This window comes from Pseudopodoces humilis, chromosome 10 (genome assembly GCF_049639895.1).
Source record: "Pseudopodoces humilis isolate 2021_Gansu_Grassland_sample_001 chromosome 10, ASM4963989v1, whole genome shotgun sequence".
NCBI classification, from domain to species: domain Eukaryota; kingdom Metazoa; phylum Chordata; class Aves; order Passeriformes; family Paridae; genus Pseudopodoces; species Pseudopodoces humilis.
The window spans coordinates 6,464,673-6,607,079 of NC_142209.1; the positions used below are offsets into that span (position 1 = coordinate 6,464,673).

The 142,407-nt window shown below is 42.4% G+C and overlaps 5 protein-coding genes and 1 long non-coding RNA gene across 16 annotated transcripts in view; 4 read left to right on the plus strand and 2 right to left on the minus strand.

The window, feature by feature from the left end:
- The first annotated feature begins 7,450 nt into the window (after positions 1-7,450).
- LOC148183666 (uncharacterized) lies at positions 7,451-9,415 on the plus strand. Its single transcript, XM_088060660.1, has 2 exons — positions 7,451-7,582; positions 8,410-9,415. The coding sequence occupies exon 2, from the start codon at positions 8,444-8,446 to the stop codon at positions 9,413-9,415; it is 972 nt and encodes a 323-aa protein (XP_087916786.1). The 5' UTR covers positions 7,451-7,582; positions 8,410-8,443.
- Positions 9,416-15,847: 6,432 nt separating this feature from the next.
- On the plus strand, positions 15,848-37,667 carry RNF2 (ring finger protein 2). Its single transcript, XM_014260020.2, has 7 exons — positions 15,848-16,049; positions 30,420-30,508; positions 31,113-31,273; positions 32,518-32,733; positions 33,496-33,768; positions 34,639-34,810; positions 35,238-37,667. The coding sequence occupies exons 2-7, from the start codon at positions 30,422-30,424 to the stop codon at positions 35,337-35,339; spliced, it is 1,011 nt and encodes a 336-aa protein (XP_014115495.1). The 5' UTR covers positions 15,848-16,049; positions 30,420-30,421; the 3' UTR covers positions 35,340-37,667.
- Positions 37,668-39,615: 1,948 nt separating this feature from the next.
- On the minus strand, positions 39,616-55,122 carry TRMT1L (tRNA methyltransferase 1L). 3 transcript variants are annotated; one of them, XM_014260040.2, is made up of 16 exons: positions 54,855-55,122; positions 52,288-52,440; positions 51,339-51,449; positions 49,681-49,794; positions 48,643-48,707; positions 48,161-48,290; positions 46,594-46,717; positions 46,116-46,195; positions 45,622-45,868; positions 44,768-44,980; positions 43,797-43,987; positions 42,459-42,537; positions 41,608-41,774; positions 41,357-41,416; positions 40,878-41,004; positions 39,616-40,754 (listed from the first exon to the last, which is right to left on the minus strand). In XM_014260040.2, the coding sequence occupies exons 1-16, from the start codon at positions 54,961-54,963 to the stop codon at positions 40,466-40,468; spliced, it is 2,259 nt and encodes a 752-aa protein (XP_014115515.1). In that variant the 5' UTR covers positions 54,964-55,122; the 3' UTR covers positions 39,616-40,465. The 3 variants fall into 3 exon arrangements, with proteins under 3 accessions (XP_014115515.1, XP_014115517.1, XP_014115516.1); XM_014260042.2 differs by lacking the exon at positions 54,855-55,122 and adding an exon at positions 54,654-54,837; XM_014260041.2 differs by lacking the exon at positions 54,855-55,122 and adding an exon at positions 53,808-53,866.
- On the plus strand, positions 55,065-81,720 carry SWT1 (SWT1 RNA endoribonuclease homolog). 8 transcript variants are annotated; one of them, XM_005531311.3, is made up of 20 exons: positions 55,065-55,188; positions 55,517-55,649; positions 56,006-56,080; positions 58,159-58,211; positions 58,915-59,653; positions 60,648-60,713; positions 60,853-60,909; positions 61,506-61,635; positions 61,762-61,863; positions 63,366-63,554; positions 63,886-63,979; positions 65,158-65,294; positions 66,362-66,501; positions 67,761-67,899; positions 68,724-68,869; positions 69,999-70,207; positions 71,127-71,255; positions 78,624-78,690; positions 79,365-79,429; positions 80,717-81,720. In XM_005531311.3, the coding sequence occupies exons 3-20, from the start codon at positions 56,015-56,017 to the stop codon at positions 80,820-80,822; spliced, it is 2,634 nt and encodes an 877-aa protein (XP_005531368.1). In that variant the 5' UTR covers positions 55,065-55,188; positions 55,517-55,649; positions 56,006-56,014; the 3' UTR covers positions 80,823-81,720. The 8 variants fall into 8 exon arrangements, with proteins under 8 accessions (XP_005531368.1, XP_087916451.1, XP_014115488.1 ...); XM_088060325.1 differs by having other exon boundaries at positions 60,651-60,713; XM_014260010.2 differs by having other exon boundaries at positions 55,109-55,213.
- An 833-nt stretch (positions 81,721-82,553) lies between these two features.
- On the minus strand, positions 82,554-99,333 carry IVNS1ABP (influenza virus NS1A binding protein). Of its 2 annotated transcripts, none has more exons than XM_005531312.3 (15): positions 99,016-99,333; positions 93,247-93,471; positions 91,904-92,030; positions 91,411-91,580; positions 91,249-91,324; positions 90,355-90,528; positions 89,870-89,995; positions 88,394-88,501; positions 86,191-86,317; positions 85,443-85,667; positions 85,243-85,364; positions 84,960-85,086; positions 84,746-84,877; positions 84,422-84,595; positions 82,554-83,972 (listed from the first exon to the last, which is right to left on the minus strand). In XM_005531312.3, the coding sequence occupies exons 3-15, from the start codon at positions 92,012-92,014 to the stop codon at positions 83,719-83,721; spliced, it is 1,926 nt and encodes a 641-aa protein (XP_005531369.1). In that variant the 5' UTR covers positions 92,015-92,030; positions 93,247-93,471; positions 99,016-99,333; the 3' UTR covers positions 82,554-83,718. The 2 variants fall into 2 exon arrangements, with proteins under 2 accessions (XP_005531369.1, XP_087916513.1); XM_088060387.1 differs by lacking the exon at positions 99,016-99,333 and adding an exon at positions 93,898-94,121.
- Positions 99,334-140,927: 41,594 nt separating this feature from the next.
- The window catches only part of LOC148183667 (uncharacterized), a 1,954-nt gene continuing 474 nt past the window's right edge, over positions 140,928-142,407 (plus strand). The window contains exons 1-2 of the long non-coding RNA XR_015773403.1: positions 140,928-141,041; positions 141,734-141,823. This is a non-coding gene — a long non-coding RNA (uncharacterized LOC148183667). The remainder of the gene's footprint in view (positions 141,042-141,733; positions 141,824-142,407) is intronic.

The following is a 142,407-nucleotide window of genomic DNA, read 5'->3' on the forward strand; positions in this document are numbered from 1 at the left end:
CGAGGTGTGGTGAAAGGAAGAGCAGAGTTTATTTTTCCTCCCAGGATTTATAGGCTTTTGACCATGGCCAGGGATTGGATGGTCAGGATAACACTTTCTCACTGCACTGGCCATGAGAGATGCCCATCACAAGATGTGTAACAGAAAGAATGTACACATATCTATGTTTACAGTTACTGTCCTGGGAAAGTCCTTAGAAAACTATGTTAGCAAGCTCAGAAGCTGAGTTTTCAGGGCGACAACTCACCCTTTTTGGTTTAACAAAAAGAAAAGAAAAAAGAAAAATGAACAAAGAAACTAGCAACATTATAAACAATCAAAAAATAAATAACAGGAAAATACAATACTCCATACAATCAGAAGGCTGTAATTTCAGGGTGATATCTCACCCTTTCGTTATTACAAAAAAACAAAAAAAACAAAATAACCCCAGAAAAACAACAAAAACCCCAAAAAATAAATGACACGGTTGTCCAACATCAACACCTGCTTGTGGATGGCTCTCAATTTGGTCACAGAGGCAGAATCCATGGCCAAATTGAAAGGTGCCTGGGAAAACTTATGAAATGCTATGACAGCAGTCTGTAATTCTATCAATTGGGCTGATCCAGCCTCATGACTCTCCAAAAAAACCTAAAAACAAAACAGCGACATCAATGGAAAGATTAATGTAATAAACTTGAGGAGCAGAAACTGCTTGCAGAACCTCCTCCAGCATCTACTGTGCCTCTAGGGTCAGTGTCAGAGGTGACTTTAAAATCAGAGTCCCCCTTTAATAGACCAAACAAGGGAGACAGTTTTGTCGTGGTCAGTCCCATATAGGGACACAACCATGTAAAAGTCCATTAATATTTGGACATCATTCATGCAGTGTCTGCACTGAATGCAAAAATGATAATTGCACCTCCAAATGCGGGACTGTTTGTCCCAAAATTATTTTGACCCTCAATTAATTTCAAGGAGGTTGTTTCTGGAGTCACTTGCAGCTCCATATCATTGGCAAATGCCGGCAAATTTTGCATGCCTTATGGCAAATCTCCATTGATATCTCTGTGTGGGCTCAGCATTAATGATAGCTGGCACCTGAAAGGCAAATTTTGGTCTGTCATGGGGATGCAAAGGAATTGTAAAAAACAATCCTTCAGATCACGATGAGGACTAGCCAATCAGCAGGAAGCATGGCAGATGAAGGCATGCTAGCCTGCAACATCCTCATGCTTTCCACCATAGCATTAACTTTCTGGAAGTATTATAGCAACCTCCATTTCCCAGACTTCTTCTTGATACAGAAAACAGGAATGTCCCAGGGACTGGTCGAAACTTCAGATCACTGTGATTCAACTGTTCTTGCATCAAGTCACGGAGGGTGTCTATCATGAGAAAGGAAAACAGAATCTGCTGAACAAAGAGTCAGTCTCAAGTTCTTCTTTGCATAGAATGTGTAAGCATCGGGTCCAAGGGTCACTCCAGGGCCCGTTAGCAAACCTGACAATCCTGATGTCCATGCCAGTGTCAAAACCCGCGGAAGCTAATCTCTGACAGCATCTCACCAAGGATGGACTGGGTGCAGACCCGTTCAGGATGATCCCTGGCTGTCAGAACAGCAGTCCGTGAACCCAGGGAGGTCCAGGGAACCCGAAGCCACCATCTCCCCACAGCTGGTTCTCAGCTCTGCGAACATAAAACTCAAAAGGCACAAGGTGAGCAAATCCAGGTCCCGCAGAGATAGGAACAGGAAGGATGAGTGTGGAACCCATGGCAGAAATGCACCCCAGGAAATCCAAATCGATGTCCCCTAGGTGAACAATGATGCCTTGGGCAGTGACATTCAACCACGCCACAAGAAGAGCACTCAAGCCCTCGCCCACCGGATCAAAGTATTCAGAAGCACATGGAATGCCTGATACGCTCAGCTGCACAGTCATCTGACAAGAGGATGAGGTCCACAGGCCAGCTGAAGAAGCTCCAGCAGCCTGGGACCCCTGGCCCATCAAGGCCACTGGCTTCTGTCCCGCGGCAGCACCACCCGAGCCAGTGGTAAACAGCTCAGGACCTTGGTCTGCCACAGCCACAGGAGGCGACGGGGAGGGGCTGCCTCCAGCCGCAGGCTCAGGTGATGCCGGAGAATGCGAGGCGGGGCGAAGTGAAGCTGGCGCAGCGCGGCCCGCCTCCCGCGAGGCGGGGGGGGAACGAGGCATCGGTTGGGGCGCAGCCCGCGGAGACCCGGCACCATCCCGCTCTGCTGCCAGGGAACAACCTGGGCTCGCAGGACGGGAATCCTGTAGCATGGGGCTGGCAGAACCCGGCCCGGCGTCCGCAGCACCCGCAGCACCCGCCCCCACGCCCCACGAATCCGGCACGGGGCCCGGGCCCGGCCTGGCGCCCACCGTGGGGCAGGGCACGGCCCAGCCGCAGCAGGGACATGGGACGGACCCCTGAGGCATCCCCCACGGCCGGCGTGGCCCCCCGTTCAAGCACCCCCCCATCGGTCTGTGCCGGGAGGGCACACGGAGGAGGCGAGCCTGCCCCGGGCTTCCACCGCCAGGGCGCCGGCCGAGGCGGCGTTACACCCGCCGGGTCCGCGGCGCCCCTGATGGCCTGCTGGCAGGGATCCAACCCCGCCCTGGGCCTACACCGCCGGGGCACAGGCCGAGGCGGGGCCATGCCCACCGGTCCCGCGGCGCCCCCGTTCAACCCGCCGGGGGCCCCTGCGATCCCGGGGGAGCCGACCTTGGGACCTGACCTCAGAACACTGCTGCACCTTCGCCAGATCCCGAGCAGCCGGAGCAGCTGGGGCTCATAACCGACCAGCAGAGACTCGATCAGGGAATCACCTAAAGCATCCCTAGCTGACTGTGAAAAAATCGCTCCAACCACAGGGAAAAACCCCTCAATTCTCCCATACTCACACAATCGCTGAAAGTCAGCTTACGAAAGGTCAATCCCTCTCTGATCAGACACCGCATGTCATATTTCGGTAACCAGGCCCTCCGTAAGAAAGCCCAAAACCATCCATAGCCACAGGCTAGACAGTACCCTGTAACACACGTGCAAGACATGTCGAGGTCACCAGATGTTACCGCTGAAGATCAATAGATCACGCGGACACAGGTCGAGGTGTGGTGAAAGGAAGAGCAGAGTTTATCTTTCCTCCCAGGATTTATAGGCTTTTGACCACGGCCAGGGATTGGATGGTCAGGATAACACTTTCTCACTGCACTGGCCATGAGAGATGCCCATCACAAGATGTGTAACAGAAAGAATGTACACATATCTATGTTTACAGTTACTGTCCTGGGAAAGTCCTTAGAAAACTATGTTAGCAAGCTCAGAAGCTGAGTTTTCAGGGCAACAAGTGTGCTGGTCCCATCCTATGGAACAAGCTTGCCATATTTCATGTCTGTGAAGTGTCACCTGTGTCAGGGTATATGGGTGGCTCTGAACACTAGAAGACAAACAGCTAGTCTCTCCTCAGCTCTGGTTTTCTCTGGCAGCACATGCAAGCAGAAATAATTATTACCTTTGGTTTTGTAGTGGCTGAACAACATGTTTTAGAATAGTGGAATTAATTTTCCTACTGCATTAAAAGAGATAAAGGTAAAGCCTAACATATAATTGCAACAAATGAAAATATTTGTAATAAGCTAATTATCTGATTAAATGATTACATGCTCTCTCATCTTACACCTGTTAATACACTGTCTTAAATATTAAATGCAGAATTAATACCAGCCATTAAGTGCATGCTACCCCTCTTTTAAATTCCAATTAAGCATGTGTTTACAAACAATGTCACTAATTATCCACCTCTTCTATCTCAGTCAAATGTCTTGTTGCCATTTGGTTCAATAAACTGTATTAGTTAGCATTAGTTTGACATTAGTAGTAGTTATGCTAAGGCTTGGTAGGCCACATGTAACCTGCAGATGAACTATACGGCAGATATTGCAATGTAAGCAGTGTAACTAGGAGATAATCTAGGAATGTACTTTTGGCAAAATTTAAATGTCAGAGAGATAATCGTACCAGGTAGTGAAAGAGAATTAAGAAATTATGATGATGAAGAAATCGTGTAGAAAACATATAAAAACCCTGTGATTTTTCTGTGAAATGGGGCTCTGTCTTTGGACGCTAGTCCACAGGCTCCCGGGCCCTCAATAAAGCACCGCATAAACGACTTCGGTTGTTTGTGTTTTCTTCGGATCGGGCAACAGTTTTCTGGCGACCGCGGCAGGACTCCGAAGGTGCCTGGGGCGGTTCGCGTTCTGATCCACTCCACGCCGGCACCGAGTGATTCTCTGGGAGTCATCGGTTCGTGCCCGACCCCCGCACCTGACGGACGACTGCAAAAGGTAAGCCCGAAGGTGCTTTATTTTTTTCTGGTTTGGGTGCCTGCTCATAAGACGAGGCGGCGATCCTCGCAGGGTTGGGCTAAGACGTCTGGTTGGTCTGGGAAGCCTAGGCGCCGGCTGTCAGACGCGGCGAAAGCTGCGCAGGTCCGGCACTTGCCCCTCGCGGCGTCGAGAAGCGGCAAGTTGGATTGGTCTGGTATTTATCTGGTATTTATCTGGTATTTAGTCCTTTTTGTTTGTTGTATGTAGTTTGCTTAATTCTGGATTGTGGTTTTGTATATTGCTGCTTATTGTATTAATATAATTGCTAGTTGAATTATTGTTTAGGTGTTTGTAAGTTGTTGCTGCTAAAAATGAAACTACCTCAGTATTGAAGTGATTGTTGTGTGAGTGTGTGGTATGATTGATTTTGTTGGACTGTCAAAATTGATTGTGGTTTTTATTGTTTCATATATTGTTATATATTGGTTGCTGCTATTGGTTACCGAGTTTTTGTACGGCTGTGAGTAAAGTTCAAAATGCCATTCAAGGCACTTAAGTTTATGGTTCAGTCTAATAAAGGTATCCCAGAAAATACCCCGCTGGGATGTTTACTGAAGAGGTGGAAAAGTGAAGGGTTTTTCCAGGAGATGAGTAAGGATAAAATGATTGACTATTGTAATCATTGGTAGCCCGAATATAAGCGAGAAGGACCGTCATGGCCAGAGAATGGTACTGTGGATTTTGACACCATAAATTCGTTAATGCGCTATCTGGAGGAAAATGAAAAATGGGATGAAATACAATATTTAGACTTGTCTCATTTACTGCACCGTAAAAAGGAATGGCAGACTGAGTGTGGAATAATGGTATTAAAGATGAAAGAATTTAAGTGCGGGGGTTGTAAAGAAGGATCTAAATGTGTTCAGTGCTTAGCCTTAACCTCTCGACCAGAGGAGGATTTGTCTTTTATGGTGTTACCCGGTGCGCTTCCTGCTTCACCCCCCCCCCCCCCCTCCTGCTGTCTCAACCCCTCCTGCTGTTTCGCCTCTTCCCTCTGTCTCACCCCATTCCTCTTTGTATCCACCGTTACCAGAAACCAGCACTGAGGATGAGGATGAGGAGGAAAAGGTAGCAAATTTAACGGCAGTACCGGGGAATGTTAAGAAAGTTGTTATCCGACCTAAAACCCCTTCCCCTGTTACTCCCCAGAATCGGCGAAATACTCCGCTTGCGGCACGAACTAGACAGGGACGTAAAAATTACGGGGAATCCCAGCTTATTGCCCCTTTAAGGGAAGCTATGGGACCCCAAGGAGAGAAAGTGCTTGTGAAAGTGCCTTTCTCCCCAGGAGATCTGGTGATTTGGAAGCAGTCAGCAGGCTGTTACCGAGAGAATCCGGAGAGGGTGGCCCGGGTGGTCAAAATGATAATTAAAACCCAGAATCCAGATTGAAATGACATGCAGGTTTTGTTAGACACTTTGATGGATTTTACCGAAAAGGAGATGGTGTTACAGGCAATGAAAGAGCGTGCTCGAGAGGTAATTAGGCTGCGTTGTACAGTAAAAACAGTAAATGACTTAGTTCCGAGCGATGATCCGGGGTGGGATCCAAACAGGGTCGGAGAAATGGAATCTATCAAGGTGTACCAGGAGTTGTTAGTAGAGGGAATTAGGACTGAGATGCCTAAGACGATAAATTGGTCAAAACTGTATTCTGTCAAGCAGGATAAAAATGAATCTCCCTCGGCGTTTTTAGAAAGACTTAAAGAAACTGCTAGACGCTTCACTGATTTGGAGATCGACAGTGAAACAGGAAAATTGCAGCTTGCTTTAAACTTTTTGGGTCAGACACAGGAAGATATCCGCAAAAAAAAAAAAAAAAAAAGAAAAAAAACCAAAAAAAAGCTAGAGGTGGCTTGGAAAGTTTATAATAACAGAGAAAAAGAAACGGCCAAGAAACAGCAGGCGAACATACTAGCTATAATGCAGCAAGCCAGTGAAAGGGGGGGGAGGCAGAGGTGGTTTTGGGCGCGGTCGTGGTTCTGGATGTGGCAGGGCAAGATTCCAGAATGTTAAATTTGGAGGACGGGGAATGGCCCCTCCTAGTCCCCAGCAAGGAGGGATTGCTCCCAATCAATGCGCGTTCTGTCGTCAGTTAGGACACTGGAAGAATGAGTGCCCAGTGAAAGCTGGACTGGGAAGAATGCCAGTAAATGGACCAACAGGTTACCCCGTGAATCCAGTAGGTAGCGCCCAAGCATTTGTATTGAGAAATTATCAGAATCAAAGCTGACTAGAACAGGACTTGAGGGTCAGGATTGATATTGATGGGAAAGAACAAGAGTTTATCGTGGATACGGGGGCAACGCATTCAGTTTTAAACAAAAGGTTAAGACCTATCAGCGATACTACCATACAGGTAGTGGGGGCAACAAGACAATTAGAAGAAAGACCCTTTTTTTTTACAACCATTAAATTTGAGATTTGGAGGAAAAGAATTAGATCATCAGTTTTTGTACATGCCTAATTGCCCCAAGCCATTGCTTGGCAGAGATTTGTTGTCATCATTAAATGTCAGAATCATATTCGAGAATGAGAGAGTGAAATTAGAAGTTCCGAGAGAAGAAATTGCTAAATTGTTTGTAATAAAAGAAATTGATCCCTCTCCTATTCCTATTGAAGTAGATCAAGCTGTAGTACCTTGGGTATGGGAGACTGGGAATCCAGGAAAATCAAAAGCTGCTCAGCCGGTGGTAGTAGAATTAAAAGAAGGAGCTCAGCCAGTGAGAATAAAACAATACCCAATCAAGTTAGAAGCTAAACAGGGTGTCGCTCCTTTGATAACTCAGCTTTTAGCACAAGGAATTTTGCAAGAATGTGAATCAGACTTTAACACTCCTATTTTTCCAGTTAGAAAACCCAATGGTAAGTATCGGCTAGTGCAGGATTTGAGGGCAATTAATAACATTACTAAAGACATTCACCCAGTGGTTGCCAATCCGTATACTTTATTAACATCTGTGTCAGAAACATTTAAATGGTTCTCTGTTATTGATTTGAAAGATGCTTTCTTCTGCATCCCTCTGGCATTGGAAAGCAGGAAATATTTTGCCTTTGAATGGGAGAGTCCTGATACTGGAAGAAAGAGACAGCTCACCTGGTCTCGACTGCCGCAAGGATTCAAAAACAGCCCTACAATATTTGGAAATCAACTGGCAAAGGAATTGGAAGAATGGAAGACTGCTGAGGTAAGAGAGTTACCTTCCTCTTATGTCATTCTCCAGTATGTGGATGATATCTTTTTAGCGACAGCAGAAAAAGGAATGTGTCTGAAATTGACTATTGCTCTGTTGAATATGCTGGGCCAAGCTGGCTACCGAGTGTCAAAAGAAAAAGCACAGCTGATAAAAGAAAGTGTAATATATTTGGGATGTGAAATCACCCAAGGCCAGAGACGGTTGGGAGTCAATCGAGTGGAAGCTATTTGTGCTATTCCCCTTCCCAGGAACCATCAAGAACTAAGGTCCTTTCTAAGAATGGTAGGGTGGTGCAGGCTGTGGATTCTAAATTTTGGACTTCTAGCTAAACCATTATATGAAGCGTTGAAAGAACCGCAGTTGAGCTGGAATCGACAGAGGAAAAAGGCCTTTGAAGACTTGAAACAAGCATTAAAAGAAGCTCCGGCATTAGGCCTTCCAGATTTAAACAAGGACTTTCAGTTGTATGTGAATGAGAGACAGAAATTGGCACTGGGAGTGCTAGCTCAGAGACTTGGTTCATAGAAATGCCTGGTAGGGTATTTCTCGAAGCAACTGGATACAGTAAGTGCTGGTTGGCTGTCATGCTTGCGGGCAGTTACGGCCACAGTGATCCTCATCCAGGAAGCCAGGAAATTGACTTTGGGAAGGAAAAAAGAGGTATTTGTGCCTCACATGGTACTGGCAGTCTTGGAACAAAAGGGGGGTCACTGGCTTTCATCCAGCAGAATGCTGCAATACCAAGCAATTCTGAGAGAACAGGATGATGTAGATCTAAAAATGACTAATCATGTTAACCCAGCAGAATTTCTCCGCAGTGGGCAAGAAGAAGGAGAATTAGCACATGACTGCATGGAGGTGATTGAACAAGTGTATGCCAGCCGAATGGATTTGAAAGATGTTCCAATGGAAGATCCGGATTGGGAACTGTTCACCGACAGGTCCAGCTTTGTAGAAAACGGTACCAGGTATGCGGGATATGCAGTGGTAACAGTTACCACTGTAGTGGAAGCAAAAGCTTTGGCTCCTGGAACATCAGCTCAGCGAGCTGAGATCATTGGACTCACTAGAGCCCTAATGTTAAGTTCTGGAAAGAAAGTGAATATATGGACTGATTCTAAATATGCTTTTGGGGTTGTGCACATTCATGGCGCCTTGTGGAAAGAACGAGGGTTATTGAACTCCCAAGGAACTACTATCAAATATAGAACTGAAATTCTAGCCTTGCTAGATGCAGTACACCAACCTGAAAAGGTTGCAATAATGCATGTGAGAGGTCACCAGAAGGAGGAAGGAAAAATATATCGAGGAAACAAATTAGCTGATGTCACAGCACGAGAAGCGGCCAGAGAAGTGTGGACCCAAATGGCCCTGATACCCACTAAGGTGAGTCCTGTAACTCCACATTTAATTCAGGAACCAAAGTATTCCCCGGATGATGAAAAACTAGCATCGCTGCTGAAAGCGCAAAAGAATGCAACTGGATGGTATGTAACAATCATGGGACAAATTGTAGTTCCCACCCGAATTATGAAAGCCATCTTAGAGACGGAACATAATAAATGCCATTGGGGAGCAGAGGCATTGGTAACATTTCTAAAAAGAGAAGTAATTTTTAACCAGATGTTAACATTGGCAAAACGGGTGAATGCCATGTGTTCAACTTGTTTGAAGAATAACCCAATAGTTAAGAAACAGATTCAGTTAGAGAAATTACAAGTGAGACCAGAACCAGGAGATTACTGGCAAGTAGATTTTTCAGAATTACCGAAAGCACAGAACTTTAAGTATCTTTTAGTGTATGTATGCACTTTTTCAGGATGACCTGAGGCCTTTCCTTGTCGCACCAATCAGGCAAAGGAAGTGGTCAAAACACTGTTGAAGGAAATTATTCCAAGATTTGGGGTACCGTTAGGACTGTCATCAGATAGAGGCCCACACTTTACAGCAGGAATAGTACAAGAGGTGGCCAGGATGTTAGACATATCTTGGGACTTACACACCCCTTGGCGACCTCAATCGAGTGGTCAAGTGGAGCGGATGAATCAAACAATTAAAGGATTTAAAGACATGAATTTGCAATTACAAGCCACATCCCGAATGACTTTACAGAACAGGATGGCACTAGATATGCTATTGTTAAAAGAGCGTGGTGTGTGTCAATATCTAAAAACGAAAATTGACCATTGCTGCATCCATATTCCAAATGTGACCATTGAAGTAGAAAAAGATATTTCTCAATTGGAAACGATTGAATCCAAAACAAGAGAAATTGAAAAAGAAGCACAACATAATTGGATCAGAGCTATATTTGAGTCCTTAGGACTTCAGGTTTCTGGATAGGTTTCGTCAATAGTACAGTACATTCTGTTATTTGCAGTTTTGTTATTAATCGTTTGGTTAGCCTATAAGTGTGTTCTAGGAGTCATCGAAAAAGAAACAAGACGCACCAGAAGAGTGATAAAAGCCTTGACAAGAACCAATGAGATACGCCTCAATGAAAGACGCCGACCTCCTCCGAAGTATGAAGATGTCGTTGGGCAGGATAATCCAGCATTTGAAAGAACCAACGATAACTAAGAGTTGAGCATTCTTGCAGAAGATTGAAGAATGCTCAAAAGGGGGGGAATTGTTGCCATTTGGTTCAATAAACTGTATTAGTTAGCATTAGTTTGACATTAGTAGTAGTTATGCTAAGGCTTGGTAGGCCACATGTAACCTGCAGATGAACTATACGGCAGATATTGCAATGTAAGCAGTGTAACTAGGAGATAATCTAGGAATGTACTTTTGGCAAAATTTAAATGTCAGAGAGATAATCGTACCAGGTAGTGAAAGAGAATTAAGAAATTATGATGATGAAGAAATCGTGTAGAAAACATATAAAAACCCTGTGATTTTTCTGTGAAATGGGGCTCTGTCTTTGGACACTAGTCCACAGGCTCCCGGGCCCTCAATAAAGCACCGCATAAACGATTTCGGTTGTTTGTGTTTTCTTCGGATCGGGCAACAGTCTTAATGTGCCTTGGAGACATTTCCAAAGCTAAGGATACATAAAATGTCTTCTCAAAGGATCAATACTCTGAAAATATTGTGAATTTCTGAGTGTAAGCACTAAGGCTATAGATTCTGTAAATACATTTTTATTTTCAGTCTAAGTGAGTTTGGGGTTTTGCCTCATGAAATGTTGAAGAATGTGAATTTCAGATACTTTTTCAGTTGTATGGTCATTACTGTGATTTGAGGGTGTCTATTTGGAACTATCATTCATTTATTAAATGGGCAAAACCCTTGGATCACTGCCTGAAACTTCATTTTATGAAGCAGATAATATTATTTTGCAGCTACTCCTCAAATTCTTGGCCAGTTTCAAACTCTGTTTTTACTTTGCTGATACAATCGCTTTCTGAACCATGCAGTTGAATGCTGCTATGAAATCACCTCTGAATTACTACGCATCACTGATAGCACCATCCTGCTGCTGTCACCCCAGATGTGGTTGTGGGATTGTTTAGCTTGTGCCTACACTGGAATGCTTCCTGCCTCTGAAGCTGCCAAAGCTTTTGGGCTCTATTGCAAGTTTAGAGTTGAGATATTTGAGATATTTTTCCCCACCTTCTTATAAACAATTTGCATCAAAGAACTCTTCCTGTCACTGTTCCCATCAAAGGTGGAAGATTTGATGCCCCTGCTTGCTCACTGCCTGAGCAATGCATTTCTCCATTAAAGCTCTGTTGGGATCAAGTACACTGAAATTTTTGGGATACACCGGAGGAGTAAAAATAAGTCTTTGACCCTTCTTAAATGAGATCCACTCTTTGGCTACCTGCTCCTATCTCTGCTACACCCAGCTCATTCTGGATTTACCAACTACTGTTTTTAGCAGTATCTTTACCTCTAGGGTCACCACTGACTGTCCAAATGTGGCTACGTACTGGTTTTAAGTGAATTCTTTGAAAGCAAGTACTTACTAATGGCAGGGCCTGAATACTGAAGAGCCTGTGAGGTCTCATGCCAAACTTCTTTTCCAGAGGAATACAGCCGATAGAATCCCTAATTTGTACATTTTGATCCTTGAGCAACATGGATTCTATTACAATTCACATTTATTCATGTTACCTCTGTGAGTAGTTAATCTGCCCCAACTCTCTCCCTCTTGTTTTGTCTACAAGCCTCAAAATAAAGCTACAATCTGCAAAGTTCTGCAGATATTTCACAGGGTTATTATCTTGCAGGTCTCTTATGATCTAGAAAAGAGCTTTTTCCCTTGATTGCCACTGGACATTCTTACCAGACAGCTCTGGCAGGAGGAAGAAGCGCATCACAGTTACAACCACAATACCAATCTGTGCTGAGCAATCTTGTTTAATTTCCCTTCTTCGCCAGTCACAATATCAAACATTTCTCATTAAAGATCATGCAGCTTGCTTGCTCTATTTTGTTTTTAAAGAATCTTAATCTTAAACCAAAGCCTGAGCCAGTGTTGGTTCAGAAGAACAACCTCAATGCCTTTTCCTCCTGCTCCACTGCTCAGTTGATCCTGAGCAAAGCTGCTCTGCACACAGTTTGTACCCTGCACAAAGGATAAATGCCTCAGAAATCCCTCTTGCTCTTTCTGACAGGGACACTCAGCACTGGAAAAGGATTTTATTTTACTACTGCTGGGGCAGACCTTACCTCATCCTACCAATGCCCACTTAGTTTTCTTTTGCTATAATTTATTTATACCCTAATCTTGCTTTAGTGTAATGTACCACAGTGGAGTAATGCACCAACATGGACATTTTATCCTAATTTTTCCCATCTTTTGTCTCTTATTTTCAGTTCTCTGAAAAACTGAATTCAGTTTTCATTTTAAAAACATGAACATTTTCTCTTCCCTCTATATGCTGCTTTCTGAAAAGAAGTGAATGGGCAGCCTTCATTCACTTTAATAGGTAATAAATATTTCACCTGAAAGGATGACATGGGAACAACATAGCTCAGTTGACTGGAGTAATTTTCCTCACTATTATTTTGCTGCTGCAAGGAACAGAAGAAATGTTTCCATTACAGCAGGAACAGTGGAAAGCAGGAGCTAATGAAAACCCTCTCAGCTCTCATTCTGCATGGTTTTGCTACCTGCTTCAGAGAACAAAAATGCTCCCAACACAGAGTGTTGCATTGTATTGAAATACATTATTATCCATCTCCCAGGCTTTATTTTCTGCACCCAAGTGCAGAATCACAGGATGATGGTATAACTTGGGCAGGAGGGGCTCTCAGGAGGTTCCTGTCCAAGCTCCAGCTCAAAGCAGGTCGGCTCTGGGGTCAGACTATGCCACTCACAGTTTGAACTGCCTGAGTACGGAAAACCTCCGAGGATGGAGATTGCACAACTTTGCTGGGAAATTGTGCTGCTGTTGAGTGTTCTCATGGGGAACAGGTTTTCACTATATTCATCTAGAACTTTCTTGTTTTGGCTTCTTGTCACCTCTCACCTTGGCTGAGAGAAGATTGGCTCAATAACCTCACAGGAAGGGGCTGTGTGGGGTCTCCAAAGTCTTACCTTCCCCGGGCTGACCAAGCCCAGCTCCTATGGCCTTTCGGGGAAAGTTGTCCAGACCTAGCCATCCCTGGGGGCCTCCCTTGCCTTCCCTTCCTCCAGTCTGTCAACATCTTTCCTGTAGGGAGAGCCCCAAACTGGACACAGTACCTGGATATAATCTCAGGAGTGCTGACATGAGGGACATGGTCTCCAATTTTCTGGCCATGACAGCAGTGTCCCTGTGCCAAGCAGGGCTCTTCCTGGGGAGCACAGCTCTGCATCTGCACCACAGCTGTCCCCTGAGCATAAAACCCTCATGTTGATGTCTTGGCAGGAGAACAGCCTGCACTTGGACAGTATTTGGTGGCCTTTTTTTCACATCCTTAAAAGCAACAAGAACACATTGCAGAGGGGATCCGTGGTGCCACTATTAAATCATACAGGAAATATAAAACAGAATCAAGTAAATATTCTTAGAAATACAGTGAGCTGGACACCATTAGTGCAGCTTGAATGTGTTAAATTTCTTTTTGTGTCTCTTTCAGCAAAAAGTTCTTAGAAACGTTCCTAATTTGTTCATTTACATGGCAGTGTATAGTTTTGCATTTTACCAGATTTCTTCCTGTGAGGGTGGAGAGACCCTGGCACAGGGTGCCCAGAGAAGCTTCCCCTGTATCCCTGAAGTGTCCAAGGCCAGACTGGATGGGACTTGGAGGAAGCTGGGAGAGTGGAAGGTGTCCCTGCCCATGGCAGGGGTTGGAACAAGATGAATTTAAGGTCCCTTCCAACCTAAACCATTCTGGGATTCTGGGATTCCAACTCACCTTGCACTCCATCTGCCTTTGGAGATCTGACTTCCTGACAACTGTATGCTCCCATTTTGCAAATCTTATTTTTGCAGTGTAAAGCTCTTCTCACATAGAAAAAAAATTACTAACAGTAGTATATTAGTATCAGAACTTCTTCACTCAGTGCTGCAGGCAATTAATAAGTGAAGCAATTTTTACCAAAGGGCACTTCTGGTACCACTTGACAGACATTTTCCTTTCCTTGACACTGAATTGCTAAAACTTCAGGAAAATGTCAGTCATTAGTTCTGACTAGTATCATTCTAAAGAAAGGAATGTATCAGAATCTCTTATTCCATTCTGTAGCAGCTTTGAATTTTAACACTGAAAGAGCTCAACACAACCCACTTCAGAAAAATAATTCTTTAAGAAACCAAATCAAGAACAAGGACTGTTAAATCCTATCCACAGTTGACTCCCTCTGGGATTTATCTGAGACATTTGATCACACTTAGTAAACAGTGATGTTATCCCTGACTAGCTTATCAAAGTCTTGTAAGGATCAATTATATAGGCTACAGTATAGGTCATAAGGAATGTAAGGGAGTGAAAGCTACTCCATAAAAATAGTTACTTAGGAATACCCTGACTTACCCTAGAATTTCTCAAAAATATGTTAAGTTTTTCAAGGAGAGGTCGAAGTCCAAACCAGGACTTTTAAAATATTCTAATTATGAGAAAACTAACTATAATACTCTAGGAAAACTTAAAATACTTCATAATGAATTGCCTTAAATACTCTGTATTGAATTACCTTAAATACTCCATATCTAATAATCTTAATTATGTTGCTTCATGATTAAAGACTGAAGTATTAATTCGAAGTCATGTGTGATCTCTGTTCACTTTTTACTCACACCAGATTTAATTACATTAAATGCACTGCCTTGCTATCGCTATAAAATAGTTAATGCCAAGACCAGTAAAGACACCTCTGAAGACCCAAATCTCATAAAAACAGTGTTAATTTACCAAACGTTAAAACTCAGAGACGGGAAGACAAACGTTTATTTCATGTTAGGCCCGCAGAGCGGGCTGAAGATGCTCGAGAACACCTAAATGTATCGTCAACAGAAACACCACACGTCTTGCTGCAGCCACTGTCCCTTGTCTGAGGTGTGTGGGGATAGCGCTGGGCTCGGCTGCCTTGCCTGCCCGGGTTCAATTGCTTCCCACAGCCTTCGGACTCCGGGCACGTCCCTCTCTTGAGCGGTGTCCAAGAGCCCCGGAGTTCAGGGAGCAGAGCCCAGCACAGGCCGTCCCGAGGCCACGCATTCATCCTACAGGGCAGTGCGGTGGCGGATCCGCTCCTGCCCGCAGAGCAGGGAATGAGACAGCAGTAACCCAATCCCAGCTCGCAGGCTCACCTGGCCAAGGACAGCGGGGACTGCTCGGGCCGGCCCCGCTCCAGCCAGGGCACCGCCACCCGCCCGCCCTCCGACCCCGAGCTCCCGGGCTGGCTGCGGGAACCACAGAGTCACCGGGGCTGGAAAACACCTCTGGCATCATCGAGGCCAACCTATGCCGAACGCCACCCTGTCAACCAGGCCATGGCACGAGTGCCACAGCCAGCTTTTCCTTAAACACCTCCTGGGACGGTGACTCCACCGCCCACCTGGGTAGCCCTTTCCAATGTCTAATCACCACTTCCGGTAAGGCATTCATGCTGATGGGCGACCTGAACCTCGCCTGGCACAGCTCAGCCGCCCCCGGCCGGGGAGTGCGGTCAATGGAGAGGGGCGGTGGTGCAGAAGGAGCCCCATAGGACGCGGTGCCGCATCCCAGGAATGGGAATGGAAAAGGAAAAGGACACGGAGCACTGGCGGTGGAGGTGTGGACAGGGCGGGGAAAGCAGCGAGCGGCCCCGGCGGCCGCCGCGCCCCGGCCCTGAAGGAGGCGGAGGAGGGCGCAGGGCGGCCCGGGCGCGGCGGTCCCGTCCGCGCTCCCCCTGCCCAGCCCCGGCCATGAATATGTAACTCCCCTCTATTTCCCGAGCTCCATTGCGGAGCCGCCGCTCGCCATATTGTGCTGCGGGGGCTGCAGCGGCACCACCGGCCACGGACCGAGGCGGCACCGGCGGGCGGTGAGCGCGAGGCGGGGCCGGGGGGGGCAGCGCCGCCACCGCCAGGACTCACTCTCCTTGCGGGGCTGGGGCGGGTGCGGAGCCTCGGGGGGCTGTGCGCGGTGTCCGAGCGAGGCTGACCCATGGCGGGGAAGCGGTGGGGTGGCTGCCAGGCTATACCGGCGGGGCGGGGATCGGGGGTGTTAGGGAGGAGCCGTGGCCAGCGGCCCCATGGCAGCCTGGAGCCCACCTCCGCCCCCGTTGCCCCTAGCCCAGCCGTGCTGTAGGGCTGCGGGGCACCGAGCTGCCCCAGGACAGGCGTGCGGCTGCCGAGCCCGGAGCAGCCGGGGTATACATCTGTACACACATACCTATATCTACGCAGCTATCTCCCTATATATGCACGTACGGGTGTATATGCAGGTGCATGTGTGCAGCTGCACGCCTGGAAGCCGCAGGCAGAGGTATCATACGGCTCCATCGCAGCCGCAGTACCGCAGTACCAGCCCGGCAAGCGCGGCACCGTCACTGCCATCCCCGGCAAGGAAGAGCTCACGGATACGGCCCCGAGCTGCTTTCGCTGGCTCTGCGGATCGCCCCTCTGCGCAACACGATCCTGGCTGTGATTTATAGCTCGGCCTTCCCGGTCTTTTGTCTGTCCCGGAGCCCGTGCCGAGCGGTGCTGGCTGGGCGTGATGCTCGCCAACTGGGGCTGGGAGCCACCCGGCTGCTCCCGGGAAAATGTCGCTTCCCACAGGGCAGCAGGTGCAGAAGGACGCTGTGTCGGGAGCTGAGGATGTGCCTCCTCCCTCCACATCGTTCCCACTGCTTCCCGTACGAATTTAGCACGTGTTTCTTGCCAAGTTTTACGTTCTGCAGTAGCTCTCCTGGATCACTTGCCTTCCTCGCACCATCCCTGTGGCACCGTGCATCTATGAAACAAGCACTGAGCAATATTCTTCTTGGGATTTTTGTAGGCTGTTTTTCAGACTCTCTTCTATGGAAAAATAATTCGATCAAGTGCCTAATTCCACAGAAATTCAGAGAACAGCTAGTGGAGGAAGATGTTTTCCAGTATGATAATTCATAATCCAGCCCTCTTTGGAAGTGGTTGTAGCTCTGTGTGATAACTCTGCATTGCACATGGGCTTTTAAGGATTAAAGGGAGTTGCTTGCATTTAAGAAAATGTGTCTGGTATGCGGGTGAAATTATTATTGCTTGGGGAGAATTCTTTAATTGAGTGTCATTCATTCAGTGTCAAAGACACTGCAGGAGTTCCCTGCAGAGGTGCTCTGATTTGTGTTCATCTGTGTTTCCATTAAAAACTTGCGTAATGAGATAATTTGACTTTCTTATACATCATGTCAAGCTCAGAGCTGACATTTAGTTGTCAGCGAAGACAGAGGCACTGACTGTGACAGCAGCAGATATAGATGAGTAGTATATTTTGCATTAAAAAATATTAGAATGACTAACTTTATCAGTTGTGTGGAGACGGGAGGAATTTTCATTGGACAGCAGGAGCTGAAGTGTCAGGTACAAGTTTGTGGCTGGGTGTGACTCTGTTACAGCACCTTTCAGCAATGACAGACAAATTGAAAGCATCTTTAAACTTCACTGCCCCCATGAATTGTCACTCAGAGTGTTTAATAAAAGCACAGTCACAGTGTTTATTAATATTGTTGTCTGCATTGAGGTTTGTGATAATAGAGGGACACAGACTTTGTAGTGGAGGTATTTTTTCACTTCTTCAATGGCTAAAATTGTTGACATTTGGCTTTAAAGCTCTGAAGCACCAGCCTTGCTGCAGCTGCCAAGAAAAGCACTTTCTGTCATGTCGTGGAGGTGAATAATACACAGGTGCCAGCAAAATTGCATGGGTTTCCCTTGTTCAGTGATGCTTTGTGTTTTAGGAGTGATGGGTGGTAATGGGCTGAGTATAAAGACTTGGTTGGGCTTATTGGGTGATTGAAGCAGAATTCTGGCGTTTGCAGTGCTCTGCTTGTCATGGAGTAGAAATACAGGATATGGGAAAGTCATCAGTCTTATATGTGAAATAGATGTTGGGCTAAGTGAATTTCTTCATCTTTCTTTTAACTCTTTACCTTGCTTACAAAAAAAATGTAATGAGGGGAGGGAAAGGAGCTTTAAAAATGAGACTTTAGTCTGCAACTGCTCAGTTGTATTTTTCTTAGAAGGAGCATTGGATCTCCTCTTACTGAAGCACCAGCTCTAGGAACATGCATAGAAGAAGCATTGGAGTAAAGGAATTACTTTGACTTTTTTTCCCCCTAAATACCTTTTACCTATTGTTTTCTGAATCGGTCAGCAGTTTAATAATGATGCAGACAGAGAGTAAAGAGATTGGTGAAGAGCTGCTGTTGAGCCTCAGCTTGCTTCTGCTTGGTTTTCTGTTGATACAAATATCTGTCTGCCAAAGCTGACCTTAAATTCTTAATTTTCAGAGGAATGAGCAGCATTAGATATTGTGGAGCTGTTTAGACTTGTTGTGGTGGAGAAATATTTTAGGAATTACCCCTGTCTGCTTTCCCCCCACTTCTGGACCCTGGAGCTCTCTTGCAGACATCAGGGAGTTAGCAGTAGTGTTCTGCTAACTAATTAAAACCTAATCATTCTTTACTCTTCATCTCTTGGGAATAACATTGAACTGTTTTGTGTAATTATTGGGTTAAACTGTGTTAAGTGTTTCTCCTGTAGTACTGTTTACAAAATGGACAGTGTTGCTTGTGAGGGAGTCCTTGAAACACAAATTGTTTGCTGTTGCCCAGTTTTAGGTGAGAGCTGCCTGCTTGCCAATTTTGCTTTTATGTATTTATTACAGCTATTATGTCAATCAGACATAAAATGACTTGAGTCTTTTTGTCTCCCGAGTGTTGTGGGGGAGTTTATTTTCTGTTTATTAATAACCAAGCTGTGTTTTTGTCCTCATCAAGAGATTTTTAGCACTGTTGGCTGTGGCTTCACTGCCAAGTGGGAGAGAAATCCTTGTGGCACTCTAACATAGCACTGGAAAAGCTGTACATTCAGGCATATTTTCTGGTCTGACATCTGAGAATTTCTTCCGCAATATCAATTCAATAGAATGCTGCTGCTTATTGACATATTTGTTACTAAATGGGATGGTCAGTAGGTGTGCTGTGTGTTGAAGAGCAAGGCAGGTGTCTGGCTTGATATCATCCTGGTAGCCTGGGGAGAGCAGTACACCCAAATTTCAGTGTATTTGGCTTCAACTTTTATGATGTTTCTTAAAATTTGCTTAGAAGTGTCTTTCAGCACAGTACCAAAGCAGCTGTCCAAGAAGGTGATGAGCAGGTTTTCACGTTTTTTTGCTGGTGGGATGAAAAATAACAAACCATGTTTGTTTCCCAGTGAAGTGGAAGCAGATATGTGCTGGCTCTTCAGGCACTGAAGTTCAGGGTCTGGTGTGGTTATTTCAACATGCTTTTGGTTTTAGACTGTCTTGGAAGGAACCTGGAATCCTACACATTCCTCTGGCAGAACCAGTCACAGCATTTGTGAAGATGCAAAAGTTTCTGAATTGTAGTGCACAGATGTTCATAGAATTTGTGTTAAAATGTGCAGAAAATTTAAAGGCCACAACAGAGGTACTAAAATGACTAAACTTCACTTTCCTGATTGAAATGCTCAAGTGTTGCTTTTGACAGCTGTTACTTCAAGGACACAGCAAGAGAGTGGTTAGCCTCAAAAAAATGTGCCAACAGAGCAGGGCAAGGAAAAATTAAAAACTAAATCTCATTAAAAATATCCTAAGGCAACAAATTAATTGTTTGTACAATTTAGTTGCTGTGACCAATTCAAGGTCCTTTTCTGGAGTCTGAAGCTTTGCTTTTGTTTGCTCCCAAAAGTTTTCAGTGCTTTATCCCTCCTGTTCTAATCTGATACAGCACTGAAATTAATTTTAGAAAGGAACTCTGTCTTTTCTTCTTCCCAGCTGGTTATTAATTCTGAAGTCCAAGGTAAATTTAAGAAATTAAGAACTTAATTTTTGAAATTCACCTGACTAGTCACACACATAGCGTACAGTAGCATGCTTCATAATATGAGAAACTTGGCATAAAATCTAACAAGTGGCAGATAAGATCACAACTCTACTCACTCCCTCAGAGTTCTGCTTAATATTGTTGCTTCACAGGGCTAAATTATAGCTTGGTAATGGCTGTTTTCCTTTTTATATGAATTCTTAGCGAAGGTCTTTGGCACATTTGAGGTCAAGTGTTTGCCTGATCTATTGGCCCATGTCAACAGTGAAAAGTTGCTGTTCCTGTAACAGTTTTGGGTTTTGTTTCTACTCCTGGCAGAAGGCATTAATGTTGTAACGTATTTTAATACTACTTTGGATGAGATGTAGGTGGTGTGAAAGGCTAAGTTCCAGGATTTGAGCTTTAATGATTAAAATAATCTTACTGCCTGATGCATTAGTGGGCAGTGTTTACTTTTATGTGTGCATGTCTGTGTGTGTGTACCAAAACCTGAAGTTTTCAAATTAATCCTTCAAGATTAAAAAAAAATCTAAGCTTTATAATTTAGGACTAGCCTGGGTTTGATGTGTGATGAGTTTGAGCAGGTGAATTCTGGACTCCTTAGAGGCAACTGATGATATAGATAGTTCTCTGGAAATGTCATGGTATTTTTATGTATTCCAGTTTTTCTTGCTGAGGAGATGTTCGGGAGTGTAGGATAGAGAACTGGGAATGAGGTGCTGATGGTGAGGACTGAAGGTTATTGACGGGAATTGAATGATCTGGGACGTGGTGTGAAAAAGCCACTGATGCATACAGAGTACAGACCTTGTTCGAATAAACTGGAATTTGAGCCTCAGCTCCACAGGACAGATGTACCTGGACTCAGGGTGCTTAACTGCTACTATACTTTCCTGCTATAAAGAGAAGCATCAACCTAAAATTACATCTTTGTGTCATGTCCAGAAATACATGGCTGTTCCAAACACTGTCATAAAGCAGCCATAAAACAGATCAAACAGGAGTTTGATTAACAGTTTAATTTGGTACTTTATTTTTTCCCTGTTCCCCTTGACATCTAAACCAGGAGGATTATCTCCCTTTGGACACTGCTGTCAGTATTGGATTCATGGAGCCCTTCCAGAGGTGTCCAGATGCACAGCAGATGGTTTGTGTGAGGTCACACTCCAGTGTCTTCCGGCCAGGAGCAGTATCCTGACAGCCAGATTAGAAATGCTGCCCAACTCCATGAGTTGATCCATCTCAGGGCCAGGGAACTGTGAGTGGCTGTTATCTGGAAGATTCCATATCTCAAAGGCAAAACATTTTCTTGTGAGAATAAATACAGCCAAGAAGCTGTAAAAGACCATATGCTTCCAAGCCCATGGGTTTCAGAAATACCAGTATTATTTTTTCCCTCAGTCAGATATCATCTGTCCAGCAGCCTCCCGGACATTCCATAATCACAGCATTAGGTGTTGTTACTTGCTTTTAAAGGGAGGATTTTTTTTAATGTTGAAGAGAAATTAAGTTAAGTTTAGTTTATCGGGAAATGGGAGTTTGGGACTAGTTATCAGGAAAATGCAAACCTCTGCTGTGGTATGACTGAGAGGGACAGTCATGCTGGAAAAAGGTCTTTAGTGTTACCATGGTCTTTAGTGTTGGGGCTGTTAAACTGTACTGGTGCCTTGTATTTCTCTGCATTCCACGGTTTTATTGGCTGCTTTGGGACATTTTTGAGTCTGTGGTCTTAAATTAATGATACATCTTTCCCTCCTGGCTGGAAGTGCTCTAGGGCAGCACTGAGGTTGTTTCTCTTTGCTAACTGCTCTTTATAGAGTGACAAACCTTGGATTTCTCAGTATTTTAAATGTAGAACTTGGCACAGTCTTGAGTGTGGGGCACGTTTGTCACTCGCGTATTTACAGATAGTCCTACTGCATTAGTAACTTCTCCATTGTGCCAGTCACCCAGTATCTGACATTCAGTGAGAGTTTACCTAAGGAAATGTAAAATTTGTGTCTTAATATTAATTTGCTGGTTTTTTATAGTTAAATTGTTTTCTCAGCTATAGTGGGGCCATATTGATATAATTGATCGAAACATTTGAATGTTAATCTCTTCATTTCCTTCTGTAAATAAAATAGGAAAATAGGATGGCAGGGAGCCAGGTGCAAACACTGGTAAATTTGGATTGTCATAGTGGTTCTCACATGTTTAATTTTCAGCGAGCATCACTTCAGTTGTAACTGGAGTTGGAATGACACAAAGTCGTTGCTGGCGGTCAGGGTTGTAATCATGCAGGTGCTTTTAAACACTGCTTACCAAAGCCAGCTCAGGGATCCCTGACATGAATCCGATCCTTGTCTTACTTCCCGGCCATGCTGTTGCCCAGCAGTGGCTGGTGGGATGTTTCTTTCTCTCATAGAGCATGGGTCAACAAGATATTGATTCATAAGAGGCAAGGACCACATGGTTTTAAAACTGGCAGAGTAGGTTTAGATGGGCTATTGGGAAGGAATTGTTCCCTTTGAGGGTTGGTGAGGCCCTGGCACAGGGTGCCCAGAGAAGCTGTGGCTGCCCCTGGATCCCTGGAAGTGTCCAAACCCAGGTTAGATGGGGCTTGGAGCAACCTGAGATAATGGAAGGTGTCGCTGCCCATGGCAGGGGGTGCAACTGGATGAGCTTTAAGGTCCTTTCCAACCCAAATCATTCCATGATTCTATGTTTCTTCTCCCTCATTTTTTATCTGATTCAGAGTTTCTGTCCCACATGCAGTCTGAGGGTGTGTTTGATTGTAAGCTGTACGGGTAGAAAGGACAATACTTGTTAATTGTTACTGGATTTGGTTTCTGAAGCATGTAATTGGTATGTGAAGTTTTAGCTTCATATTTTGTATTAATTTGCCATCTTTTAACATTAGCAGTCTTTTAATTGGAGGTGATTGTGCTTTTGCTTTTGGTGATTGTGCTGCAGCAATTCTGGCTCTGTGGAAGTGCTGCAGACTACTGCATTTGAACCATAGCAGGCATTTACAAAGGATCTCATATTCCCATCAGTATTAATTGATAAAGTGTTTGGTAATAATTTTGAAATTAGCCCACCAATGTTCTTTCAGGTGTTCTGTGAATAGCTGGAACTGTTCACTTGATAACACTGATGTTTAATCTCTACCTGATCCTCATGAATTTGCAGCTTGACAGCTATTCTGCACCATTTACAGCTCCATTCTAAGTGCTCTTTTTCTTTAGTATGTGGCTGTGTCATGAGTTCGTGGAGGAAACTCCAATTTTTAAGCAAATTTGCTGAATATTCTTTATAACATAACAGGTATCTGAGGGCCCAATTCCCTCGTTGCTGTTTCTCCACAGTTCAAACAAATGGATTCTGTTTTGTATAAATCTGGTGGTCACTGTTGTCCCCAAAAAGCCTTCCGATTTTTCTTCTGTGGGTAAGGAGAATGCTTATAGGAAGATATTTGGTCACCTGGATTGTAGGTGTGTGGACAGGAGAAGGTCATGTTCACCTTTCTTGGGCTCTTTGTTGTGGCAGTGATTTATTGGCTGGCTAGCGTTGCTGTTGGCTTCTCTTGTCTGTCACTGTCTACACAGCAAAACTAAGGATAAAGCTCTTGGATAGTGAGATAGCTCCATAGGATAGTGAGATACCTCTACAGGATAACTCCATAGATTAGTTTGGATTGGAAGATACTTCCAGCAACCATCCAGTACAACACCCTGGCAAAAAGCAGGGCCAGTTGGTCAGATGGGTTACCACCACATCCAGTTGAGTGTGACTGTGTTCCAGAGTGGGCATCCCACAGCCCCTCTCAAGTGACCTGTTATTGGTGACCCCTTGGCTGTGGCTTTCTGCTTTCAGGTAGGATTAGTTTCCCCTGTGGATTCTACTGCTTAGCACTTCTTAGTTTCTTCTGTCTGTCCATATGCCTTTTGTCATAGGAAATACTTTCTCATTTTGCATTTATTACATTAAGTAATTGTTGCTTTATATCTGGCTTGTGGTGGGAGCCCACAACACCTGGAGATTTTAAATGGGGTTTTGGTGCCTGTAACAGTTGATCTGATGGATAACAAGTCTCTTGGATTCCTGCAAGGCTGATAACTTGAACAGTGCATGTAGAAGCTGCCCTACAGAGCCATCGTGCTTTAATTGCAATGCTGAACATCAGTCCCTGAGGTTGGATTTGTTGTCAGCATAGATCAGGCGTGATTGTGTCAAGAGAAGATGATTCTGCTCATGGCTCATAGAATATTGAATTCAGTTTGCAAATAAACATGAAAACCTTCTGGTAAGGGATGTATTGATGTTGAAGTTGATTGGGAAGCCAGGGCTTGATGGCTGAATGAGCTAAACCCAGTTCAGTAGGATCTTCCTTTCTTGACTTTAGCCCCTTCAGAGATCAGGGTATAACTAAAGTGCAATATAAACTCTGCAAGAGACAGTTTGAGGAGTGGTGACAGTAACAAGGGATGGAAGGCACAGCCAAGTGAGTGACATCCTTGTTCAGGACCACTGAGGAGGGATTTCCAGAGCAGGGAACAAAAGGAGCTCCAGGCCAGAACCCAGTTTGGCTGTTTCCTGGGGGACTTTTGATCCAGAGAGGAACATAATTTCAGGGTGAATTAGATGATAATCTAGTACCAGTTGTCCTAGATTACAATTGGATATAAAACTATCTGAACTGCCAGGGAACTGCAGGGAGGGTTAATTCCTTCAAATAGTGTGTTTCTGATTGTGTGATTTTTCAAATCAAGCTCCAAGCCAATAAGTAAAACCAGATAAAAACTTGAATTTCAGAATGCTTTAATTGAATCATTTGAAATGAATGTTTGAATTGAGTACTCTTGAAAATGTGCAGTCTGTTCCCAATACTAGTCATAGTGTGAAAGAGAGTAAAATTTAAAGCTCTAAACCTGTTATACTTCCTAGTTAACTGCACTATGAATATCTGTTTTTAAATGAAGTAATCCTTAGGAATAAAATCCCCAAATGGTTGAAGTTGCTGTTGTATTTGGCACACTGAATAGCGGTCTAACTCTCCTACTGTTTGAAGTCTAAATATTTACCTTTTACATGTCGGGACAGAAATCAGTTATTTCTAAGATTTTAATACTCTCTAAAAATGTGTGTATTTTTTTTTAAAGAGACTGATGCATTTTTTTTCCTCATAAATGTTTTTTTTCCATGAAAGTATCACAGAAAGTTGAATGGGGGTGGTGTGGTTATGGTCACACCTGACTTGGGTTTGTGGGTTCTCTCTCCAGCTGCTTGGTGCCATTCCAGAGTTTCTGTGGTCTCAAGGTGCTGACACAACCATGCTGCAGATGCTCTTTAGCCTTTGCCTGGGCTAAACCAGGCTTTGCAAAGCATTTTGGAGCATAATCCAGGTTGTGGGGAATCCCTGATGGTGTCCTCTGCTCCCTGTTTAAAGCAGGACCACCATCAAGGTTAGTGCTGGGCTAGAGCTCAGGAAATGTTACATATTCAGAACTGACACATTTTCAGCAATAGTACTAAGGAGCTGCTACTCATTGGTGGATCTGAGGGTGGAAACCTGTGAAAGGTAAGCTGGGATGGGCAGGAGCTGAGAATTGGTGGTGCTGAGCTCCTCCTTTGGCTGCCCACAGATCTGACTGGTCTGCTCTAGGTGCTGCCAGCTGGATTTTATTTTTACTGGACAGCTTCAGGAGTGGAATATCCAAATGCTACTTCAGTCATGACTACATTGGAGTAAATAATTGAGTATATTTCAGTGTAAGAGGTTCTAAAGTGGGTGTGGTGTGTCAAGTGTGGATCATTGGTTGCTGGAGTTTTTTGTGCAAGCACATTTGGATGAAGGACATCCCAGCATAAATTCCCCAGTTAGTGAACAGGCGGGAGATCCAAGGGCCTTTCAGACAGTGTATTCCTTACTGTTATGTTTTCCTGTAACTGCCTGTTTTCCAGTGCTTCAGGAACAAGACTACTTTCTTAAATTTTTAAATACCAACTGGTCTTCTTAAAAAAAAAATGAAAAATTGTTGAGGTGTAATATGTTGGTTTATCAATCAGCACTACTCAATCATACACTGTGTATCCTGTAATTATGGAGATTGTGCTTGGGGATTTTGATGTGCCTGAAGACTGAGTCAGTCTGAAGGGTTGCAGGGGTCCATATAATATTCATTAAGCTGGTTTTCTTAATGGCTGACATTACATATTGTCTTAATGATTGACAAGAATGGCCCTCTGGCCACAGGATTAATCCCAGCTACTACTACTTGTTGGTGGCTCTGTGAGAGAGAGGTTTGATCTGCTAGAGGGCAGGGTTAGATGGGATATTAGAAAGAAATTTCTGCCTATGCAGATGGGGAGTCCCAGGCACAGGGTGCCCAGAGAAGCTGTGGCTGCCCCATTGCTGGGAATCTCCAAGGCCATACTGGATGGGGCTTGGAGCAACCTGGGATAGTGGAAGGTGTTCCCTGCCCATGGCAGGGGGTTGAAACTGGTTGATCATTAAAATCCATTCCATTCCAAATTGTTCTCTGATTCTATAAATGTGGTTTCACCCCAATAAGCCTGTTTTTCTGTGTCTGGTTGCATTCCTCTTATATCCAGAGGGAACAGACAAGTCATAATGGTAAAAAGACAATAAAAAGTCTAAGATTGTGGTGTGTTAGAAGTTTTTTCAAGAAAGGCTTACAGGGATGTCTGACTTCATGTTGTTCCTGGTGCTCACATGTGTGACCTTAGAAGAAATCCCACCTTTGTTATAAAGTGGAAAAGATGTGAAATGTTGAACAGGTGAAAATTGGGTATTGTTGAGGTGAAACCTGTGTCATACTGTGAGCTGGGAAAATTAGTGTGAGAAACCTGTCATGTAATACTTTCTTGCAAAACAATGCCAAAAGTGATGCAGAGGAAGAGTGAACTATGCCAGTGATTTCAGGAATGTGAGATTTCACTGGAATAAATTTCCAGACTGAAGAGCAAATGTGAGGTTCGACATTTTTTCTCTATCTTCTGTCCCTTTGCCAGTAGTAGTTAATAAGAAGTCTGTTGTACCTTCAGTCTAGAAACTTTATACTTCATATTTTTCCCTCTGAACACAGTCAAGAACAGGAATATAATCTTCCTTCAGCTCATGAAAATCTTCCTACTTCTGTGGCTCTAGAAGGAATCAGCTGGTGTGACCTGAGCCATGCATGATTTCCTGCTTTGAATCTAGTAGCAGTGGACTGTCCTAAAAGGAAACTGAAGAGTCAGCTAAATGTAGAGGTGTTTCCCACCTCAATTTCCCCAACAAATGGAGAAGGTCATTCATTGATGCAACATCTGAAGAGATGGTTCATGGACTATGGTTTTGTGACTGCTGGTTGGTACTTGGCGACTGTTACATGGTCAGTGCGATTCTGGCTCAAAATGCGTCTCCTGACTGTGGAGATGGGTGTTTGATCCTGGTGCCAGCTCTGGATGTTGCTGCATTCAATTTCAGCAATGTGAAGAAACACAATCCAATCTGAGAACCACCAGTGCTAGAGGGAAGAGAAGTCAGACCTCATTCACATGCATTTTTCAGGAATGATATAGATATGGAAATTGTAGGGGATCATGGCAAAAGCTAAACAGGCTTATTTATTAATCATCAAGAAGAGTAGAAACTCCATGGAGCATATTTTGATTGTCTTTTTTTGTTGATCCAGCATGCTTGGAATTCACTATGTTTCTGCTGCTCCTCAGATTTCCCTTGCCAGAGGCAGAGGAGGTGTTTGGTAGTGACAGAATGGGCTGTGTGGATCTCTGCAGCTTTTTCCTCTTAAAATTTGAAAGTACTATTACTGTAGCCCTTAGGGTGAGAGTGAAGCACTTGGTGTCTCAGATGAGAAGGATTTCAAGTAAAGCATGTCAGTTATTTATCACAATAGCTGTACAGTGTCCTGTGCAGAGTAGCCTTGGGCTTGTAGGCTTGGCTGCAGGATAAATTCCAGGCTCACTGAGGCTGGAAAAGACCTCTAGATCATCAAGTCCAAGCTGTGCCAAATCCCTACCATGTCACCACCACCAGAGCACTGAGTGCCACGTCCAGGCCTTACTTTGATATCTCCAGGGATGGGGACTCCAAACCTTCCCGGGCAGCCCCTTCCAGTGCCTGACCACCCTTTCCAGGAAGACACATTGGTGTTAATGTGGTTGTTGTGCAGATGGATGAGTTTGGTGATGGCCTGGCCCCCAGAGCTGCTGTTCTGTGTTAGCAAGGTGCCAGCGCATGAGTTCAGGTGAAGAGTTACCTCTGCATGCAGGGGCTGTCAGGACGAGCTCTTCTCTCGGGTGTGGAGAGTAGGCTCATGTCTGGGACAGACTAGATCCTCTGGGACTCTGCTGTCTTGGTCCATGTGCTCCAGCAGGTTTTGGCAAGGGTTGTGATTAGCAACTTCATGAATTTCTTTCAGCAGCTGAAATTATGGTTAATTGAATGTGTCAGCTTTAAAAGCACACAAGAGTGGTATCCAGTGCAGACACAGAATGGTGTTTGGCCTCTGTCAGAACAACACATAAAAAAAATTCTTATCCTGAAGCACTTAGCTTCCTGTACACCTCGAATTGCCTTAAATATTAATGGAAATTAGAACACAGAGAAACATTCTTTCCTTTGTTTGCTGAGATGTGTCACTTAATGTCATCATTAAATTCATACCACTGAATAACTGAAATAAAACACTCAAGAGTCCTGACAAGACAGACCAGTGCTTCAGTCTGCAGCTGGGGATGTGGTGGCTTCTCACCTTTACTGGGTGGTGAGGTCTTAACTGGACATGGGAGTTTTCTGATCCCCACAGGGGAACATGTCTCTTGTGACAAGTAAACTGTGGTTTTAGGGCACAATATTTACACAGTAAAATTGGAGTTGGAGATGGAGGGGGAACGGCTTCAGACTGTCAGAGGGTATGTTTGCATCGGGTATTGGGAAGAAATCGTTTTTTGTGAGGATGGTGAGGCCCTGGCGCAGGGTGCCCGGAGAAGCTCTGGCTGCCCCTGTCGGTGTCCAAAGCCAGGCTGGATGGGGCTTGGAGCAAGCTGGGCTTGTGGAAGGTGTCCCTGCCCGTGGCAGGGGATTGGAACTGAATGATCTTAAAGCTCCCTTTAAACCCAAACTATTCAAGGATTCTGTGATTCTACGTAATAGACATAATAGTGGATATGGCTATTTTATGTCAGGCTTTTTTTCCCCTCCTTCCTCAAAAAGAAGAAAAATACGAAGTGAGGAAACTCTGATTTTTGTGCCTGGATAAAAGTAGATCTAATACTCTGCACAGGTTATCTTGCTTTTCCCTTCACGATTAATTAAAGCTTATATAGTAACCTTGTTCTCCAGAGAGTTTGGGCCTTTTCATAAAGAACTTAATGAGCTGGAAAATGGATTATAATGTATGTGATAGATGCCAATAGAAAATGCATTTGGCTGCTGAATTAAGGGTCTGGAAACCCAGATCTAAAAAAGGAATAAGAGAAAGCACTTCTACTTCTTCCACCTAGAAAAAGGGTCTGAAACTGCAGTCTTGCCACTTACATAGTTAAAATTATTTTTTTAATAATAGAAGTTTTAATAATAGAAGTTTTTTTAAATAATAAATTTTCCTGCTCAAGGCAGGCATTTTTTGAGTCACAGGAAGCAATGCCTCCTCTCCCCCAGCATAAAAGTGTTTTCTGTTCAGAAACATCATCTTCTTCTGTTACTTTGACCAGACTTTTTCACATCTGCAATGATTCTGTGTGGCAATTTTGCCTCATCTCATACAATAATACTAAAATTTTAATGGAACAGCGGTGCAATTTCTCTGGGTTTTAAAAATTATTATTAAAATTATGCAGTGACTGGGTTTCTTATGATCTTTCAGTATCCTTCAAACTTCTGATATGAAAGCCCATGGGATGTGTTTTGAGGAAGAAGGAAAAGCCCTTGTGGTGTGTTCAAGTGAGCATGTTTGACTGGTGTGCTGTGTCCTGTCTCATTTTGCCCTTCCCCTTGGTTTAGGAAGCAGACCCTGCTTGATCCATGTGCATGTTTGGAAGTGGATGTTTTAGGAATATTTTCCACATCAGGTGGTATTTGTGGCCCATGTTCTCTGGCTTTCAGTTCATTGTCACTTCTGTTTAACAACTGAATTGATTTTTGCCAAGTGTTCATGGCTGAGCAGCTCCCCAAGTTCTCCTGGAGTGGAACAAGCAGGGGATTACTAATGTGTGATACAGCAGAGCCTGGTACATGGTGGGGACAGGTGTTCCCTGGAGCCTCTGCTTGGCTGGACACACACTGCTGCAGCTTGGGAGAAGAGAGGATCCTGAGCTAGACACACGTGAGTGCTCAGCCCATGTCCTTTCTTTCCTCAGCCATGTCTCAGGCCGTGCAGACCAATGGGACGCAGCCTCTGAGCAAGACCTGGGAGCTCAGTCTGTATGAGCTGCAGAGAACACCCCAGGTAATCACAAAACCTTAGGACTGCTGGGCTTGGGAGGGACCTCTGAAGATCACCCAGTCCAGCCCCCTGCCCAGGCAGGGTCGCCCAGAGCAGGTGACACAGGGGCACATCCAGGTGGGTTTGGGATGTCTCCAGAGGGGAGACTCCACACCCTCCCCGGGCAGCTGTTTCAGGGCTCTGGACCCTCCAAGGGAAGAAGTTCTTCTTGTGTTGAGGTGGAAGCTGTGTTTAGTTTATGGCCATTGCTCCTCATCTTGTCACTAGCACCACTGAATGGAGTCTGGCACTGTTCTCTGACACCCCTTGGAGATACTTAATGACATTCCCTTCTCAGTCTTCTCCACACTGACCAGGCCAAACTCCCACAGTCTCTCCTCATCAGAGAGATGCTCCAGACCCCTCATCGGCTTCATGGCCTCCACTGGACCCTCTCCAGCAGCTCCTTTTTTTTTATTGTGTCCTGCGGGGCTGGCAGCATTGGTGTTTTGTGTGCTTGATGTGTTTGTGTTGTTTCTCTTTGCTGTGTTTTGTTGGGTAAAACATGCTGTCTCCATGAGAAAGAGACTCAATCCCAGGAAAGAACCTTTCTCTTCTTTGCTGCTAGGAAGCCATCACAGATGGCCTGGAGATCGTGGTGTCCCCCCGGAGCCTGCACAGTGAGCTCATGTGTCCCATCTGCCTGGACATGCTCAAGAACACCATGACCACGAAGGAGTGTCTGCATCGCTTCTGTGCTGACTGCATCATCACTGCCCTCAGGAGCGGGTCTGTGAGCACTGCCAGGGGACACTGCCAGGGGACAGGGCCAGGGGACAGGGAGGGAACATGGCCAGGGCATGGGGGGGGTGGACACTGCCAGGGGATGGGGGGGGACACAACACTACCAAGACATGGGGAGGGGACACTGACAGGGAGGGGTCACTGCCACGGCATGGGAAGGGAACACTGCCAAGGCATGGGGAGGGAGCACTGCCAAAGATGGGACACTGCCGGGGAAGAGGGATGCTGCCAGAGGACATGAAGGGGATGCTGCCAGGGGCAGGGATGAACACTGTAGAGGAAAGAGGGCTTGGACAGTCCACTGCACTTGAGGTGGAAGTGTCTTCGGCAGGGGGGCAAGGGGGCGGTTGATGTAGGACAGTTACTGTGCGCTGGGAGTTTCTGAATGTGCAGTACACCTTTCAAATCCTGTTTTTTCATGTTCAGCCATCTCTGGAAGACAGATCAAATCGCTTCATCATGAAAAATCATTTCATATTTCTGTTTCTTGTAAGGAGTTGAAGTCCTCTTTTGTGTTCTTTTCTTCTTAGATCCAGTAACAGTAAAACAAAAATACACGTTACTAACAAAATTTGGTTTAATTTCCATTATTTTTTCTTTTTCTAATAATACATTTCAAATTATGTGGCCTTCAGCCATTTCAAATTATGTGTCCTGTGGGTGTTAGAAATCATGGAATCATAGAATCCCAGAATAGTTTGTTGTGGAAGGAACCTTAAAGCCTATCCAGTCCCACCCATTACCACAGGCAGGGACACCTTCCACCATCCCAGATTGGTCCAAGCCCTGTCCAGCCTGGCCTTGGACACTTCCAGGGATCCAGGGGTAGCCACAGCTTCTCTGGGCACCCTGTACCAGGACCCCCCAACCCTGACAGGGAAAAATTTCCTCCTAAGACTATGCCTTAGTATAATTTCCACTAGACATCCATTTTTTCTAGGTAAAAATCCAGCCAGAAAATGAAAAGAAGAGGGGAATGTGGGACTTTTGATCTCTTCAGTCTAAATAGTTTGCTCAAACATACTTTAAAATAAAAGAGCAGCAGGGATCTTTGGGAACTTTAAGTGTCTCCAACTACCTGAACTGTCAAGAGACAGAAGCCCCTTTCCATATTTACTATAAATACTGAGTCTTAGGGAGTACTTTGAGCAAGAATGGAAGCAACAGGGCAGAGTTGTATTACAGCTGGAGAGTTAAGTGTTGTTTGCTTCCTTCTTGTCCATGTCCAGCAACAAAGAATGTCCCACATGTCGCAAAAAGCTCGTTTCAAAAAGATCCCTGCGGCCAGACCCCAATTTTGATGCTCTCATCAGTAAGATTTACCCGAGCCGGGATGAGTATGAAGCTCATCAGGAGAGGGTGCTGGCCAGGATCAGCAAGCACAACAACCAGCAAGCCCTGAGTCACAGTATCGAGGAGGGATTAAAGATTCAGGCTATGAACAGGTACGTAATCACCTTGATTGCCTCTAGCCTAAAAATACAATGCCTGTCCTCATGCCTTGGGTAGCTTGAGAATCTTCTCCTCTCCTGTGATACCTGGCAAAACAATCTCTAACCTTTAGTAAAAGAATTTTTAACCTTTTGTCTACTATCAGAAATCTCTGTATCACTCCCTGCAACATCTGTGGCAGCCTGATAGAAACTTCAGCTTAGTTTTACCAAACTATGGCTGTCATGTCTTAGATAAGAAACCATAACACCATGAATACTGTACCAAAGTGCTACCCTTACATGCCAATAAATGCACAGAATACCAGGACTTGGGGCTTAGTTGTGACTTAATTCATAGGTGGGATGGAATCTGTGTTTACACCATGGTGGAATTCCAGATGTGCATTTAAATCTAAAAGGGACAGCTAGGAGAGAGGTCCCAAACTTTGCATGATAAAGCATGGTGTGATTTAATAATTCTAATCACATGTGGATCCATGTTTGGATTAAAACAATGGTCTGCAATTGCCTGAAAAACAGCTGTGTGAACTTAAAATAGTCTTAAAATACAACTAAAAGGTGTTTGAGGGACATGAAAAAATGAATAGTTCTGTCTATGAGTATCTTTTTATACAAAAGAATTATTATTACTAATTTTTTAAACTTTAAATCTCCCTGAAATGTTTAGTGCTTCTGTGTGCACATGCCTATCTGGGGAGGAGGTGTTGAGGGTTCTGGATGGGTCAGGGTGTATCTCTGCCTGTTTTTGGCTAGGTTGCAGCGGGGCAAGAAGCAGCAGATTGAGAATGGCAGCGGGGCCGAGGACAATGGTGACAGCTCCCATTGCAGCAACGCCTCCACACACAGCAACCAGGAAGCAGGGCCTAGCAACAAGAGGACCAAAACCTCAGATGACTCTGGGCTGGAGCTGGACAACACCACCACCACTGTGGCCATAGATCCCGTGATGGACGGGGCCAGTGAGATCGAGCTGGTGTTCAGGCCTCACCCCACCCTCATGGAGAATGATGACAGTGCGCAGACGAGGTCAGTGCCCCCATGCCACCTCCAGGTATTCTGCTGCTATTTCCCGGTGCTTTGGTTTTCCATCATTTCTTGGGGCTTCTAAATATCCATTTACTTCAGTCATAGCACATCTTGTTTAACTGTATCACAGGATGGTTTGAGGTGGAAGTGACCTTAAAGCCTATCCAGTGCCACCCCCTGCCATGGGCAGGGACACCTTCCACTATCCCAGGTTGCTCCAAGCCCCATTCAGCCTGGCCTTGAACACCTCCAGGGGTCCAGGGACAGCAACAGCTTCTCTGGGCAACCTGTGCCAAGGCCAGGTGCAAATAAGCACTCTTCCCTTCTTTCTGTTCCAAGTCAGGTAGATGGCACTGCTCACTATCATAAAAAATACAGTCATAAGCTGTTTTAAGCCTTGGATCACAAATAAAGGTGTTTTTAAGTTTTTCTAACATTCCAGTTCACTAGTGGGATGATGGTGTTATAACAGCCCCTTTCTGCTTACTCTGAGATTCTTTGGGAATAAACAAACCTTGTATAAGCGTCAGCAGTTTTTAGAGCAGCTCTGTGTCAGCATGATTTGCAGGCTGGCAGCTTTTCATCATTTTTTTGTTCATAATCCCAGTCCAAGCACAAATTGCAAGTTTTGTCTCACAGCAGAGAGTCAGAGAAAGAGTAGTTTTATGGTGTCTCCTTGGGTCTTTTCTTGGCTTTCTCTGCTGATGAGACATCTCTCTGTGATGGGTGTAAATCTATGCAAAGTTTCAGCCGGGAACTGTCTCTAAAGGCCTTTTCACAGCTAATGTTTAATACTTGGGGCGTTGCAGATGGGTTTTCCCACAACTTCGGCTCAGTCATTATTGGTGATCTGTGTGGCTGTTGTCACAGGTACATCAAGACCTCAGGCAATGCCACGGTTGATCACCTGTCCAAGTACCTGGCAGTGAGACTGGCCCTGGAGGAGCTGCGGAGCAAAGGTGAATCCAACCAGATGAACCTGGACACTGCCAGTGAGAAGCAGTACACCATCTACATCGCCACTGCCACCGGCCAGTTCACTGTAAGCACTGCACTGCCCCAGTCAGCTGGCTAACCACAGCCCTGCATGCACATCTGTTCTAAACACACTCAGCTGGGCTCTTCCCGAGCTGGCTCAGGGTAAAATTCATGGCACCAGCTTATTTAGCAGCAGATCAGCTGCTTTTTGGCAAAAGCTTGGTTGTAGAAAAAGAGGCATAGAAATTATCTGGGCAAAATGCAGTGATAGCAGAAAACATGATCTGGCTTATGCCATTCTTTTCCAATTAAAATTGAAGAGGGAAAAATACTACTTCACTTGAGAATATTTGTGGTTTTTAGCTTGTAACTTGTGCCACATTTTTGGTTACTTCTTCAAGTCAACACACTTAAATATTGATTTAAGTAGCCTGTTTTACAGCACAACATCAGATGACCTAATTTGTTCCCATTTTGCTGTTTTCTTCTAGGTGCTAAATGGGTCCTTTTCCCTGGAACTGGTCAGTGAGAAATACTGGAAAGTGAACAAACCCATGGAACTGTACTATGCCCCCACCAAGGAGCACAAATAAGTGCTGGGTAACTGGGATGGAACTAACTCTTTTTATAGCTATGACTTCTTTAATATTAAAATAAGGCATCACCAGTATCTTCATGGACAACACATGTGGTGCCTTCAGGCACTCTCAGTATACTCAGTAATGACTAGACAGTATTCTGAGCTGTATTTAATTTAGTCTTTGGGTTGAGTTATTTGGTTTTTACCTAGGAGACTAAATGACCTTCTCCAGTGCATTCCAGTGTTTGAGATGCTTTTTTGTTCCTAATGCATGATATCTGATCCAGTGTTCCGGTTTGGAATGGCTTTGTTTTGTCCAGGTAAATCTGGATTTCTGCTCCATCAGACACAGTTATAGTAGCCTCTGTGAAGTGTAGAGTGTTGGATGGCCAAGGAAGACTGTTCAATAGTAGCATAGGCCAAGGAATATGTTAAATGTTGGAATTTGGTGACTGTTATCCATCTGAAGAACTGATTGGTAGAGAATGGATTTGGGATAGTCTTGCAGCTAGAGGTAATCTGATTCCCTAGGAGAAGTTCATTAAGACGTTTTCTTGTGAACAAACGTGAATTTTGCATCTTGTGGGAGGTATTGCTGCCCATGGTAGGGGCTTGGACCAAGATGGTGTTTAAGGTTCCTTCGAAGTCCAGCCATCCTGGGATTCTGGGATTCTAAGAAGAGCTGCAGTGAGAAAACTGACACTTTAAAACTTTGCTATTTACAGGGCTTAATTTAATATTTTAGTGCAAGGTGGTTAATCAGTTTGGTTTGGTTTTGTTTGTAATGGCTATTTTAGTCAAAAAACACCCAAACACCCCAAACCCATAACTCTTCCCCATGCAGGACATGTCAGTCTTGATTCCTGCCTGGCCCCTCCTGCAATGTTGCCCTGTCCTCACTGCTGAACTGAAGGAAATCTGGATGTTTTATAGCCCTGCTATGTTCCCTAGAATAGGATCTCTGTTGTGAATGTGCTGTAAAGAACTGTCCAGAAAACATTTTGTTAAAGCAAATCCCCCAGATTTCCAGCACACAGCCATCAAAATGCTTTGCTCGGGGATTTGTACCACCCCAGCAGGGACCTTTTCCCGGCATCAGTGTGAGTAGGGAAGACTTTGACTGTAAGCTGCTCCAAGATTCTACTTTTGTTACTTTGCCATAGCTTTAACAAACATGGCTTAGCACTTTGGAAGACAACTTCAGTACTTGACAAAGTTTACCATTTAGTGTCTTACCTTTAGGCTCAAGTTTCCCAACATGGGCAGTGGGCCATGCTGTAAGGCATGCTGCTAGTCATTTATGTGTACAGCCCCTGTACCCTGACTTTGGACCTTGCTGTGGCTCTGAGAGGGCAGCTTGACCTCTCCCATGTCCTCTCTGAAGGGGAGCTGTCACCAGGAGGTTCCCTTTGCTCAAAGACTTGCTGATGAACCCTCCCGTTTGCCCCTGAGGCTTGAAGCAAAAGGTTGGTGGTAGGTGGGAAGCACCAAGCTTTACTCCACAGTGTGGTTTACACTCCTCCTGTGTCCTGCCTGGACTCCCACTGGCTTTGGCATGTGATACAAAAGTATTCTGCTGCTTGGGATTTTCCTGGGAAGGATTTGCCTTTCCCTGGCTCTGGGCTTTCCTAGCACTTGTAAATAGCGTCCCTTTTGGCTGCTGTTCAGATCAGCTTTATCCTGCTGTGAAATCTGCACAGGCTTCTCTGATTAACTTAATTATTTCCTCTGACTGGAGAGCCTTGGGCTTTTGTGACATGAAATGAAAGTGTTCAGGCCCAGAGCACAGAAGGGCGGCTGTTAGGGACCTGTTTTTGCTGACTTTGTGAAGCGTTGCTGTATAGACTGTAGTGCATGTCCACAGAATATAATGGGGGGTGGGGGAGTGGCTGTGCTAAATGCTTTGAAGTTACTGGGGAAACTTCTAGATTAGTGCCAGCATCCCTCCTGGGGGGAGCTGAGGGGAGGGACAGTCCCTTAAGCGAGAGAGGTGTTGTGAAGCTGAGCAGTCTGTCTAGCTGTCACTTTGTCTCCAGTTCTTTTGAAAAGCATGGGAGAATGTGAAGCTTTTTATATTCATGTTGTAGTGAATTCCCTGAATATTTATGTTCTTTAAATATTATATATATAATGTAGTTATTTGATTAAACCATTGATTGCACTGTGACTCTTTAGTGCTATAAACTATTATATTTTCAAAATGCCATTACTATTCCCCCTTTTAAAGGCTATGTTCTTTTTAAAGTACATAATGTGTGTTACATACGGGTACGCCTAATATCCAACTAAAGTCACACTGAAATGCTCAAATTGACAATAAAAGCAAAAATGTTATCAACAACCTGTTGGGAGTTGCAGTGCTGCTTCCTCTTGTGGTTGATAAAGGACCCCCTTTGGGCAGTGTTTGTGTTCGTGCTGCAGTGCCTGGGGCTGTGCAGGTGCAGCTCAGCTCCACCAGTGGTAGCTGTTACAGTCCCTGAAAGCAGCTCAGCTCCTGAGCCTTGAGTGAGAAATAGGGGCACACAGAAGGTATCAGCTCTTCCACTGACCTGTCACAGGTGCTGCTGTTCCAACCAGATCCTGCAGCCTGAGGAAGGGGATGAAGGATTTTCATAGCACTTGTGTTAAACCCAGCAATTTTCAGTGCATTTAACTCTTAGGCAGCTTAAGTCAATAGCAGCAGAGAGCAACTGTAATGAACCCCCTTCAGCTGAGGTGCATTATTTAGAGATCACGTTTCGTTTCCTTGTTTTCTCTCTACATTTACCACAACTGTTAACCAGAGGACGCAGCTCGAGTTAAGAGGCAATGCTTGTGTATGCCTGGAGTAGGGTTTCTTGAGATGTACTGAACATGAGCACTCTCTGAGGAGATCCTGCTGCTCTCTGGGCCACCACTGCTTACCCAGATTGTCTCTGAACAGCTTAAACTCCCAGAAAACTTCCTTTAATCACAGCTAAACAGGAAACACCCCATGGGTAGGAGGATATGTCCCTCAGGTACAGAGCAGTAGTACAGAGCAGTAGAGGTTGCACTGTACTGCCCACACTGGTAACTGGATTAAACCTACAGCATAATTTTTGTATTTCTTCTGGCATTTACTCTCCATCCTGCTGTTGAGCTGATGGCCTTGCACTGATTTCCCTCAGTCTTTCAGCAGTTGATCAGTTGTGATTTTCTGTTCAGGACGAGCCACTGGCAGAAACACCTTGGTCCAGCAAAGATTTGTTTAAGGTCTGCTATTGGTGCCTGGCACAGCACTGGGTACTAGCTGCTCCAAAAAGTGACAGGGAACGAGCTGTGACCTTGCCATCACCTCCTGCATTATCCTCACCTACTTCCCACTCTGTCTCCTACTGTAACAGCCAGCCTGGCCATGTGGATCAGTGCAAGGAGGAACAAGATCTCCCAAGCTCCAGACATAAACCAACACTAATGCTCTTTCAGCCGATTATAGCAGGACTGACCCTGCCTGGTCAACAGCAGAGACAACTGCTGAACAGGAAGATAACTCCCCTTCAGCTGGTCCCTGACAACAGGCAAAACCTCACCCCAGATCACGGTCCGGCAGAGGAAAAGAGCCCAGATTGTACAGACAACTCTGAATTTAAATTTTTCTGCCCCTCCAGACACCTGTGAATAGTTGCCTTGGGTTGGAAAAGGTATTCCCCACAAGAGTCTTCAGTTATACTTTTTTTTTTAACTGCCTTTACTGTAATCAGAACAATCCCTTGCCTCAAGTTATTGACTTTAGGACTGCTTTTATTGTGCTAACACTGAAGTGTGTTACCTGCAAGCAACACTCCACTTAAAAACCCAAAAATGCCACTAGGGACCATCAAATTCTCTCCTTCCTTTTAGCTTTCCAATGTGCTCCCAGGTGATGTTTGGTAAAGAACTGTAAGCACTACATTTTTGAAATAAACTTTGTTGCTGTATCATTGATCCAAGAACTCTTCAGTGCATTCTTCCTTTTTGAAATTAGAGAGTAACTGTCCACCAAAGCAATCTGGAATTGAAGAGGGTGGAAGATGCAGCAACTTCTGGCCTGACAGGAGCATAGTATGTTTTGCATCATGTAGAGTGTATTAGTCATGTTAACTTCTATTGTAGTTTCAGAGATGGGTAAGGTTATTAACCCCTCATATTCTGCTCTTAGATAAACCTAACACTGGGGACCAGGCTGAACACTGAACTTGTGAGAAACAGCCACTACTGTGACAGCTGTTCAAGTGGAATACACAGAAATACCAGAACTAAGTGTGGAAAAAAGAAAGGACAAAGGCAAGCTCATTTGGCTGGAATGCTGCCATGTATTTAAAGAAACCAGGACCGCCATCACCTGGCAGCATTGCTCGTTCACAGAAGAGATCTTAGCTCAGACTTACTATTGACAACTCACCACAAAACTTCACCAGAATGTCCACTGTGGTCCCTTGTCCCTTTCTGCCGCACACAACCACTGTAAGCTCTGAGCAGACAACTAGAGTGACTATACAATTCACTATGGTTTGGTTACAAACTGAAGTTTGGTAGCAGCCATGTCACCACTTCTTCCTGTTCTCCTGGGATCAGCTCCTGCCTGGAGGCAGAGCCCTGGAAACAGACCTGAATGCAGTTACATGTACAAACTTGGAGCTACAGCTGCACCCAGGCAGGACTCCCTGGCTTTAACTCAGGACATTTTATCCTGTGTTATTTTATTACCTTAATATGCCCTCTCTCTGGATCATAGCTGGCCAGGTTTTAGGAATGATGCATTTTAGGAATAGGCTGTTTCACAATAATCTCATATTCCAAAATGCTGAACACTTTTGACCCTGTCTCCCCTCCTGGATGCTGTGGTGGCAGTAAAGCTTGGACAGACTGGGAGGTAGCCTCCATGCTTCAGTGTGAAAAGGAGGTGAGCATAAAAGTAGGTAACTCCACAGCCTTCCCACAGTGTGGATTTCATGACCACAGCCATACTGGGATCAGGGCTAAGTTGTGCTACCTAAGTCTAAACTGTCCCTTTGAGTACAACAGGCAGGTCAAAATGGTCAAACTCCAGCTTGGGAGGAAGGAGTGGACTACTGTAACAAGTTGTGCTGAAAGTCTGTAACATCCTGATAAACAAATCCATCTGCATTAATTAGCAGCTCAGTAAGTGGGGTAGGCAGCAGCGACTCCAGATTTATCATCTTCCACTAACTCAGCCTCCTCCACCTTGATCACTGTAGCAGCTGGAACCTCTCCTCCCACCTGGATCTCTCCAGGGAAGTGCACAGGGCCTTCTGCCTGTGCCCCCACGTAGGTTGGAGTACTGTACTTCATGAGAACAGTCTTGAACTGCGCCAGGGGTGCATTGGTACGGACTCCCATGGGGTCAAAGTGGGTTCGGCTCACGCGGTATCCATCCTCTGACAGATAGTACAGGAACTTATTTAACCTGGGAAGAAACATAGCAAAACCAAACCCCACATTTAGAATGGACGTGGTGCTTACAGGGCTGACTCAGAACAAGCTGTGTGTGTCAGTGTCAGACCAGGCTGGAACGTGAGCCCACACTTACTTAGGCATGTTCATGCCCTTGATGCTGTGCCGGTGGATGTTGTAGTAGAACGGGGGGTGCTCAGCACTGTGCTCGGCCCGCTGCCGCTTCGCTGCACCGCGAAGCACCTCCTCACTTTTCCGTTTCCCTGCACCACAATGAGGCCACAGAAACCACTCAGTACTCACAGGCACCCCAAAAATGCCAGCAAAGCCTCAGACAAAAACACAAAAACAAAGCCACACAGCATCTTCAGCTGTGTGTCTGCTTTTGTAAGCCAGTGTTTGCAGAGGTAAAATCTGGCCTGAATTTAATCAACAGGCCATTTTCAGTAGTAACAAATAAATTAAAGTGACCTTCATGAAGTATTTGGCATTCTGCTTTTATCAAGAAATACAATTCTGGATAAAGATAAAATAAAATCAGTACTGGGTGGGGAAAAAACTTCAGAGTGCAATACTGTTAAATATAAAAAAGCTACACCAAAATGCTCCACTTACCATGTACCAAGTAGGATTCTGCAGAAGTATTTGGTGTTCTAATATATACACCACACTCTTCTGGAATACAATTAGAATGCAAAATTAATTCTACTGTAAAGTGGCAAAATGCTTTAATTACACAGAAGGAAATAATTATTCAATAAGGCATTTAGCTCTATGGATATGCTGCTGTTAAGTTCACAGATCAGCATCTCTAAAAATCACCACAAAGCCAGTCGTCTCTGTGAACAGGCTGCCCCTTTTCTTACCTTGTTTGTTCTCGTCACCAGGACTGTGAGTAGAAAGATGTTTGAGAGTTGTGCACTCTGCTTCACAAACTAACGTCTTCAGAAGTGGCTGAGCTTCATCCAAGCCATACTGCACAGCCTCCAGGAGCATCCTCCTGAGGAATCCAGTGTTAAAGAGAGCTCCTGACCTATGAAACAAAAAAGAAGTCGAAAGTTTAGGCTTCTTAATGGAAGCTGCTCCAAAATTCTCTTGCCCAAATTGATTAGCCGTTATGTTACACTGTTTTTTTTGCAATGACAGCAACACTGATCTTGTTTAAAAAAAATAAATCAAGATCTCAAGAACATTAATTTTATTTCTGCCTTAAGATGTTGAGAAAGTCATTCAACACCCGCAAGAAAGGTACTGTTGATTGCCAATCATTTTTAATACTGATCTGAAATGGTTAAAAGACTTAAAAATATTTATTCTTGTTTCTACAAATATTAATTTCAAGCAATATAATATTTATTACCAGCAGCACATGTAATGATTTATTTAATGAATTCTCCACAAGTATAGAGTAACAAGAGTTACTTAATATTTGGCAAATAAAGGAGCACAGAGGCAGGTTCTCCTGTGCAGGACATACTCCGTAAGTGCACTGAATGTGAAATTTAAAACGTGTTACTATTTATTAACTGGTTTGAACGAAAGGAAAAACTGAATACCCCACTATATTCAGATCCACACTCAGTTTCCTGAGCTCCTCCTGATTGCTGTACCTCCTTTTGTATTGCTAAAATAAAAACCGTTACGGTATGAACAGCTGAGCTTCAGAACTCCTGGACCCAGAGTGACTCTCCAAATGTGTCCTGTGATGTGAACTTACCAGAGAGGACCAAGAAGCACTGCAGTCTTCCCAGGCATGCTACCATGGCAGTCACAGGGCAGCTGCTGGTAAGGGTTTTCTGCAGTAGAAAAACAGCATTTAAATTGTTTTGAAATAGCCAGTCATACCTGTGTTACTGCAGAGATGATACAGATAGATGCAGTGGGAGCTCACTTCAGTGAGGTATTTGGAAGGGCAACAGCAAAAGTGGTGACACTATTTTCACTTCTGCCAAGCAGCTCAAGATGAGATTTAGTGACCGATGACTTAATCGTTAATCGGTGTTAAAACACTGAAGAAAAGAAAGCAACATAACTTCCCTATGTTTCTTTCAGGTAACAAGGAAAGTATTTGCCTTCCTACTGTTACATAAGCAGCTGTCCAGGTTAACAGTAAGTGCCAACTAAAAAATCTGAAACATCAGCCAGTTACATCTGCAAATTACAGTCCACCTATGAGACTTTAAGCCCTGTGCAATTAAGGCATTAAGCAAACAATTAATTTACAAATTAAGATCTTTACCATAACACCATACTCAGCTGCTCATCCCCATCCTTTAAACTTCTATGTTATTTTTAACAACTTTTCAATACCAGGTTCATTGCATGCTCAGACATCTGACTGAGCAGGGCAAAGACACCATGAGTTGACAACAAGCTATCCAAGAGCCTCCAACTTGGAAACAAGGTTTTAGGGTTTATATTCATTTAAACTAGCATCTCCAGGAGTGCAATTTTTGTCTCCCGCCTTTGCTAATGTGAGTGTGGAGACAGCCCGCTAACAACAGCAGAGGAAAGCCAGACTGCTCAGTCCACTGGATGTTAAGGAACTGAAATGCAGCAGAAAAGCAATCTGACACTAAAAGCTGCTGTCTGGAGGAACTCAAGAGTATCAAAGGCTACCCCCCTCCTGGGGCTTTTCCTGAAGTGGCAGATCCATGGAAATACCAGGCATCCTGGCAGCTCCAGCAGCTAGAGCAGGCTGGGAGGATGTCCTGTGTAGAAACCAATCTCAGAATAGTTTCCACCCACTGCTACCCCCTGTCATGGGCAGGGACACCTTCCACTATCCCAGGCTGCTCCGAGCCCTGTCCAACCTGGCCTTGGACACCTCCAGGGATTGGGCAACCACAACCTGAGTAATTTGAACCACAAATCCAATTCATTTACAGGAAAATCCATACAGACAACTGATCCAGCTCATGGCCATGAAGCACAGTGCCCTCTCCACCTCACACAAACCACTCATTGTTACTTACAAGGGAATTGTTACTAATAGGATGTAAATATAAACAAGATACAGAACAGAGATGCCAAGCGTAAAGGAAAAGCCATTTACCTTCCATCATATTGCCCTCTTTCTGGAAAACCCTCTCTTCACACCACTGGCAGTGGATGAGGTATCGGACCTTCTTTGCTGAATCATCTGCAGGGGTTGGGCCCCGTAAAACTCTGACCACCACCAGAACAAAATGTTCCAGAGCTACTGCCAGCAGCACTTCAATGCCTTTGTTACAGCGAGTTGCAGCTCTAGGGGGATAAACACACGCAAAAAACAAACTGTACTGTATTCAGTGGGCCAACACTGCCATGGACACCTGAACCTACTACACAGTTCTTGAGCTCATCCACTTCCTAGAGAGAGGTACTGAAGATTTGAGAGATCAGGAGGAAGTGTTCTTTCTGAAGTGCCTCATTTTGTGGCCTTCTGGGCAGGCCAAGCAAATCTAATTTTGATTCTTTTTATAACAGCTAGAAATACTGGTCTGCCACCTGCATCATCGTATGTGCAGGGAGAGTACAAGGGAAATCTAAACATGTTCAGGTCAGCATTTGTGCTTTGGCATTCTCAAAACCTCTGGTGATTTAATTTCCTCCTCATCTTTCCCAAGCAGTTGTCCCATCCTCTTGCCTGTACCTTTTTTCACCAATTAGGTTTTTGGTCTTCATTTATTTAACAGACTGAGTTTACTGAGAGAATCTATATGCAAATAACCGATTTCACAAGTCAGTAATCACATCCATCTTTTGAACCTCAAGTGTGAGGATCTGGTTCCACTGGAGCAAGTCTAACTGAAATGCTTAGCTAGAAGCCATTCAAGCAGTTTATTTTGTATTTAGTAAGTCCTATAGAGCTCTAAAATGGCAAAATTGATAGAGAAATAGAAGAGTTTAAGTCTGGATTTTTTTTCCACATTACCATCCCATCCTCCCTACCCTATTGATGCATTTTCACCTTGCCCAGTCATTAATTATTTCTAATAATTACTTAATAATTTTTTACCCTAATTGGAAATGGTTTACCAGTACCTTGTGACAGCAGCAATTACAGTCCTGGCTGCCAGCTCCTTGTAGTACTCAGTTCTGACAATATTGCAGCCATAGTGACGCAGGGCCACGTGCTGAGCCTTGGCATAGAGGGAGCTGATGTCTGTGGATGTCAGTGACACAATCCCAAGGTTTCTAACGTTTCTAAAGGCAGAGTCCAGGTAATTCACAGAAGTTCCAAAGGGGTCCAAATGGCTGAAAAGAAAGGATGTACCATTGAGTGTCTATAAATGCTCCAGAGTCTGGCTTTACACTAAAGAAAACACTGTTTTATAACCTTCACCTATGATCACATTTAAAACAGAAAGAAGGAACAGGACCAGAACTTCCAGCACTGCTTAGATCTGGATGTTAGTCATTAATAATACAAAAAAATCGTATCACTTATTTTGGTATCTGTATAGGGTTTGAATGAATGCACCTATATACCCAACCTGGAAGAATCAAGCCTGCTTTAATTCAAAGTTAATATGCTGCAAAACGGATAAAAACAAGATATGCAACAAAAAACCAATTTTAACTACAAGAAGTTTAAAAAAAACCCAAAACTGATTTGGTATTTCCCTTCAGCAAACAGACAATAAAGTTATAAAAAAAACCCAGCCGGGGTTAAAATTTTCATGTATATTTATAATCCATCCTGAATGTCAGAAAGACATTTTTCTGTCGCTTTCTGAAACATTTAAAATTGAAGTTCTGTCCCCACACCATTTATTGGACAACAAAATTACATTTCAAGTGACTGTTCCAATTTCTCCAAATTATCATATACTGGAAAATGGGGTGGGGTGTGTCATTACCAAACCAGAAAACTGATAGAAAAATTCAACACTTACATAAAATCAAATGATCTCAAATGCATGACAACATTGGCATCCATTTTTGTCACCTCAATGGTGTCACTATTTTCTTCTCCGTTTCCCACCGTTTCATCATTGTCTTCTTCCCTAATGTTCAGTTTCACCTTCATTTTGTTTAAATGACAATTTTCCTTAATCATTGTCACAGAATTTTCATTACAGTCATTAATTGTTACTTTCACAGAATTTCTGAGGTGCTTTGCCCACTGCAATCCCATGATACCTGAGGAAAAACAGAATTTAAGGACATTAAGACAACTGATTTTAAGAAGACCACTGAACTTTAATATTATTTACAGCCTTTTTAAAATACAAATTTTGACAGCTGTCTTTTTGTATGGAAGCTTCCCTGCCTAAGGAAGAAAATTATTGTGTACCTCATTATTTTTGAGCATGTGATGTCAGTTATGAATTTCTGCTGCTTCCACCTATTTGGTTAGTAACCAAAATATTAAAGAAATGGACTTTACCAGTGGCACCAAAAGCATCCAAACATTCAATGGGTTTGCGCTCCCCAGCAAGCACAGCCAGTGCACAGAATATCAACTGCCTGGAAGATAAAAAATGGCCATGGTAAGTTGAGAGAACATTTTTATTTCCTTTTCCCTATTTATGTCCCTTTAACCTAACAGTGGAATATTTAAGCTAAACTCCACCTTTTACAGGAAGAACTGTAAATCACTATGCTGAAAAACTGAATTCTACAGCAGAGTATTCTTAAGGTAAGCTCTACTAATTACAGGAAAATACTTATTACTTCAGAAATTACACTATTTCACGTATAGTGTTCGTCGGTATAAATATTATTTGTCAAGAAGAGTTTTCTGATGAGAAATTCCTTTCTCCTGCCCTCTGAACAGAAGTTTAGCATGGTTGCTTTTCAAAACATATTTTTCACTACAAACTCACCATCCCTCTGATGCATCCTCCCACTCCCTGCTCTCTCACCTGTTGAGTTTCATTTTAGGATTAAAATAGGAATCTGTTTTCTGGGGTGTGGAGTAGTTGGGAAGAACCTGCACATCTGTGGCTGACTCTTTCACCACTTTGTAAGATGACTTGGGAGCACGAACTGAAACAAGTAATTGAGGCAGAAGTAAACAATCAGTGAGAACTGAAATTGTTATTAACACAGTTGGTAAATTACATTTAAAAACTGCTCCTGTAAAGCAAGAATTCTGCATTATGCTGCAATCCAACAGCACATGGACCAATATACAAGGATGAGGGGGGAAGCAGGCAACAATTTATCTTCTAATCTCCAAAGTGGCAAGTAAGGATCATGCTCTATTCACCATTTTATTCTCATAAAACATCCATTTTGTTCCTCAGTTGGGCTCTTATGTATCCACTCCAGTTTAAGAAAGCCAGCCCCTGAGCCTGAGGTTTAGCACATTTGTTTTGCATGTTTAAACATGATAAATTGCTAATTAATTAAAACTCTGTTACCGTAGTCCTGAATGTGTCTCAGTGAACTGCATGAACAGCCCCATGAAATGTGCATAAATAGCACAAGCACATGGACAATTCCAGCACCGGAGCTCTGTGTAAACAGCCTGTGGCAGAACTTTCAGATCTGAGAGCTGTAAACACAGGCTGCCGTTCCTCTGAGCATTTCATCCCCAGTCTAAATTGTACCTAGGACAACCAGGAAAAACTTGTATCAACTGTTACCTTCCAGTGCTCACCCTGCCTCTCTCAGGGCACACACACATGTGGTCTATCTGCTCCACCTTTGGGGGCCCCAAGAGCTGCCAAGAGCATACAGATTACAAAACCTCTAGATTTCTCCTCCCACCGTGAGGAAAAATTGCCTCATGCATTTTGTTAAAAAATGCTAAATGGGCCATTCTTCACTCACAGCTCTGAAGGGAAGCACACAGATATCAATGTATTTCACAACACAAAATCTATAAAGACATGGAATATGGTACTACTATCTCTTTTCAGACATGCAAACTGATGCCCAGGCATCAAACTACTGGCATTCCAGTTATTTAAAGATGTTTTAAACCTAGTTTATGCAAGTTTAGAAACCAAAGTCTCATTCTGGACAAAGTCAGGTAGGATTGTAATTTACCAAAGAACTATTGACACCTCTATCATGACTCTTTGGGACTGAAAAAATACCAACTTGTTTTGGGAACCCAGGCTAGTGCAGTCTGGATAAAAAACAAAGCATTCTTACACTGCAGAAAGATTTACTCCAAAATTTTTTTCTGTGGATGCCATGTCCCTCACTCTTTTGGAGACACACAAGCTGGTACTTACAACATTAAGGGTGAGGGGGGTAAGCTGTCAATAAGAACACAAGAACTGGTCAATGCAAGACTAAATCATAACTCTGCTACACCTCTGATGAAACAAAATGTCTGAAATATTAAGGGCAGATTTTTCATTAGAAAGGCTAACTCTGTTTCTGAATTTTTCCCATGTCTCCCACCCCTTACCAACAGTTACTGTACATTGTATATGACAGAAAAAGACTGAGTATTTCCTGTCAGTCAGAGCTCACCTGTGATAAACCTCGACTCAGTCTCTCCTTTATTCACGTGACGATTAATGTGACCTATCATGTCAGTTCTTCGTACTATAGTCGCTGAGCAGATGATACAGTGGTAATGAGCTCCCATCTTTGACAATGTCTGTAAAATAGAGTCTTTTACATAGTTTCAGAATACATAAAGTATGGCTGAAGTAGAACTGAACACAGGCATATGAGAAATCCTCTGTTTCTTAAGTCTAGAGCATTCAAAATATCTGGAATCTACAGCCAGAGCTGATCTAGGCAGCTGCCCCCACAATGAGAGAGGTACAACCACAAGCGGCTACCCAAGGGTTCTATCACACATCCTGGACCAACAAGCTTTTGGCATCACACACAGAGGAGCAAGATGTATTTGGTGACTAAGCAGATATCCAAAGTTCCCCTCAGTCACCCACTGACTTCCCCCACTTTGCAAAGTAACAAGAATTTCTGTAATTCAGCATTTTTACCTGGTCTCCAACAAGATTGGGTTTTACTGGCCGACAAGATAAGTGACAGATGCACATTCTGTACCCTGGAAAACAAATGCCATCTCAGAACAGGAAATGAGCAGCATGTCTGTGGCCTGCACCACATGCTCTCACTTCAGATTTCACAAGACAGCAGTAAGAGAACATCAGCAATTATCTGGTACTTTCACTCTCTGCACAGGGAAATTTATCAGCTAATTATACATTTTAAACTTTAAAATGCAAAGAATTTAAAATTTATTTTAATAAAGTCTCTGAGCATCTTACAAAGCTACACCAAGTCTCCAGTTCAAAAGTACCTGTCTTTCACAAGAATACTGTTACCTGGCAAAAAGACTTGTGTGAAGACTCCTATAAACATATGTTCCACAGTTAAAGAAAATCATAATGAGATACCTGATACTCCAGTCAGAACATTTATTATTCAACTTTATCTTGCCCATCCTCTAAATAGTCACTTTATTTCCAACAAACCCATACACCTGGATTTTTAGAAAACACACTCTGCTCACTTTATCTCCCTTCCTAAACTTCTTTCAGGGATTTTAATGCATCTTACAAGCAGATCACAGAGTTTATTAAAAAACAATTAAAGCTACTAGATACTGATACAACATAAAGACTTCAAGTGTTTATCGGAAAACCAGGGAATCCTTATGATCGACCAAAACTGACCACCCCTGTGTGTCTGATTATTATTAATATATAACTTTTATTGAAGTAGTTTTCAATACACACACACATTTTAAATTTTATGGTAATTTTCTTGACATGCCAAGCAATTACTGGTGTTTTTCTAAAGAGAAAATGCACAATTGTAACCATTTTGGCTGGAGAATTAATAGTTATTTCACATTTACATTTTACATCCCACCTCAAAATTCATTCTGTCAAAATATAGTTCTAATTCAGAGCTGGTAACAAAATGTTTAAGTCGAGAGGAATTTTAAAAGATGAAACACAGAATATACCCATAATTTCTTCTAGTATTTACTATTCAAACTCAATTGCCATTACCTTCAAATTCAACAGAAACCTTCCAGTGCAAATTCTGCAAGTGACGATGGAGTTTGTGGCTATAGCAAGCTTTGAATTTCTCCTCAGGACACAACGGACAAGGCTTCCTTTCATCTGAAAATACAATTAAAAACTATGAGAAATGCAGTTACCACTCATATTAGCTGAGATGCAGGCCAAGAGAAAAACGGCTGAAGGTAAAATCAACACGAGTTAAGAGATTAAATCCTCAGGGAACATTCTATTTCAACTTCAAATTTATAGGTTGCCTCTTTCTGCTCCATAGAATATAGACCAAAATCACTGTAAATTTAAAAATCATTAACTTCTACAACCTTTGGGTTTTGGTTTCTAGTATTTTTTACTCCAGCAACATGAGGCTAATGAAACTTCTGAATAGTACTGAGGAACAATAGAACTTTACAGATGACATACAAAAACTTGAAATGATTAAAAAAAACAACAAACCAAAACCCCCGAGAAATCAGGAGGTTAGAACAAGGCTTTGTTGCTCCAGCTCCTGGATCTTTTGGAAAAAACAAGCAGCTGATACCTATTTAAGCTGCAAAAAAAGGGAATGTACCCTATATAAAATAATTCTGAAAACCAGAAAATAATTCTTGAAAATCCTGTATGTGAGACAAAAAGCAAAGGCAAGGCTGTGTAATAAACGTGTTGAAGCCTTTGAGTACTAACCTAAATAAAAGCTAGCTGAATGTCAAAAAACCTCTCAGGTAGCATTTAGCAGAACAACAGAATAAACCATAAATTAATTTTTTTGGTAATTTTTTTACAAAACCTCCTTGTAACTTTTTTAAATTCTTTTTGTTTCTTTTTTCTCTCTCTTGATTCTGCTGTACTTCTTCTGTACTTTTTTTCTCCTGGATTTCTCAGCTTCTCTGAACTGAGCTCCTTGGGGATACTCCTTCACGGGGAGTCCCGCATATCACAGTCCTCCAGGTCAGAACAAAAACTCCAAAGCCTGTTAGGATCGTGTTTCTCATGTTTATTAGGATGTTATCACAAAACATGGCAGGTCTTTCCAGACTTTCTGCATAAGTTTAATTCACCGCAATCTGGCTCATTTTTTTCTGATGGTACAAAATGGCCTTGTGGCTCACTTTGGCCTTTGAAGATGCAAAGTGGCCCTGAACCATGCAGCTCTTTTATCTTTATACTCATTCTTATCCAATTAACAATAGACACGTACATTATTTTTCTTAATGACCCAATGACCCATCACCTGTGTGCTGCACTGCGGCATTTTCTATCAAATCACCTACTATTACCCAAAAACCTCTAGAAGAACATGAAGAAAAAGAAGGAAAAGAAATAACATTCTAAATCCTCCATCTTGTCTTCTGCTTTCTAAACTAACTTAAACTTTAAACTATAACTTTTTCACCCAGTGACTTAAGAAAACTCTCTAATCTACACACTCACACCTTTAGCTTTTCTATTTAACAGTTGTTTTCATGTATCACCATGAAAACATGCTCATAAATTTCATATTGTATGAAATTCAGTGTTCTTCTGGATCTCAGAGCTAAGCATCAGAAACAAGGGCACACACTCTGTGTTTCAGACTCCAACACAACTTGTGTTTAAATATCATAAATATATGTAGTGCGTTAAAATTTAAAGGAAAATGTAAATACCTGTAACATGAAGATCTGTGTTCTGGGACACTGCTGTGGACAACTCACCTTCTCTCAGGTCAGCCAGTTTCTCTAGATCAGCAAGGTGTCTCTGAATTGAAATATGTTTGTCTAAAAAAACCCCAGAAATATTTAGAAGTTAAACATTCTTAGTTTAAAAATTGTTCTTAGCTTACTGCTACTTTTTTATGCAACATTTCAGATCTAGCACTATTAGAGAATGACTGTAGTAGTGATTGGAATACTTGTTTTTGTTGTTTTACTTCCATGGCAGCAGGAATGACTACAAAAATTATCCCCAGAGTAGCTGTTTAATAAGATCCATATATTTTCATATAGTACTACTTCCTTTGACACACAAACTTTCTCAGATAGAAAGACCCTCTTTAAAAAAAAACAGCTGAAAAGATCAAGTCACATTCCCTTTACACCTGGTTTTACTACTAAGCATTGTTAGTGAACACAAGTAATGCACAAAAGCAGTACAAAAACATCATATGAACTGACTGGCAAAACTAAGTATCAACTAAAACTGGACTAAATTTAAGAACAGTTATTCACTGTGGAGCCAGGATACATTAAATTCTAACATTTTTTTCTTTCCCTTAGTAAACAGTTTAACCTTTAAATCTACCTCCTGATTTTTCAACTTATCAGTCAGAATTTGTCACTACCAAGAAAATTATGCTGAAATCTGCTTTATTGATTCCAGCACACAGAACATCCCAGTCCACTGTAACACAGATTCTGTAGCAATTTTAAGCTGTACAATGTTTTCCTGGATAAATCTTCAGGTTTTCTTGTGCTGACAAAGCAATTGATCCACGTAGTTAGGATACAGAGGTGAGTTTTAAAATGAGATTACTCACATTCCCTTTATCTTTCCTCCCTAGTATTTCTATCTTTCCTCCAGCACATGACACAAATATTAAAGAGTTTATTAGCAAACCTCTTGGGTAATCAGATGATACATCCAAAATGTTGCTATCAGATTCTCTTGGGCATTCTTCCTCTGCTCCTTTTTCTTCAGCTTCCAATTCTGACTTGGGAATTTCCACATCAATGTTGTTGCTTTTCGCTTTTTCAGAGACCACCAAACCATCTTAAAACAGAACAAAAACCCAGTAAATGTTGTTGATGTAACTGAACTATACAAATATGTTCATTTGTTTCCAATAATCTGGTGCTGACTACAAGCATAAAGGAGGAAAAAAATTATGTAGGAGAATAGTATGAGATGAATTTTCACTCCCAATTATCCTTGGAAACCACTGTGGAATAATGTCATCCTGGACAACTGAAATGACTATTCATGCATCAGTATCAGATGTTTAAGGTGAACAAAATAACATTTACATATTATTTTCTGGCAGGATGCAGTGAAGCAAGGCAAAGCAGGGAAGGAGGAGCTCCAAATTCTCCTGACAATTTACTATCGGCTAAAAAAAATTTGACAACAGTTTAGAACTGTTAGAATTCATGATTCAAACAATATGAAGGAAGAGATTAAGGCAGGAATTTGCTATCAGCACATGCAGTGATGAGGGTATGTGCTGGTGCCATCAGCATTTGCAAATGAATGACTTCCTTGGGCAGTACAAGATGGGCCTGTTGAAGAACTTCAAGCACTTAAAGAGGCTGAGAGATGGGGCAATAAAATGATGACAATAGTCAAAACCAGGGAAAATAACTGAAGGAAGAGGTAGAAATCCCCAGGTGTGGTCTGAGAGGATGTAAGAAAGCACTAGGAAAGGGTTCAGAAAGCCACGTAAATCTATAAATATTGTCCTGCTCCCAGCAGGATTCCAGGGGACAGGTGAGACTAATGAAGTTTCACCACAGGTAACAAGAAATAAAGCTCTGGCATCGCTTTGCAACTGAGAAGCAACAGAGCAGGCCAAGGCTCTTCTGCCTGGATGGGACAGACTGGAGGTGCAGAGAGAGCACAACAGACAACCACACGCTGTCTTATCCCACCACAGAAACTAGGATGCACCTCATGGAGAAAATATGGATCTATAAAGTGGATCTCTGGATTTGGCAGGGAGCAACCTGGGGTAGTGGAAGGTGTCCCTGCCTATAGCAGGGGCTGGAACAGAATGGGCTTTAAGCTCCTTTCCAACTCAAACCATTCCATGATTCTCTGATTTAATTGGTCTTCCCTATCCACCTATTCCTGACCACAACTTAAGACAGACTAGCAGGATCTTACAGCAGTTCTTCAGATTCCCCTGGACTACTTTTGTTTGTTTTCTTTTAAACATTGCTGTTGGGTACAAAGATCTGTCATTATGAAAACTAAAGAGAAAGAGAAAATGGAAGGAATACCTCACGACAGGGGCTCAAGAAACTTGAAAAACAGAAGCACAGAGTAACATTATTCTATGTAACTCAAAATCTATCAGGAGATGCACTGCTCTGCAGAGATTGTTGCTGTGTTCCTCACAGAGCTTTTTTAAGCTGACTCACCTAAGATTTGCATTACTTAGTCCTCCATTAAAAAGTTGCAGGATTCCCGGTGACAGTTTCTACATGCTTTATTAATATAAAGATAGAAAGAAAACGGGTAAGTAAAAGCATGTTTGGTAAGAAATCCCTAACAGCTATTGATTAGTTGGGAGAAAAGTGGAAACAGTTACAAAAATGCATAGTGAGAGCACAGCAGTGACAAAAAACTTGCAGAGCTGGACCACCTGAATCTTCAGAGCACGTGGAGAGGTTAAAATGGTTGAAAAGGACAATACGCATATATGTAAAAAAATCCAGTTAATATGTAAATCTACAAGGAAAGAAGCAAACTTTCTCACTGAATGAAGAAGAAAAGCAGGCTCCTACCGAACCAAGACCACCGGAATTTTTAAAAGTCCATCAGGAATCACTGATTATGCACTAACAGAATAAGGCTTCAGAGAGCCTAAAGTATACTTACACGAGAAAAAAAACGAATTAGAAGAGTCAGTTCACTCGAACCGTAATGCTGCAGAAGCAAAGGGCTGGCAGCAAGAACTCATTTGGGGAGCTGGAAGTCGAGCAAAACCAGTTTATAGAATCCCAGAGCGGGTCAGGTCGAAAGGACCACTGCGGTCCAACTTCCCTGCTCCAGGAGGCTCGTCCCTGAGCACATGGCGCAAACACGTTTCGGTTTAAAAAACTGCGGGGAAAGATGCGCGGCTGAGCCCGTGCTACCCAAGCCGCACCTCGGGCTCCCCATGGGACCTCATGGAATATGAGATTATCAGCAAAATGATCAGCAAAGGCAAAGTATCGTTAGGTCTGGGGAAGAAAGAAGCGATAGGAGCGCGGGTTCGAGCGTACCGAGGCCCAGCAGGAACACATGTGGCCCCGCACCACGCTGGGAAAATGGGAGAACCGAGAGTCTGCGCCTCTCAGGGCTTCCCGGCGCGGGCAAACGGAGACGGAAAGCAGCCCCAAGGTGTAAATTCAAACCCGCCCGGGCTCGGCCCCAGCACGAAGGGCCCGACTCCCCCGGCCCGCCCGATTTCCGCCCGCTCTCACTGAGCGCCGCCGGCTCGTCGCCGCTTTCATGATCACGGTCGTGGTTCTCCTCCTCCTGCTGCTCCTGCCGCCGCTCCAGCGCGGCCTCTGCCGCCTCTAGCGCTGCCATATTCCCGGCGAGGAGCCAGCACGCTGAGAGCAGCCCGCGCGGCCCGCTCCGCCTACACTTCCCAGCCGCGCCCGGGCCGGCCCGGCGCGCACCGCGGCGGAGGAGGAGCCGGGCCAGGCCTGGAGGAGCCGCTCAGGGCTCGGGGTGGCCGCTGTGGGCACGGCCCGAGCGGGCCGACTGGCCCCGACAGCCGATACGGGGCACGTTGGGGAGCGGCCGAGCGGGGTGAGGCGGGGCCGCACGGCGTCCTGTGAGTAGGGAGGAAGGGGGGGGAAGCTGTGCTGGCAGTGCCCCGGGTGCCTTGCGGGTCCTCGGGCTCTCCCCTCGGAGGGAGTGAGGCAGGAGGCTGCTGCCCCTCTGCCCCCTGTGGAGAGACTCCTTCAGAGCCCGGTGCTGCCTGCGCCTCAGGGCGGAGCCGCTCCCGGGCGCCCCTGCTCGGATCTGGGGGCTCCGGGTGAAGCTGTCCACAGCTCCCCTGAACTTCCTTGTTGGTGTGCGCTTATTTGTGTGGAGGGGCTGCTGCGGGATGTCACTATAATTCCTTCATCCGCAGGAGGGGCCGAAGGTGACAGTCACACAGTCAGGACTGCCTTAGAGAGTCACAGCTTCAGCTAGGCTGGAAAAGCCCTCCAAGCCCAACGAGTACAAGCTGTGCCCGATCTGCACCGTGTCACCTGCCCAGAGCAGTGAGTGCCGCTTCCAGCCCTTTCTGGGACACCTCCAGGGATGAGGACTCCAACACCTCCCTGGGCTGCCCCTTCCAATGTCCGACGGTCTTAAAAATTGGTTATACGACTCAGTGTTAAAGGATGCTAGTTTCTATTGGTTTGCTGGTACAAAATAGGTGTCTCTGGGGAGGTGTAGTCGCTGTCCTTTCTGCTCTGGCGGTCCCTCAGATGTGAATAATTAACCCTGTTGAGATCTGCTGTGGCTCTGTAATGAGAAAAGAAGACTACTATATTTTTCTCTATGCAGTTTTATGTCATCTGGACTTAAAAGCTTGAAACAAATAATGAAGACAACAGCCTTTTTCTCTTTGTAGGATTTGAAGATGTCTAAAAAGAAGCTGAAGAAAATAGCTGGAAAGGAAGTCTCTTTGGATGGCCAAGATGACAAAGTAGGAGCAAAAATATTATTACTTTTATTATCTTAATTAAAACACTTACATTCAAGAGAACATGAATTGTTTAGCTGCCTTGTTGTAGAAGGTTTAAGCCAATTTAAAGACCAGGGTCATAAAGAACAGCAGGAGGGTTGAGTTGGGCAGATAAATGTTTTTCTTCAGAGGCTGTAAGTAGCGTGGGTATCAGAAAATAAGAGACTTATTTATTTTAGTGTATCTTTGTGTTTGAGGGAAGTTGGGTTTAATACTGGTACTGAAACCAGTGCTGTTTTCTTGGACTGTTCTGTATCTTGGATCATATATCCTAATTTTCTGATTAACCACAAGTTGTACTTCACAGCATTTTGGTGAGCGACTCTCAAATATTTCCTTTTAGGGACTGAGACATAAATTAATGACGAAAATTCTCAACATATTCTAGTTCATACTTGTGAGTCAGCTTTCACTGAATCATGTGTGAAATGCAGGTGCTACAGGAGTTGTCATCTTTCTGGTCATACTTGTAGCTTCCTATTATTTTTTATTGTTTATGTTCACTTCTGACAAGTTATTTACTCTCAGAAGTGCAATACATTGTTGATAAATCGGTAGTTTAATAAATCCATGCTTAAATTTGCTAGATTTTTTCCCATGGGATTTTTCAAGGAATATGTATAAAGTGAGAAAGCTTTTATCAGTCTTCTCAAAATTTTTTTGCAAGTGTTAATAAATGAGCATGCTTATGGCCTTATAAACTGAATTATTCATGTTAGAAGCTTTTTGATCATAGGAAAAATGTTGTTCAAAGTCAAATGTTTGTAACTTGTTTCTTTCCCTGAATTCCTTACTACTATTCGATTTGTCTTTTAAAATTAACTTATCCTAAGGTGCATTATTGTTTTGGGGTTTTTTTTACTTCTGTAATACAAAGGATAAACACTTGGATTAAAACTTCATACTGTAATTTATTGCCATTGCTAATGCCTCACCAGTTTGAAGAATACAGCTTTAACAGCAAAGAGATTAGAAAATCTGTAATAGGAGTAAGTGTCCTGTAGTGTGATCTCAGCATGGGTGGGAGGAGCCTTATTCCCCAAACTGATAGTGCTGGGAGGAGAGGAACAGTAAGAAAATTTACATATGATGATTAAATTAAGTGAAAACTTTTGAGAAAAGGAGGAGATATGTTCAAAAGAAATATTAAAAGTGTTATGAAAATTCATGGTTGTTGGGGAATAGGCCTTGAAGAGAGAAATTAATAACTGAGCAGCTGGAAAAGGGTTTGTTGTTATCACCAGAAGTTATCCCAGCAGCATCATGAGCTCCATCTACCCCAAGGGAGCTCCTTCACTGCTTTCCAGCTGGTTGAGACAGCAGGGGGGTGCATATGACTTCGGGGAGAACATTTGCAATTGTCTGGCATTCTGTTTTTCCTGTTGCATTGCTGGTACTGGCCCTGCAGCTCCAGAACCAACCACGGTCCAAAGTTCTCAGAACTGCCTTAATTTAGGACTCCCCTGGTTTCTGCAGGCCTTTGATTTTTGCCTTAAGTGCTCTCTAGTGTGGAAGTAAACCAGCTAAGGCCTCTCTAGGTAGGAAAAATCACTGCAGCAGTGACCCAATGTCCTCACTGAGTCAGCATGCCCGTTACTGAAGGAGTGAATTATTTCTGAAAGGCTGAACTGTCTGGACCTTTCTTATCAAAAATAATCTATGTGTTGCCGTTCTCTGTTGTAACTTCCTACACCCTGCTGTGGTTTTCCTACAGTCGTATAACCCAGAGGTGTATAAAAGGTACTTGTGGGACTCATGGTTTTGCCTGAGAGCCTGTGAACTGATCATGGTAGGAATGTTACTATGTCAGATCTGTAGTTGTCATTGTTGATTCACTTTGTAAGCATTAAAGTGTTCAATAATTAAATCATAAAGTGCTGCTACACCCTTTTCACCCTTATCTTTGCATATACATCCTTGGCAGCCTTTGATGGCGTTTCTCTAAGCAGCCAAACCACCCAGTTGTGACATTGTCTTATGAAGGGTATTTTTTTAACTCCAGTTTCCTCTGTAAGCCCCTAAATTTTTTTTTTGTTCAGAGCTCTGAAGACACAAGATCTTACAAGCACACTGTGAAAGGAGAAACTCAGAGGTAAGAGAACTTCAGAGGTAAATTCTCAATCTGTCATTAAATAGAACTACTTAAAAATATAACATTTACAGACCATTTAATGCTGAACTGAAGAGTTTTTTCAACCTGTTCACCAAATAAAATATGGTGTTTTAACCAGTCTTTCTTTGGATATTTTAAACCTAGTGTATGGTAAATATAATTACTGAGTATTTTCTCTGCCCTTATAATAAAGTTTCCTAATAATTTTTCATATAATTCATAATTTCTGTAGAATGTTACTATATTCCCCTCCTTTTTTCCTTTTCCAAGTTCCCTGGTCAGTGCAGAATAAACAGTTTGAAAGCTCTGTGTGTTTTGGCACTGTGTGACCAAGCTGACCTTTTAGGTGACATACCCCTTTTATCACTGAACTGCTGTTAAAACTTACCTGTGCGATAAGAAATTTGACTATGTAGGGTGTCTCTCAAATTAACAGTGTATGCAGAAAAAGCTTTTTCTCCATTTTCTTAAAGCTAAAATGGCTGTATGATGGAGAAAGGTAAATCCAAAAAATGCTGTATCAAAATATTTTGATGGACTACTGTTGCTTCAAGTTCATATTTAAGGATATGGTGCTCAGAAACATTTAGCTCTGTCTCAGTCAAATTGTAGGTGCCTTTTTTGTTGCTCTTTTCTGTTAACTCAGCTAAATTACATTACTTTCTTCATAATGTTTCTGTAGCTCCAAACCAGAGAAAGATGGGCAAGAGAAGAAGCGACACCGAAGTTCTCGTGCTTTTCATGATGCAGATGGAAAATCCCAGGAAAAATCTCCAAAGAGAAGCAAAACCCTGGATGGTTCTTCAATTCAAACTGGAAAGCAGAAGAAAATAGTGATACAGTTTAAAGCCAAAGAAATCAAACATGGCAAAACCGCCCGCACTCCTGATGTGGTGACTGCCAGCAAGGAAGGAAGTCGCTTTGGTGGAATAGAAGGAAAAAAGCTCTGGCACAGCTTTGAACTTCAGAGGGACAAGGTGCTGAAGAAAAAGAGAGAGAAAGCTGAACTCTGTAACAAACTCAAGCTAAAAGCCGAGCAAGCTATGATAGAAAAGTTTAAGTCCTCTGTGTACGAGATACCACATAAAAAGGCAGAGGGCTCAAAAAAACGGAGTGAAGATTTCAAAATTCCCAAAAAGCCACCTGACAGCTGTGCAGGAACTAGGCATGATGATAGGCCTGCCAATAAGGATCCAAGTATATTATCTACCTTCTGGGAAGAAGAGGAGGAAGAAGGACATAAGGACTTTGCTGTGAAAAAGAGGCACGTGAGTAAACACAGATCATCACACTCCTCATCTGAAACTCTGCCACTATGGGACTCTCGGAAGCATAAAAAACATGGGACTGGTTCTCCTAAAGCTCGTAAGCACTCAGGAACTAAAGGAGACATGGAAGCCACAGCATTGTGTTTTAAGCAGGTAATGAGAACTCCGTTCTTTGTATTATGTAGATGCTTCAGGATGGTTTCTTAATGGCAGATGGATTTATATGAACAGACTGTCTTCTTATAGAATCAAGCCAGGTTTCATAGCTGACTAGGTGGATTTTTCTGATCCCAATGTAAACCTTGTTTCCATGTTTCTCAGCTAAATGTTAAACAGACCAGAAAAATAAAGGTCTCATATGTTGGGAGCATCTGCACAGATGCTTCCATGGCTTTGCTTTGCTGCTGGGGGTGTGGAATAAAGTTTAGGTATAAATCCAGCCAATTTTTTGTTTTGAGGTAATATGGTTATTTCATTTTTTGAATTAATAAACTGAACCAGTGAAAACTTGCTGCCAGACATAGCACTGCTAGCAGAGTGATGCCACGAGAGTTTGGGGTGGATGTGGGACTGAACTAGTATGTGTGAACTTCCCTTTTGTCTGTGATGGGTTTGTTTCTAAGCTCAGGTTGAGGTGCAGAGCCAAACACGAGCTGGATCTTGAGCATCCGAGTGTTTTTTTTTTCTGTTCTGGTGTAAATGCCCAGCAACCTTGGAGATTCCAGTTTGTGTTACAGTAGTGTGAGCATTTTTTGTGTATGGTAAGAGTTATTACATACAAAGCTGGGGAGTCATTGAGGTTGAAACACCAACCCCCTTGCTCAAGCAGGGTCAGCCAGAGCTGGTTGCCTCGTTGCCCAGGATAAAGGATAGAGAGTCCACAACCTCTCTGGGCAGCCTGGTCAAGCACCTTCAATGTGAAGAAAGGTGGGGGTTAATGTTCAGATGGAATTTGCTGTGTAATCCACTGTTAGTTATTTAAAAGAAAGCCACTCATCTAAGCCCTATTGAAATGATACTAATGGATGCTGGATGCTAAGTGGATGCTAAGAACTGTAGTTTGTTCCCTATTCACTCGGGAATCCCCAGTGTTCTCTAAAAAGCTTTCTAAGACATGTGTCGTTCTTCTGTTCCTGTTTGTTTCTAGAAGGTCCCTTGCACATCTGACTTCTGCCAGGGAAGTGAGGTCACAAAGCCTGTGCCTGTCCCAAAGGTGAGTGAGGGACTTGTTTAACCCTGTAGGGCTATATTCCAGAACTCCTGACATGGGTATCCCTTGTACCTCAGTATTCCTTAATATTTTGTGATATTGGTAGAGTGTATATTTGTGGTGTTTTTAATTCTCCCTACAGAGCTCTGAAGACTTTCCACCCCTTCATGACAATCAGAGCACAGAAACAGACCAAGAGGTTGGTAATGCTTTCATTTAATAGTTCTGAGTTGTCTTAAAGACCAAGGGCACTGAGGTTGTCTAATGGGAAATTCCGTGACCTTTCCTAGTATTTGGCATTGCTGGTTCATCTACACTCAAATGTGGAGCATTTATTTAAAAGACTAAGCAAACTTGCTGAAGTGCTGCTAATCAGGAACTTTCTGAGCTAAAGAGTGTCTTTCTGTTACCATGTGCAACAAAAGGGCCTTCATAGTTGCTCACATGCTTCAGCTATCTCATTTTTCATCCTCTAACTTTTTAGTTGGAAGACAGACATACTTTTTAAGAAGTGCTTGTTAGGAAGCTTCCAGTTTGTGTAGCAAAAAAAATATAGCAAAGTTTTTGAATACCATGTAGAAAGGTCATAAATCTTTCTAGTCCATATTTTGGATATCTTTAGTGGAGCATATGGAGAAGTTTTCGTGGATTTACATTTCCTGTACTGACTTAAAATTTTTCAGACATCATTTTGAGACAATTTTAACAGTTTTAGTGCAAAAGTATTTTTTTGGCTAATAATTATGAAGTGATTCCTTTCAATGGATTGCACACATGCACATTTTCTCACTGTAGATGCAGATAGTTGAAGACCTGCATGTTGCTCGTGTGGAGAAGAGGATGGCCCTTTCTGTAGTACAGACCTGTGGAGAACTTACAAGCATGGAGATAGATCTTCCAGAACAGGATTTAAATATTTCTGCTGGTATGTTATGATTGGATCTGCTTTGCTTTCTAGTTGCAACAAGTAATTAGTTATTAATGGTCTGAGTAGGGAGCACACAACTGATTATTTCTGCCGTTTTCTCTTTTTTCTCTTCTTTTCCCCTAGGGTCTTCTAGTTCTGGTCTGAACATCCTAGTGGTGATTGACACAAATATAATGATTAGTCACCTTGAGTTTGTGAAATCCCTGAAATCTGAGGATATACTAGGTATGTAAATATGTTCTGATGAGCAAGACATTGTAAGAAAAACATATGCTGTAAGAGCTTCAGGCAACCTGAAGGAAACTAAGCCCTGGGCTCCTTAAAAAGGCACTAGGTTGCATGCAGAGGTGGAAGGCACACGCTTGAGAGCTTGGTTCTGTGAACCCAAACGAGCTGCATCTTAGGGAAGCTTCAGCTGTGGAACCAGAACCTACTGTGCTTATAACCCATGTACCTGCAGAGAATCATGGCAGATATTCCCAGGAATATGCTTGAATTCAGTGGTAAATAAGTCTTAACCCTTTCTAAGAACATAATCTAATCATTTAACCCCTTACTAGTGATAACTGATTCCTTATCTCCTTTTAGCATTTATTTTTCTAGAAATATAGTCCAAAAAGTGTTGAGCAGTCATGCAGTGCTTTGTTTCTGTCTTGGTAAAGGTGGCAGAACTGAGCAATTTCTCAGGAACTGAGAATGCAGACCCTGGTGCTAATATCTGCCTCTAATATGCTGGGAAGCTGTTGGTTATTTAATATTTGCAGGATTAGTTTCATGCATGTCAGTTCTTGGTAGGTATATCTGGAATCTGTCAGAATGCTTAGGGCGCTTTGATGCTTTCAGCTAATGAATACACTTACTCCAGCCACTTGGAAAATACCTTTCCTTAGGGCCTGAGTGATTTTCAGGAGTGTGTCAGACTGTATTTCTTCTCCCAGATTAGGAATGGTGTTGTCTTATGTACACTGAGATGCCTTTTTAGAGTACTGCAACTCCCAGTTTCTAATTCTGCACCAGACCCACTATGTTGAGAAGGCTGCTGATACCCAGCCTATTTATTACAAAGTAGATGGTTATTAATGAATTTTTTCAAAATTCTGTTCTTAAAATGTGAATGAGAAAGAAAATGGTTGAAATATTTGTCATGGGAGGACCAACAGAACAGTCATTAAACTTCTGATTTACTCTGTATTTCATATAAAAGCTTAAAAGTTCAGCCCATACTTACCTACAAACAAAACCATGGTCCAGTATCCACACTTCCTGTTCCTGGTTTAGGAGTGCTGGTTGGCAATGAACACAAGCCCTTGCTGCTTTTTTTTGCTGCTTGTTTTGGCACAGTGACTGCTGTGGTCACTCAGGTGTGTGCAGCTGCTGTTTCACCTTGCTGCAACATCTTAGAGTGGGTGTGTGCCAAGATAATTGCTGCAAATGTGTCATAATATTGTCAAAGTATTCTGCTGATTAAAATTGTGTCTCCCTTCTGTTTGTCTAGTATAGTCACTTTTCCATGTAATCAGTGGAGTGCCAGATTGAGGTTAGATTAGAAAGAGGGAAGTCAGCTCTTTTTTGAATGGTAGATTCTCTTGAGCAAGGATTATGAAAACTATTGGCAAAAAGGTGTGAACTTGCGTAACTATGATGCTTGAATTGAAGGTTCTCTGTAGTAGTTTGTGTCACTCCTGCAAATACCTTTGTTTATTGGTGGTGGGTTTTTTTTCTTCCAGGAGTTGATAGACTTGCATTAATAATTCCTTGGGTCGTCCTGCAAGAGCTGGACAACTTGAAGAAGGGGAGAATGTTGCAGCATGTTCGGGACAAAGCTATCCCTGCAGTGCAGTTCATCTACAAGTGTCTCAAGAGCCAGGATTCCAAACTGTGGGGGCAATCCATGCAACTGGCTTCTCAAAAAATGTGTAATACATGTGTAATCCATTTGTGCTGGGTACTTCATCCTTGCACTTCACCTAGTGGCAACCTTAGAATTCTGAATTTGATGGAGGTTTCTTCACTCTGCTGTTTGCTAATTAAAATGAGCTAATTTTTTACAGCAGCCTTCAGAGTGTATCCAAGGCTGTGGCATGTGAATGTCTTCACTATTGTTTTACCAGTTTCTCACTTTCACGTTACACTTGCATCTTTGTGTGGGGAGTGTTAAATATACAAAGAGCATCATGAGTGCACTGAGGTGTTTGAGAGGCTGAGTTGTGCCCACATCCCTCAACTGTGTCTGCACTGCCTTTGCAGATGGGCTGAGTGATGAGAACAATGATGACCGTGTCCTGCAGTGCTGCCTGCAGTACCAGAAGCTCTTCCCACAAGCTCTTGTTGTCCTCTGCACGTGAGTTCCTTGGTGCTTTTAGCTTTCCTGCTACACTGCTTTCAAATCAGGGCTTAAAGAAATAGTTTCTGAACTAAGCTCTTGGAAGGGCAATCACCCTCTTAAAAGCTAGAGTAGAAGGATATAATAAACTACAATTGGAGATTGAATCACCTTCCTGAGCTTGAGGCCTGAAATAGAATTCAGCTTACTCAATATTCAATTCTAAAACTTGTTAAAGCGTAGGTTTCTCAGATTTTATTCTGGTTTCTCATAAAAAGTATTACTGAATTTGCAAAATAGGAAAGAATATGTAAATTAAAGGTTGATATTCAGTTAGAGACTACCCCTGTTCTCAGCCAGGTGAGCAGAAGCAAACAAGGGGTTAATCTTAGAAAGAAGGAAGGTGGGGATGGATTTGCTGCTGTTCCTGTTTGTGAGGATAACAGCTGACCTCTGGGTATAGATTCTGAATTTGATATGAGCAGGTGAAGCCAGCTTGATGGACTAATACTCCTTGGCTCTACTTGCTCTGGTCTTGACTAGAGCCAGTTCCTGCACAGTTCAGTGAGTGGGGTTAAAACTCTGGGCACCATTTGTGTTGTTCAAGTTGACATGGGTGGCTGCTGAAAATGCTGTTTCAGTCATTGTATGCATAGGATAGTGATGGTGATTCTAGGTTTCACTGATCAAAAAGCAGGAGTTGAGTTCAGAACTACTTTTCATCCAAAAATCCCTTTATTCTCTACCAATATAAGCAGTGAAAATTTTTGAGAAAGTACTGGGATGCAATTTTGTCCTGGATTTTTAAAGTTGTTCTGCTGGAGCAGAACCTCAGAGTGGCATCTGGGATAATGATTTGGCCAGCAGAATAGTTAAAAAAGGATCTCAACAAAGAGAATTAACAGTAGCCATCAAATAAGATAGTACTGTCTTAGAATTATTGCCTGGTTTGCTTTCTGAGATCATAGCAACTAAGCATCACTGCTGTAGTAATTATAGCTATTGTTTTCTTAAATCTAGACCCTGAAACACTTTTCATTATGTTTCTTATTTTTACTTAATTTTCTGGTTTAATTTCTGATTGCGTGAGAAAGAGAACTTCGTCTATAAAATGAAGTTCACAAAATAAGTTTTCCAAATACAGGTTTTTTCAATGTGCTGCTTTTATTCCTTCTTTGACAACAATTCTTTTCTAGGGATGATAAAAATTTGTGTAATAAAGCCATTGTGAGTGAGATCAAGGCATTCTGCAAAGCTGATCTAGTCACTGCTCTGCAGAATGTGAATGCACATAGGCCCCAGAACTCTGAGGAGCTGCAGCAGCCAAAGCAGGGTGAGTCTGTGGAATATGCTGGTGAATGTGTGAAAACCAGTGGGGTAGAGGAAGAACAGTTGCTATTGTACCTTCGGTTTTCCTATGCTCTGAATCCTTAGGAAAGTTTTTTGTTAAGGGAAGGTTTTTTCAAAGGTTTTCTGAAAGTTTGAGACATTAATTAAACCATCTGTCTCAGAGTTCTAAGAAATTTAAATATGATATATTTTTATTTTATAATAAAAACACTGCATTAATTTCCTGTGTTAGGGTAATTTAAAAGGTGACCTGAACTTCCTGGGACTGAAGGATGTCGCTAAAGGACACAAAATGATTCACACAAACGCCTCTTCAGTGTCAGAACAGGAAAGAGGAAATTTTATTCTCTGACTCCAGTATTTATAGATTCTCGACAATGACCAGGGATTGGATAATTAAGTTACCAGTTTCCCAAACACACCAGTCATGTGAAACGCCCATCAAAAGACATTTCTTAGAAGGAATGTGATAAACAACTTATGTTTATGTTACTTTCATGGGAAAGTAACTAAAACTATGAAAACATTATCAGAAGGCTTTAAGTATCAAGGCAACATCTCACCCTTTCTCCTTTAAAAAAGAAAAAGAAAATGAACAATATTCTAAACAATCAAAAAGGAAAATAAACAATGTTCTAAAAAATCCAATGGCTCTAGTTTCAGGGTGATAGAAAGAGGTTTTTCCATTTTTCCAAAGATACAGGTACAGCTTGTGGAGCTCGGAAGTGATCCTCTTGTGCTTGCTGATAACCCTGTTGGCTGTATATGATCTAAATTATTTAAGGAGAAAAGAAATGTGAAGTAAGATCACTAATGAGTAATACTCCAGGGAAATTAACCTTCTTGGTTAGTAGCTCTTAATTAAAAATACAGTAAAAGTGGGTATAACTAGAAATACTTGAAACTTAATTAGGTCTAGCACATCTGCTTTATAAACTAAAGTACAGTCTGTCCTTATTTATGGGGACTAATTCTTCATGTACCATCAACATGAGTTTTTGAGTATAAACCCAGTTTCAATAAATGCCTTTGGTGTCATTGGTTTGACAGATACAGAATTTGGGAAGAGAAGAGGAAATGCTACGCAATTCCCAAATGTGCTTCCAGACCTTGAAAGGAACTTAGGAGAAGCTTTGTCTTGTATTTTGGAGACTGAAATGAAACTTGCCTTTGGAAACCTGTGGATGGAGGTAGTTTCTTAGATCATCTTGCTTGATATTTTGATTATTGAGAGGTTTGAATGTCCTTGGTATTTTATTGCTATTAATACCTGTGCCAAGCCAAACCCAAGTCATCCCAGGTCCCTGATATCATTGACAGGAAACAGCTTAGTGTTTGCTTTTAATATTTCATTTTATAGCAAGATTATTCTGTTTGACCACTAGTGTGCAACATGTGCAGTAGTTAGTTAGAATTTTAATGACACAGTAATGGGTGGTGGTTTATCAGTGTGAAGTTTCAGAATTCTTTTTATTAGTGGCATTAAAATTCTATTTCAGCTTTTCTAGTCAAGTAAATCCCTGCAGTGTAAATACATCATGCAAGAAGTCATTTTGTCATGTTCTGGATAATATTGGAGCATTTCTTGCAGGCATTTCTTCCCCACCAGAACAGATGTGGATAAAACTGTTCACAGCTAAACTGATTCCAGTGCAGATATAGAATGTGACAAGAGAAGTAATGAGAGCCTCTAAACATGCTTTCAAAAGTCTTGTTTGCAGAAGATAAATACCCATGTACAAGACACTTTCAAATCATCCATGTTTTACTTCAGATTCCATTTTTTAGCTGCGGGGGGTTGTTAAGAGTTTAAATTTATTGCAGATAAGTGTCTGTGGCTTTAAAAATCCCCGAAAATCATGGGGTGACTGTTGTTTCCCACGCTGTCCTGATTAGCTGCTAAGCTTTTAATCATTTCTCTGTTCACTTAGTTAATTTCTTTTAGTATCTCTTCAAACAGTAGTTTCACTTGATAGTAGTGAATTCTCAATTTTTTTATAATACATGTGTTTTATTTCATGTATAAATAGTCACAGAGTTTATTTTTATTTTGTAACAGTACTGGAAAATCAAAGGCATATTTACTGTTGTTCTTTTTGTTCTTGTTACTGTTGGCTTTTGTGCACAAGTAACTCATTAGATCAGTTTTGAGATAAATCAAAGTATTAAGAGTTTTTGAGGAACGGGGAACCAGAGATCATAAGACTGATTGATTGTGCATTGCTTCTGAATAAGCATCACTGTTTAACCATAGTGCTGCTGAATCAAATCTTTATTAATAGATAAACTTGTTTAAATCTGGACATGGTCTTATTTCTGAGGAATCACTGAAATTCTCCTTCAGCAGTCACAAATCATCACATTCTTGAAGAACAGAGCTGTTGTGGAATGTATAGGAATATGTTGAAATGAAAACCAGCCTTTGAATTTATAACGTACTCTTTTCCAGATCCTGTATCTGAAGCCACCATGGACCTTGGCAAATCTGCTGAAATGTTACAAAAAACACTGGATAGCTGTTTTTGGTTATGTGGTGCCAAGGAGTTTACTTTCAACCATTGAATATCTTTCTAAACACCTTTATGCAGGTAACAGTCCCTGAGAACATAATTGTAAACTTGTGAAAAGCCTCCCTGTTCTGGTTTGAGTTATAGAATTAACTGGGTGTATTAATGGTCACGAAAAGTTCTGAGTTATTTTTAAAAAACAAATAATCCTTTTCCCTCCTTTGGTCCCATGTTACATGTGACCAAATTATCTGCATTTGTCAAAAATTATGGAGTGGCAAAGGATATTTAATGTGGTATGTGAGGGCAGGGAGGTTTGTTTTAAAAAGAAGCCAACCAAATAAAAAGCCCCACAAACCTTCTATTTGTTTAAAGATGTCTTTGAGCATTTGATTTTGACAGATAGACCTGGTGAACTCCCCCAGAGGGTGGTGGGCACTGCCCAGGCTCCCCAGGGAATGGACACGGCCCCAAGGCTGCCAGAGCTCCAGGAGTGTTTGGACAATGCTCCCAGGGGTGCACAGGATGGGATTGTTGGGGTGTCTGTGTAGGGCCAGGGGTTGGACTCAGTGTTCCTGGTGTGTCTCTTCCCAGTCAGGATAGCCTGTCATTTCTTGGTTCTACCTCTTTGGGATATTGCTGTTCTGCAGAATTATTTTAGATACGCCAGTTGATCCTTGTGCAAGATCCCAGGATAAATTTGGAAGACTTGGTTAAGGAGTGAGCAATCTCATGCGTGTTTCTCTGAGATTGTTGTACCTGATGCTTCTGAACCATTTTCCTTGGCTTTTCATGTGCTTCTGTTAATCTAGGTATTTGTGTATTAAATTTGCCTGCCAAGACTGTTAAAGCCTAACTTTTTTTTTTTTTTTTTTTCCTCTCTTACATTAATGTCTAAACACCAGATAAGCCATTTGACTCCTCAACAGTGTGTATCCTGCTCCAGGAATCCAAAAACCTGCTCCATGCTTTCAGCTGCAGGTCAGACTACAATGGTGTCCTGCCCCAGGCTTATGCTGAAGTGACAAAACTGTGTGAGACCCTTGGGGAGGTAATGACAGCTTTGGTGTTTGTCCACCTCACCCCATCCTGGAGTTGTTCTGCGTTCCAAACCTGGCTTAGATTTCTTAATTATTCCCATCATTTCCACTGATTACTCCAGGAAATGTTGCTGGAGTGTTTTCTAAAGGAAGAGACTCTGACTTTAATTTTCATGCAGTGAATATCTGCTGATACATTTTTTCCCTAATATAAACATGTTAGTATTGGAAGGGTGACTGAAAGCCATTATTTTCTCTTAGTTTGCTATTACATTTGTATCTGATGTGCCTTAGAGATTAAACTTGCTGTTTTTCCTTCTGACATGGATCCCATACTGCTGTTCTTAAGTGTGTTATTTCAGCTTTCTTTGTCTTTGTAGCTGAAGAAGGGACTCTCTTGTATCCCTTGTGGTTTGTGATGGTTACTGGGGGTTGTCCTGACACCTTTTTGTGTTCTCAGAAGTTGGTCTTCATTCCCAGCTCAGCTCTTAGTTGCTGTGTAGGAAATTCCAACTGTCTTGCTTTATGGTTACTGTCAGTTCTGTATGTAATGGCATAAAAACTGGAGTCATGAGCGTGGATGAAATATTTGGATTTATGGGAAAGAAGATAGGTCAGAACAGCTGTAAAGTGTTCTTGGTGTCCTTGGAAAAGGCTGAAGGGGAAAGAAAGAAGGTCAGGAGTCACTTGTGCTGGGACCTCTGTGCAATGCAGTCAGCCCTGAACCTGAGGTTCTGCTGTCATGAGAATCAGGCTGTGTCTGAAAACCTGTCAGGAAGGAAATTCCTCCCTGTCAGGGTGGTGAGGCTCTGGCACAGGGTGCCTGGAGTAGCTGTGACTGCCCCTGGATCCCTGGAAGTGTCCAAGGCCAGGTTGGATGCTTGGAGCAAGCTGGGATGGTGGAAGGGGTCCCTGCCTGTGCAAGGGGATGCCACTGGATTGGCTTTAAGGTCCCTCCCAACCCAAACCATCAAGAGAGGCTTTGGATGCAGAGACTGTAACCAAGGTGACTCAAAGAGTTCAGCCTTGATTTCTTGAGCATTGCTTTAAAAAAAAAATCTGTAGAAATATGTAGATTCTGGTTTTATGAAGTTGGGAACCAAATACATTGATTATTTGTTTGCTGAACTGTTTTATAAGGTGAGGGCAGACAGTGAGCAGGATTTATCAGAAGACATCATGGTTCTTTCAGAAAATGCTGCATGTGAAAGAATGGAAGCCACGATGCCCAGTCTGCAAAGCACTGAGGAAAAAGAGCTACATCCCACCTTTCATGTGGCTCAGGAAAACAGGCACCAGGAAATCTGGTCAGTCCTGGAAGGTGTTTGGAACACCATGAACTTGTACAGGTACAGCTTGCTAAAGGGGCTCAGAACTAATACATAACCTTAGATAACTTTCAAAGAAGCGCACTTTAGAAACAGATTTTTTACCCTGTAATTAATCTAAATTGACCCCTTCCAAAAAAAAAGAAAAAAGAAAAAAAAAATATCACACACCAGTCACACAAGAGTTGGGAGCATGCAAATTGTTATGTCAGTCTGCTGCTCTTTTTCTGTGCAGCAGCTGAAATGAGTTGCCCTGGAAAATAAAGTTAAAAACCCCACAAGTGTGAGACATCCATGAAAATCTTGTATTTTTCCATAAAATAGCATCTAAGATCTTAATATTCTTGTGGTTATTTTCTTTCCAAACCTAGTGGAAATCTACTGGCTTATGCAAAATTCTATATCCTATTTTAAAACTTGAAAATCAATTTAAAATAGTAAACATTTTGTTTTTAAGCAAAATTCTTCACTTTCTGAAATGCAGAATCTAATGAATTTCCTTTCTCATGTAAACTGAGAATTGCAAGAAATTACCTTCTCTTCCATCTAGATGTTTTACCATTGCTTTTATTTTGGTTATTTTTGAAAAATCTGCTGGAAACTCACTGCAATGCCATATCTTTTGATAAAATCCAAATAGGTACTGTGTTCTCTTTTTGTTGTCTTAGTCTGGAATCTTTTCCAAGGAGGGGCTCTGAGTCAACCAAGCACAAAGAAACTCCATTTCTGATGGTCTGTAAGGACTCAGCTAATCATCAGTGATAACTCCATTTCTGCGTTGCCATTTATTCTGAGACTGTTTTAGATAGTGTGATTTATATTTGACCTTTTTGCTTTAATAGACAAAATACAAGCACAAAATAGACACTGTGTTTCTCTGAATTCTGAGCTTTTTTATTAACTGTTTTTCTGTCTCTACTTTATTTCTTTTGAATTTCAGTATTGAGCTGTTCCAGAAGCTGGACCCCAGTGCAGTGACCATGGCTTCCAAGGCCTCATTTGAGGAGGCTTTTTTTGGCCTGCAGAAGCTGTTGGCAGCAGTGAAGGACATCCGTGAGGGCATTGGCAGGTAAGCACTGCAGCTGGGTGCAAAAGGTGTGACAAGCACCTGAAGTCACAAAAATCTGAAATATTTCAGCACCAAACCACTCTTTATTCTGTGTGCTTGGTGACACGATTTGCAGTAAAAATCCTGCTGTCAAGGCTGCCTTGCATCATTGGTAACAAAATATCATGAAAGAGTTGCAGACGCGGAGATCTCTTGTAGGGAATTGCCTTCTGTGTCTGGGATTTGTTTTCCACCATTTGACCACCAAATCACCTCTAATGAGGTGTAAGTGGAGCTATTAATGGTGATGATTATTACATCAGTTCTGATGGCAGGAACTTTGAATAATTCAGGGCATCTGTGTTTCAAATGTGAGGCCCGCTCAGATGGGGGGCAAAGTTCCAATAGAGTGAAGGATATAAAGTTTTGGGGCTTTGCTATTCCCAGTTCAGGTGTTCTTCGTGACAGCCATAACAACAACAATCAGCTGCATTCTCTCTTTAGGCAGGATAATATTCCCTCTGTCCTCATAGAATCACAGAATCTCAGAATGGTTTGAGTTGTGAGGGATATTAAAGCCCATCCTGTGCCACCCCTGCCATGGGCAGGGACACCTTCCACTATCCCAGCTTCCTCCAAGCCCTGTCCAATCTGGCTTTAGATACTTCCAGGGATCCAGTGTCACCCTGAAAACTAAACCTTCTGATCTTGTTTTCCTAGTTTTAGTTACTTTCCCAGGAAAGTAACTGTAAACATAAATGTTTACACATTCCTTCTAAGAAACATCTTTGATGGACGTTTCACATGACCAGTGTGATTGGGAAGGTGGTAATTTAGTTATCCAAACCCTGGTCATTGTCAAGAATCTATAAATACTGGAGTCAGAACATAAAGTTACTTCTTTTACTCTGATACCATTGAGATGTGTCCATGTGAATCATTCTGTGTCCTTTAGCGACAATCCAGGGGCAGCCACAGCTTCTCTGGGCACCTTGTGCCAGAACCTTCCCACCCTCACAGGGAACAATTCTTTCCCAGTATCCCTCCTAACCCTGCCCTCTGGCAGGGGGAGCCCCATGCCTCTGCCGTTTTTTTTACAGCTCAAAAACTTGAAAGTTTCAGGAAGAATAAGGAATCTCCTGTATGGTCTTGGCTTAGTCCTTTTTTCATGGCAGTGAAATACAGGTCCATTCAAAGAATTACAGTCTCTTTCAAATATAAATAATCAAAATATTATAAAATTAGAAGCAGACAAATATGGATAGAAGTGTGAGCTTGAGCAGCTGTGTGCCACTGGATTGAATTTATTGCTGGTGAGTTTTTTACCCTCTAAGGAAATGGTTTCAATAAAGCAGGTTACTGCTAAACTTTGCTCTCTTCATTCCAATGCTGAAGTTTTTGCAACAGATCCTGTGGTATCACTTTATAGATGTGGTGGATGAGATTAAATGGGACTATGGAATATTCAGGATGGTTATTTTTGTGTTGCAGAGGTGTTTCATCGAAAACTGTTGGTTTTCTTTGTATGGGAGAGCTCTGTAAAAGTAAAAACTGAAATACACAGGCTGATTGTTGCAATGGAGTCGTTTTCCTGGACACTTTGGAAATTCCTGCTCTTCGCAGCAGGTGGCATCGTGGAGCAAGAAATGAGGAGGATTTGCATCCAGAATTTGCTGCATTTGTCTTGAGTGGAGGGATTTAAGAGAATTTGAGAGTTCTGAGGAGCTTTTCCAAAGAGCCAGGAGCTAGGTTAATGTCTCATTGCAGTTTTATGAATATTACAGAGTATTAAAGCAAAAATTCAGAAGTTTTCATAGAATCAGAATGGCTGGGGAAGGAATGGCTGGAAGGAAGCTTAAAGTTCATCTTGTTCCACCCCCTGCCATAGGCAGAACCATCTCACTTCAATTTTGCTGTAAAACTGACCTTGCAGTGTATTTTTTTTTTTCTTGATTTTTGAAAAAATGCCTCTCAGTGACTTAATCTAATGGCATGATTGCAGGAAAGGAGGCACTGGATTAAAAATAGTGAGAAAGTTTTGTCTTGAATATTTGGATGTAATACAGCTTTTAGTGATAAAATACAGCTGATTCTGTGGTACCTTCTGGTCCCTGCTGTCCAGAAGAGAGAAAATACCTTGTGAAAGTTTGGAAGCTTTACCAGTAAATTATATTAAAAGTTCAACTGCATTGAAAGTTTAGATTTTCAGATTGTTAAAAACAATTTGAAAAACATGATGATGCTTTTTGAGATAAATGTAATGATACCCTTAATTATAAAAAAGAATACTACACCAGTGGCAGTACCCCAGCTATTCAGGCCTGATGGCCAGAACATGTTAATGACAAATACAGATACAGAAAAGGGGAAAAAAAAAGCTGTTTCATTGAAGATGTGTCAGTAACGGCTTTTGGCACATTACCCTGTTCTGGTAACTTTTGTCACACCATGCAGATTTTTTATTCTGTCTTGGCTTCTTCCTCTAACAGCCTTGGTAGCAGAGTGGTGTTTGTATTGCACAATTCTGCGTGCCAGCAATGATAGCCTTCAGCTCTGAAATTAAGAATAATTAGTACGGTTAGCATATTCTAACTATATTCCATTACTATTGGTTATGAGCGAAGGGTATGAAACCTCTGAAATTTAAGCATCCAGTAAAACTGTGAAACCATTACATTATTTTAAATAATTTTGGATTGAAAATTTGTAAGTGTTCTTACTGCTGATTTATATTTGTATTTGGGTTGGGTATTATTTGGAACCAGTTAATTGGGGTACCATACTTAAGGTCTCTTACGTTAATCCTTTAAAATAAAATAGAGGTTTAGATTGGCTGATGGTTGCCCTCAGCTGAATAGAACTTGTGATTCCAAGCTTTTATATGCAGCCCTAGGGAACTGGACATTGTCTTAGTCTCCTGCCAAGTTTCTTTTAGTTAAAAAATCCTTGTTCATAAAGAAGAAAGAAAATTCAGTCTTTGGTGAATTGATACAGTTATTTCAAGCTGGATTTTTTCTTTTCATCTGTTGGCTAAAAGATAAATTTTTTGTTCATATGCCAACTTAAAAATCACTCACAGCTTACAGCATATACACTTAGATACAGGCCTCCTAAATATTTATGCTAATATGCTGTCACCTGTAAAAATATTGGTCTCTTACTGAACTGCATAACAAGCCTGAATTCTGCTCTTCTAATGTTTTATCTTAATGGAATTTCTCTCACACTCCCAATAGTTTGGAAAAATGTGGTTTAGTCAAGGGCTCCCTAAACATTTGTAAATTAAAAGTGTAATTTCTTAAGATTTCAGTAGTGCAGGAGAGTGTTACTATATCAGAACTGATCACTGAATTTTAATGATTAAAAAAACATTCTGCAATTTTACTAGTTTTAGTACATAATTCCACAGATGTAGAGAAACTGTTTCCTCTTTATTTTTGCAGGTGGTCAGTGGAGAAATTGAGGTTTCTTTTCCTTGGTGTCTCAGTAGAAAATTGTCTTCATTCCCTTAGGCTCCTGTGGCAGTTAATAATTTCTGCCATAAAAATCCCGGTAAAGTCTCTAGATGAAGAGTTCTGCCTTCAATCATGCTCTGCACATAGTCTCTTTCTTGAAGTAAAATTGAGATTAGCTCACTCTTCAAAAAGTGTCAGACATTCAAATCACTACTTGTTTGATTGTTATGGTTTTATGCATTTAGGTGAAACCTGAAACTGAACTTACCTGCAGCCTTCTCTGTTGCCAGGCCCAAATTAAAATGCTCTGTTGTGCCCATTTTAATGACAACTGTAAGAAATAAAGCTCAAATAGAGCTGGAAGTGGGCAGTGCTCCCCAAGGGGCAGGGCAGAGGTGGTGCTGTGCAGCTGGTCACGCCGTGGTGCCTTTAAAGCAGTTTGAAAAGCAGAAAGGTTTCAAACACGGGGTTGTAAAAGCCATGGTGCTTTGAGCTTGTAGAGAGAGGGGTGCCAGCAGGGGCTGACAGCTGAGACATTTCTGCAGTGATAGAAAGCACGAGCTTGGCTTTGGTGAATTTCCCAGCTGGCTGCTGTGGAAGCAAGCCCTGTGCTGGTGGCTGTAACCCCAGTGCAGCCCCTCCGTGCAGCACAGTGAGGAATTGGTAATGGGCCACAGGGAACTTTGGGGTTTCCATTTCCCATCTCCTTTGCTTCCTTAATACTCAGGCAATGAGGTTAAAAGGGGCTGTTAATGGGTGAGGCTGCCTTTTCTCCCATCAGATCCCGGCCTTTTAGATGGAGCTCTGGATTTGTTAATTGGTTAATGTTCTGTGCCAGCCCTGCCAGTCTGAGCTGTGACAGAGGGACAGCTGAGTGGGACAGACCCTGGGGGCACCTCTGGGTGGGACAGGGGATTGCACACAGTCCCACTAGACCTCCCTTGTCCCTGCCCTCATGGGGTCTTGCAGCAGCTGGAAGGCTGGCCTGCTTTCACTGCCACTTGGGTTGTGGGTTGGCTTTTTCACTTCTACTTGATAAGTTCATTTCTGATGCTTTCCAAGTAGGCTTTGCTTTCTCCCAGATCTTCTCTGTGCACAAGTAAGGAACCACATTTTGAGTTATTTCCTATCCATTTCTATTTATTATTGTATCTTACACCTTGTGTTTGTCATCAGACAAGTGACAGGCCAGGAGATAAAGAAACATTGGGAGTGGTTTGGGAAGCACTTGAGATAAAATTACTAAGTCTGACTGTCTCCTTTCTCCCTCCTGCCCCCAAGATGGCATTTAACCTGCAATTGGTGGCACGTATCCATAGTAATTTCTTGGGTCTTTTTGTGACATTCTCTTCTTTACATCACATGCTCAATATTTTCAGAAAACTGTAGAACCACACTGGAGTTCTTAGGTTGAAGCTGAAGTACAGAAAGAGGGCGGGGGTGTAGTGTGGTTCTGCAAGGTTGTGCTGATGGAAAGGTTTTGCATGGATTTCTACCCTCTGCTTTTGAAGCAGTGTGGAGAGAGGAACAGCAGCAGTGGTCAGTGTTGTAGTGGTCACAATACTGAGGTTCACATGGCTGTTTAGAACAGTTTGATGTAAAAGCCCTTTGCTTCATGGATTACTGATTTAGAGGAAGTTCTCTAGACACAGTTCTGTAGTTGAGGCAGACTTTATCACAGAGAAGCTTCCATGGGCAACTTGATTCAATGAAGTAATAGTGGCAGAGTCAATGGTCATACAGATAGATCCAGATTTCCCAGTGTATGCCTTCCCTTAAAATGTCCATTTTCCATAGCATATGGTGGTGGCTACAGGTGATGAAAGCACAGTAGGGAGCAGTGGTGCTGAAAAATCATTGCTGTGCAGACAGGAATGTGTCCGTTTTGTACAGAAGAATATATCCTCAGACTAGAGCTGGTACTGCAGCCCCTATTTAGCTGCAGATAGCTCCAGACTCTTTCATACCTGTTGTGAATCTGCGGGGTAAGTTATGTTGCAGGCTCTTCCCTGAGCAGCTTCCCTGAGCTCTGTGTGGAGTAAGGGCTCTACCCTCAAAACAACAAATCTTTTTTATTTGGAGCTGCTGTAAAACTTGGAGCCAAATGTCAGACTTCTCATTCCACAATACAAACCCAGAAACCATTGTCATTGTCCAAGCAAAGGCCATAAAATGAGGTACAGGATTGAACATTAAGTTACTTGGATAATTAATTACACAATTTGTTTTTTTCCCTAAAGAATTGGAGACACAGTGAGTTTGTCCATCCACCTGGATAGTGTGTTCCCACCATCCTTACTCTGGAGAGCTACCATGGCCAGGTTTTCTTCTGGCAGCTCCATCACTTATACATGTGTATTTGGCACAGCAGGAAGAACAGGGATGGACAGATTTTGCCCCAGAATTTTGTGATGGCCCTGGGGTGAGGTTATTCATAACACCTTAGCTTTTATGTTGTGTCCACTTGTGCATCCAGGCAGTAGTCAGGCAGGTTCTGCCTGGACTGGAACGGAATGATTCCATGAGGAATCAGCCTCTCCCAGGCTTGGGATGCTCTGCTTCTGCTGCTGTAGGTGCTGGGTGTGATAGGCAGGGCTGGATAGCATGGAGCTGCTGCATGGGAAGGGGAGCTGCTGTGCAGTTCCAGCTGCCAGGATTCCTAGGATTTCCATAGAGGGTTACTGGCAGCTTCTCTCTGCCAGGGTTTTCCGCTGCCAAGGCCAATTGTGACTGAGGTGCCCAGGGAAGGCTCTGAGGTGTTTTTAGGCAGAGCAGCCAGTTGGTTCCCTTCCTGACTTGTAGTTGGCAGGTTTAAGGCAAACATTTTGAGTACTGCTACTTAAGAAGGGGTGGAAGAATGCATGACTAATTTTTGGTGATAATTCCTATGAAAAATGATGTGAAAAAGCAGTGGACACTCCAGTTACAATTAATCCTGTGCTGTGTCATGGTCTTCCAGCCTGCTTCAAACACAGGGTCTTTTAATTGGGATTTTTAAACTTACTCTGTTGCTTTCCTGCTTTTTTCCATTCCTAATTAATTCATTTATAAATGAAGCTTACAGCTTGCAAAGAGGAGGGAAAGGAGAATTTGGGCACTTTCCCATGGGAAAGTAAATAGAGCTTTCCCCAAAAGATTTTTTTCTTTTTCCAAGTCCAGTCATTATCTTAATCATGATTTAACTACATAAGAATTAAAAATCAGATTTTTTTCAGTATTTCTTAATATTTAGAAGGTGTTACTTGTGTTTTAATGTTGTTTTTAAGGTACATTTTGCAGCATTTAGGTGGGTTCTGCTTTTTCTGGTGAATGTAAATGAGGTTACACTGGGGTGGAACTGAATTGTATCTGCCTAAATAGATGAGGATAATTAATTTTCTTAAAAACAAACTTCTTTATTGGATTGTGTTCAGCGCCTTGGGAAAAGGGTGTCCATCAAGGTGCTTCATTAAAGCCACTTCTCTTCAGCTGCCACATCTCATTGGCCCTTGGCAGTGTTGGGTGGGAATTGGTGATTGTTAGAAGCAGCAAAAATGGCAAGTGAATTGCAGCATTTGGGCTGCACATGGGAATGTGGAGGGAATGAGTTAAAGCTGGGGTGGGAATGTTGTGTATCCTTTGCTGTGGTTCTGTGTGAGCTCATGGGCCTCGCTGGTGAAGGGCTTTCAGTTAGTGCTGGGTTTCCTCCCTCCTCATACAGAAATGGCTCACAGAAACATGGAAGGAATTTTTAATTAGAAAAAGCCACCAGAAAAGTCTTCACAGAAATAATAAGCTCTTTAATTCTGTTAGAGTAGTGGAAGGGAAAGTTCATAATTTCCTTTTGGTTCAAGTAATTTTTTTTTCCCCTTGAAAATTGCTGACCTGTTTTTTAATTCTTTCATAGATTCCTTTTGTACTTGCTTTAAAGCATCCCCAAACTTTTACTTTTTAGAATTTTGACCCCAACCAGCAGTTTCCAAGATATTTGGACCCTCTATAGCTTTCTCAGAAGACATGAGGTATGACATTTTCTTTGGTGTTTGAGCACTTCACTTACAGCTTTTATTTCAAGTAGCTCTGAGGTCACGTCTCATCACTGTATTTCCACTAAGAATTTTGATTCTTTGCTCTTGTTTGTTAATTGTTGAACATAAAGATAGATTTTGGTTGGATTTCAACAGGTATTTGAGTTGCTTGTGTGGTTTGCTGAGTGCTCACTTGGTGTGAATGACTTACTGTTGAGAGTAAAAAGCCTTGAAGTTAATGTTTTTAATAGAATATTTCCGTTTAATATATTACATATTTCAGTCTTGCAGTGCTCTGCTATACTGGGAAATATATTTGGGGTTTGGGCCTTCACATACTGTTTTGGAATTGATGCAAGTCAGAGCTTATTTCATTTGACATACACGCACATATGTCTATATATGTATATATAAATAAAAATATAGGGTAACATTAAGAGGGGAGGAAGAATTATTGAAGGTCTTTTAGATTTGTGCAGAACTGGTTAGAAAATGGAGCTGAAATTTGTAATTTATTACAAAATGCAGGATGACTTTCTAATGTACTGTCTCAGCTTGAGAGCTTGTTAGGAAATACATGAGCTGTGTCTGCTATTCCTACTATGTAATTGTAGTAGTCATGTCATACCTGATAAATTACTGTATTAATTCTTTCTTCTTTGTTTTAGATCAGTAACAGTCTGAAATTCACTGCTGAGGAGCTGTATGCGTGTGTTTCACAGAAGCTGTACAGGTGAGCCAGTTACTGACCCCATTGGGGGTTAAGGCAGCTTTTTCAGCTGTATTTACCAGGATACCATGAGAGGAATAAACTGGGTCAATAAAAATCCCACTTTGTAGGAACAGTGTAGGGGAAATAAATGGGGGATTTTTAAAATTCCCTTTTTAATTTTAATTCCCAATTAACACAGAGCAGGAGAGGACAAAAATTAAATTGGAGATGAGGCATCAGTGCCTACATGGTTACTTTCAGCTGTTGGAGGTGAGGTGTTGAGCCCTCTTTCCTCTGCCAGTGGTTTCTGGCTCATTTCTTTATGAATTTGTCACTGAAGGTTTGTGAATCCAGGCTCTCTGGGAGGTTTCTAAAATTCCATCATGTTTTTTTAATAATTCTGAGCTGGCTAATAAAGGCCAGATAATTTTTTTTTGCTGTTGTGTGGATATGAATGAGCTGTCACTGGCCAGGGTCAGCTGAGTGAAAGGCTGGAGGGTGAATTATTCTAAGTAGCTTCCCTTTGCCTGGATTCATGCTAGGTCCCTGAATCTTCTGTGAAATTCAGTGTGTGGAGTGCGAGATCAGGAGACAGAGTTTTCAGGGAGAGATCAAAGATCAGGAAGAGAGACATTCAATATTTGTATCAGTAATAAAAACCATAAAAATAAAAAACAGTTTAAAGGCTTTGCTCCCACAAGTTGATTGCTCTAGAGCTGTATTGATACAGGCAGAAAGAAAACAGTGTGTGGAAATCTGTGCTCAGCAGAGTAAAACAAGTGCTTTGGAGACTGCCCTGGCAGCCCTCAGGCTGTGCTTGGGGAACTCAGTGATTGGGGTTTTCTCCCTTTTTTGAGGAACAGCTTTTAAATGGTCTTTTGAGAAAAAATCTTTTGGAAACCTAACTTAGGGTGTGTTTATATGTGATCAGGTTGAGATTACTTTTTTGAAAGGGTCTCAGTCATAAGGGGGCGTACCCAGATCCTTACTTTGAGTGTGAGTACAGGATGTATCAGTGTATGAAGGATGGTTTGAACTGAACCTTCCAGAAACCCAAATCTCTCCAGGAAGTGGATGTCAGTGACCTCTCTTGCCAGTTGTTCCACTTTACCTGCCCTAGAAGGGAACATGACCACTGTGGGTTGGCTGTTGTAAGGAGCTTATGTGAAATCCTCATATTTAGCAGCTGTAATGCAAAAGTCACTGCTGCTGCTTGAGTTTGATGGAAACGTCCTTGAAAATTTAAGGAGTATTTGTAAAGATTCCTGTTCTGTTGTGTCCTGCTAACCTTTCTCTCCTGTCTCCCAGGGAGAGGCTGGAAGTGGGCTGCTGCCAGCTGGCACAGCTGGAACAGACAGTGGAACAGTGCCAAGCATCCGTGCAAAGGGAGGCCGAGAGCCGGGGCTGGCTCTGACCCGGGCTCAGCCTCCTCAGGGGGAGGAGAGAGAAGTGCTGGAGGAGCCAAAAACGTGCCGGCTTTTCTTCCTCCACGGTGCTGGTTTGGGTTGGAGAGAAAACACAGTTCCACGTGGACATTAAATGTCGGGATTTCTGCTGAGAATTCTATTCACTACTAGAATGTTTTGTCTTGAGTGAGGGTTCCTATCTGCTGGATAGGCATGGATAACCAGGGGGAGCAGGGCTGGTTTGGGATGCAGCAGCTGTGCTGTGCTGCTCTGAGCATTCAGTGTTCCTGTGAGGAGCTGAGCTGTTAACGGTTGTATTGGAGAAAGGAATCTGTTTTGTCACCCAGAGAGTCAGAGGGCAGGAAGTAGCTGAGTGCAAGGCCAGGAATGAAGGACTGACCCGCAGAGTCAGCCTGTCTGTCTTGTGCAGTGATGGTTTAAGAGAGAATGTAGAATGGGCAGAGGAGCAGATTGATGCTCATTTTTGCTTAAAGACAAAACACACCCCCCACCCTCATGCAGGTATTTGTCACAGACCCCTTTTCAGAGGAAAAGGGTGTTTCTCCTTTGTTTAAGCAGGAATTTTATTTTCATACAGTGGAAACCTGGTAGCAGTGCTCTTGGGGAAACTCATCCTGCTCTTGCCACATCCTCCTAGAAGGTGGGCCTGGTCTCCAGGTGACATCCCTCTCTGGCTGTACTCTTGGTTGCTTTAAGTCCATCTAACTTCCCAAAAGCCATTTTCTAAGGCCTTTAATCCTACCTCTTCTTGTATGTATGTGTACAGAGATTAGCTGTCTGGCAAAGTTATGAAGTCTATTTTGATATTAACTTTTGGATGTATTTGTAAATTCTTGCTTGTAAAAAATGTAATTTATTGGTATATTAAACAGTGCTTAATTCTGAGTGGCTGTGTGCTGGCTCTGCCCAGTCCCTGTGTATGCAAGTGCAGTGCAGTCCTGCCCAGGCCCCTGTGCCAGGGACGGGGCTGGAATTCCTGTGAAGCACAGTGGCTGTGCAGGTCTGTTTCCATGGGGGTTCTCCAGCCCCAGGAGTGGGGTGAGGACATTGGCTCAAAGGAGCTGACTGGGGGCACATTGTGTCCCAATCCTGGCCCAGCTGCAGCACATGCTGGCCATGCTCTGCAGGCAGCTGGCTGGGAGGGGCTGTTGTAGAGGACAAATCTTTAGTTCCCCATTCTCTGGCTCTCCCTGCTCAGCTGGACTAGCTTCACAGCCTGCAGAGGCCAGTGGATTTCCTGGGCCTGGTGTATTTTCCCAGTCCCATGGGAAGCTGGAGCAGCCAACTCCTGCCCCACTGCACAGGACCTGGCTTAGTGCCAGCACCAGTGTAGCTCCTCCCTAAAAGCTGCTCAGGTGAAGGAGTAGCTCCAGGTGTAGCTTTGCACCCCTGTGTTGTTCATTTGCAAGTTTGTGTGGGCCCTGGCCCCAGAACTTCTTGGGGCACCACCCAACCTTCCAGAGTGGTTTCTGTACACAGCCCCTGAGCAGGGAAAGCCCTGGCCCAGACACTTCACAGGGGTTGTGGTGCTCCAAGCCCCCGGTCCCTCCAGCAGGGAGCCTGACTCTCCACTGCAGGCATGAGGAACATGGGACACTCCACCCCCTGCCCCTGTCCTGTGCCTACACCCATCTAAAATGTCATTTTCAGTATCACAGACTCCTCTTTCGACACAGCCTCCTTGAAGAAAAGGACACAGAGCCAGGTCAGGGCACACCTGTGGTGCAAGGGTTTCCCAAAAGGTACCTTTAATGTGTTTGCAGCAGCAGCAAGCAGTCAGTGCTAGTTTTGGCACCCAGAGTTAGATGTGCAGCACTACACATTAGACACCAAGTCATCCCACCCCAATGTTTGATCCATAGGAATAGAGAAAGTAAACTAAAACAGGACTATAGCACATACAAAATCAAGTTATTCATGTTCTATCACACTGCCAGCTGGCAATATTAGAAAAATAAACTTAAGACAGGTACTACATTTTCTTTGCCAGCTGGCAAGAGTTTAAAACCCCTAAGAACCCCCCTCCCAAAACTGCTGTTGTACAAAGATCAGCTCACCCAGAGTAACAAAACTGCTGTACAGAAAGCACCCTCTGCATTCTCCCTGAAAGTACTTGGAGCCAGAATCCTTTTGCCACCCTAGAAAGTCTGGGTGTGTCATGTCCAGAAACCCTGTGCAGCTCTAAGGAAGGTGGTGCAGACTAACTCACACTATTACAGCAGAGGCAGCAGCTCACCTGCAGGCGCAATCCACTGTTCCACTCGGGCTCTAGAAACTCCAAGGCTGTCTCTTTGTTTCAATAACCATTTATCTGCCATTTGCATTTCAACAGACAAAATATTCTGCTGAGTATATAAAAACTGTTATAAAAAGGCAATTGTAAAAGGTAAGGTATTAGCAGAGGCATGTCAGCTTTTTTTAATAAAAAAAATAGCCATTTTATCTATTTAAATAAGGCTTCTTGTTACAGATTGTTCCAGTTACTGAAGGAAACCAAGGCCTGATGAAAGAAAAAAACATTATCCCCCACAAACATTACCCTTCCTGCCCCAAGAACACACCTCCAGGAAGTCATCCAATGTGCAAAGTGACAAACACTGGGGTAAGCTCCCGAAATGATATGCCCAGTCTAGTTTCTCTTGTGTTATCATCAAAGTCTTAAAACAAAACAAAAACCTTTGAAGTTCTAAAATACACAAAAAACCTTCATCTCAATATTCTTTCCAAAACAAATATATACAGCACATTAATATGCAATATGCAAAAGCTCTGTGTTGCTGTTTGCAACATCTATGCCCTCCCCACCCCTATTCACAGGTGTACCTCTACTGAAACACAATTACATCACTAAGCCTGTTAGTTTGAAAAGGGAATTTAATTCACTTAAAACTTGTAAATTTTGGTGTAGGGGCTCCACTCGTTTGACTCTGGATTGTAGACCTCAAGTGTGTTCAAGAACTCATTGCCATCAAAGCCCCCCACTGCATAAATGGTGTTGGCCACGGTGGTGATGCCAGCGTTGCTCCTGGGCGTGGTCATGCTGCCCATCATCTTCCACTCGTTCCTAGCAGGGTCATACATCTCCACGCAGTTCACTGCATGCGTGCCATCAAATCCTCCAGCCACAAAGAGCTTTCCTGTGTGAGGAAACGGAGCCACACTCACTGCTTAAGCGCCAGCTGTCCCTGTGTTCCCACCAGGAGGCTGGGCAAAGCCCAAAGGGACCCCAGACGTTGCTGCATACCTTGGCCTGGTCAAGGTCTGAACTTATAGGAGCAATGTGCTTTGTGTTTCCTGCCCATGACAGCTGATGGGAATTTGACCCAGAGTAAGGGCAAAGTCCAAATTCAAACAGGTGCAGCTCTAGAAGCTGCACAGTGACACTTCCAGAGGACAGAGGTGGGGTGAATGCCCCACAACCAAGAGTTTTGTGCTTTTTAACAAAAACTGGCCATTTAGCCAGGCTCCTACTGTATTTTTGTACTGCCCAAAAAGGAGCACAGCTTTGTATTCTACTCGTGAACATGGAAGTTTGAGTACAGAGCAAACATGAAAGGCCCCAAGGCGGCAGCAGCCCCACCCCTACCGTCACGAACAGCCACGCCGGCGCCACGCCGTGCCACATTCATGGGTGCCATCAGGGTCCAGGTGTTGTTCTCAGGGTTGTAGCGCTCCACGCTGTTGAGGCAGTTCCACGACTCAGCCCCACCGATGATGTACAGGTACCCTCCCAGCTCACACACGGCTGACTGGTGCCTCCCTGCAACCAAAGCCAGCACAGTAAGCCACCAGCAACAGCCCACAGTAGCAGCAACTCAAAGGGGCTTTGCTTTGGTGTAGTTTTTGATTTGGTGCAGTTCTACAGTTTCCCTTTCCTCCCCATCCCTACTCTGCTCCCCAACAAACGTACGGATGTTAAGGGGAGCACAGCTTGTCCAAGCCTTTGTTACAGGATCAAATACGTCACAGTTCTTCAGTCCCTTCTGGCCGTAGGGATCAGAACCACCCACAATGTACAGCTTTCCATTCAGGGCACACACTCCTGTAAATATAGGAAAGAATGGCAAATGAGTAAGAAGTGGCTGAGTTTCCACCTCCCAGTCTGGGCGCTGTAGAAGCCTCACCTGCATTGCAGCGGTTGGTCCGCAGCTCCGGAACAGGGGTCCAGTCATCAATCTCGGGCTCATACATCTCTCCACAGCTCAAGTCATCCGAGTGGCCATTTGACCCACCCACAACATACAGCTGCCCCTGAGAGGAACAAACCAACACCCATCACCTCTCAGCACACCAGTCAGCTCTTGAGTGCTCTGGTAACCGTGGAACTACAGAGAAACAATTTCTAGAATCATCCTGTCCAGCTCAGCCCAGGTGAGGTCCCACAGGCTTGCTCCCCACCCCACACACCATCAGCACTGCCATCTGGAACCGGGCCCTTGGCGTCCTCATGGGCGCGATGAACGTCCAGGTGTCCTTCTCGGGGTCGTAGCACTCCACGGTGCGCAGGCACTCCTCTCTGTTATAGCCCCCTGAAAGCGAGAGGTTACTGGCCCCACATTCAGAGGCACCAGCACACGCCCCAGCCCAGTGCCCCTGCCCCGGCTCACCTGCAGCGATGAGCCTGCCATGCAGCTCGGCTGTGCCCAGCCCTGAGCGGGCGTACTGCATGGGGGACATGGGCTTCTCGATGAGGTCGCTGGGCTGCAGCTCGAAGCTCAGGCTCTTCAGCAGCCGCGGGGTGCTCGAGGGGGAGCTCTGGGGGCTGTTGCGGCCGTGCAGGAAAATGACGCACAGCACCCCATCCAGCACAGCGAGGCACAGGTACGTGTTACCTGCGGGGACAGCACACCACCACTGTAAGCAGGGTGCCACGTGAAAGGGGACCGAGCTGGATGCCAAATGGGCTCTGCTGGTTGTGCCACTCCCCTTGGCAACATGGAAACTTAATTTTTTCAGGTTACTGGTTCTAAGTGTTGGAAAAAGTGTTAGTTATTGACAACTATGCTTTAGATACTAAAGAGTGCTCAAAGGTCATATGATAGCAACTTAAACATGTGCTGGGAGTCTCCTCCCTCACACAGAGCAAACAGCTCTGTTAATTAACCATGGACTGCCTGTCTCATTAGGATTTTCTGGGAAAACGATGGCGCACCATGGATTTAGCTGATAAGGAACTGAGAAGTATGTGATCCCAGTTTTCCCCAGGTACATCAGAAGCACCCTACAAATTACTTGACTTGTACCATCAGTAAGAAAAATTCCTCACAGATGTGAAGGAAATCCCCAGGGAGTGGAAGGTGGCAGGTACCTGAGATGAGACACATCTGTTAGACAACCCCTGCCCCTGTTACTCACTTGAAGTCTTCTCTGAAGCAATGATTTTCCACTCGTGTTTAGGACTCTGAACAGTAGCACTTGGAGAAAGACTTCCAGAGGAGCTGCTACTGATCTGCTTGTGATCATTCTCACGTGGTGGCCTCTTCTGCAAAATCAAAAGGCAGCTACAGAAACCTAGCCAGAGACTACAGCTCCTTCTACCTCTCTGCTTCTGAGACTCTGCGTAGCTACTCCAGAGCACACTCATCTACCACCTCCACAGAGCAGCATTTATAGCACACCTGTATTTTCAGCAGAACATCTTGCCTGCCCAGCAACAGTGGCCAAAAACCACCCTACATCTGTCTCCTGGAACTCACATTATCCTGTGACTGCAGTTTTATACTGCTGGTGCTGAACTGCAAATCCCTGAAGCGAGTGTGCATTTCTAGCAGGATTTACAAATGTAAGGAAAGAGGTACATGCAGCTGGACAGAACTGAGCTACCACATAGGAGCCTCACTCCCAAGCTCTGCTTCTGGAACTTGAGTTAATTATATAATACTGTTTAGAAGTGAATTAACTATTCTTTTCATTCCCTAAAGACTAACTAATTTCTCCTCAGTTCCTCTCTGTGCTCAGATTAGCTGTTTCTTGGATTTTACTCCCTTGATACTTTCCACTAACAAGAGATTCCTGCTTTCTTTTCATCTCCAATTAAGTTTATACTGTAGCTTGTATTATTTTGCTCTATTAAGAAAAAACTCAAAATTTACAGTTTCAGCACAGTTGGCTTGTTGAGACTCTTCCTGAAGCACAGGAAGTTACTGTGCTATTCTGTTCAGCAGCAGAGTTTATGACCACAGTCCCAAGTCTTCCATGCTTGCACAGTTCTCTGCAGCCTTATCTCCATGGAAACTGTCACAAGACTTCTGAAACACACACCTAACTCAGATAACCTCACACAGAGGAGCTGGATTGCTAAGCTCAGCTCACCGTGACAACCAGCACACTTGTAGAGAGCATTTCTGTTATTTCTGGACCTTCATCCAATTAACCGCTTATGCTCCTATCTTTAAATTGCCTCAACCCCAACACAAAATACAAAGTTTTGTAATTTAAAAATGTAAAAGTTATCATTTTTTCAGGACTGACATCTAGAGGTTTTTTAGTGTTAGCTCTCTCAACTGTTTAGGATGTCTGAAGTTGGTGATTTTTCTAATCAGAAAGGATTTGTAGAAAAATGTTGAGAAGTCCTGGTCTTATTTCTGAAAATTAACATTCACCTGTCTGCTTCTATGCTTTACAAGTGGTATCCAGATGTGGAGAACCCTGTGAAGGCTTTCTAAAAACAATTAAGAAACTGGAAAATTAGCTGGCTTTTCCTTTTCCTCTTATTTCACTTCTAAAATCTACATTCTGGGATGGACAGTGTTTTACTCATTAGCTAAAAATTTCATGAAAGAAACTTTTTGTATGAACGTGTTTCACTGTTATAAAATATTATAATGTATCTGCTTCAAAATCATAAGTTTAAACCAAGTTCATTTGTATAAAGCAACTGATAATTTACAACTGTTAGTCCTTTTTTATTCATTCTATCTTAGCCTGCATTTGTACTACGCCATGTAGTTTTTTTGGAGTTCCTGGAGTTCAGAAGGATTACACCTGGTAAGAAATTTAAAAAAACCCAAAAACCACACATAAAAAACATCTCTCAAAAAGCACAGAAGTTATTTGCTCTCAGTCAAAGTATCAGAGAGATTTGGCAGCTACACCAGCAGTGCAGCTGAACAAAAGAAGTGGATGCTGGCAACTGAGGGATTAGAACTTGGATCTGGAATCTTTTTCTGGGCCCAGATTTACCAGACACATTCCCCACTGCAAGCCAAGCAGCAGTCCTTGCTTCTCTACAGTCTCTGGGAACTCTACAAGGTTTCAGCTGACTTCCTACAGCTGAGTGCTTGTCTGTCTCTTCTTTCTTCTAACAGTCAGGACTGATTTTTAAGTCAGAATTAGAGCACTCTGTTTTGCAAAGCCTGAGAGCCAGCCCAGTCTGCCAAAGAGACAGAAGTTGAGAGCACATCATAGCCTGCAGCAGCTCCCAGCCAGACACCTTCTCAAGGTGCCTTTCTCCCTACAGCACTTGCAGCCTTCTCTGCCAGCAGAACACAGGACTTCAGGTCTGCTGTAAACTGCTCCAGTCTACCTGGGGTTACCTGAGACTGTCTGCAATTGGTACCTGCACAAACTGAATGTGGTCATCATCACTGCCATACACCTCAGCCTGTCCATCTAGCAGATTTCCATCAAGCAGCTTGTGATCAGCTGAGTAGTACAGCGTTTGCACCTGCAAAAACAACAACAGAACACCCATGTGGCTGCTGTCTCTGTGCTCCTTAGCTACAGGCACATTACCCGAGGCACGACACTGCTCGTCAGCTCATCTTAAGCTCACACAGTGACAAAACTAGAAGGAAGCAGATGTCATGGTGGTAATCTTCAAACAGGGGGTGAAGGTTCCTTACTTTCTCAGCTTGAGAGAAATCTTCATTTTCCATAGGCTTCTGCTGTTTTCCCAGCACAGAAACATTAGACAAGCAAAAGGCACATTAATTTGCAGAGTTACACAAATTCACAGTCTCATGCAAGCATTTTCCTTATCCCTGCATACAAGTTTTCTGCTATGAAAATACACATATTTATCTCCATCAAAAAAGGCCAAGAGAAGCCAACAGTGGACTCTAAAAGAAAGGTATGGGAATGACGGAAGACAACACAAATTTAAGTTCTGGAAGAAACTGTTGTTCACCACTGAAATCAGATGCAGCTGTTCCAATGAAACACATCTTAATTTCCACATGATCAAAGCTTTTAAATTAGCTTCTCCAAGAAGAAATACACACTTGAGATTATATGACAGCATCAACATGTACTTTTGCCTAGACAAGTGTTTCTGGGGATCTTTTGTGCTTGTATTAGCAGACTTGGAAAATTTTGAAGAATTTCACAAGATTTGGTAAAGTCCGTTTGCTGGAGCCAATTAAAAATTTTGTCTCCCCGCTAGTTTACCATTGAACACTGCCCAGGCTACATCTACCATTAGTATTCATGAGAAAAGCCATTTAACAACACACAAGTTTCAAAATAATGCATCCTGTAAAGGAGTAAGTAAACACCATTAAATCATCATGATCGTTCTCTGCCCACAGCGGATTTTCTTAGGAGCACTGGGGCAGGACTGCTGCTTCTGTACGTGTCAATACACTTGAGGCTCTTCTTGGTTCTTCAGCCTTGGTATCCTAGTTTTGTTAATAAACCTATGGGGAGATAAACCAACGGGGAGGAACAACCATTAGAAGCTTTTACCTACTGTGCATTTACAAGCAAAACCTGCAAAGGAAAACATCACCAATCTACAACAAGACTCAGTACCACCTCCCCAAACTAAAGCAGATACAGGCCACTCTGAGGCTACTATACAGCAACAGGGAGCAAAAAGCAAAGTGAAGACCAGACTGAACAGTGCATTCAGCTCACCTGAACACCCCCCCAGTTTCTCAGCTTAGGGGTACCTACAGCAAAATTTAAATTCTTTAGGGTCATAGTTAAAGTGAAGAAGAAAAAAAATAGGAAAAAGGGATCATCCTTCATATTGGCTTTTTTGGGGTTTTTTTTTAATGTTTAATGCCATAACCCCATTTTCTTAAGAACTAACCTCTTCCATTAGATCTTCAAGGCTGCCTCCATTCTCCCAGATGCTGCGCTGTACCCAGTTGATTACCTTTGTGTACAATTTGCCGTTGCTGGGTAGGCCAACATTGTCTTCCAGCATTATTTCAAGCTTGAGGGAGAAGACAAAAAGATTTACTCTCTAGGAATTACCCTGTAGCATGCTGTACTTTACATAGCAAGCACAACTCTCTCTTTACCACCGAGCCAGAAAACACCACAAGGAGCTTTCAGCCTATGGAACATTTAAATACAATCATCTTTTACACCTGGAAAGGGTGACAGCACCTGTTCTCTACAGTTCAAGTTCACAGCAGTAAGAATACGACACAGATCCAGAATTGTCACATTGTTGGCAGCAGTCAGTACACCAAGCTTTCTTGCCCCCAAAAGGGAAGGAAATCCTAGTTGCTCCTCAGGCTACTTTTTGGAAATCCTGTACCAGAAGGAATTCTACGAACTTAGGCTAACCTTTAACCGTGGGAGCTTGAGAAATTCCTCCTGCTCTGAAATCTCTACAAGGTGTTCCTGAATGTAGCCATCAATCTTGTTCAACAACCGAGAGTCTCCCATGCAGCTGGCAAAGTTCCGGTATGAGATGCAGCTCTGCGTGTCCATCTTGGAGAGCAAATAGTCACCACATACCTGGCAATAAAGAGCTGCAACTTAGTGTACAAGCAGACAGTTTTTATACATTTAAATTATCTAACCCAACATACAACAGCAGCAGCAGTTATTCTAATTGCATAGTGTCTCTGCTATGCCAGTGCTGCAAAGGGAATGTTGCCTTCCACAGGAATATGCACATCTGAAATGACAAAGTCAGACACATTTGGAAGCTACTCACATCTACATTGACCCCACACTTTTCTATTGAACACCTATTCAAAACTACTTCTCAGTTGGGTGAGCTAATAATCCCAATTCCCTTGTAAAGGGCACCCCTATCTGTGGCTAAGGGTATTTCCAAAGTCAAGCACTGCCAAATTTATATTCAGGAGTGTGTGAATTTTTCTGACAGATTTATACATCTGTTCATGCTCCCAACACAACCAAGCACAGCACTGCTGCCACAGACCTGAAGGTAAAGAATCAGCCAAGATTCAAAGCTGTTAGTTTCTTACACAGGTTCACAAATACAAAGCGTAACTTTTGGGACAAACATCCTGGCACCAAGGCAGCTCAAGTGGAAGCAACACATCCAGCTGGCACCAAATCAACACACTGCTAAGGAACATCTACAGCAGCTTTGTGCTGAGCACTTCTCCCACAGAAGCATCAGGTTTTGGCTCACTAACACCAAAAGGTGCAATGCTGTCAGCCTAGGAAGGCTGAACAGACTTCCAGAAGAGCTGAGAACCATACCTGCTTAACCCTCTCCATCTTCAACTTCTTTGCTGCAGAGTATACATCTTTCACCAGCTCTTTATCAGCTTTTAACCTATAAAGGAGAGAAATTTACCTCTATTATTCTGATTTTTCAAATCAAAGTTTATCCTCTCTCTAGTTACTGAGAGACCTACTTACTGAGCAGTATAAGCATAATTCAATAGAACTTCAACAGCTTCTGGGTTGAGATCATCGAATTTCACGTGGGAAACCCCGTGACAGTCACTGTCAGTGTTGAAGATTTCAAACAGGTAGGGACTGCAGCATGCCAGCACGGCTCGGTGCGCCAGCATCTCATGTCCACACACCTTTATGTGAAACACAAACAAGAAGCCCATGTGCTGGTGAGGATTTTTTGTAATTACTTTTGTATTATAACAATATGAAAGCCTACTCAGGTGAGTGCCACAGTCCAAATCAATTTTGAAATCAACAGTCTCCAGCTGAAGATTAGCATCACTTCTCTCAAAGTGCACCCCATTTGCTTTTTTTTAGTATGCATTTTTCAGAAAATGCAGAAAATTCTAAAAAAATTCTAAAAATCTCACATCTCCCAGTCAGTAAGGCAACAGCTTCACATGGTGTAACCCCATATCCCTCCAGGCATCCCACTGGGGCAGGGCACAGGTACCTGGAGGCGGACATCGCAGAACTGACCACTCTTCCGTAAGGCGTTGAGTTTGGCAACAGATGACTCGATGAAGTTCTCATCCTCAAACATCAAATATCCATTGGGAATCATTTTGGTGTTGGTCTGGCTGCACACACAATGGGCAAAGGTTACACCTACACCATTTTACTTCAGTGCAGCAGTACTAGCAATACACTGTTTGCAAACAAACATGCAGGGGGCATAAATGGATTAATGATATTCAGGGATTGAAGCTGCAGCTTTTAATGCATCCATATCACTTCAGCAGGTACTGGGTTCAAAACTACAGGCTGAATATGTGCCAGCTCTGTGGGAGCAAGCTGGGAGCCACTGGTTTACACAGGTTCCCCACCCTAAAGATCTTTTTCTGGTAGATCCATCCCCAGCTATCATTATTCATCACCACTTTCTGTTCCCTACCATCCTGGTCCAGCTGCATTTTTTGCAGACATGAAACTAGCTACACTGAAAAGTAAGAACTTAAAGAGAATTTAAAATAGCTAATGAAGTAGAATAGAGAGATAAACATTTTCCGTTTAATTTTGAGTAATGAGTCAGTATTTCAGAGCAGCTGGAAGTCATGAAAGAACATTATGACCAACAAAACAGACAAAATTTAATAAATTTTGAACAACAATCATGTATTTTCAGTAATCTCAAAGTTAGAACAACTTCCTCTGAAGACTTCAGCCATATACAAAGATATCACCTCAGGGTGATCAGTCCAAGACTGAAAAAATAACTTCAGGAAACTTTAACTTTTTTAATCTGGAAGCTATTCTATAGCTACTTTAATTGATTATTTTTTTAGTTAACCACTTTCCAAATAAAAACCTAATTAAGAATGCTAAACTATTACCCTTAGGCGACCTAATGAATTTGAAATAGTAATTAAAAAAAAATCAGATTTGTAAGTTTGAGCTGCTAACATACACAGAAATATAGTTCCCTTAAAAATCTTAGAGAAAAATAAATGTGGGATTCTATTAACGTTACCACCAACAATTTGTATTTCCATCTCAAGTTTAAGAAAATTCTGAAGATCACACTAAATAAGAAAACTGAAAAAAAAAAATCCAGAAAAACTGGATTGCAAAAATCAGTAACAAAAATACCAAGCCTCCCACAAAATACTTAGTGTTAATCCATCTATTTTAAATTTGTTACTACTGCGAGTAATTAACCCTAAACTGGCAGCAATAATCTTACTCACAAACATCCACTGGTTGTGTTCTATTAAAGAAAAGACACCAAGGTTTTAAATTTGCATAATTTCAGCAGAAGAATTAACTACTGTATACACAATTAATGGTACAACTTACCAAGCAAATATATGACTATAAATTTAAAACAGCCCAATGGTATCACGGTTAGAGCACTTGAGTTTCAGGATCTCCTGACAGGAAAGATGTTTGTGGAAATGCAAAAGCAGACGTGTGTTTGCAGCTGCAGTATGGATTCCAAAACTATCAGGCTTGAAGATGACGTAATATAGTCCTTATGAGCTATAGACATGAATTTCTTCTGTGATAATCATGCATCATAACCTGCAATAAAGGAGAAGGTATCAAGTAAAGACAACAGAGTGCTGCCACGTATTTCACATAAAACTTGATTCATGTTCCTAACCCAAATGAACAAGTTTTTCCTTACAAACAAGTTTGGTGTGGCTTTGTTTGGCTTTTTCTTTCCCCACAAAAAGCAAGCAGCCTGAAAAATTCCATATTGACACCAATATGTCCTCATGCCTAGTAAGACCACATCATCATTATACCTCCAGAGACAAGAAAAGGGCTAAATTAGTGCTTGGAGAAAAAGTCAGAAGAGCTGAATCTCCTTTTAGCCAATCCCTTACAAACGTTGCCCTTCAGCACGTCCTATTATCATTACTGCTTCCCCAAGTAGGTAATTCACATGTAATGCAACAGAAATTACTCCATTTTCTAAAAGCACCCAATCCACAAGCCTCCTACCTTTGGCTCTTCTCGTGCTCATCTACTTATAGCCTTCTTCTACCAAACACCTAAAATTGTCTGAAGATGGATGAAGGACATGTCTGAAATGACTGGGCATGTCTCCAGTCTCCGCTACTTCCAGAAAGACTAATAAAGTCAGGAATCACTATCTGTATGACAGCTTTCTTTGGTAAAATGTCTCTTTGTCACACTGGGAACAGAATCTGTTGGGTTCTGGCTGAGCTCTGCATTGCAGACTGGCGTGGCTTTGCTGGGAATTCACATGCTGGTGGGCTCTTTATGCTGGGATTTTTTTGGGGAGGGAAGAAGAGGAGGAGGACCAGCAGCAGCGGGGAGGGAACAGGCAACAAACACTCTCTGGAAGTTTCCATGACCCTGGTGCCACCTCAGGAAAACATCAATCACTTCAGTTCCAACACTATATTTGTATCTACAGAATAAATGCCACATTGGGAACTGGGTTTCCTAAAAATAGGTGCAGGTCATTTCTCCTTGTGAAAAACTAAAAGTGCCCTCCGTTACAGGGAAGAGAACCATGTGACCCTGGTGTGTGGCCAGCACTCAGTCCGGCAGTGACTTTGGCAGGAGCAGTACCTGCCTGGTGCCGCGGTAACAAGCAGGAGGCTGATTCCCAGGAGCGGCAGGGGGCATTATCCTACCACATACCAGCTCCACGGGACACTGCCCCCATTGCCACAGCCGGACATACAGAATATTCCAGCCAGCAGAGAACCGCGCAGGCAGAGCGAACGCTCGCTGAGCTTGGCTGCTGGAGCAGGCACAGCCACACAGCCCAGAGAAGGGAACACATGCTCCCGAGCACAGCAGCGTCCACCGGGAATGCAGCACCCCAGATTGCTGGGGCGCTGCAGGAGCAGCACCCCTGGACACAACTTCCTTCAATACATTGCAATGCCAGTCTGCTTTGCTGGGAAAAGGAGTCTCACATATAGATGAGATTAAATAATAATAAACTAAGGTGTATTCTTTTTGTAATCCTACAAGTTAAGAAAGCAAGACAAGCAAGTTAAGAAGCTGACACCAAGCTCTATTTAACAAATATTGTTTAATTAGGCATTTGGCAGTCAACACTTCCCGCATTGGTAAACTGGCATAAACACTGCAATTTTTAGAGCAAGCTTCTCAAAACAGAACCCAACAGCCTGATGTCCACACCTTCCCCCAAGATCCACCACAACCAAAACATTTCAAGTCACAGGACAGCTAGTCAAACTATTCTAACTAAATCCCACGATAGCCTCACTCAATTTACATCTCTGGGCATGTGTTGTCACATTCTGCTGTAACACATAAGTTTTATTTTCAAAGTTCTAACTGTGCCACACGTACTCACTTGGGACCTTGAAGACATAAGAAGGTCATTCAAAATAGTTCTGGATTGAAGTGCAAGACTGTTAAACTCCTTCTTCGTGCAAGACACCAATCCCATGCAAATGCATTTATGTCCCTAATGGTATTGTCCAATCTGAATATGTAGGAATTTGAACATCTTGATTACTGCCACAGAGTTTCAACGCTGTTGTGTGTGTCATGGATAATATTATTACTCAAAACAGCATTAAAAAGCACAAGCAGATTCACAACTTTCCATATTTTGGAGTACTACTTGTAGAACACAACCCAAACTATCAGCCAAAATTCACTAGAAAGTCAAGAACACTGCCTATACTGCATTAAAGACTATAAACAGGTACTGCAAACAAACTTTTTCCTTTAAATTATTTTTAAAAGTCAAAATCATTTTGTCATTATTCTCCTCTCATTGCTTATATTCCCTTTTAGTTCAGCCTATCAAGAACTCTGGCTTTTTTTATAATTATCCAGGATTTAGATTTTTTTTAAGCCAAGTGAGATGTTCCCAGATGATTCTTAGCCAGCTGAAGCCTGGTGCCTCTGACATGATGACTATTCAAGCTCCACCCAAATGCATTTCTTTAAACACATAAAAACTACAGAATTATCATCCCAGAATGGGAACAACACATTCCACTGGAGAAAACTCCTATTTGAGCTATTCCCTGCACTTAAAATATGCAAAAAAAAAAAAAAAAGTAATCAGTAAACTCTGGATTTTTGTTGTAGCTTTAACAGTAAGGACTGGCATTGGTGTTGTGGCTGGAGACCCACTTGGATCAAAAGCCAACTACACTGGGCTCAGGCAGGCCTGAAGTCACAGAACACCCACATGGTGTGTTCTGGCACGCTGGCAGCTCCCTGGCACAGGAATGCCAGGACTCAAATGTCTGCCCAGCTGCTTGATTTTAAACACAACCTTGTTGTAGTAATTGTATTTCTTGACACCTGATGTTGTGCAAAGACTGAGATTTTTCTTTGCCATGTACATGTACCACTGGACCATGAGCAAATCACAGCTCATAATGCACTCAGAAATAAACTGGCTGCACATCCTGACTTTCAGAAGGGAGATTCCCTTATTTTAAGCTTCACTATTTCACTGTATTGCCATTTAAAGGTACATTTGAGAAAACTCACCTAAATAACAATGATACTGAGAAACAGTGATCCTCAGGGCTGCCCTAGGCCTCTCCCCTGCAGAGCCTCTTCTGCAGGAGCTGTGGTCTCCGGAGAACACAAAGACAGTAAGCCCAAGAGGCAGCAGTCACCTTGCCCATGACCTAACAACACAGGAACTGTCTATTTTACCTCTTATCTTCAATAAGGCCCATCGTCCATGTGCAGTGTTTGCTGCAACAATTCTGCACAAACCTTGTAGTCAAATTAAGGTATTACTTTTTCAACTCACAGATAAAAAGCACTACTTTTGGGGAGATACTTGATAATATTTTTATTTAAAATCAATACTTGCTGATGTAATGACAGACCCTTGACTGACACTTGTGAAACAAAAATGGAATTCAACACCTAGTCGAAGCTTTCTGGCTTGTGACAGCCCAGCTCAGAGGAAATGTAGGTCATACCTACGACTGCTCACAGTCCATTAGCTGTATCAGAAGATAAAACCAAACGTCCTCAAAACATTTCTTTCATACATTAGCATTTATTTATGGTAAAAACACATCATCTTTTCATGTCTGAGTCTGCATTTGGGCAAAACACCTAAGACCAAGACATTTATTGACATTACACCACTCAACCTCTTTATACCAGTAATCTAAAGTACGACTCTGAATTTGCAACAATTTTGTTTTCCTTATTCACTTTTCATTTGCTTTCCACTAAAAATTTAATCTCTGGTAACTATGACTTGTACACAAAATTGCTCTATTTCTCACTGCACATCAACCTCAGTTATGCTCCTATGCCAACAGTGAGGAGAGAGACATTAAAGATGGAATATTTGCTATCACTGGTTAGGAACTGAAGAGGAAGGACAAAGTACTGTGAACATTTTCCAAAATCTCATACATGCAGCCCTGGAAGATGAAATGCTTGGACTCTCTATAGAGAGAAAACCCAGAGAGCTCTTCCAAAGACATTTATGCATGCAGACTTTAAAAATTTATAAGCAGCAGGCTTCATACTTGGATGTTACTGCCGTTCCAGTGACAACCCACAGCTGCAACACTTCAGCTGCCCATTCAGCACTGGCTTCCAGGACTGGCCTCCCACCCTTCTCAACCCTAGCTCTGGTCATTAGTTCCTTTTTCATATTGGCTCTGCCTTTCCTCTCCTTTCCCACTTTATACTTTTGCTGCTGTAGTCACAGTCTTCATCGACATCTCTTTTTTTCAACCTTCTGCCTCACATTCCCTCTACTAAAATCTGAGTTCTTTCCTCCCCTTTCCCCATCCCCAGGATTTTTTTCTACTAACACACACTTCCTACAGTTATCTAAACATCTGTCACACAACCAAATCAGTGATTTTTGCTTGTATGTCCTTTTTGTCTTCCACCCCCATTCTGGGCAGTTTCTGCCTTTTTTACCATCTCCTGCTCCTTAAGAACTCAAGCTGACGAAAACAAAACTAGACTTAATTGCAGCAGCAAACATACAGCTTCCTAACTGGAAAGTATTCCCTGACTGTTGCATCCTGTTCTCCAGGAGTCAGGCTTGTGGCTACAAAACCTGTTTTCTAAAATTAAACCAATCTCACGATCAAAGCACCACATCCTGCTTGCTTTCTTATCCTATAGCTCGTTGACAGAATGGGAATCAATGTGATGTCTATATACCCATCACTGCAAACTAAAAAAAAGTCCTCCCTTCACAAACCTCACAAATAAGGAGTGACATGAGACTGTATTTCCATTAGTCTATCACCACCCATCTCCTTAGGAAAGAACTCGGATGCTTTGCGTCTCACTGTCAGTATATTTCTCCCCTGCATGAAATTATAACCAATCCAGGTTTTATTGTCTGTGGGAATGCCGGGTGAAGGAACAGCAAAAGTGCCAATGCAAAGGCATTTTCTACCTTGAAGCGTCTCTGAAAATTCTAAAAAGCTCTCGAAATTGGTGCACACAGGCAGAAAATACTGTATACCTCCCCAACCACCCCCCAAAAAAACCTAAAAAAACAAAAACAAACCGCTGTGGTCATTCACCCTCATCAGCTTTCCCCCGAAGCACTAATGTGGGCTGACAGCCACTATCTTTGCTTTATTATCTCCCACTTCCTAGAAATGGGATAGATGACAGCGAGGGTCATGACACTGGCAAACAGCTGTCAGCACACGTTGCTCATCTCGGAGTGGTTATCTCCTTCAAAGTCCAGGATTCCCGCCACTCTCTTTTTCTTTTTTCCCCACTAACGGTAAGGGTTTAGGAAGATGCCACGCCGCGGCTGCAGCGTGGCGCTTGGAGAGGCAGCGCCTGACCTTGGCACCGCACCCGAACGCGTGGGGAACCCGGGAATTCCCAGCCGGGGGCTACACTGCACCCCCCGGCCGCCAGGCCCACCCCCGTTCCCCCGGCACGGAGAGAGGCCTCACGCCCTTCAGGCCATGCGGGCAACTCCACGGCCCCAGAAAACGGGCCCCGAACAAGCAACAAAGCGCCGCAGGGCCGCAGGGGCTCCAGTTCGGCGAGCGCGGGGCGCCGGCGCGGGCCGCCGCCTCCATGCGCTCCCCAGCGCCGAACAAAGCGCGACCCTACGGCCCCTGCCCGCCGTACCTGGTGCCTCTGAGCGCGGACGGCAGTGAACATATTGGGAGCCTCCAGAATGCGGGGGAAGAAGACTCGCAGGCGCAGCCCCGGCTGACCGGGAAGGGGCAGCGCAGGAACAGAGGAAGCGGAGAGAGCGGAGGGCGCGGCGCTGCCAAGGGAAGACGGTGGGAGCGAACTGGAGAAGCTCGGCCGCGGGAACTGCAGACACACGCACAGCGCTGCGCCGCAGACCCTCCGCCTCCGCGGAGAGCGGGGAGGAGAGGAGGCGGTGCTGAGGCGGCTGCGATCGGGCCGTTCGGCTCCGCTCGGCCGCGAAACGAGTCCGGCCGCCCCGCCCTCCACGGCCCCTCCGCCTCAGGGCCGGCGGGAAGAGACGCTGTACCTGTGGGGGCTGAGGCGGGGGGCGGGGGGCGGTGGTCGGGACGGAAATACCGTGCCCGTTTCTGCTGGTACCGGCTTCCGCCGCGAGATTTGGTAGCAGCGTTCAGCCACGAGCACAACTGGTTCTGTAACCTTTGTTTTTCAAATCTGGCGCAGCCTGCTCCCCTCAGCCACGACACCCCCATGAAATCCGCCGTGCCGTGACACTCTCAGCCATGACTCTCCCTTAGCCGTGTCAACGCCTTGGCTACAGGTCTCCCTCGGTCATTACTCCTCTTCAGCTATAACACCCCTCAGCCACGACTTTCCCTCACCCGTTTGACCTCAGCCATTACTCCCTCTCAGCCATGTTATCCCCTCAGCCACAACACTCCTTCAGCCATGACCCCTCACCAATGTGGGCCGTAGTTCATCGTATCTGTTAGACCAAAAAATGCCATGTTTAATGGTGGGAACTCTCCCTGGCAGCTTGCCCTCCGTGTAAGACCGTGATAGCTCAATCCCACCTCACCCTGGAATCCCTCTGGGAACGTCATTTTCCCAGCTGGATGAGAAATATACCCACACACTCTACAGGATAAATTCTGTCTTTCCAGGGAAATTAATTTTTAAACATCCCTGCTGATAAACAAGGGGTATTTGAAACTCTGTCTGCTTGTTATGTGTTTCTGTGCAAGCTCTTGATGCATGGCTGGGCCTGAGAGCTGCTGCAAGATAATAATAAATAATCCATAGGCCAGGTGAAGTCTGAGGATCCATGTTTGCTTCCTGATTTAAAGTGCTAAGGTCACCTGGAAGGCAGTGTGCACTTCCCCGTGCAACTTCCCTGAGTTCTTCCTCCGGATTCAGAAGTCGTGTTAGTCAGGAAATAGGAAACCTGTAGATTACGCTAGATACACCTTCAGTTGTCTCAGCTGCGCAATGTACGTGATATTTTGTCATCTATTATAAAATTTACTAATTTCTCCAACACTCTTCAAGAATCCCAGTGGAGAAGTATATTTCAAAACACTCAAGTTGGGCCATTCTGAGGATTCATGAAGAAAGTGCTTTAAATTACAGAAAATAATGATCTTGTCTCAGTAGAAGCAGGCAGAAGCATTAAGCTGTAGGTATATTCTTTAGGTGCACATATATCTCAGATACAGCTGAGCCTTCTCCAGCTTCTCACCTTGCCTGCAGCAAATGACAATTCCAACTTCCCACCTCTCTGAGACACTCCTACTGCCTCTTTTCAGTTTTTAAATCGTCAGCCATACCTCAGCACTGCCTTCCAACTCTCTGCTTTCTTTTTGAATGAAGTTTCTTATCAGGGCTGTGTTAATCAAAGGCAAAGTTGGGAGGGAGAGGGAGGTAAAGGAATGATGATCAAATAGAACGGTGCTGGGATGTTACTTAATTAAGTAAATCTCAAGATTACACAAGCTGCTCTTCCAGTTTTCTTAGGGATGGAGATGCCTTTATGAATCACCGTCAGTTTTCATTGTCAGCCACCACATGTGACATTGGAGAGCAGGAGCAGCAGCTTCCCTACAACACAGTTAGCAGTTCTTTTCCCATGAACCCCTGTGACAGGGAACACTTCTGGAATTTTGCAAAGCAGGGGTCTAGGCCAGGAGCTCATTTCTCCTTTGGCCCAGTTGTGTTCTGATGACCCAAACTCACTCACACTGGAAAACAAAAAAGGTTTTTTATCTCTGCTCCTTGCTGTGCAATCAACATGAAATTATGTTAAATCATTAAAATACCCTTACTCTGGATAAAATCCTATGATGATGGAAGGTACTTCAATGACATGGAAATACCTTCATTTCAAATGGCTAGAAGCTTTGCAACACTTCCCTATGTAACTTGTGCTAAATCTTAATTGGTTTGTAAAAACGAACACATTATGGAAAGGGGCTGGAGGATTCAGTTGATACCAAGTGATTGAATTACCAGGAGCTGAACCAGAACTGTTATGCTTTTGGAGGCTCTAGGTGTCCTGCATACCTATTGTCTCCTGCCATGGAAAATACATTCCAATGCCTGGAAAGCCCTCTTGCTTGTCTTTCAAATGGTGTGTTCCCCCTAAGTCAGGTGTTTGTAGGTGTCCCTGGTGTGGCTCTTCTGCTGATCTCCAGCATGTCTCATCCAAAAATCTGATGTCTCTGGGTTTTGCAGAGATTTAATGTCATAACATCAAATTCTGTTTCCTATAGAGCTTTGTCATTAAAATAACCTGAGAGGGGAAAATACTGTATTTGGTTAGAGCAAAAATATGTGCCTTGGATTGCTGCATTAAAATTGGAGGAAGTATAGAAAAAGTATACTAAAAGTATACTCCTAGAAGTGAGTATAAGGCTTTTTTTTTTTTTCCTTCATCATTTGCTCTACAAAATGTCTTTAAATTCAGGGTCACATGTGTTTCTCTGTGGACACAGACTAGCACAGGTCAATGCAGTGCAGCACATCAGCCAGAGAATCCAGTACCTGCTCTTGTTTTAAATAGAAAATTGTTTTTATGAATGAACAGAATGCTTTCTGAAACTGAATGAATTTAGTTCAATATTCTTTTTCATGTATATATTTAAAATATATGTAGAGAGATACGTATTGCCATTGAAGTTTGCTTGTGTTCTGTGTAATTTTTCACTTAGACCAATCCACTCCTTCCATAACTTTTCCTTCTTGCACTTTGGAAGGGTTTTTGATAATTCATTCTGGTTGCAAAAGTACTTGTGTAGAACACATTTTGTCAATGCCTTGGCTCTCAGAGTTCTTAGCAGCGACATTTTAATGGTGTTTGGGCTGGGTTGGGATTAATGGTCCATGTTGGACTCTTCCCTGTACATTCTGGCACGTCATTTGCCATCTGGCTGGCTGATAAGAAGTACTCTGAGCAGGGCAATCCATCTCCTTTCCTTCCCTGTGGCAAAGCAGTGATAGTCTTAGATAAATTCTTTACATAGGAGCAAAGAATGTAGGATATTTATAAGTACTATGAAGGAGTGTTAAAAGATACAGGTTTAATAACCATGGCCTTGCATTTTAATGACAGGTTTTCTATCAAACCTCTGTTCACCTTTCTTGAACAATATAAACAACTTCCCTCCTTCATTTCAGGAGACACCATTCTTCCACCACAGTCAGCTTCCTTGATTTGTGTTGGACACAAAGCCAGAGACTGTCTGCCATACCAAGGCTATAAGTTATGTCTTGCCTCATTTCCATTAAGCAAACAGAAGTCTCCTTAATTAATTCCATTGGATAAAGTCCATAGGAAATGTTCAGAGATTCTGATAGAGCCACTAGTTAAAATAATAATAGAAAAACCTTCTTCTGACTACCTGTCCTTCAAGGATCAATCTTTCCATCTCAAAGACACAGCTTTTGGGATGAAGTCTCATGTGAACTCCCAGCTGCAGATATATCTTGCACAGAGAAGAGTTAGAATTTTAGAAAAATTACAGCTTTTATAACTCTTTGTAGTGGGTCTAGTGCTGGTCAAATGCCAGTGCACCCACTAGAATTATTTACTCGTCTTCTGCTGCAAGATAAGGATTAGGAGGATAGCAAAGCAGGCTCAAAATTTTAAAGGGTATAAAGAAAACTTTATTAACCAAACAAGAAGAAAAATAATAAGAAATCAGAATAAACCTTCAGAATACTTCTCCTCTCCCCCACTCCTCTTTCTTTTCTCACTGACAACATAGATACAAATTTGGTGTTTTCAGTCGGTTTACGTCTTCTAAAATAAACTTTCTTCAATTCACTTAGGGAGAGCAGTCACTCCTGCCATGCCATGGAGACCCTTTCATAAGAAGCAGTCCTCTAGTGGTTTTAATTTTCACAACTAGCAGCCGCCAAGAAATCTGCAATCATGAAATCCCTCCCACAGTTTGATAGTTTTCCCACAACTACCTCCATGGGTCATTTCAGGCTTACTGGGGTACAGTTTTAAGGATGAGCTGTTCTAATATAGAAACAAAAAGTTCTGTTTTATCTCTGGGAACAGAAGTTTTCTTCTTCTATTCCTGGGGCAAGGTTTTTAATCTCTCTCATTTCTCTCTGTTCAGGATTCTCATTTGATCACAGCTACTTCAACATCTGCTTGCTACAACACAGGTGCCTCTGTTCATAGCTGTGGTTAGAACACTATGTCCCTCCAATGCATTCCATGAGTTACAGGGAAAAAAAGTCTGATGTATCAATTATGTCTTCACCATAGCCTTACAAGAGAATTTCAGCCCAAGACTAAGGCATCTCCTCATTCTGCTCCCATCTGGGATTTGAGTCCTTCACTGACATTGGTGTCTCCATCTTGTTTTCTTTACGTGTCTTCACAGTTTCCTTTTCTCTCACTCGAGAGGACTGATGTCTGCAAGTTTCATCTGTGCACTAAAAGAATTAATATCTCACCTGGGCCTGTGGATGGTCCATGTGATCTCTGCCGGGTGGCAGCCGCTGTGGCTGCATGGCTGTTTACCAGCCCCCACTGTGATCAGTTCCAGCTCCAGGGCTGCTTTCTGCATGGGGATACAGGGCTGCCGCATGATTTTATCGTGGTGCCAGCAGGATGGCTCGGCAGCCAGAGTGAAGCCCAGCTTGGCTCCACCCGAAGCTGAGTGGAGCTGGCACGGCCCACCAAACCTTGATGGAACTTAGCTGCAGCAGAATCTGAGCTCAGCAGAATCTCTGAGCTGAGCCAAACTGCTGGCCTGCCTGGCCACAAGACGGAGCAAGCCTGGCCTGGCCAGTGCTGCAGCACAGCTGGGCCTGGCCTGGCCAGCGTCTGGTTACCTCTTCAAAGGCCAGAAACAAAAGAGCTCTTTCCAGAGTTTGTTAATTTTTAAGTGTGGTTTCACATAGGTGTGTTCAGCTTTGTTAAGTGGTTTAACAGGGTGCCAATATTCAGAACTAGCCAGCTGATTTGTTCTGTTGGATTTGGAGGAAGTTGTTAGCAGTCCTCACAGAGAACCATTCCCACATCTCATGGACTTCCTACCCAGCTAAAAACCAAACTACGTTAAACCATGACACTCTTTCAAGACAGTTCTCCCCAGATCTCCTGTCAACAGATCCATTCTGGTCATGGAGATACTACCTTTACTTGTATTACAAGTTATTTTTCCTTGGCCTGGAACAGTATTTAACCCAGATGTAAAATCATTTCAGAAGTATGGATGTGTTCACAAAGCAGTACCTGTCCCGTTTTTGTTCTTGGAGCAAACAATTCCAAAGATATTCAGATCTGATTCCAAATGTTTGTGGTGGCACATTTGTGAATGCCCCATCCCTGGAAGTGTTCAAGGCCAGGTTGGATAGGGCTTGGAGCAACCTGAGCTAGTGGAAGGTCTCCCTGCCCATGGCAGGGGGTGGAACAAGATGAGGTTTAAGGTCCCTTCCAACACAAACTGTTCTGGGATTCTATGATTTTAAGGAGACTGCATTAAAATCTGATCCTTTTGACTTTGCATGCATGTTCAAGAGCTCCTGATCAGGAATAAGTCTTTAAAAAAATTCTGTAGTTTGTGGGTTTCCTATAGAACTTGAAATTTTGTTATTGGTTCCTTAGGACTGGAAGCCTAGTTAATATTAAAAGTTTTTCAGCTATATTAATTTATGGTTGCTGGATGGTGATATTTGCAAATATATTCTAGTTGTAGATTACAAAAACGCTGACTCATTTCATACACCTATATGTCTTTCTTGCTTCCATAAGGACAATAGTTTCTTTGGCTGAAACATCCTGTTCAGAGGGTTACAATAAAACACTTTGCACTTGAATTATTTGTCTTCCTGACCCCTCAGCTTTCTGCCAGCTTCTGACTGCATGCAAGTAAGAGCTTTGTACTATTTGTCCTTGGGGCTGCATTCACTAAGTGTTTGCTGGCTATACTGGAGCCTGGTAGCTCCCAGTTTGCTTTTTCTTCTTTTCAGTTTTCTCCCTCTGAAGCTGTAGCGTTACTTTCACTCATGGTCCTAGTGAAAAATCAGAATGATAATTAAGAATGGTAACAGAAATCTTGGGAAATCTCGGGAAATCTCAGGAAATCTCTGGAAGACAAATGAACAGAGACCTCTGATTGCCTCTATCCCAAAGAAGAGCTGTGCTGGGTCATGCCAGAGAAGGAGAGGGAGACCTGTAAATCCCAGTCTCTTGTGAGAGAGATTGCTGTTAGGCCACTACAGCTGGAAGAGGGTGCTCCTTGACAACAGTGTGTCCTTCAGCCTCCTGCATCCCTGCTGTGGTCGTTAAGGGATGGCTGTAATTAGGAACACACACAGCATCAGCAGCAGGCTGAAGGCACCAACAGCCTGGGGCACAGGTCTGATTCCACACATCCCATGGCTGTGAGGCATACACTGCCTGTCCTCCCTGCTGTGAGACAGGTGAGCTTATAAAATAACATAAAGAGTGACCACGTAGGGATTTAGCTGCTCTATTGAGAAAGTAACAGAGAATGAAGCATCCTGTTCTATCATCAGCTCAGGAAGTGTTCTAGAAAATGACTGAAAATTTATACTGAGAGGTCCATAGCTCCTGTGGCGGGGCTTTTTTTCGAGCAAAACTCTTATTTTTGCTTTTACAGAAGAATCCAGCATCCTTCAGTTTTGGTTTTTTAATTAGTACTAACATCATAGGCTATGAGGGCAAAATTATTTAAGAGTTGGACTGTGCATTTGTAATCTCTGCACGAGCAGAAGAATAGATTTGATGTCACTTTAACTCTGCTTATGTGTTCCAGCCATAATAATGTTATGAGTAACTTAATTTTAAAAAGAGAAGAAAAATATAGAAGAACCTTTATGTCCCATGAAAGGAAAGCTGTTCCCATGGTATATCCCTGCTAGCACGAAGGCAGGAGGTTAATGAGAACCCCGCCTTGAGGGTTGGTTTTCTGATAAGTACAGGAGCAAGTCAAAGATGAACTGTGCTGTTTCTTGATCAAAAGCAATGAATTAATCTTAAGCCTTATAATTCATTCCAAAGAACACAGAAATTTATTGAAGAACACAAAACAAAGAAATTTATTGTAACTGTGTGCTCACTCTGTATTATGCTGCAGTTTGACAGTGTCTGCAAAAATAACTTTCTGATACATGGATCCTCTTTGATTTCACCAATGTCAGGAGGACATTCAGCTCTGGGGGTGGGGTTATACCTAACATCTGGGACAGGTGTCTTTTATTGGTGTGATTTGTTTCCAGAAGCATTGGTGAGTGCCACACCCAGCTTGCTGTAGGCTGTAGGTTTTGATAGGGCTGAGGAAAGCTTCCATGATAATAAGATCTTTGAACTGAAGGCAGTTTGTTTTGAAATTATTTCTTTCACATAACTCACAATACATTGCATTTCTGTAACACTTTCTGTTTGAAGATCTCACAGTTATATGTAAATTAATTCTGAAGAATAGAAATGCACAGAGGATAACTATTTCATATTTTTGTTTCATTTTTCAGTGGTGTTTGTTTCCACAGCTGAGTGGACTGCGGTGGTGTCTGACTGAGCTGACACCACCGAAGTGCAAGGACTGGCATTACTGACAGAAATTAAGTTTTACAGCTCTTGAATCTAGAGAGAATAGAAAGGAAGATCAGGGCTGTCTGCACTCCTCAGAATTTTTGGGGGACTTCTGCAAGTGCAGCATATGGTGTGCCTGATGCGTGGGATGATCCACAATACCTGGGAGGGAGTAAAGAGAAGGAACTGCCGCAGAAAGCAGATAATGTGAATGCTATTTAAGGGCAGGTTACAGAATTACCTGTGATTTTTAGCTGAACTGCTTCAACCCAAATGTTCCCTCATGAGATCTGTGTGGGGGCTGGATTCTCAGTGCCTACCTCTCCCCCTCAGTGCAGCAAGGTAACTGCCTGTGCCTGCTCTCCTTGGAGCCTAGAAGAGGCTAGGGCTCACCAAAAGAGACATAGGGACAGGGGTTGTGTAAAGAATGTGAGAAGGACTTTGTTTTACTCCCTATTGCAGCAGGATTTGCTTTAATGGTTGGGTAAAAGGAGAGCCGGGGCAGCTGAGGCCACTCTGTGTGCATGTTGCCTTTGAAAACAGAGCACGTCACTGCTTCCAGCTCCTGTTTCATATTCTGCTGGGAGCTTCTGGTTGCAATGTTAATTCAAGCAAATCTCTGACAATTTAAGTAGGAGAGGTTTGTGTATAATATCTGTAGTATGACCTGTTTACACTAAGGAAATCATCATCATTAAAATAAAAGGACACGAGTAATTGCAAGTTTCTCCTTAACAAGAATATTCCATTTAAATACAAGTAAACAAGAACAAAGTGGTCTTATTTTAGAGCTAGTCAGTGCATATTTTTATATAATCAGGAATCAGTAACTGCACAGAAGCCTCAAGTTGCAACACTTTGTAATGCAGTCACAGAACATCTTCATAATGAAAATGCAGTGCGCTTTGAAGATATGCACATTAGTGCAAACAGGATAAGCACTGGAAGGGTTATGGAAGGTAGAACAGCACAGGGGGAAAGTGTAAAGGAACATATTTGGATTGGGAAATATTTTCCCTGCAGCATCGGTGTCCCTTCCAGAATCTGAATTACTGCCCAGCCTTGAGAGGGGACAAAAAGGCTGGAGAGATTTAAAATTTCAGCATGATGGCTGCCAGTGTGGATGGACTAGATGCAGCAGGAGTATTTGACACACATGCAATGTCATCTGCTCTCCTGAGGACTGCAAATTCCACCATAAGGTCATACATCTCACTTTCTGGCTCCATCCTTTTATCACAGAGAGGGAGAACCATGACAGGCTGCCTCATGTTACACTGGAGTATTAATAGTGCTGTTAGCTGCCCAAACACTGCGAGGAAATGCCCAGCTTATTTCTTTAAAAATATGTATACGTGTCTTTGCATTTCATTGTGCCCTTCTTACATGTTGTACATACCAGGATAGTCAGGAGGGGAAGTTAAACAATAAACTCCATTTTTATTAAGAAGAAATATTCTGTATTGACCCTCACATGAAGGTCTCAGTTATTTTACTGTCACATGTAAAATGAAGAGTGTGTAACATGCTAATATGTAAATGTTTGTGGTGCCAAGACAATTGCTGGTGTGTGGTAGCCTTGTGTGTTTTGCTTCAGCTTCAGAGCTCCGCAGCCATCCATCCCTACCAGTGAACAGCAAGTTCCTACTCCTGTCAGAGCTAAAGGCATGTTTACCTTTGAGCTTTGTTAGAACAAGAACTTGCCCAGTGTGGAGCTGTGGAAAATAATTGACTGCAGGAGCATTTACTTCATTCATCTCTGAGTTGATTTGAACCAGATTACTCAGGTAATTGCAGCAGGTTTTACTTACAGTTTTACAATCCCAATTACCATGTAGTCTCCAATGTTAGGAATGATAAGTTTTTAGGGAAAAGAGAAAAAGGCATTAGTGGTTTTCTACCAACTGTCTTCAGATAATACACACAGACCCAAAAAGTCACACATCCACTCCATAAAACAGAGTATGTATTCAGTTTTTTGTCAATTCTGGTAAGCACTAGAGCTGACAAAACAGATGTTCATTTCATATCAGTCTGCTTTTTATTGCTGAGGCCCAAAGTTCTAAAAAGAAATGGAGAATGTTGTCTTGCTTTTCCCCAATACTGATAATCTCTCTTCCTCTCTTGAAGAGGAAGAGAGAAAATTCAAAGGATGAAGAATTCATCTCTTGAATTTTTGCCTTTTGTTCATTTATGGCTTGTCTTCTCTATGTCCTTTCTTCAGTAATTTCTGGCTTTTACTTTCTTCAGAAATTTACATTGCCAGCTTTTATGCCACTTGGCAAACCACAAGCTGATAAATTACCACTTCTTCAGTAGAGAGAACAATCTCCTGTGTCTTAACCTTGTGATGCTTTTGTGGGATGCCTTACCTTTCCTTTTGCATATACATGAAGGGTGTCTGAATGTGGTTTGATGGTAAAGGGGAAATGGCAGAACCATTTATAAATTCCAGTTTAAAATCTGTAAGTGAAACCTGAATCCATCTTGGTTTTGTGGTCACTTCCTTTTTATGAGTGAATCAGGATTATGCCCTGTTGATATTTGGAATTCTACTATAGTTACTTTTCTTTAAGTTTTTCCCACTGTAATCTCTGATTTCATCACCAAGATGAGTGACTGTAGTCTCGCAGCAACTTGGAGAGAGGCCTCATTTTGCAGCTTAAGAAGTTGAGGCTCAAGAAGGCCTCATCACTGATTTGAGCAAAACTGTGAATTAAATTGGGATTACCCAAATCCTGTATTAACACTTTCACCCTAAAGCTCTTCTGTTGTGAAGGAAAGAACAATATGACTCATGCATGTGACATGACCTCTCTTCAGTATGACCATTTAGAAGAGGCCCACCTTATGAATATGGTTAACCATCTGATCTGCTATATGATCTTAGGGAGGAAATATCCCGAAAGATTATTGTAATTTAGATAAGATTAAAAACTTGAGCTTTTTAAAGTCATCAATAGAGGCTGATGGCCAAAGTAACTGGCTGGCTGCAGGTATCTTCCTATATTTCCTAGCTACCTCTGAAAAATAAAATGTTGGGATGGAGAAACTGTGTATTTGGGGAAAAAATGGGTAATGGCATGGTCATAGTGAAAAGTTTAGTGAAGCAAATGGAAGAAGGAAATATTCTCAAGCTTTTCAGGATTTTGAACTTCGGACTTAAAAAGCCAAGCCAAACCAGAGGAAAAAAAAATCCAAATCCTGCAGTAACTTCAGAAGGTTGATGGGACAAGCACTTCAACAGACATTTCAGTTAGACACAGATTTACAGGGTTCTGCAAATTAAGGTAAAAAGGGAGCAAAGTGGATGGATTCTACAGTCACCTGTAATTCTGTTCATAACAAAGAGAGGAGAGAGTTTTTTAGGAGGATCTAGATCTGTTTCTATGAAAATAGAAATATGACAGACATTACATGTTAGCACTGTTTCTGTAGTTCTGCAAATCCACCTGAAGAAACAAAGGGTTGGGAAGAGCAACCCCTACAGCCTTACCATGCTTTTTATCAGCCCTTGCACCACTGCAGTTATGTGCTGGGACATACTCTAATGCACAATGAAATCACCTAACCTAGGAATCAACATTCTGAGGACTTTTTTGTGTTTTCAACCTGAATAATTCAGCAGGTTGAATTTGCATGGGAATAAGCAGGGGCTGTTGATTCTTGTACCTACTTTTGCTACTACAGACAATGGGCCATGGGGTGAGGATTGCAGTGCTATGAGCAGTGATACAGAGATGTATCCTCTCACACTGGGGGCATTAGGAGACACCACAGGAAGTGGCTCATGGGCTTGCCCAAGACAGCATTTTCTGTTCTCAGTTGTCTGTGAGATGGACCAGTGTTCTAAGGGCACTATATAAATAGGCCTGGGGTTGCTAAATATGTATCCCAAGTATTTGGATTTACTTTACCTTTGAGTAGTAAGTACCCAACAAGCTGTGAACAGACTACTGTGAACATAAACACAAGATAAAACATTGCCAGGAATATCGGGGAGCAAACAGCCAAGCACAACAATATCCATTTCAAGTACATGCTGGGGAGGAGCTTATTCTTTCAAGGTCCAGCATTTTGGTATCAAATAGAATTTGTGCCTTAAGGAGACACCTAGCATTCCTACTTTGGTTTCCTGGGTATTTTCTAGGTATGGAAAGGAAGTTTTGTGAGAACTTGCAGAGATCTCTAGAGACTGGCTTTCCAGAGGAATGGTGCAGCTGTACCATGCAGCCCTTTTTATCTCTTCTAAAGATGCCTGCAGTTAGGCAGAGTGCAGTTTGGATTTTGGCAATTTTTTATGCATCAACATACTCCGCATTTTGTCAAGCACTCAAGATACCTCAGTGATTAACGTTGAACCTGTCACCTACAAGTGGCTCAATCTCCTGCCAATGCATCGCTCATGACAGCAAATAAGGTATTTGGGGGACAAAGAGCCCCCATTTAAAGATATGAGAGGAGACAGCCTGAATGATTTTTAAAATTTAGGCTCAGATTCCTTTCTGGCTCAGTACGTTTGCTGCATATTGATTTTCCTGGAGTTATATAAGGCCTAAGCCTAGCCCTTTGTCACCAAAAGAAGCACAGCTGTTTCCAGGACCACGAGTCTTATGTGTGACTTCTCTTTTTAACTTCCCACTGGCTTTTTAAAAATACACTTTCAATCAGTTTTGCTTTTCAACACCAAAGAGAAAAAGCAGTAACTTTTTGTGAGAACTGAAGATTTGGACAAAACATTAAGTCTTCCTATCCTAAGAAAGTTGTGCTGAGAAGTCATGTTAAGCTCTGGTGATGTTATAGAATATGGGAGATGTATATCTGATTATATACATCAACAGTTCATCTTGAAGGTACTAGAATTGTCTTATTTAAGCAGTAGTGAAACAAATTAATGTTAGCAGCAGTGGGAAAAATTGGGAAACACAGGCTACACTCTCATTTTCTGGGAATTTTGTTAATTTATACTGAATTAAATATTAAAGCCTATGAAAGTAGGTAAGCCAAAAAAATAATAAACACAGGTAGAGGGTACAAGTGAAATTCTTGTTGAAGTACCTTGTGTAATCCCAGCTGTATCAGCAAAACACCCACTGATGACTAAACCCAGCTTTTCCTCAGCCTCTCTGTGGTGTTTCAGAACTGTAACAATCTGGTCTCTGTGTACTTGCTTTTGAACCTTGCTTTATTTTTCCTGACTTCTGTGTCAGGGATCTAGCCTGGGCTGGCTGTGCCTCCCAAGGGAACTCTGTGCACTCCTGAAGTAACGTCTTCTCATTTCTCTCCTGGGTCTCTGCCATGATCCCAAGGATGAGCAGTTGAGCACATGTGGATTTTTCTGTGATCACAGCATCTCCCAGCTGAGCCAGACCTCTGCATTACACACAGAGTGTGGAGAATCCCTGACAATTGCCCCAAATCACCTGGCAATCCATGCCATGCCTGGGGAATTTCAGGAGTTAATTTTAGGGGTTGAAGTCTGGCCTATTTACCATCAGGCTTATCAAATCAGGAATTTATGGCACCTCTCCTCAATCCAACTCACTCTTACGGATTTAAAGAAGCCACTGCAGTGCTTTGGGTAGCTTCTTACATATGGTTCCAGCACCCAGGTACTGGACTTGGTACTGGAGCAATACTGGGAATCAGGTAATGTGTATGAAGCACTCTGAAGATTAAGAGCGCTGCAAAAGGAAAAATTTAGGAAAAATTCCATCATGGAAAGGCTGATCAAGCATTGGAACAGGCTGCCCAGGGAAGTGGTGGAGTCACTGTCCTTGGGAGCATTCAGAGCATGTTTGAATGTGGCACTTGGGGACATGGGCTAGTGGTGGCCTTGTGCTGGGGGAATGAGGATCTTAAAAGGATTTTCCAGCCTGAAGGATTCTGTGAGTCTAAGTTCTGGGTCTTTGTGGTTGGTGGCTTTACAGCAGTTTAGATTGTATTTGCTGAAGTCACATCATTGATTACAGGATATACACATCTCATATCCCATTACATTTGTATGATAAATTTATAAACATATATTTGCACTCATCTCCTCTAAGGCTTTTGGTCTGTTTTATGAGCTGAGAAGCAACAAGCAACCTACTGGCTGCTGTGTCCAAGATCAAATATAAAATTACAGTGAGAGTTAATGAACAAAACCTCCAAACATTTCTAGAGTTTTATGCACCTCACATACTTGCATAAATTTCAACAAAAAGGTTGTTTTTAGTAAAAATAATGGCAGAGGCATGACAATGCAAGAAAGGCTGAGACATGACTTGACAGTTTTTGTATATATTACAAACCTCTCTGCTTTGTTTCAAAGCTTTTCACTTTTGTGTTTGAAATCTGGCAAGAAATCAAAAATCTTGTGCAAGGTTTTTAAGACAGATTTTTCCAAGACAAAATCAGTGGACCAGCTTCATACCAGTACAGTTTAGATAAATTCATGCATTTAAGAAGGTAGACACTACGTTTTAAGGTGGTCTGTACCAGTACACCCAGAAATACACACAAGAACACAAATATAATTTATTTTCATCTCTGTGTATATATGTGTGTGTCAAATTTTATCCAAGCCTAAACCAGGACACTGTGAGCTGTACAGAGACATAGATTAGTGCATAGGTGGGAGGTATATCCAAGTTCCCTCCCGAAGGGAGGGAGTAGCCACAAGCACAAGTCAGGGCAGGATCAAGCCCTGGCTCTGCCTTGTATAAAGCAATGCTGCTGCTTAGCAACTGTTTTCTGCCTGGATGAAAGCAGGAACCTTGCAAATCATAAAAAAATATGTAGGTCCAGGAAGAGGCCAAGTAAAATAAAGTATTCTTTACTCTAACTCTCTCTGGTCCTCTTTTTTCATGGTAAAAATTTCTGTGAAAATAAGAGGAAATGCAGGATGCAGGGCCCTAAAGGAGGGATTTAAAAATAAATAAATAGGACTTAATATGATGCACAGGAAGAGTTCAGTCACTACAGGAAACAAATAAGATCTGCAGAGGAGATAAAAATAATTTAATTCAGTCTTTTAGAGCCAAAATTTAAGTTCATTTAAAATTTTACTTTTTTTCCTCCATGGATGAAATTACAAATACATGTTATTTCTTCCATAAAACTTAATGTGTAATGGAGAGGCCAAGGATATATTTTTCAATATATCTATATTACATATATACACAGTTATTTCATAATATACCTCTATAAGGGTGTATTTCAATATCTTTATTTACAGGTATTTTTTGTTCATGTCAGTCAGATATTCTCATGTACTGAAACGTCATCAATGCTCAAGGATGAGCTTCAAACAGAGCCACAGCTAGGAGCCTGGAGAGCTTTTGCACTTGCTCACTGACATACCACGTGCTGCTTGGCAAATTGCTTAAAGCCTAATTTCCAGAGATTGTTGTATCCATAGAAGTGCAGTTGGCAGTTAGACATCACATTTTCAAGGGAAAATGTAATGAAAAGAAATTGAAGTGCCTAAATCTCAGTGCAACTGAATGCTGAATCTATGAAGGTACTTCTGAAAATCCCATTAGGCACCTAACTGACATCCCACTCTGTTTATATGGTAAATCCCTAGGGACTGAGCTCTATGCATCTCTCTATTTTTTGAGTGAAATACACCTCATCATGGCCCAGTATCCATGTAAAGTAGCATAAATTCTCCTCAAATGATGAACAAGCCAGACAAGCACCACTATTTGCATATCCTGATCTGGAAATTTTAGGGCAAAGAGACTGAACTCTGTGCCTTTTCCAATAAAAAAGGCTGATGGATAACTTGTGAGAAATAGAGCCTTTTCATAAGCACCTGAAGCTTTTTCTTTTGTTTAAGGCTTAAATACTTCCAAGCACCTGGTATTAAGGATTTAATTGTAAATTAATCAACTTTGGGTATTATAATTGTGTCTTTGCTTTGAAAATGGAATCAACAGAATCACAGAATCCCAAACTGGCTTGGGTTGGAAGGGATCTTAAAGATTACCTCACCCAACTCCCCTGCCATGGCCAGGGACACTGTCCCCTATCTCAGGTTGCTCCAAGCCCCGTTCAGCCTCCCTTGGACCCTTCCAGGGATGGGACAGCCACAGCTTCCCTGGGCACCCTTTGCCAGGGCCTCATCACCCTCACAGCAGAGAATAGGAAATAGATTGGTTTGCTGTACAGTTCCAGTAACAGGAATGAAAAGATAACTTGTCTTTCTGTTTCCCTTTATGTGCCTCAGGGATGATTTCCCTTATGGTTTGATCACAGGTAACCCACACATGAGGAGTCCAGTGATGTGAGGTGCCCAGACCTCCTAATTCCCAAAGTAGGAGGTGCTCAGCCGAGCTGGCCTTGCAGTGATCCATGAGCTGGAAGATGAGATCAGGTGACTGAATCCTCAGATCTTCCTGATGCTTTCTGACTTTGCCCATTCCCCAGCAGGTTTGTGCATCCGATTACCTCTGCACAGTCTCGTTCATGCAAAGTAAACACAACTGGATTGGCTCCTCCAGCTACAGCAAGAGCAGGAAAAGGGAAACAGAAAAGGTGCCTGGCAAATGGACAAGAACAAAACAGGAAATTTTGCAGAGAAGCTTTTGGAAATTGCTGAATCTTTAGGACCTGGGTGACGATTTTCCTGTAAAACGGTAGGGAATGGAAAACATTTGGAATTCTTAATATAATGATGGTGCTTTTTAAGTTCCACTAAGAACAGAGTGACACACTCATATGTTTAAGGCATTTTTGCTGTAGCATTTCCACCTTTGCAACTGTCGTGTTCTGGCCCTGAGGGCTGCTCTTGTACAAACCCATGTTGACATAGTCACTAATTTTTGTAGATCTTTGAGCAAGGAAATGATCTGTAAGCTGAAGGCATGTCTGCAGAAAGCAGTGTGTGGACATGATGCCATTGGAAGCAATAAGCAATACAAAAACACATCTATATTTGCTGTTTACCTTCCTGTTTTGAACTAATGATATCAAATGTAGTAAAAACCTTGATGAATTTATGCTGTTATTTTTAAGCACATTAAGGTGGTTTTGTCACTAAATCTCAAGTGGGCTTTGATTAGAGGCAGTTCAGTGTTATCAGTTCTGTTTAGGAGACATGGAAGACACTGATAGTGATGATGCTTCTGATGCCATTGCCCCTAAAAGATAAATTAAACTTCTAAAAAGTACCTTTTAAAAATAATTCTGGTTCAAACAGAAATATCTGTTTTCTGGGAAACATCTCTTCAGGGAGAAATCACACTGTTGCATGAACGGGAGGGAGGGCGTCTGGATTGCTGACAGTGACAGCAGCTTTCAGTTTCATAAGGTTTCCCACCATGAGGTTGATGCTATCCTTGAGTCTGAAAATGGCTGGCAAAAGACTTCTGGCTGACTGTAGGAGACCATCACACAAATGCCTGTGGGAAGATACTGTAGTCAGTCAGGCATAGTAAGTCCCTCTCTAAGACAACTGATCCTTGGCACTCACAAACAGAGCAAACCCAAGAGTAACTATGCTCAGAGTGAAAAATGGAAATTATATCAATTAACTTTGGCTGCATTTTCATCAATGTCATGAAATTATTCCCTGGTGAAAGACAACATCAGGTACAGAGTGTTCAGGAGATCACCACCAAAGATGAATATTTATTAAAATTTAATGGGACTTGTAGATTATAACTGGTTCTTTCAAGGCTGACTACCATGGAATACACAGGGAGAAGTCATGTGGTGGGAAATAAAGTGTACAACCCTAGTCCATGTAAGCTGATGGAGGTCAGATGGCAAAATTTAATGTCAGCCTTCTTGTGTGTTGTATTCTAATTGCAATTAGTAGCTCTGTGTACAGCAAGTCTCTTAGCAATTAGCTTGTTCTGCTTGAGCTTGAGCTTGAGAATGTAGCCCAGATAACAGGTGTAACTGGTCAGCAGGAAAAGATCTCCTAGGTTCAAAAGCAATATGAGAATAAACTCACACACCTCATCTGTGGAAAACAACACAGAATCCTAGAATCATTCGGGTTGGAAAAGGCCTCCAAAGTCATCGAGACCAATCTGTGACTGATCCCCTACCATGTCACCTAGCCCAGAGCCCTAAGTACCACATCCAGACATTTCTTGTACACTTCCATGCTCATAAACTCTTGTGCATATAGTTCCTGAGAACAAATGCAAAAGTGAAGTATTCTCCTAAGCCCTAAAAGCATCAGAGAAGCAGGACCTTGACCTTCAGTGTGGTGACAAACTGAGGGGAGCCACCCTTGACTGCCAAGCTCCAACTGAGCTACTCTACCTTGTATGTAAGGGACATTGTGCAGCCCTAAAACGAAACTTCATGGAAGTTGCTTAACCTAGATCATCTCACCCTTTCTGGTCAGGACTTTCATATTTAAATGCTCACCTACATACTGCTTATCAGTCGGTCAATAGGCCACAGCCCAACCACCCCAGGCTCAGACTGTGAGACCTAAATTTTATGCTGGGCTGGGAGGAAGAGCAAGACCGTCCTCACATCTCAGGATTAATGTACTTCATTTAAACTTTACAAAGCGCTAATAAACTTTGCCCCATTTTTCCACAGAGGAGATGGCTATCAATCTGATCCCATGAGTGCTGACATCTCAGAGATGTGAAGTAATTTGCCCAGCTGAGCTGAATCCCTCATTTAATCAGTAGGTAACATCTTCAACATGAGAAGATGTTGGTTTTAAATATTAACACTTCACTATATGAAACCTGTGTCCAGCTGAAAAATAGCTTGCTGAATGCAGGAATAAATACAAGGAATCCCTTTAAAATGCAAACTGCTTTTGTTTGTAGCAGAGTTAATATTAAAAGTGCTTCTAATGAATAAAACTCAGATGTTCCCTGCCCAAAACAGTGGTTGATGGGCTCAATAAAACACAGACAAAATGTAATGTAATATAAAAATCCATCAGATTCCTTCAGAAAGGTACTCTGGCCCCCTACTCCAATTCTGTTTGTCTCTGTACAAATGTCATCCTATTTCTTTGCAATCCATTCATACCAGAAGACAGGCTGGCTTATGCTAGTGAATTATTTTGGTTTGCTTTGACATCTTTCCTCAAGTTAGTTAGGAGTTATTTCTGGAACATTTCAAAGTTGAAATTTATATTTTAATGTGGCAGTAGTATTTGATATACAGCAAAGTGCTAAAATAGGGCCTGGAAAATGTCAGCTATTGCAAGCAATGCTTTATGGAAAGGGATTATTCACTTGCTTGTTTCATTCAATTATTTACAGTTTGAAATGTCACCACTGTGAAGTTTAACTACCTCTCATAATTTAGATAATTTTACTTTTTTCAGAATTTGCTCTAATTTCATTGTGATAACAAATAGTGGCACTTCTATAAACAGCCATTATCTCTTTCCCTCCACAGATAATTTACATTGAGAAAAATATATGGAGAATTTGAAAATAGGGGAAAGTAGTTTCAGATGTTTCGTGTTAACTCTTCCTTTATCACTCCTTATCCTTTCAGAGTTCATTTGGCCACCCGGCAGCAGGCTGTCTAAAGAGCCAATGCAGAAGCTCTGATAGCAGTGTTGGGCTGGCCACCCTTCTGGGAAGGGGGAAAAGACACAGCACATCTGGGGAACACCACTGCAGCCCTTGGCTCCTCCACACACGACATCCATGGGCATAAAAATCACTGCCAGCCATAGGCAAGGAGGAGAATGCAGAGCACTTTGGCCTTGCTTTAGGTTTGATTGAGATTGGGCTGATGGGGATTGGGCAGCAGCAAATCTTCCCTCATCACTGTTGCTCTCAACAGCCTCCTGACAATATCACAGAATCCTGGAATGGTTTGGGTGGGAAGAGACCTGAAAGCCCATCCAGTTCCACCCCTGCCATGGGCAGGAACATCTTCCACTAGTCCAGGTTGCTCCAAGCCCTGTCCAACCCGGCCTTGGACACTTCCAGGGATGGGGCAGCCACAGCTCCTCTGGGTACCCTGTGCCAGGGTCTCAGCAAACTCAGAGGGAAGAATTCCTTCCAAATATCCAATCTAAATCAACCCTGTTCAGTTTAAAGTCATTATCCCTCATTCTATCACTACCTGCCCCTGGAAAACGCAGACAAAAGTTCATACATAAAGATATATACAGCAGTAAAACCTGGTGGACACCAGGTAAATGCACTGTTTCAGTGGGTGGCAAACAGACCAGAAAGCAATTACACTCCCCAGGGTAAAAAAAATCTCATATTAACCAGGCTCAGACTGGTGGTTGGGGATTCAGTGGGAGACTGAATATGTCTCCAGTGGGCTGTAGACTGTAAATATAGAACATTGCATGACCTTAATTTTGCTTTTTAAAGGAGGCTGCTGACTTACATAAATACATAAATTTACTGTTCAACATGGTGGATACATGCCCTGTGGCAAACACATATTAGAGAAGTAGAAAGTAAGGTTACTTAATGCTGGGAATCTGAACATTGCTTGGGTTATTTTGTCATTTCTAATGTATTAATCAAATCTATCTCAACTATGTTTCCTTACTTACTGTCTTTACTAACAGTGCCTTATTTGCCCTTTCTTCTAAAATTAATATTTATATTCCATGCTTAGTGTATTTTTTGTTTTAATGAAGAACCTCAGTGTTGAAATGAACATGGGATATTTTTCTCTCTTTGTAGTTCTCACTTAGGGAAACTGTCCCACCAAAAAGCAGCTGGGCTTTAACATCCAATATACTTTTTCACTTGCAAAACCAGATCAATTAAACAGACAAAGCATTTAATCTGGTTAGAGGCTCATCAACTTTATTTTCAGTAGTGGAGGTTACTCATGTTTAAGCACAATTACAGCTTGCCCAAACAAGCTGCCGCTTCTGGAAGTGTCCAAGGCCAGGTGAGACAGGGGTTGGAGCAACCTGGGATAGTGGAAGGTGTCCCTGCCCATGGCAGAGGGTGGAATGACATGACCATCCAACTCTATGATTTTCCAAAAATCCAGATTCTGAATGGGTTTACAGCTCTTTTTTAAGTATAAAATAATTTAAAGCTTTTAGAAATGCTCCTTCAGCATTTCATCAGTGATGATTGGTCACATCCAAAGGCCAAGCTCTGTTCTAAGATTGGCGTAGCTACATAGGAATTATTCTACCAGATAATAATGCTGAGTTTTAGATAAGAAGAGAAGCAGCGGGTGCCCCTTCACTTCACACCCACCAGGTGGTAACAGCTTCAGCCTGGTCCTTGCTGCATGGAAGCCTCCAGAAAGGGTTTCAGAGCTCATTGCAGGAACCCCTAAATGCCCAGTCACACACAGACTAATTCAGCTTTTTCAGCTGCTATCCTTCCCTCTGGAAGATCCAAGGGAGATGTCAGAAACTTCAGAAAGACTATGCAGTGCACAAGAAGACCTCTGAACCTTGTCTGAGGTCAGCAAGCTTGTTTTTCAGGGAACTCTTTAGCCCTGCATGAAGTACGGTTTGCTAAGTAGGAACATTGTAGTATAAGAGTTTAATAAATCCAGGTGACAGTGCTGCTGCAGTGCCCCACAGGAGCTCAAACACCATCTCTCCAAGCACAATCCAGAGCAACTCACAGAGTCCTTAAGCTCAGAGTACTACAGGTTGTGACTGCTAAGAAATCAAGGGCAGTAAACCCTGATGGGATCATAAATGCAAGAATGAAAGGAATAAGATGAAAATGCTGAGCTGAATATATGTCCTTATGTTAATAAATACAGCAGTGTCTCTATCTTGTGAAACATCTCTATTTTGTGTCTTGGTTTTGCATCATTCATCAGATTTCATCTGAAAACAGTTTTATCAGTTTATCTCTGCTTACTTCACTGGAATTATGTCTTTATCACTCTCCTCTCTAAGAGATTCCTGAATTTTCATTCTCTCTTTAAACAGTGGATGAAAGAAAAATACCTTATTCTCTTTGTTCATATAAGCAGAGTCTCACTCTTCTGGGGCCAAATTCAGTTTTCACTAAGTCAACACAATTTTTTAAATTTACTTCTATGGGAACTGAAGACTTCCATAGCACAAACTATGTTGGGTGTCACCTCATAGTATATATACATTGTAAATTTTTGGGATACATCATGCATTTGGGCAATTTGAAAGGTGAAGCTAAAACAAACCAGATTTAGTAGATGGAGTAAGAGCTTCTTACTCAAATTCTTTTAAAATTACTTCACATGAGAACAGCCCAGCTCCAAATGATATTCAGAACATTTCAAAAAGTTAATGATACACAGTCAAATCTCATAATTCTCATGACACCATGAGAAAGGGGAGGGGAAAGGGAAGATAAAAAAGTTGTAAATATTTTCAAGACTGTAGCTATTGAAGATGTAAGAAACATTAGCTGTTAGCACAGTCAGCTGGGAGCATTCTCTTTAGTGAGTGAGTGATATTTTCTGGATGTGCTTCTCTGAAGGAATTCTGCCTCTATGTCTCTCCAGGAAATGCTGGATAGCTGATGAATCTACAAGGCAGCAGTAACTAATTGGAGACACTTAAAACCAAGAAAACCCTGGTGTGAGATAAGGGTTATTTAATTTTTTTAAAAAATCTTCCTAGGCTTTACATCCCTCTTGGGTGATGACGATTATTCACTACACTACTTTTATGAAACTGAGAGCTTATATGAATATGTGAAAGTGCCACTAACCTCAAGACCAAACTTGTAAATATAAATTGAAAAATAAACTACTGTAGCTTGTAAAGAATGAGTGATGAAGCATTACTGAATATGCAGAAGTCTTTTTTGATCACTGACTGCCATGAAAAGAATTACTTAAGTCACTATAGCTCCACTGAACCCAGTGAAATATAAAGATGTAAGGCTTCTGATTATGTTCTGGGGCATAATTTCTGGAATATTTTCTTTTTGCGTGACCCATTTTCAAATCTATATCCATTTTTATAAAGACAGTGATGAAAAGATAACTAACACAGAAATGAAAATATTTCTGAAGCAAGAAGGATATTATGTAGTACACATAATTTAGTTCCCATGGTCAGAGGAGTGAGGTATCTAATTATTAATGGAATTTTATGTTGATAAAACAGATCTGTGACAGGCTGAAGGGGTCATATTCCAGGACAAACACACCTCATGAAAGTAGATTGGGTTACAACAGTTTTAGTTGAGTTCAGGCTATCTTATATTGATGAAGCAATATAAACTTTTTAGGTCTTGCTATCAGAGAAAGGATTCTGCCTTATTATGGCAACATTTTTTTTTTCATTCCTTTAATGCCTTGAGGAGGTTATATTACAAGACAGAAAAATCTGGGTCAACATGAGCATATTTTATACACAAGGAGTATTAAGTGGTCTCTTGAGGAGGTCAGGTGACTCCACCTGAAAATGAAGGGAACTAAAGGTACTTTATGTCTGCTTCTGACATCAGTCTCTGCACTTTCCTGTGACAGAGCAAGTCTTTTCTAGGCAGACTCTGTGGGGTAATTGAATTAAGAGAGCCTGTGATCAGCTCTGCTTCTATTTTTAAGTTCCAGAACTTGTAAGTACAATATTTTTCTTGTTTCTCACCACAGGCACATTGACAGGGCTGGGAGACCTCGTGACTGTTATGACAGCACAGTTTAAGAGAGGGATTTGTATTTGGAAAGACATGCTAAGTCTTTATCCTGTGAACTTCCTCAAGGGATTGTTTAGGAATAATGAACCAGAGCTAAACCAATTCAGAAAGATACTTAACAGAAAAGCATTGTCCAGTAGGATACAATGAACTGGACAAAGGAGTTTGAGATTTAACTTGAACATTTAGCTTAAAGATATTTACTTAGTGACAAGGTTTCATAATGTTTTCACTCCAAGGATAGATAATCTGTGATGTAAATACTATCCATGTATTTGGAAAATAGCAGACCTGATTGAGAAGTGTTTATGCAGGAGTACAGTGTGCTAGGTCTCCTCTATTTACTCTGCTTTATTCAGCAGTAATTGTCAAGTAAGTAATTTTTTTTCTGAAGTGACATTTTTTCTTCTACAAAGGTCCATAATTTTTAGCTGATTTGGAAATTCTTGTACTGTATCATGAAGATTTTTTAAATTTTTACTTGTAAAACAGTAAAATCACAGATCAGCATTAGTGCTACAACCTGAAGTTGCTGTAGGCAGATATGTGCAGACCACAATGATTTAATTCTGTGTAGTATTCAGTGGTAAGGAATCACTGGTTTGAAGGATGATATTTTATTATTTTCATCTATAAACTTGTCAGTGTACACTCAGGTTTGGAATGGGCTAAAAACCATACAATTTAGGCTGGCAGATAGATGTGATTTCTGTTCTATTCCAGGCAGACAAGGATTTCTTTTCTCAAAAAGTTCAATAAAAAGGACGAGGGTTGAAGAAGTTTGAAGACTGAACTCTTCCTGCCTCCCCATAGCCCTTCAGTCTTCTTCTTACATCAAGGTTGTGGCTGACAGACAGCTCTCAGTGAGTCCTGAGAAAGTCCTGCCCAGTTTCAGCAAGGCTGCTTCACTTACAGAATCACAAGATGGCTTGGGTTGGAAGGGACATTAAAGCTCATCCAGTCCCATCCCCTGCCATGGGCAGGGACACTTCCACTATTTGGTTGCTCCAAGCCCCATCCAGCCTGGCCTTTGACACTGCCAGGGATCCAGGGGCAGCCACAGCTCTGGGCACCCTGTGCCAGGGCCTCACCACCCTCACAGGGAACAATTCCTTCCCAGTATCCCATCTAACTCTGCCCTGTGGCAGTGGGAAGCCATTCCCTGTGTCCTGTCCCTCCATCCCTTGTCCCAAGTCCCTCTCCATCTCTCCTGGAGCCCCTTTATGCTCTGAAAGGGGTTCTAAGTATTCCCCAGAGCCTTTTCTTCTGCAGGTGAACTCCCCCAGTTCTCCCAGCCTGGCTCCAGAGCAGAGGGACTCCCGCCCTGGGATCAGCTTTGTTGGACTCCAACTCCTTTGGACTCATTCCAATGGGTCCACATCCTTCTTGTGTTGGGTTTAGACTTCAGGGGTTACAGCAATGACAATGTGAGTGGTACCTCAACTGGTGCCTGTGAAAAAATAGAAGTGCAGTGGGGATTGTATTTTGTAGAGGAAGGAGTCTGTTGTAGGAGGTTATTTAAGAAAACAAAGCATAAATTATAACACCTACTTGCATGGTAAGGGAGAAATGTATTCAATCATGGTATCATGGGTAAACAAAGCAAGGAGGTGAAAATAGTAGGAGTGTCTGGCTGACTAAGGAGACAACTAGACTGTTCAGGAACAATGAAGAGAGGTTTCAGAGCTGTTTATTTTCCCTTGCAATACCCAACATGCAGAGTGTGCAAATAATAATAATAATAATAATAATAATAATAATAATAATAATAATAATAATAATAATAATAATGGGAAATAAAAACTGTGCTGCAAGATCTGTTCTTCATTTTTGTTCTGATTAGTGTTTCCTGGGGAGGGAATATCTTGAACTTTTCTGGGTGCCTCAGCTTCAGTTTCTGTGACAGCTTTTTAACTTCCGTACTCAAAAGCCAGTGACATGTCAGTAAATGGAGGTGAGCAAGACATAGGAGCACTATGTTAAGAGCACCAGAGCTGAAGAGCAGTATTATTATCCCATTCAGAAAGGATTTCTAGGCAGTCAGTGTGTGAGTAATAAAGGAGGATGCAAGTGTCACTATATCTGATCTGACCCCGCCCACCCAGCTACCCCTGGATTTCCATCTGCTTCAGATGTCTGGGTCACCCTGGCTTTCTGTGCAGGTTTACAACTGCTGTGAGCATGGAGAGCTGATGGCCAGCATAGCTGCCTGTGAATGAAATATCATTGCATGATCACCTACATTTACGGAAAATCAAGTCATTGAAAAAAAAAAAAATACGAGCCCTAAATCCCCCTTAGAAACTGCAAAGAAGGGACCACCATGAACAAGCTGTTGAGTTAGAATACAAGACCCAGTCCCCTCTCCCCTCTGGCTTCATCCAAGGATTCTCTCTCCTTTGTTCTCCTATAGCTCTGGCATATCTAGGCCAGCAATTACTAATTACCAGGAAATGGAAACCAGTTGCTGTAAAGTGTGAAAGGAAAATTCTCACATTTAAAGCCCATGTTGATTTAACAGCAGAAAAAAAGAGTAACTTTAAGAAAATAAAAAATAACTGCATTACTGGATTAATTTGAACTCAAGATGCATGCATTATATAATAACACTTCCAGTGCAGCTACCTTTCACCCCTTTACACATTCCTCTGAGCACAAGACACACAAATAGTTACCACAACTTAGAAACTGTCTAGACCACACCTTTCTTAGGAGCCTTAAAAAGGTGTGGTCTATTGTTGTCAGAATTACATCACGTCTTGAACTTGAATCCACGAGTAGTTGGAACCTGCCATAACTATGGCAGAGAAAAAGAAGTTCAGGAGTATAAGAAAAACTGCTAATGCTTACCCTAATTAATCAATTTTGCTTTCTTTTTTCATATGCTCATTTAGGCTGGAAAACACCTTTAAGGTAGTTGTCAGGCTACTAAAAAAGATTTGCATAAATGTTTGTTTGGAGAACTCTAAATCTGTGAGAAGGGGGCTGGCATACCATCAGCTACTAACAGTATACAGAACATGTGTCTAAAAGGAAGAATTCCTAATGCTTCAGGCAAAGCCATAAAGGACAGGAAGGTGTTTAGGAGCAGGCAGGGTGCATGTGACTGGCAGTGGAATGCAGCCTCCCAAAAATTTGCCACCAGGTCAGATCTGAGCAGACAGGGTCAAACATTGCTACTGCCAACAAAACTGGAATTCACCTGGCCACAATATTATTAGATAGGCATTTGATAAGTTAAGGCTCATATTTAATTTCACCTGCTCTGGTGTGAGGTGTGATAAAGGAGCTGGAATGAGATTACCTTGAAGGTCCCTTCCAAGCTGACTGAGGCAGCCCAAAGACATGAGTTAGCATTGTTCATGTCTACTTTCTGAGGTGCTTGTGAAATTAGGAAATTCACTGAAATAAAGTTGTCTTCCTAAAGCAACTTTTTAGAAGATTTAAAATTTAAAAATACTAGTATATTCAAATTTTCTAAAGAGGAAAAAAATCCTGAAGTAGTCTGCATAAGTTATTGTAGTGTTAGTTTTATCAGTAGATTTGCAATAAATCCATGGGCTTATATATAGAAATGGAGCTGTGTTAGCATTCTGTGAGGAAAATGCTATTTTAGTCTGCTTATCCACTGAGGAGATAAAGCAGACTGTTATGTCAGTCTTAGCAGCAACTCAGTTTTCCCGGATATGTTGAAAAAAAGAGTTTTATATCTATTCCCCATATGGAGGTGGAATGTGTGATGCAGCCTAAAGCTATTTCCTTTGAAAGCAGAGCTCTGAATTCCTGCAATAAAGCCATGGATGGAAAGGCCTGCTGTTAACTTGACAGAACAAGGAATCTGGCACGGTTTAATCACAGCACATTTCACCAGATTAAATTTGCAGTTCTCTGCAAATGGGATATATTCTATATCCTGCAGTGGGATATAGAATAACCAAACATTTTAATTTACCTGGGATTTTTTTTTTTTTTTTTTTCCTGGGGACCTTTAAAAAGGGCTCTAGGTAGTTGTGAGTAGCTGGTTAATCCAGAGCCACGTGGGACCTGCCAGCCCAAACAGACCCTGGGGCTGTGAGACTTTGAAACCTTATGGGGTGAGAAAGGACAGAGATCTGGGGAAGAGTTTGAATCAAACAGTACTAGCTGAGTCCACTGGAACCTTTTGAGCAGAAGGGGATGCTGTGCTGGGCTGCCCTGGAGCTCTGCCAGCTACTCCAGGTACAGCAATTTTCCAGACAGGGGTGTTATAAGTACATATTATATTATCGGCTTTTCACAAATATTAAAATGAATATATATGAATGAATATATGTATAATGTTAGAAAACTTTGCTGTATTAATATAGTTTCTTTTATTTCTGCTATTAACAAAACTTAGAAATAGTAGTGTGATACATATATATATTTCTGAGGCTATAGCATAGTATTAAAATAAAGACTGCTTTTGTTCATATAATCCAGAGAATGAAAAGACAGAAACTCCCCCCTGCATTCTTAGATTATTTCATCCAGATGAAGATGGCAGTAACCAGAGCTCCAGGAGAGGAATTTATTGAACCTCTGTTATCAGGGAGTGTGAGACTGAACAGAGCCAAAACAAGATTGATCTGCTGGGGGGGTGGAGTTGAAACTAAGCAAAGGAACATCTAAGCTTAAGAGGAATGTTTGAATCATGCATAGGAATCTATGAATATACAACAGGCTAGTGCTTTTAAGGAACGAGCCTTTGTTAGTAAGGGGTGCTCTTGGCTGAATGACAAGGCACCCAGCCGTATTTATTCATTAATTTAACTATTTGCTTTATTTTTGTCTCAGAATTGTGTTTTTATTAAACTTTTTAAATTATACCAAAAAGGTGAACCACATTTTTCACAGGGGCTTACAATATCAAGTGCAGAAATCCTGTTTCCTTTCTGCTAGCATCCATTAAATCAATATGTAAAGGTCAGGCTGGTGGGTTTAGTGGAGAGGACATCAGCTGTCCCTTGTCTTCTCCAGAACTTCCATTTACAAGGTCCAGCTGAGAGGAACAGGCTTTAAGTACCCTCAGTACAAGAATAGCACTGATGCTGCTTTTTCTTTATCCCTGCCGTCTTTGCAGGGGAGGGACCTGCTCTGTGAAGACTTTCCTCCTTCTTTCTGTCAGAGGCATTTTGATGGGGAAGCTGAAGCATGGGGGAATAGCTTTTCTTTGTGTAACAACCCTGCTGTGTGCTTCTTTGTCCCTGTCCTTGCCTCTCCATAGAAGACAGGCTGTGTGTGGACCACGTGCATCTGCGGGACCACGGGAACTCTCCTGCTGTTTTAACTGGTGAGCAGAGGGGAAAATATTCATCAAAGCAAACATTAAACCAGACTGGTGAAAAGTATGGCGATCATTACAAGTCACAACACGACCAAGAATCTTGGTTGCTACATGTTCTACTCAGAGCTTTGTATTTAGTTAGAGTAATAGACATTCATATTTAAATTGACAGAGAGACAATAATCAGAGGTATTTAGCATGAGCAGGTGTACATGTCAGGGCTTAAATTCACTGAAGGATGTGATTAAAACAATTACTGCCTCCCCTTTTTTTTGACCAGGAGTACTGTCTTGCTAATTGCGGGCCACAGGTTTGCACAAGATGATGCCCTTGAGTAAGAGCAGAGGTAATCACTGACATCATGCAAAATAAAGCTGCTATGAATGGATTTTTTTAATTAACTGTCTTTAGGGGATAATAATCATGGCTGTAATTTTGAAAGCAAGTAAAGGTATTACAGATAATCAAAATAAATCTGCTCAACCTCTGGAGTACAGCAGAGAGGAACAAGGGTCAGGAACTCAGCCTGAGGAGATCGGTCATTTTTAGGAAAGGATAATTGTCCTAAAAGGGGAGGTCTTCCCATCACCACTTTGGAGAAATCCTTAATATTAGATCCCCATAAACCAATCAGTAGTTCAACACTTTTCTCAGACACAACTATTGCCACCAAGACTTGAGCTGGCTTTCTGCAGTGGGATATACGATAACCATACATTTTAATTTACCTATGACTTTTTTTTAGCTGGCTGATGACCTCCAAAAAGGGTTTTATTTAGAAATTATAACTTTAAGAGCACAAATTTTTGTGATTGCTTACAATGTGATTATCTGCTACTGTTCAATTTTTATTTAGAGTCCTACTGTATTTAATGGACACAGAGAATTCAGTGGCAGGAGGTACAGTGAATATCTGTGAAACTCGGATTCTCACATGGCCCTGTGTCTTTGTCCAAGCAAAATGTCAGTGTTTTTAAACTGATCCAAAGTGGGAATCCTTTGCCTGGCTGCCCTGATACTGGGAACATGATTCCCTTCTTGGGATCAGTTTGCAGTATCTTGAGTCAAACCAGGTTTCTTGCTGCAGATGGGTGAGGACAGAGCTGCAGTTTGTGTGAATTGGAGGGCAGACTGAAACCCCAATCTTCCCTTTAATGCTTCAGTTTATACTTTATTACTTAAAACTTTTTATAGTTTTAAGAAACAGGGATCAGTAAGATGAGAGGAAGGGCAGTGGTGGTGACTCATGATTTCTATGCCTCACGCAGACACCGCAGAAATCCCACAGTGCTGTGAATCAGCCTAAACTGGGCCTTCTGAGACACTAACGTCAGTCATCAGCCCTGCTTTGCTCTGCTGGGGACCCTTGTACTTTTGTAGATATTTGCATATATTATAACATATATTTAATAATATACATCATTATATATTATGGTGGGACACTGACACAGAGTGCCCAGAGAAGCTGTGGCTGCCTCATCCCTGGAAGCATCCAAGGCCTGGGTGGATGGGGCTTGGAGCAACCTGGGATAGTGGAAGGTGTCCCTGTCTATGGCAGATGGGGTGGATAGAGATGAGCTTTAAGGCCCCTTCCAACCCAAACGTTTCTATAATTCCATGTTTCTATTATTATGTGGACCAGAGAAACAGGAGGAAAAAAAAGTCAATTAGAAGTACACAACAAGCTTTGGTGTAGTGTGAAAATGGATAATAAAAGCCATCCCAGCACACTAAACCTTCCTCCCATTTCTAATTGCATTTTACATATAATTTTATCTTCCAGTATCCCTGTTCAAGAGTTTGCTTAAAATTAACATGAGGTATAAATTCTGTAACCATAATTCACAGAAGTGGATTGAAAAGTAGTGTTTGTTCATCTTCTTCACTGTGGAAGGATTGAAAGGCCAGAGCTGTGGTGTGCAGTGGGGAAGAAAAGTGGTCCAGGTAAAGTTTGGCATATGGAAAAAAGTGAATGAACAAAGTTTATAAACATACGGAGGGGTAGGAAAACACTTTGGAAATTATATACACAGAGAAATATAAATATAACCCAAACTCTAAACTGGAGGTTGGTCATGCCAGCTGCAGCCTTCCCAAGATTTCCATTAGAATAACATGCTTCATTTTTGGGTAGAACTCCTGCACACCCCTGTGCTGCTTGAAGAATAAGCTTAAAAATCCTGAGCAGAAATTCCTGTGCTGCTTCTTGAAAGCACTGCAGAAAAGCAGAATAGAAGAGAATAAATATACACTTCTATTGTAAAAATACTTTGGTTATGCTCTTTAAAATGCTAATGCAAAAAGTAGAAAACCAGCTGACAGAAAAGATAAAATTGGAACTATGAATGGCCTCTGTGGGATCCCAGCCATAACCAGAGAAGGCTTATATTTTCTTTTGAAATTGTTCATTCACTACTTGGAAATGTTTATTTAAAACCTTTTTCCTGCAAACATCTAAAGGTATTCATTTCATACTTGTGAATGGTTATTAAGCTCAATGGATGTGAGATCATGGTCTAAGTTCTGCTGAATTACTTCATGTTTAGTTTACTGAAGGTAGCATGTCTAGGGCTGTCTGGTTGCTGCTGAGACAATTTATAAGCCTCTCAGTCGAAGTATTTTTCAAAATAATTCATATACAGCTGCTTTCAGATCTAGGGGTGGCAGGCTGACTGTGTGTTTTGTCACAATTAAACGGACCTGCTTCTTCGTGGTTTAAAATCACTGCACTAGTATATGGTTTCTGATGTAATAGTCCAAATAATTTATTTGTTATGTGTAGCTTTCCTGCAAGGGCAGTGGGAACAGTGCCCCCTGAATAACCACCCAGCTTTCAATGGATGCTTCACAGATCGCTGTCTGTAGCCCAGCTAGAAGGAGTTCATATGTTTTCTGGAGGCAAGGTTTGCCATAGAGGAGCTCCATCAGTAGCAAAGAGGCTTCTTAAATTCAAATTTAATTAATTTTTACCCTGAATATTTGCTTCTGTTGCTAAACAAGTGACAAACGTTACCATCTCTTCCAGAAAGGTAAATGCCTGCCAGGTGATCCCTGTACCTCCTGGGAACACCCAGTAATCCATGCTTTCCTGAGAGACAGTAGGAAGGGGAAGGTGGGAGTCTGTCAGTGGAACAGCTGGGTGAAAAGGTCAGTGCAAATCCAGTGTGCGCATAATAATGACTTTGTGGAGATTAGCGTTATGCTAATGACCCAAATTCCAGGGGGTGTTCCTAATGCATACAATGGGCATGCAGGTGTGCTGGGTTCATGAGCTCAGCAGTACAACAGGAAATAATGGACCCTAGAAGGAAATCCCCTCCCAGAGTGAAAGCTACTTTATATCAGATTCTACTTCTCAGAAAACAGGGAATACATTAAAAAGGAAAATCTAAAAAATTGGGCAGTGTGGAAGACACAAAATACCTCGAGTAAACTAAAAAGTGACTAGCCAAATCTTACACGTGCACATGTGCTCCTGCTTCACATATAATGACTGAAATTATTGTGTTTTCCTGCAGTAATAGAAGCTCCTTGGCTGTCATTTATTTCCCGTATGAATGTTTCGGGACAGATTATCCAGTTGAGTGCCTGTAACCTCGTTGCTGAACTGGAGCACTGGGTTGTTCTGTCAGCTCAACATCCTGAGTGCCCTCCTCCCTGCCTCCCTCCTTTTCCACACGGCAGGGTGGGGGCAGAGGGGAAAGAAATCCCTAAGGTTTAAAGCAGTGTCAGAGCATTAACACTTAGTCGATGACAACTCTAAGGATTAATTCAAGCTGGTTAAATCCCTCTTAGCGAGAATAGGAACCAGCAAACCATCTGGTGGAAAGAGCAGTATGACAGGGCTAAAAGGAAATACTGTCCGAATAGGCAAAAAAAAAAAACCAACCCAACTTTTCCACAGTCTTTTGGGAATTGCTGTGTTTCCTAAGTGTCTGATCACAGCAAATGACAGTTTTAATTAGAGTGGTTTGAATAAAGAGGGTGAAGAAATATTATGTTTGCAGCTCAGGAGAAAAGCAGATTTAAACTTTTACGTTTCTACAATACCACATGACACTTGCAAAAAAAAAAAAAAAAGAAAGAAAAATACTAGTCATGTATTCTGTGAAAACAAATCTCAACCCATTCAATGTATTTTCCTGCTAAGGCCGGCTCTGTTGCTAGCCTCTGTTCTCTAGCTTCAATATTGAGTGCTCTTCACAGAGGCTTTACAGCTCCTCCTGTGCGAGAGCTGCTGTGGAGCTCCTGCGTGTGGAATCGCCAACGCCAACGAGGAGTAACCCAAGTGCCCAGCTAAGGTCAGTATCACAGCCCTGGGACTAGCAGAGCTGGTCTGGCCTACAAAGGCAAACTGATCAGCCTGGGAAACTGCTCCGAGGTTACCCTTGCAGGAATTAAGAGCGTTTGTCTCTGAAGCAGATCAGACAATGTCAATTGGATTGGAGGTGAAGTCTCTCCTCCATTATGTCACTCGCTGATATTTATACTCAAAATAAGGTCTTGCTGCTGATAGCTTTAAAGCTTGGTTCAGTTCTTTTAGTCTCCTTATGAATAAAGGGATCTCTGAAGCCTTGTAAGATTTTAATTAGTCTGTTTTCTGAGGTGCTGCCATTGCCTGGTCCATAGTGGCACTTGGCTGGCTGGGGTGATTGCTGGCAGCTGTGCCTGCAGCCTCACAGGCAGGGAACTTCCGAAGGGCAGGCAGTAAATGCATTTTCCATTCACTTTGATCTGTTAGTTGTTCCCTTTTTAAATCTAGGAATTCTCTTTTGTTGTCAGTCATGAAATGTAAAAGTGTTATGTCGCTTTATGCTTCTGTTCCAAAACAGGGTTTACTAACTTCCTGATTACACACAGCTTGTTTGTCTACTGAAAGTTTTCTTCCTGCTGCTCCCCAAATATTGCCAGGCAAAGGAATTTATAAATTCAGCATGTTGGCCTGTAATCTGATGTAGAAAATGGCTTTGCAAATATAAGCACTGATTTCTTTTATTTAGCTTGCTGATAGAAAACCACCAAAGCACTGGTTCACACTCCTCTTTTGAAGGTGACTATTTTTTGCGTGTAAATGTCAGAGTAAATGTGAACAGGGGAGCCCTAAGGCTTGCCTGCTGCTTGAAGTGAACCTTTTCTGTACAGGGAAGGAGGTAAAAAAAGGTCAACAAACTTTGAGCCTGTATTGATACAATAGCGAACCACCTCTTCCTTAGAAGCAGTAGTCCTGTTCTTCAGCCCAGCCTTGCTCTTAAAATGCTGCTGGGATTGAAAAATGTTTTCAAAATATGCGGTTTCATCACTACTCAGGAGTTTCATGGGTTTTAAAGGATTGTTTTCTCTCTCAGGAGCCTAAAATAAAGATAAATTGGGAATTTTTGGATCCAGATTTGAAATAAGAGAATCAAAGGACTCAAAATACCAACAAAGATGAAAAGAGTTTGTTCGCCAGTGTCTGCTGATACTGAGGGCTGTGCTGAACCCTACAATATCAAGCAGGAAGCATCTGTGTGTGCTTATCAGCTTTTTACAACACAAAAATCACAGGTTTCTGGCATCTGCCCTATCAAAGATAAGGAGTAAGATGTATTCACAACATCTGTGTGTCAGAATATTGGACATACTCCAAAATCTGGAGTGACTTGTTTGTGTCTTTCAGCTCAGTTTATGGGCAGTTTGTGTGATAGCATTAAAACTGTGTGAGAGGTTGAAGCCATCCATCCCCTCTGGTTTTGGTTGTGATGAGAATCCATCAGTCTTGTCACTTGTTCTTATAAACCAGCTGTGCCCTTAGAATGGAGAATAACTAACAGCACTGAGTCATGGCAGGGAACCTGCAGGAGTCCTGAAGGAAAACATTATCCTCACATCTGAGTCATAAGAATGCATCTTCATGAAACATCTTGATAAACCATAAACTCTACAGCAAGATTCACAGTAAGGGTTTACCAATTACTACTAATTAATTCCTAGCTAATGGTGCTCCAAAAATAACAGCTCAAGCCAGAACAGCAAATACTGTTTAGTTTTTTATTGGATAAAAGCCCATTAAATGATTTTGTTTTTAAAATTTCACTCTGATTTTAGCCAACATAGGAATGCACATGCTGACTGGGACCAAGTTGGCCACTGCTTTGACTCTGACAGTGGCCAGAAGGGGATGGATGCAAAGAAAAAAATAAAATAGGGTATCTTACCTGTCCCTCTCCCTTTCTTCTCTCTGCCTAGTCGCATGTGATCTCCCAGCCATTTTTTTAGGCAGGGCTGATGGGATTTGTGTTTTAGAAATTCCTACTACAGCTCTTGCTAAGCATTTGTCCAGTTGCTTTGGGAGCTCGTATAAGATTTTTGCTTATTAGAAATGGAAAAGGCAGCAAATGGAAAGGACAACAAAAGCGCAGAACAACATCCATGTAAGGTTTGGTTGGACAGAACTCCACAGCCAAAACACAAAGGGAGAGAAACGGTGTTCTGCTAACTTCCCTTTCTCTTCCAGCACAAAAACTTGTGCATGAGAGGGATAGTTATTTTTACTCACCTCTTCCAAGCTATTCAAGAATATATAACCTTCTAAAATATCCCCTGTAAGTCAATCCTTTCCTGTGCTGCAGGGTTTCCACTCAGTCAGTCCTCATATGGAAGGTGGTCCATACATTTCATCGTCTTTGCTCTCTTTTGACCTTTTTACACTTTGCATGTTTTGTGTTTCACCAAAGCTTCCCAGAGTACTCAGTATGAAAGATCTATGGATGTATGTAATGGTATCATCTTGCCTGTTTCATGCTTCATTGTTTTTGTAACAACTCCTGAGTCTTTACTTTTTGACAGCTGCCAACTATTGTGATGGCCAACAGCTGGCGTGAAGGCCTCACAATTATAATTATAAATCCCCATTTTATAACTGATAGGTAACTAATTATAGAAGTACCTTGACCAGTAGGTTATGTAACTTGACCAGTGTGGGCCACTGAAGAGCAGGCCCAGGTTGCTGGGGACACGGGCTGCTATTGGCTGGTTGGCAGGGGGGCAACCAGTTCAGAAAATGGGGCTTAACCACGCGGACCTTCACAGCAATATATGGAAAAGAGCACTCCGTAAAAGCTGGCTACATGAGCTTTGGTGTGTTTATGTTACGTCCCTGTCTACAACATCAAAGTGACAGCCAACGACTGAGTTGATGATTTCATGTAAGTCTTCATCTAAGCCCGGTTCTTGCTATGCCTGTTTTCCTGAAGCTATTCAGAATGTTGATTTAATAATTCCCAAACTAATGAACACTATTTTCATTACAATTACTTACAAGATCATACTTATATATGCATACTGAATTTAATTAGCTTTAATCATTTGAGTGATTTCAATCTGCATATTTAGGCATCTGAATATCTTTTTTACATTTGGCCTGAAATGAGAGTTAAATGTCTTGTTGTGGCAGTTTGGGGTCACTCCAATCATAGTTGTGTAACAAAATATGTGAAACAGAGCCATGCCATCTGCACTTTCATGTGCTTTCTAATGGATAATCAATGAGGTACCTTCAAGTACTGAAAATATCTTCACACACAAGTAATCATTGAAATCTGCAGCTGAAAAGCAATATTAGCACTTCTTTTTTTTGGTCATTCTGTCACTATAGAATTTACCATAATTCCTTTACTTTAGCCTCACTAACCCAAGGTCTGGGTCTTTTTTTCCCATAGAAAAATCTTTCTTAGTGGTCTCAGGGAAGGAGCTTTTGCCTTTGGCAAGGCCTTCAGTCAAGGGAGTTATTCAGTTTTCAGTATTTGAAATGTGCCTAGCAAGAATGAGATGGAGGTCGACTGATGCCAGCAGTCCCCAGCTGAGTGGTGGGAGTTATCAGGGATATGGAAAATAAGGTGTCTGAGACATCAGGTGATTGTTAAGGGTGGAAAAGACCTTTAAGATCACCAAGTCCAACCATCAGCTGAGCACCACCACCCCAGGTGCCATATGCAGGCATGCATGAACACCTCCAGGGATGGGGACTCCACCACTGCCCTGGGCAGCCCGTGGACATGTTTTACAACCCTGTCTGGGAAGAAAAGCACGAGAATTCTGTTGCTTAAGGAAAAGGAGACTGAAGAAGAACCTAAGTTTTCAAGGACAAAAAACCTGTGGTAAGGGAAAAGATACTACCTTGTTTTCTGTCTGTGGAATCTGTAGTGCATTTAATGATAAAATGAGTTTGCAGCAGATTTTCTGGGCAACTGCCATGTCTTCACCACAGAGGTCTGGAAAAAAAGGTCTGTTGTTCCTGTTATGAGGCCAGGCAGCAGCTGGAGAGTCAAAAGTGCAGTAAGAACCTCAGCACACCTGGAATACCCATGTCTCCCAGAAATGGAACTAACACCCTGTTGATACTTGCAGTGGCAATGGTGGCTCCAGGACTGCTGCTGCTGCTCCAGGAGAAGCTCTCACTGTCAGAGTTGTGATATGCTCTCCCTAGTGAAAAAGGAGCAAGTTTAAAATGTATTTGATATTGTGGCACCTGTCTGCAGGCTTTCAACAGCAAATGCTGGGTGAAGCTCATCCAATTTTGAGTATGAGTGTTCTTTTTTTAATTCTTTCCTAGCCTACTGTAGCTGGCAAAAGTCGTCAAAATAATAGGTTACAAAGATATTTTGTAGAGAAAAGACCCAATTACATATCTGGACTTACTGTGTAGAAAGAACATCACTCTTTTTTCCCACTTTATTATTTGAATTATAATTTCTTTATTTCAAAAATATCTAATTCCATGAACTTTTATTCTAGATGCAATTTATGGATTGTTCTACAAATCTTGTGGTAGTTTGTTCTTTACCAGCTTGATATTGTTAAACCCAGTAGGAAAATCTCTTGAGGAGCTGGCAAAAAATTTAGGGCAAGCCAGCTTGAATTAATTTCACTGTCTGGAGCATTCTAAAGGATGTAAATAATCTAATGCTTAGAATATCTTTGAAATCTTCACAGTTTGTCAACCTCTGTTAGAATACTTTCACAGAGAAGTTCTCAAGAATTTAATAAGGATGAAACAATTGAGCTTCTGTGAGAATCAAGGTGTTTAACAGAAAGTGATTTGCTTTTAAATGGGCTCTTAATGAACCCCTCTAATGCTATGGCAGAGACACACAGCAGAAAATGTGTGGAGCAAGGTCTCACTTCCTGTTTGGCTGTAACAATGCACAAGCTCATGCACAGCTTAATTTGGTGTCTTGCTGCACTGGATGTAAAAATATAAATCTTACTACAACCCTTCTGAAATGTATACTGAAAAAAAGGAAAAATCTGTAAGAATCTCTGGAAGTTCCACAGAGTTCTTCCTGGCATGCTTCTGAGGTTTGTGCAGCTGGGGCAGCCAGGAAGACATTTCCCAATGTGTAAGTGGATGCATAGTGACCACAGTACTTGTGAGGACCGCCCCCCCCCCCCCCCCTTTTTTTTATATCCTTATTTTGCCCTTTAGTTTCCATAGTTGCTTTTATTTGGGAAAGCTGTGTCTTCCAGAGCTAGATGATCACAGATATCCAATACTGGATTACTGGATTCCCTTCTCCTGTCCCAGTTCTGCTTTTTGAGATTTTAGCTTGCTTTCTGTATATGAATTGGCACCTGAGATGTGCCAATAATTATATGGTTTTGTTTCCTGATAATAGGACCTAAGACTAGAAAAATGGTGAGTTTTCCTACTCCTGCTGGCCTAAACTTGTCTGAATTTGTCAGCTGAGGGCACATTTAAAATAGTTGGTTTTGTTTGCAGAGGGTGGGACAGACCTGTGCCTTGTCTGTGGTGCTTCACTTCAGGAAAGCTTTGGTTCTACGGCTGCATTTGTTTTCTACACTTGTAATATATAATGGACAATACTCCTACTGCTTACATGATGATGGTATTTGTTATCTAATGGGTATGTCAAGCACTTTGAAGAGCCAAAACATCACCTGCCTGCTGGTGATATTCTTACCACTGATCATGAAATTGATTCAAATTCCAATCTTGCCCTTTGTGTGAGTCATTTACAGTTCTCCAGCATTCACTAGCATTAAAGAGCTATTACCAGAATAATTTTTATTGGTACAACACCAGAATCAATCTCTAGAATTGCTTCCTATATAGTGTATCTGTACTTGATTTCAAATACCCATTACTGTAATTACCTGGAAATTACAATATTGCCAAGAAATCAGTACTTTGGGCTTAAAGTATCTCAGTTAAAATGATTAAGGAATTAGAATTGCCCAGCTTTTGTCTGAGGTAAAGTTCTGATAGTGTTGCAGCTCCATTAAAAGCCGGTTGGCATGTTTAACACACTCAGAACAGTGAGTTTAGTGTGTTTACTAAAGATGTTTATTTTCCATAGTCATGTGGCTAAAATCTATCTTTGTTTGTTTTAAAACTTTGCTTCAAAGAGTTTGCCAGGCTGGAAAAAGAGGTGCCCTTTAAAATGCATATTAGGGATGGCTGTTTCTCCTTGGGAAAGGCTGCAGCACACTTGACATACCTCACCTTAAGCTTTGTGCTCAAGCTGAAACGTGGCCAGTGCTGTAACAGTCAGGGGTGGATGAGTCAGAATAGACGTCAGCAGAAAGGCAACTCCTACCAGCAGGGTGAAAATACTGAAATATAAGGGGAAGGTCAGGAAAAAAAAATGCTTAAAAAATTAAAAAGCAAAATTCAGATTCCTCAAAGAACTTGTGGACAAGGTGAAGGGTGCTGCTCTCTTCAGATATGGAACAGAAAGTCTGTAAAGCAGTGGCAGTGACTCTTCCCAGCTCTACTTGCTGGCCTCCATATTAAGATTTATTGTTTAATATCTGTTACAGACTCTATTTAGAACAGTAAATACCCCTTCTCCTCTTGTCTCTTCACTAACCTGGCCAGATGAGGCTCTCAATGACAGTTTGGCATGAATTTTGACCAGTGAACATTCCCTTGCTAAATAAAATCAATTGATGGTGTCTCTGTGCTGATCATGAAGTCTGTTCCTCAGATAATGATACGTTTAGCATACAATCACTGTTTACATCTCCTCCTGGGCTATTTTTAATTGGGAGTGTTTTAATTAGCAGCCTTCCAGTACCTAGAGGGGCTCCAGGAGAGCTGGAAAGGAACTTGGGACAAGGACCCAGAGGGCCAGGACAAGGGGAAACTGCTTCCCACTGCCAGAAGACATGGTTAGATTGGATATTGGGAAGAAGTTCTTCCTTATGAGGGTGGGGAGGCCCTGGCACAGGTTGACCAGAGAAACTGTGGCTGCCCCTGGATCCCTGTAAGTGTCTAAGGCCAGGCTGGATGAGGCTTGGAGCACCCTGGGCTAGTGGAAAGGGTCCCTGCCCATGGCAGGGGGTAGAATGAGATGTTTTCTTTCAACCCAAACCATTCCAGAATTCCAGGATTCTATGATTGTTTCTATGAATGTCAATCTCTTCTCTGTGCATTTTAAACCCATTTTTTTTGGCAAGTCTCTTCTGAAAGAAAATACCTCCTATATCACCCAGAACTGCTTAGAAATGACATTTTTCTTGTCAGCAGAATTGGTGGTGGACTCTCACTGTGGTAAGCATAGTAAGGGAACACATGGTAAAAATAGAATTTGCATTTTAAAATATTGTGGAACTGATGAAAGCTTTACTCCTGAGATTAATTTGTGAGTATGTAGTTGTTATTTTTCCCCAGAAGTTGTGCAATCCTGTGGCCAGACTATTACTCACCTACTTTCTATGCTGCTCTGCGTTCATGTGTTAAGGTTGGCTCCATGCTGTGTTCCACATGTAGTTAGGATGGATCCTTGGATCTTTTGGAAAACAACCAAAGGAAAAAAAAGCATCTAGACCTCTGTACTGAGTCTTCTGTCTGGCCTGTTTATGCAACAGGGTCAATAAAAGCTAATTGAGATTGGCCTTTTGTTGCCCCACTTCTCCTGCTTTTCCGATGTGTCCCTCACCAAATGTAGGTTACATTTATCTCCAGTTGTCAATGTTGGTTTGCCACTGCTGGCTCTAAATCAATAAAAATACACCAGTATTTTCTGTGTCCCCATTCCCTGGGGTGTCATGGGCCTTGGAGATCCTGCCACATCAGAAACTATACTGGGAGCTGGTACAGAGCACAGGGCATGCTCAGGGAATGAACAGCAACCTGGAGTAGATTAATTCTCTACCTAATACCATTAATAAAAAACTCCTTTGGATGACTGAAGTCCTATTTTCCCAAAATGCAGCACTTTTTCCCTGTGTGCCATTAAACACCAGACACCATTAAATTAATATCATGTTAATATAAGGATTTTAAAATCACAGAATCACAGAATATCCTGAGTTGGAAGGGACCCACAAGAATCATAGAGTTCAATATGTTTTAAAAATGACAGAATCATTGATTCCATTTAATAATGTCACAATGATTTTCAGTCTTTTATTTCTTGATAAATTTGTATTTATTAGTGATAGATTAAACAACTTCCCAGTTGCTTTGCTTCCCTTAAGAGTCCCTGCTTAAAGGCTCTTAAGGTACAATACTAGCTAGCAATGAGGGAACACATAGGTATCATAGCACTGTTATTTCCTACTAAATTGTCACTGGTTCCATGAGAAATTATTAACATGGATAAACCTTTCCTTGGAACGCTGTCTCTTATTACTGTTTAATGTTAAAAGTAGCAAACTGACTTAGAACTTCCTGAGCTCCAGTGATGGGCTTAAACCTTCATTTTACAAGATTATAGGCCTAGATTTGCAGTGGGGTTTGTTTGCCTTGCTTCTCTTCATTCTTGAAAGTGTACCTGATAAGACACAGGTTGCCCACAGGTCCCAGTGTAAATGCTCATCTATACATTACTCTCCCATAATCAGTAGCAAAGCATTTGTATTTTGATTCCATGCACTCCATGTTTTCTGTGGCCCCTTAGGGGCTAAATCTCACTCACTTTGATAGAACCCTTTTTTCCTCTTTAGTCCCCAGTATTTACTGTGAGCATACAATGATGAGATTTGGTGATTCTTTGATGCAAGCCCTGTGAAACTGAAGATTTCTTTGGGAAATATACAGTGCAAATTTTTGGTTAACTCTGCTGGCCTGAGTGTGCTAGGGCTGAGGAGGAACAAATACTGATGTTGCTCAGATGTTTATCTAGATGGTCATCTTATTCACAGAGGTTTTTCTCTGTAGCCCTCCTGCACTGAGCTGACAACCTGGGAATCCTTTGCAGGCCAACTGTCAGCAGTCAGACAATGGATATCAGAGCTTCTGAAATGCTGTTGCTCAGTTGTGTTTGCTGACCTGGTAATGTATGAGAACATTTTGTTTGCACCTACTTGAGGAACTAGAAATATTGGCCTTTTCCAGGCCTTTCACTCTTTCGGTTGTAAATAGAAATACAGTCAGTGTCATCTGCAAATTGCTTCCTTGTGCTGGGTCAGATTCAGTATCCAAACCAGTCAACTTAGCATGAAAATCTGTGGAGTTTAATCTTAAATGTTGGATTGTTCTGTTTTTCATGTTCGTAGTATTATTTAGAGGAAGGAGGGGACAATGCAAAAGGCAAATGGAACAGCAAATGCTGTCTGGATCAAGCATTTGAATTCTTTCAGCTGCATTCTTTCCCCCAAACTTGTGAAGATTTGCATGTGTATATAGCTCTTTTTCTCTGTTCTTATATTCCAGGCGTAGATGAAGCATAGGAAGGGAAGAATCCTAGCAGTAGCACCCACAGCTACCAAGTGTTTTGATGACATTGAGGCAAGCTTTCAGTTTCACTGGAACATAACTCTTGCAGCTGTGGAAGTATAGACAGGAGCGGAACTCAATGGCCTGCTTAAGAGAATTAACCTTTGCCTGCATTTCCTGGGCAACACAGATAAGGAAAGGAATAGCTGCCATGCTTAGAAAATGAGTTTGTTGTATTCATGGGGAAAATTGCTCTAGCAAAATCTAAATGACTATCAAGCAATAATTTTATTTTTTTTTTATTCTAGTTTTCTTTTCAGACCCCACTGAAACCATGTACACAGAGAAGAATAAACATAGTGGAATAAATACACACATAGAAGAATAAACAAGCCCAGGTGGGAAAGTTACTCTGAAGTAAGACAATTTACCAAGTGGACACCCCTAGCCATTCCTTAGGTAGTTTGATTCTGGCACAGAGGAAGGTATTTACCATGTACAAGGATTGAGTCCTCATGGGAATTTAGATGCACTTAGAAGAACACCAGTTCTGTTGTTTGAATGCATTCTTATTAGAGATAGACAATTCAATGTCTGCCCAAAATATTTGTCTTTTGACAGGTTCATAGTATTTTATGATCAAACTAAAACAAACAATACTGAAGAGTGGGGGAAGAGGATCTTTTTGTTGTTACTTATTCCTCATCTCAATAAGGGTCTTGCTAAGGGTCCTACTTATTTTGTTTTTATACGCATACACATATATGTATGTTGTTTTATACAATTTTAAACTAATATATTTGTAAATCCTGGTCAGTAAGTAGAAATAACAAAAGCTGTTAGAAATGTTGCCATTTCAGTGGAGCTCCTGTAAACATTTCACCACTGGCAAGCACTTGCTGATCCGTACTTTAAGATAATTTCATTATTTTTGTTTGTTTGATTCTAACCTTTGGTTTGTTTTTAACCTTTCCTAGAGTAT

Excerpts from the sequence above, each read along its gene's own strand:
- TRMT1L (XM_014260040.2), bottom strand. The coding sequence starts at position 54,963 with ATGGCAGCGCTAGAGGCGGCAGAGGCCGCGCTGGAGCGGCGGCAGGAG. Across the intron at positions 52,441-54,854 it reads CGACGAGCCGGCGGCGCTCA|ATGGTTTGGTGGTCTCTGAA; the intron begins GTGAGAGCGGGC and ends TTCTGTTTTAAG. Across the intron at positions 48,708-49,680 it reads GGTTTCTGTTGAATTTGAAG|GGTACAGAATGTGCATCTGT; the intron begins GTAATGGCAATT and ends TTTGTTTTCCAG.
- RNF2 (XM_014260020.2), top strand. The coding sequence starts at position 30,422 with ATGTCTCAGGCCGTGCAGACCAATGGGACGCAGCCTCTGAGCAAGACC. Across the intron at positions 30,509-31,112 it reads AGCTGCAGAGAACACCCCAG|GAAGCCATCACAGATGGCCT; the intron begins GTAATCACAAAA and ends CTTTGCTGCTAG. Across the intron at positions 31,274-32,517 it reads ATCACTGCCCTCAGGAGCGG|CAACAAAGAATGTCCCACAT; the intron begins GTCTGTGAGCAC and ends GTCCATGTCCAG.
- LOC148183666 (XM_088060660.1), top strand. The coding sequence starts at position 8,444 with ATGGAGGTGATTGAACAAGTGTATGCCAGCCGAATGGATTTGAAAGAT.
- SWT1 (XM_005531311.3), top strand. The coding sequence starts at position 56,015 with ATGTCTAAAAAGAAGCTGAAGAAAATAGCTGGAAAGGAAGTCTCTTTG. Across the intron at positions 61,636-61,761 it reads GGATTTAAATATTTCTGCTG|GGTCTTCTAGTTCTGGTCTG; the intron begins GTATGTTATGAT and ends CTTTTCCCCTAG. Across the intron at positions 66,502-67,760 it reads TTGGAAACCTGTGGATGGAG|ATCCTGTATCTGAAGCCACC; the intron begins GTAGTTTCTTAG and ends ACTCTTTTCCAG.
- IVNS1ABP (XM_005531312.3), bottom strand. The coding sequence starts at position 92,014 with ATGATTCCCAATGGATATTTGATGTTTGAGGATGAGAACTTCATCGAG. Across the intron at positions 85,087-85,242 it reads TCCAGATGGCAGTGCTGATG|GGGCAGCTGTATGTTGTGGG; the intron begins GTGTGTGGGGTG and ends TGTTCCTCTCAG. Across the intron at positions 83,973-84,421 it reads CGGCGTGGCTGTTCGTGACG|GAAAGCTCTTTGTGGCTGGA; the intron begins GTAGGGGTGGGG and ends TTCCTCACACAG.